The 144,179-nt window shown below is 36.3% G+C and overlaps 1 long non-coding RNA gene and 1 pseudogene across 2 annotated transcripts; one reads left to right on the forward strand and one right to left on the reverse strand.

Annotated features, from left to right (window-relative positions):
* Positions 1 to 16,112: 16,112 nt before the first annotated feature.
* Positions 16,113 to 75,796, reverse strand: LOC140496950 (uncharacterized). Of its 2 annotated transcripts, none has more exons than XR_011964463.1 (3): positions 75,674 to 75,796; positions 74,141 to 74,277; positions 16,113 to 18,590 (listed from the first exon to the last, which is right to left on the reverse strand). It is a non-coding gene; the product is annotated as an uncharacterized lncRNA (long non-coding RNA). The 2 variants fall into 2 exon arrangements; XR_011964462.1 differs by lacking the exon at positions 75,674 to 75,796 and adding an exon at positions 74,406 to 74,550.
* On the forward strand, positions 34,539 to 38,526 carry LOC140531148 (NADH dehydrogenase [ubiquinone] 1 alpha subcomplex assembly factor 4 pseudogene; annotated as a pseudogene).
* Positions 75,797 to 144,179: the final 68,383 nt, after the last annotated feature.

The raw sequence follows: 144,179 nt of genomic DNA on the forward strand, positions 1-144,179 counted from the left end.
TACTTGCTAGAATTCACCCCCCCCCAAGTCCAACAAATTCTGGAGCTGCAGAACCCACAGAATGATGGAGTGAAGCAAATATTCTGTCCAAGAGAGCCTAGAAGATCGACAGGAAGTGTTTACCACAGAGGGTGAGTCCAGTGTGGGACCTTAGCAGGCCTGGGGGGACTGAATCTCTGGCACCTGTGGCAGTTTCCAGACTTTACAACCCCAAAATGTTGAGGACAAATTTGAAGGCCAGTGGAAAAGAAAAAACCTGTCTGACCTGTTTGAGAGGGTAGAGTGGTCCAACTCCAGTACCAGGGCAGTGGAGGGAGTGGAGGAGCTTGTGGCAGCCACAGCAGGGGAAGAGGCAGCTACTGTTTCTGAAGCTCTAGGCCCTCAGATTGTAGTGGGATGGAATGGCTGACAGTACCTGCCCCCCCCACCCCCCACTGGAAGCAGAGAACTACTTTAACAAAGAGCTCATAAGTCAAGTAAATGGCTGAGGAAATGAGAAAAAAAATAGAAAAAGAATCAGAACATAGAATCTTACTTTGGTGATGAGGAAGATCAAAATATACAAACAGAAGAAGACAACAAAGTGAAAGCTCCTACATCCAAAGCCTGCAAAAAAAATATGAATTGGTCTCAGGCCATGGAAGAGCTCAAAAAGGATTTTGGAAATAAAGTAATAGAAGCAGAAGCAAAAATTGGTAAGAGACAAGATCGTGATGCAAGAAATCATGAAAAACTAGTCAACTGCTTGCTAAAGGGGAGCCAAAATATGCTGAAGAAAATAAGACTTAAAAAAATAGACTAGATACAAATAGCCAATGAGAAGAGTGCCTTAAAAAGCAAAATTACCAGATGGAAAAGGAGGTCCAAAAGCTCATTGGAGAAAATAATTTCTTAAAGATTGTGTGTTGTTGTCTTTGTCCTCTGTTCTCAAAGAGGGCTTTGACATCAAGATGATGACAACTTACAGTTGACTTTGATTTGAGTGAGGGACGACTGTGCAAGGTCACCAGCCACACTTTCTCCTCTAGAGCCATCTGGGTCCAGTGGCCAGATATTCATCAGGATGACTAGAGATGGTCATGCAATGTGAGACCCTAACCATTTTAGGCTGTCTTAATAGATTCTCACTTTGAGTAAGATACACTTATTCAATGCATAGACTTCTTTAAGTAGTTATTCAAAGTATGGCCCTTTCAATAAAAAAAAAAAATCAAACTGGGAGGGGAAGATCCTCAGAGATCCTGGGTGAAGGAGAAAAAGTTACCATTTAGTATTTACAATATTTCAGTAGTAGTATTCCAGAGGTCAAAGAAGGTAAGATTAAAACAAAGAATCACTTACCCAGCAAAACTGAGTATATTTCATGGGGAAAACTGGACATTCAGTGAAATGGAGGAGTTTCAAGCATTCTTGATGAAAAGACCAGAGCTGAATAGAATACAAAATTGGACTTTCAGACACAAGAATCCAGAGAAGAATGAAAAGATAAACAGGAAAGAGAAATCATAAAGAACTTACTAAAATGGAACTGTTTACATTCCTACATGGAAAGAATATGTGTAACTCTTGAGACTTTTCTCAGTAGTAGGGTATATAATTCCTCAGTAGGAAGATCTTTGATTTTCATTCAGGTTCTACCAGCTCTTACTCTGGAAATAGATAGTACCTTACATAATAAGTTCTACAGAGTTGTCTTGGATCAATGTATTGCTGAGAATAGCTAAATTATTTGTAGTAAATCATCATAGAATTTTGCTGTTACCATGTATAACATTTTCCTAGTTCTGTTCCCATCCCTATGGATTAGTTCATGTTATTCTGTCCATGTTCTTCTGATAGCATTGTGCTCATCATTTCTTAAAGCACAATAGTATTCCATCACTATCATATAAAACAACTTGCTTACTCATTCCAGAATTAATGGACATCCCCTCAATGTCCAATTCTTTGACACTACTAAAAAAGCTGTGGTAAAGACTTTTGTAACATAGGTCCTTTTCTTTTTTTTGTTTTCTATCTTTGGGATACAGACTTAGTAGTGTTATTAGTTGAGCAAAGGGTATGCATGATATTGTGTCCTTCGGCTATAGTTCCAAATTGCTCTCTAGAACAGTGAAACAGTATTCAATTTCACCAACAGCATATTTGTGTTTTATTTTTTCTACATCCCCTCCAGCATTTGCTATTTTCCTTTTCGGCCATATTAGTCATTCTGACAGGTGTTAAGGTAGTAGCTCACAATTGTTTTAATTTGCGTTTTTCACAGTAATGATTACCAACTATTTATATTCTCATTCCTTGATTTCATTTCTTTTCAATCGATCATGCCATCACATTCAACTCATGCTTCTACTTTCTGTGTATAATCCTTCTAACAACCCTAGTAAGGAGAAAATTTGTAGGATTTATAAATATCATTTTCCCATGTAGGAATATAAAAAGTTTAACCCTATTGAATTCCTTATGATTTCTTATTTTTGTTTACCTTTTTATGCCTCTTTAATATGGAAGTTGCTAAATCTTACATTATCTTGATTGTGGCTCCATGATATTTGAATTGTTTCTTTGTGGCTACTTGCAGTATTTTCTCCTTGATCTGAGAAGTGTGGAATTTGGCTATAACACTCCTGAGAGTTTTCCTTTTCATATCCTTTTCAGGAGGTGACTGGTGAATTCTTTCAGTTTCTTTACCTTCTTATTCTTGAATATCAGCAGAGTTTTCCTTGATAATTTCTTGAAAGATGATGTCTAGACTCTTTTTTTTAATCATAACTCTCAAGTAGTCCAACAATTCTTAAATGATCGTTCTTGCATCTATTTTCCAGGTCAGTTGTTTTTCCAATGAGATATTTCATATTTTCTCATATTTTTTTCATTCTTTCTTAATTTTGTTTGATTGTTTCTTGATGTCTCATAAAGGCATTAGCTTCCAATTTTATCTTTTAAGGAATTATTTTCTTCAGTGAGTTTTCGCACTTCTTTTTCCATTTGGACAATTCCACTTTTAAAAGTATTCTCTTCAGTGACTTTTTGTTCCATTTTTGCCCTTTGGCCTATTCTGTTTTTTAAGGTGTTATTTTCTTCAGCATTTGGCCTCCTTTATCAAGCTGTTGACTCTTGTTTCATGATTTTCTTACATTACTCTGATTTCTCTTCCCAATTTTTCCTCTACCTATCTTACTTGATTTTTAAAATCTTTTTTTGAGCTTTTCTGTAGCCTGAGACCAATTCATATTTTTATTGGAGTCTTTGGATACAGGAATTTTGACTTTGTTGTATTCTGAGTATTTGTTTTGATATTCCTTGTTGCCATGATAACTTTCTACATTTTGAACTTTTTTTCTGTTGCTTGCTTATTTTTAGCTTGTTTCTTGACTTTTAACTCTTTGCTAAAGTCTAGCTCTGCTTCCCAAGTGGAGCAGTCTGTCTCAGGTTTTAGGCTTTTTTGTGCAACTGTTTTCAAGGTAATTCTGGAGACCTGTAAATTTGGGGCTCTTGCGAGGTGGTACGATCTAGGTGTGTATACTGCTGTTCTGTACTATGCACTGGTTTGTCATTGACCACAAGCACTCTTTTCAACCCTGGAACTGTGATCAGGTCCCTGCTCCCCTGTGACCACAAGTTCTGCTGTGCTACTGCTCCTCCTTACACTAGGCCCTTAAGACCCAGGACTGCAGTCCAGATTCAAGTATAGGCAATGCAACAACGTTCTGCCCCTTGTGCCAGCAAAGGGACTCCTGTAAATCTCCTTCTGCTACATTGCCTGATCCCCTTACTGTTTGTGGTCTGAAAGGTCTGGATACTGCCATTGATGCCACTGATTCAGTCACTCTGAGGCCTTCTCCTGGTTTGTTAGAGTTGGTTCTGTGTTGGCACAGTCTGTGCTGGACTGTGTTTCTCTCTCACCCTGGTGTAACAGACATCTTCTGCTAACCTTCTAAGTAATCTTGAGTTAGAAAACGGTTTCACTCTGTCTTTTTGTGGGTTCTGCCACTCTAGAATTTCTTTAGAGTCATTATTTAAAGCTGTTTGGAGTGGTTTAGGGGAGAGCTCAGGTGAGTCCCTGTCTTTACTCTACCATCTTACTTACTTAGGTAATTAATGCCATTTTCTGAGAGCTTCATTTTTCCCATTGTCCTCTTCTTATATCACTCAGATGCTTTTCTTCACATTCTCGGACTTCATCTCTATTTCATATGAAGAAATGGCTGTTCTTTCCAATGCAAAATCCACTATGTGCACAAGAGATCCCATTCCATCTTGTCTTCTCCAGCAGATTGTCTTCTATTCTCTCACTTTTATTCCATCTCTCTCAGTCTACTGGCTACATTCTTATAATATACATGCTCATACCCTCCCTTGATCTATCCATCTTGGCTCACCTTGGCCTTATACCTCTTTTTTTTGCATCTACTTTGTTTCTTTTCAATCTCTTTTAAATCCTCAGTAATCTGGTTTTCAACCTCATTCTTCAACTAAAATCATTATCTTCAAAAATTAGGAAAGATCTTAATGACAATCTCAAAAGGTTATTCTAAATCTTTATCCTTCTTATCATTTCACTTGGTTTTCTTATAAGCTCTCATAGATTCAGTTATGTTTTTTATCAAATATTTTTTTTTTCTTTTTAATTAATTTATTTAACTTTTAACATTCATTTTCACAAAATTTTGGGTTCCAAATTTTCTCCCCATTTGTCCCCTCCCCCCACCCCAAAACACTGAGCATTCTGATTGCCCCTATCACCAATCTGCCCTCTCTTCTATCATCTCTCCTTTCCCTTGTCCCCATCTTCTCCTTTGTCCTGTAGGGCCAGGTAACTTTCTATACCCCATTACTTGTACTTCTTATTTCCTAGTTGTACGCAAGAACAATACTCAACAGTTGTTCCTAAAACTTTGAGTTCCAACTTCTCTTCATCCCCCCTCCCCACCCATTCTCTTTGGAAGACAAGCAATTCAATAGAGGCCATATCTGTGTAGTTTGGGAAATGACTTCCATAATAGTCATGTTGTGTAAGACTAACTATATTTCCCTCCATCCTATCTTGCCCCCCATTGCTTCTATTCTCTCTTTGGATCCTCTCCCTCCCCAAGTGCTGACTTCAAATTTCTCCCTCCTCCCATTGCCCTCCCTTCCATCCTCCCCCCCAATCCTGCTTATCCCCTTCTCCCCCACTTTTCTGTATTGTAAGATAGGTTTTCATACCAAAATGAGTGTGCATTTTATTCCTTCCTTTAGTGGAATGTGATGAGAGTAAACTTCATGTTTTTCTCTCACCTCCCCTCTTTTTCCCTCCACTAAAAAAGTCTTATGCTTGCCTCTTTTATGAGAGATAATTTGCCCCATTCCATTTCTCCCTTTCTCCTCCCAATATATTTCTCTCTCACCACTTAATTTCATTTTTTTAAGACATGATCCCACCCTATTCAATTCACTCTACACTCTGTGTGTGTGTGTGTGTGTGTGTGTGTGTAATCCCACCCACTACCTAGACACTGAAAAGTTTCAAGAGTTACAAATACTGCCTTTCCATGCAGGAATGTAAACAGTTCATCTTTTGTAAGTCTCTTATGACTTCTCTTTGCTGTTTACCTTTTCATTCTTCTCTTCATTCTTGTGTTTGAAAGTCAAATTTTCTTTTCAGCTCTGGTCTTTTCATCAAGAATGCTTGAAAGTCTTCAATTTCGTTTAAAGACCATTTTTTCCCCTGAAGTATTATACTCAGTTTTGCTGGGTAGGTGATTCTTGGTTTTAGTCCTAGTTCCTCTGACTTCTGGAATATCCTATTCCACGCCCCTCAATCCCTAAATGTAGAAGCTGCTAGATCTTGTGTTATCCTGATTGTATTCCCACAATACTTGAATTGTTTCTTTCTAGCTGCTTGCAATATTTTCTCCTTCACCAGGGAACTCTGGAATTTGGCCACAATGTTCCTAGGAGTTTCCCTTCTTGGATCTCTTTCAGGAGGTGATTGGTGGATTCTTTCAATATTTATTTTGCACCCTGGTTCTAGAATATCAGGGAAGTTTTCCTTGATAATTTCATGAAAGATGATGTCTAGGCTCTTTTTTTGATCAAGGCTTTCAGGTAGTTCCACAATTTTTAAATTGTCTCTCCTGGATCTATTTTCCAGGTCAGCTGTTTTTCCAGTGAGATATTTCACATTATCTTCCATTTTTTCATTCTTTTGGTTTTGTTTTGTGTTTTCTTGGTTTCTCATAAAGTCATTAGCCTCCATCTGTTCCATTCTAATTTTGAAAGAACTATTTTCTTCAGTGAGCTTTTGAACCTCCTTTTCCATTTGGCTAATTCTGCTTTTGAAAGCATTCTTTTCCTCATTGGCTTTTTGAACCTCTTTATCCAATTGAGTTAGCCTACTTTTCAAGGTGTTATTTTCTTCAGCATTTTTTTGGGTCTCCTTTAACAAGCTGTTGACCTGCTATTCATGCTTTTCTTGCATCTCTCTCATTGGTCTTCCCAGTTTTTCCTCAACCTCTCTAACTTGATTTTCAAAATCCTTTTTGAGCTCTTCCATGGCCTGAGCCCATGGAATATTTCTTTTGGATGTGTGGAATAAAGAAGCTTTGATTTCTATGCTTTTCCCTGATGGTAAGCATTGTTCTTCCTCATCAGAAAGAAAGGGAAGAGATATCTGTTCACCAAGAAAGTAACCTTCTGTGGTCTTATTTTTTTTCCTTTTTCTGGGCCTTTTCCCAGCCAGTGACTTGACTTCTGAGCTTCCTCTTCACACCCACCTAGCCTCCAGATCCTCCCAGCCAGTGCTTGGGGTCTGAGATTCAAATGCTGCTTCCCAGCCTCAGGGCTTTGGGCAGTAGCAGGGCTGTTATTCAGTGTGAGATTAAGTTCAGGTGCTCAGGTGGGGGCAGGGCTGCCACACAGGACTCAGTTCCCTCAGGGGGTTTATGCAGAGACCTTCAACAATGGATCCAAGCTCCTGCCTCCTTTGGGAGCCCCTGTCAGCTGCTGCCCTGCTCCTGCCTCCCGAGGGGGCCCGAGCCACGGGGATACCCCACTCCCCTGTTGGCCCCCCAAAAAGACTCTCTCACTGACCCTTGTCACCTGTCGGTGGAGGGACCTGCGTGCCTGCTGGAGATTCTGTCCCTGAAGCCTGCTCAGATCTGCTCGTCTCAGTGCTATGCGGCTAAGGCAGGGCTGGGCTCCACTCTGGGTCTGGTGCGTGACTGACCCTTTGGGTCAGTTTTTCAGGGCTCTCTGGAACAGAAATCTCCTCCACTCCATTGTTCTGTGGCTTCTGCTGCTCCAGAATTTGTTGGGAGTTCTTCTTTACAGGTAATTTATGGGCTGTGGGTTTGGAGCTAGCATATGTGTATCCTTCTACTCCGCCATCTTGGCTCCTTCCCTTTTATCAAATAATTATCAGATTTATTTATGTAGCTCCTACCTCTCTCAGTTCCTTTAATTTCATGTCTCCATTTGCTTTTGGGATATCTCAAGTTAGATATCTTGCAGACATTTTAAATTCAACATGTCCAAAATGCAATTCATTATCTTTCCAACCAAACTTTCCCCTTTTCTTAACCTCTCCATTACTCTAAAAGATACCACAATTATCTCAGTCACCCAGGCTGGCAACCTAGGTGCCATCCTTGACCCTCGCTCTCTCTCATCCTTCCCTATCAAATAAGTTATCAAGTCTCAAAACTCCTACCTTAGTAGGCCCCCTTCTTTCCTCTGATATTTCAACCACTCTTGTGCAGCTCCCCATAATCTCAGGCCTGTTGGTTTCTTGTCCTGCTTCAAATCTCTTCCTACTCCAGCTCATCTTCCACTTGTTTATCATATTGATCTTCTGAAACAAAATCTGGCCATGTTACCTCCTGATTCCTGTACTTAAGTGGCTCCTAATGCCTTCAGAATGAATTTTAAAAGAAAACTTCTAAACCTTTCATAAACTTGTCCCTTTCTGTGTTTTTCAGTCCACATAGAATTCTATAGTCCACTGACACTGACCACCTTTATGTCCCTTGAATAAGACACTCCATCTCTTAAATGAGCATTTTTACTGGTTTTTTAAATGCCTGGAACTCTTTCTTCTTCCTCATATCTACTTCCCAGCTTTCTTGGTTTCCTTAAAGTCCCACCTTCTACAAGAAGTCTTTTCCAGTCTTCCTTCCCTCTGAAATAATCTCCAATTTACATCTTGTTTGTACACCGTTATCTGTATGTTGTGAGCTTCTTTGCCTTTTAAAAAAAATCTCAATATTTAGTATTGTCCCTGGCAGCACATACTAAGCATTTAATAAATGCTAGTTGGTTGTGGGACTCAGGTCAGTCCAGGACTGGCCCAGGATTGGCAAATAATAAAACATTTGTGGAGCATAAAATGCAATAAAAGCAAAATATACAGTGAAATAAAAACATATTACCAAAAGTCAACCCAGTTCCCCCTTCTCCTCTGCAATTCAAAAGCACAGCAGTGCTAGGACATAAAGATGCCAAACTTCAGGGATACCAACTACTTATAGACTGTTTTTATTTGCTTGATTTTTGTTTGTTTATTTATCCTTAATGGCCTCCCTGCCTCCTTGGAGGGAAACTATGTTAATTAACCCTATGTAAAATGTTCTTATTACACTAGAGTAATTAACTGCTCCTTTCCTTCCTACAAGGGTACCATCTGGGCCATGATAAAATAATGATTTATTTAATGAGGCTCTTGAGGTATAGCCCCAGGGTTATGTAAGGAATGGTCAATAAGCTAGGGGCCAAGGTCTAGTTGTCCTATATCCTTGTTCCATATCTCTTGACTGACAGTAGAACCTCAAGGCAAGTCTAATACAAGGAAGACAGATAACCTGCTGCTGTTAATGTTCTGATTCGCAGAATTATGTAGCTTGATTAACACTGACAGTGCACAGTGGTTGATTATTTAATATTTAATTTATTTATTGAAAGTTGTTGAATTCTGAAAGAGGGGAATGGATTTTTTTCTTATTTTTCATTGCTTTATTGCATTTGTATTTATTGTTAAATATTTTCCAATTATATTTATTTTTTTATTTTATTTTAAACTCAAACATCAGAACTCAAACACAGAATAGAGAAAAGAAACAAAAACATGCGATAAACTTAAGTATTGGAATTTAAATACAAAGTTAAGATAAAACATGTTTTGCACATAACAGAACACAGGAAAGGATTCAAATTATGCAACAACATATTTTCCTTTCAAGAAAGTTTGTATGATAAATAATAGTTGTGTTGAAAATTGTCCATCTTTTCTTTGCTTCCTTGTGAGTTCTTTTGTGCTCTGCTGTGCACTCTTTTACTTTGTTCTTTTTTCCTCTTCTCCCTACACCCCTAAAAGACTAAAATGAAGTTTAGATATGTTTCTCTATAGCTATAGATACATCCGTAAACATATATACCTAAATATATAGATACATATTTTCCCAAACCTATTCTACACCTGATCATTGGTTTTTATGTTTGTGCATATCACTTGTTTTCTATCCCTCCTCCTTCCTCTACTTAACTTTTAGCCACTACTTTGCCATTCTATTACTTGCCTACCCCGCAAGGACCCCTCCGCTATCCTCCCATTCCCATAAATCTAGACTTCCTTATACTAATTCCCTCACCCTCTCTTCCCTATGCCCCTACCATTCTTTTTCCTCTGAATTAATAAGATTTTTATGTTCTTCTAAATGTATATGTATTGTTCCCTCTTAAACACATTCCCATTGAAGGTAGGTTACCAGAACTACCAGCTCTCCTCCCCCATCTAATTCTTCTGTATCAGTTCTTCCTCTTGCACCTCATTTGTATAGAAGAAATACTCCTTTTAGCTATTTCTAAATGGTTTTACTTTTAAAATTAATACCATAGTCAGGTTACCCCAATCTTTGTTATGTACTACTCAATTATTAATGAGTCTTAAGACACGTTTTACATGTATAACAGGCAAACAGTCTTTATGAATCCCTTATAATCAGTCTTTATATCTTTAACCTTATATTTCTCTTGGTTCTTGTATGACAATTCTTCTATTAGGTTCAGGATTTTTTTTAACGATGTCTTGAAAGTCTGAGAGATTATCAAATGTCCATTTTTTTCATTCAAAATAATACTTAACTTTGCAGAGTGTAATATTTTTGGCCAGAGTCCAATTCTTTTGCTCTTCAATATATTGTGTTCCAAGACCTGTAGCTCTTTAATGTCTCTGCTACTAGGTCTTGTGTAATCCTAATTGTGATTCCATCATATTTAAATTGTTTTAATCTTGATGCTTTTAGTGTTTTACCCTTGAGCTGGGAGTTTTGAAATTTGACTATGATATTCCTATGAATTTTTCTCATAGGATCTCTTTGAAATAGCAATTGATGAATTTTTTCTATTTCTACCTCCTCCCCCCTCCCCTTCTAATGTTTCAGGACAATTTTCTTTAATTATTTCTGGTATTATTGTATCAAGATTCTTTTTTTGATTATAATTTTCAGTTAGTCCAACTACTTTTATATTTTCTCTTCTTGATCTGTTCTTCAAATCTGTTGTTTTTCTTATGTTTCACTTTCTCCTCTATTTTTTCATTATTCATATTTTATTTAATTATTTCTTGATATCTTATAATTTTGCTGGCTTCACTTTGCCGAATTCTAATTTTCAAGGTGTCATTTTCTTCCTTAAGATTCTGGATCTCCTTTTCTAATTGGTTGACTTCCCTTTCATAACCTTCTTGTTTTTATTGGGCTATTCGTATTTTTTTTTTTAATTTTTCCTCCATCTCTGTCATTTGATTTTTAAAGTCTTTTAAGTTTTTCTGCAAATTCTTTTGGGGCAAGTGACCATTTGATGTTACTCTTTGGGAGTTTCTTACTTCAATATTGTGTGGGATGGCTCAGATCCCTAATTAAATTAATTACTCAGAGGCCTCTCAAAGTGATGACAGAAAGTTTACTTATTCAGTTCTTGAGAAGCGGGACAATCCTATACCAGAATAGGAAAGCCGAAGACAAATAAAAGGCAGTGATTTATATAGACCCTGATGCAAGTCCCTCCCCCCCACTGACCATTACTCTCATTAGCTGAGAATATGATCTTACATTCTAGACACAAAATCTAATCAATCCCTTTTGAAATGAAGACATTGAAGAATTATGTAAGTTTTATCCAATCATTGAGACTCTAATGTACTATACAGTTTTATATCCTTATATGCAATTATTCCACTCTAAAAATATTGTAACCTTGAGCCTCTCAGTCTTACCTCACCCCTGGGAGAAGAATTACAATCTGAGAAGTCTTCAGTAAACCTATTCCACTCAATATCATCCTCTGAAAATGAACTCCTGTCATCTCTATTCCCATAATAGCTTTCTATGAAGATTCTCCTTTGCCTGTGCATTGTTTTTTGCAATCACCTCTAGACCTGGAGTATGGGAAATGGTGCCTCTTGCCCCAAATCTTCAGTCCTTCCGTCTAGCTTGGAACCAAAGTCAAAACTCCAGCCTCTGTAAATGTACACAGCCAGAGGCTTTCTGCACACACCAGGCATGTGCTGGATCCTTCTCCCACCACTCTTCACAGAGCTGCTGGGTCTGGAGTTCCTTATCAGGAGAGTTTCCCTCAATCTTCCCAGGCTCAAACTCTCAACTCAATATTATAGGGGTGGAAGTTCCTGTGGCTGGGACTAAAGCAGCCTCTCAAACCAACTAACCGCAGGGTTTGCTGCTTGTTGTTTAAGCAGGCTGTGGCTTGTTGTTAAAATGTAACCTATTCTGGAGGTGTTTACTCTTCACAGGGACCAAACCTCCTGCAGAGATTTTCTTCCAATGTTCTTGAAATGCCTCAGGAAGATCCCTGCTGTGCCCCTATTCATATTTTTCTCCATCATATGTTGTTGACCCTACAAAGCTATTTTAACTCTTTTGTGGGGGGCAATATTGAGAGCTTGAAATTTTCTGACCTACTCCACCATCTTCCCGGAATCCTCTCTGGGAATAGATTTCAAAAAGAAAAAATGAATTTTTTTTCTAAGAGTTTGAAAGAAATGACTAATGTTTACAGTATCTTTTATCTGTACAGGTACTTACACATCTTTCTTCATAGAGGACAAACAAAATCTTACCTTGACAATCTCACACTTTTGAGGCCATTTTGTATCTCATTGGATTTTCATTCTACTAATCTATACTTTTGGTTTATAGATAGAAATCAATCTCAGAAATGAAAATGAGAACATTTATTTGAAATGAAATTGTTTGGAGTTCCTAATCTTTTCCTATTTTAAGGGATTTAGTGTGTTCTCTTTTGTAATCCAAAGCTCAGTTGGAAGCTGGGCAAGTTTTGAACATTTTCTATCCCTGTTATCATAAAATAGCCAGCTATCCAGCATAACCTTTTATGAAGAGCACTGCTAGTCAACAGAAGAAAAAATAGAGATGCAGCTAAGGAACGGAAAGAAGTCACTGAATTGCAGATGACAAAAAAAGGATGTGTTATAATTGAAAGAATACAAATTTTACAACTGAGTCATAGGGTGGAAAAAGGGGAAATCAACTCGTTGCTCTACTCTATTAGAGTGATTTTTTTTTTGCTGCTAACTTTCAGGGTTATTAGGCTCATGGACCAAGTTACAAGTTTACCATAATTCTATTCCTGGAAGTATGACTATGAAACATAGATGGACTGTGATTATGGCAATAACAGATTAAAAAAAAAAAAACCTACTATCGACTGGGGAATCAGATCCCAGACCTAATCTAAAAAAATGTCATTCTCTTCTATATGCCCCCCATGACTGGTGACTGTAATCTACTAACAGCAAAGATAACCACCACTGACATTTATATAACTTTTTTATATTTGCAAAGTATTATTTGTCCATTAATTCATTTGCGTCTCATGATGTTCTTGTGGAAGGGCTGTATGGAGACATCATAGTGCTGGTAATCAGCTGCAAGCTGCATAAAGATTAGAGTATTGTACTCTGCTCCTCAGTTTAGTTTCCTTGGTCAGAAAAGGCAGAACTCTAGCTAAGTTTTGCATCCAGGATAAAGTTTCAGTATTAGGCCCATAATCTCAAAGAAAGTAAGTGCAGTGTTAGATAGAATAAAAGAATTTTTTAGAAATGGAAGCAGTTAACACTCAGCTGAAGTAAGCCAAGGAAAGGGGATAACAAAAATCAGATTCTATGCAATTTTCCCCAGTGCCCTTAAATGAATATTCATTATTTAAGCCTGAGTGAGCAAGGACACAAACATACAAACACAAACCCACACAATCATACCTCATTATATGTTTCCCTCTATTTTCACCTCTCTAGTATCAAAGAGGTGGGGAACTGCTTAAGCTGACATAACCACAGTGTTCCTCTTTGGGACAATCCGCAAACCCATTGGTGAGTTAGGGGTATGTCTACAACAAGCATGTGAAAACTTTCCCCAGCAAAATGAGAGGATTAGAATGTTTTTTCCCCCAATGGTCATGAAGGCAGCTGAAGCAAATGCTATGGAGGGCTTAGAGCTTGATCAGACATCAAATAGGCCAAAGTCATCCACTGAATCTCAATCACCAGTCATCTGGATTTTTGTCCTGCCTCAGGACTTCTATGGCTCTGAAAAAGAAAGTGAGATTGATGACTTTATACAACTCTGCCTCACTTAATTTCACCAGTAAGTTAAGACATCACTCATCCTCTACTATTTTACCCCAACATGCTGATATCAAGTATCAAGAAAGAGAGTAATTAATAGTTTCAAATTCAGGAAAAAAAAGTTTCTAAGAGAACCATTTAAGAGAAAAGACCATCAGATTTATGAATCAAGGGATTATTGGAGGGAAGGGGCAGAGAAAAGATGGTAGACTAGGAAGAATTATTTTTGCCTAACTCATCAGACACACCTTCTCTTCAACAATCTAGGAAACAGATCATATCAAATTTTGATCATAAGAGCCAAGAAAAAGGAGGTGGAGCCAAGATGACAGAAAGAAGGCAAGAACTTGCCTGAGTTCTCCCCCAAATCCCTCCAAAGACCATTGAATCATGCCCTAAAACAAATCCTGAAGCGGTAGAGCCCAGAAAGTGACAGGTTCATTTTTTTTCCAGTCCAGGACAACTTGAAAGTTTGGCAGGAAATGTCTGTCACACTAGGATGAGAGTGGAGCATAGTCCTATGCAGGCTGAACCAGTGCAGACCTGGCCCCAGTGGTAAACCAGGAGCAGACTTTGGGAGCTTCTACAGTGACTGCTTCTGGAACACTCAGCCCATAGACAAGTAAGTAGGTTGAAAAACTGGTCAAAAGATTGCAGGGGTCTCTTTGCTGCCACTAGGGCAAGACACTGTTGCATTGTACATACTCAGATGTAGGCTGTAGTCCTGGGTGGCAGTGCCAGAGTCAGGAGGAGCACTAACACATCAGAGCTTGTGGCTGCAGTGGAGGAAGGACCCTCACAGTTCCAGGGTAGAAAAGTGTGCTTGCAGTCACTCACAAACCAGAGCATATACCACCTTTGAAAAACTGAAAACTTGGTGTCCCTAGAAATATCTCTGAAAATAGTTACACAAAACCTTATAACTTTGGACAGTGTGCCCTCCACCCTCTTCCCTCTTAATAAAGTTTAGGCTAGCATTTGCTTTTTTGAGTGCTGTGTCACACTATTTTCTCATATACAGTTTGTGATTTTGGACAAGAACTTTTACCTAAATGAAACTACCCCCACTCTGTGCTTGGAAAGTTGGAATGGACTTTGAATTGACAGGCCCTGAAACATTCTAGAATGCTAGACTTGTAGTAAGTGTGAAACCTGTGACACTGTTCTGCTTAAATGTATTGACAACCAGGTGTGATAGAGAAAACCTCTATGAAGACATGGACAATAAAGTTTACGAAACCTGGATCATGGAGGCAGAGAGCAGAGCAAAGGCTACAGGACAGGATGTAGCCCTGTCCACTGCCTTCACAGTCAATTCAGTTTGGTTATATTCCTAAGCTCCCATACTAAGAAAATGAAGTCACAAGACATATACCTACCAACTTATCAAAATAACACTCTTTTTAAATATATGGAAGCAAGGGGCAGCTCAGGGACACAGTGGATAGAGCACCAGCACTGGAGTCAGGAGGACCTGAGTTCAAATTCATCCTCAGACACTTACTAGTTGTGTGACCCTGGGCACACAAATTACCTTCTCAAAAGTTTGCCTTCCCAAAAAGTTAAATAAATAAGCAGTATATATGGAAACATATAAATTTACCATAGTTTTACTGTCAAAACCTGTTACACCCTCATAGGCATTAAGTTTCATATAAATAAACTCAGTTAATGCCAAGGCACTAGCTGAGCTCACTATATGTGTGTACTCCAGAGAAACCTCTCAGCCCCTCCTCTTACACATATTTTCACCCTTCTAAAAGTGTAAGAACATGTGACTTTCTCCACTGGTCAATCAGCCTTAGCCTGAGTAGACCAGTCAGCTTGGTCTCTGAGGCTGACTCCCTAGAAGTATGGCAAAGCCCATCTGACTCTGCCCAAGGGAAGCCATGATCCAGTATTGCCAGCAGTCGTTATAGATTGATCCTATACCCCTGCCAAATAATCTGTGACTCTCCCCTTTCAGCAGCAAATTCTGCCCAGAGGAAGCATTGACCCAGTTTCGCTGGCAGCTTGCACAGAACTTATCCCCTCTAAGAATAGAGAGTTTTGAGAAGTCCTGCCCAACACCATGCCTGGTCTTAGGTATTTGCATCTACTATCATAATAAACATATATCATGTGTGAACATCACACTTCAATGGACCCGAGTTATTTATAACACCAATATATCACATTTGACATAAAGAAAATCTGGGTTCAAATCCCATCTCATACAGTTCCTAGGTGAACGTGTCCCATCTTCTTTAGGCTTTAGTTTCCTCATCTGTAAAATGGGGCAGTTAGACTTGATGATCTCTGAGGCCCCTTCCAGTTCTAAACACATGCTCATATCATCCTATCATTTTACTGAAAATACCTCAGTGAAGGGTAAAGTAGTGAATAAAAGTATTATTAATCATCATTTTATGAATGGGAAAACTGAAGCCTCCAGAAGTTGTCACTTACTAGTACACAGAATATTAACAACTACTGGGTTTGAAATTAGGTATTTATAAATATAATTTCAGTGTTTGGTATCTTATTTCACACAAATATAGAGAGAATTGTCCTCTACCATCATGGGAATTTTCATAGTAGTTAGAAGATGAAAATTGATACAATAATATCTTCAAATCCAAGATGAGAAAGTAATGAAGATTGTTGCATCTACCAAGCACGGTGGAATCATTGTTTAACAAGCTTTAGTGACCTTGAAAATCACTGGGTCAAATCTTTATAAAACAATCAACAATAAAGAAAACAAAACAGCTCAAGCAGAGAATTTTAAAAAGTCAATACAGCAATATTTTATCCTTTTTTGAAAAATTTATCATCATAGAACTTGTGCCAAACTACAGCCTTTAAGCTGTGTGGTCAATAATCCCTGACAAAGTTTGGGTGTGGCTTTGAGAGAGTGAATTTAGTATAGTGAATTCACATAGAATATCACATAGATTGGAATTTCGAGTCTTTTGGCAATAACTGGGTATTTTTTCACAAGCTGAATTGTGAGTTTTTTCACAAAATTTCCAAAATCCTTAAATATACTTACATATCTAACAAAAAAAAGAGTACATTGTCAAGGTATTAATATGCAACTGAGTAGTACTCTCTCATAATAAATGACAGAACTGTCATTTCCTTGGGAATACGACCATGCAGGGATGTAATGGAAAGAATGCTAATTTGGAGTCAGAAAATGGGATGGGAGATTGTTTTCTGGGCTCTGCTCTTTACTATTTGTGTGATCTGAAGAAAGCTGTTTCATCACATTTGGTCTCAGTTTCCTCATCAACAAAACGGAGAAGTATTTTGGTCTATAAAGTTCCTTATAGCTTTAAGTACATGTTCCCATGAATCAAGGACAACTTAGTAAAAAGTCTTGAGTAATATGCTATGAGACTCCATTCTAAGTTCTTTTCTCAGTGGCTTGCAAATAAGAGCTGGAGACAATACTCCAGAAACCAGGACTGTTTTCTCTTCCAATCTAACGACACATATTAGCAACAAATCAAAGCAAAAGTTCTGGGCTTTTTGTTTGTTAACCTGGGCCAACTCACTATTGATGAAGAGATGATTCTGCTGGAAAGAAAAAGAGTGGTCCAAGTGACTCTTTGTGGTAGAGTTATAGGTATTCATAGAGAAGGGCTATCCCCTTCTCTATATAATACAAGAAAGAAAGGGAAAGGACTAATGAGAATGCCCAGGCCAAAGGTGGAAGAGTGTGACTTTAGGGACCTCCTGTTCCTGGATAACTTTCCTTGTGTGTATCTGTGTTTCCCTCTTCTATGTCATAAGCAGAAATCATGTCTCCTATGCAAGAAAACATGGAAGAGCTTTCAAAGGTCTTAGGAAGTAGTGACTAGATTGGAACAGTGGAAGAAATCCAGTCTGATGAAATTCAAAAGGAATAAATGTAATGCCTTTGTCTTGGGTTCAAAAACATTCATTTTCAATGTACAATGAGTCGGTGACTGTTCCAAACCCACTCTTTCACTTTCAGCAAATTATTGATTCCTGCTTCAAAAAGCAAATGAAGAGTTCCATCTATCAAGAACTCCCTTGCCTCTATTTTTGTGCTGTATTCTGGCAAGTATAAATCCTCACTGTGTCTCTAAAAATTCTTGCTTCTCACAACTGCCAAAATGAACATGCTGAGGCACGTGTATAACCATATCACTCCCTGATAAAAACAAACAAAAATCTTTCAGTTCCTAACATTGACTAAATAGTAAAGTTCAAATTCCTAATTGCTTAGCCTGACATTTAAGGTCCTCCAAAATATGGTTCTTATTTACCTTCATGTCTTTATTTTGCATTATTTTTCTTTGGTATGTGTAGAGAGAAAGAGAGAAGGGGGAAGGAAGAGATTGAAATTATGATCTTAACAGAGTAAAAAAGTAAATGTTTCAATGCACAGAGAACACAAAAAAAGATTCTGTATGACACTGTACATATCTGTTATGTACACTTTATGCTTTTGAAGGAAAAGATACTAAATTTAACAAAGTAGTAAAAAAAAACTGCCTTCCACTTGATTCCTTCTGAATTTCCTTCTGCTCTCTTCTGCTTATTTTTTTCTGATGGTTCAATGATACTTTTATTTCATTTCCTTTTTGTCATTTTTACATTACTTTTACCACTCATTCCCACCAATGTTGATCCTCAGAGAAATCATCTCTTTTATAAGTATAGTCAATAAAATGAAAATATTAAGCATATCAGAAAATATATGCTTCACTCTGAAACTTGTTGTCCATCATTTCTTTATCAAGTAGTGGGAGGCATGCTTCAGCATCTGTCTTCTAAATTCATGCTTGGTCATTGAATTGTTTAGGATTCTTAAGTGTCTCAAAGAGTTGTTTTACTTTAGCTTTTGTAGTCATTTTATATTTTTTTCCTTGATGCTGTTCCTTTGGCACTGTCTTCTTTACACTGGCCTTTGTAAGTCATAAGATTCATTGGCATCCTGAAATTAAAGTTCAATAGGAAGAATATATTTAAAGGAATTAATATCTATATATTTGAATGGTAAAGCTGACTATTTGGAAAGTATCCATTTGAAAAAATTTCTTAAAATATCAACTAAAGAAGGCCTATTATCCTAAGACAGTGTAATGTTAATGTAAGGTTAATGGAGGGTGGAGGGAAGAGTTAAAGATCTTCTCTGCCCATTAATAGGCCTCAATATATTTTGTTAATTTCTACTGAGGCATTGGGTCAGAGGGTTGTGTCCCCTGGCTCTGAAAAGTATATAAATACTCTGAGGGGAGGTTTTACTTTGGGGCTTATTCTATGGAAGATGGTTGGTGTTCCAAATGAGACTCTGGGTAGGTGCTAAGGAGTCCCTGGGTTTGAAAACCCAGATGTTAGTGCTTCTCTCTCTGATAATGATGTATGTATTGCCTGTGGTCAGAGAGTTGGAAGCCCTGTCTGATGGTCTTTCTGTTTATAATTTCTGCTTGTATTTTCTCTGAAGTTCAAGGTGCTGACTTTTCCCCATGAACTCAGTGAATGATATATGTGCTTGACTAAAGTAGATTGTTGACCCCCTCAAAAGTTGCTTTCCTTTTAGAAAAGCAGATTTAAGAACCGGTACAGCAGGCCCTCCTGTGTATACTGGGGTCCTTGCTGTGACAGATAGTCATGCAAGGATGAAAAATCTCATCAAAGAAAAGGAGGAAGAATTGTTGATAAACTTCTCAGAGTAATGAAAACATATTAAAAACTTAAAGAAATACTTCTGGGAACAAACAAACATCACTCTACTAAATAAAGGTTGATGATAGCTATATGCCATTGGATTTATTGAACGTAGTTGAAAGTGGTTTAGGCTTCATAAATCTCGATTTCATAGGCATCAAATGAAGCCTATGTAGTGGCTGAGAGCCTAAAGGGGAATTAAAGGGCCCTCTGAGGTTGCCATTCACATACATTCAGCCAACCAAATAAATGGCTTCATTTATAGAAATTACAGAAATTTATAGAAATTATAGAAATGAACAGGATTACGAAGGCAATTCTGGACTAGTTCATTGTCAACAGAAATTTTATCTGGAGTCCAAATTAAATGATCAATGCAAATTTTAGAAGGAAATAGTAGAAACTGTACAACATATCACTACAGACTATAAAAATTAAGAGCTTCTGAATATCTAGGAAGACCCAAAGGCAGAATGATATAGTAGAAGCTTGCTGCCATTTATCAACTAACAGTTGATAAATAATCATATTACAAATGCAGACTCCAAATTATTCTTGAGAATTCAACCAATGAACTGTACAAGAACTGGTGCATCATCACAAGCAGAACTTTTGATCCAATCACTGAGAGAAAGCATTGATCCATAACAATTTAACAACATTTTGAAAAGGTCAGATACTGCTTATTCATAACCTCAAAAGTATGTGAAATGAAAATCTTTCAAAATAAAGAGACCTAGTGGGAGAAATCAAGTCCCCATGAGAGGGAACACTTGAAACATTATACAAGTCATACTTATCATTCTCTCTTCTATTGGAATTTTCCCAAAGTTATTTTCAGTGAACATATAGAAAATAAGCTTATATCCCAACATATTTTTAATTACAAAAAGCAGTCATCTTTTCTCTACCTCTGGAAATTTGTCAAATATTACATATAAAGGAGCATAATAGCAAGATGATGACTTGTCCTAGGACTATTTCTATCTGAACTCTATCAAAAAAGACAAAATTGTGAGAAAAACCAGAACAATGTGATCTCAAACAACAGTATGTAAACCAAGAAGCAATGAACAAATATGAGTCATGAAAATTTGTTTTCAGAAAAGGAAGGATTTATGAGAACAATATAAAACTAGGTCATGGCTATCAGTATCTACCAAAAGTCATTTTCAGGTCTCTGGACTTACTGATCAATGAAGATTTTTTCAGTGAATAAACAAAGTTCCATCTTATAACTGCAGGCACCAAATACCTAGCAATTGACACTAGCAATTGATCCAAATTTTATATCAGAAGCTCATTAACCTTCAAAAATTAACTGATAGCAAATACTTCCACTACAAATACAATTCTCTAAATATCCTTAAGAATTCCACAAATAAATTTTACTGAAACTTAAGCATCATTCTAAAAAATAATTAATGGTCACCATCACCTGAGACATAAAAATCTGATAAGGTTTGTAATGGACAGCCCATATCTACTAGTCATGACTCAAGAACATAAAGACCTAGCAGAAGAAATCAAAATCATATGGAACCAGATTAAAGTATATATCATCCCTATTATCCTTTATGTTACCTTAGTTGTTGCAGGAATACTCTCAGTGAACCTACAGAATATTAAATTATATACCAATTAAAAGGTAATCATTTTGTGTGAAATTATCATTAAACATTAAAAAATAGTAAAATAATTTGTCCCAAGTCTATTTCTATCTGAGCTACAAAGAACAAAATAAGAAGCATTGAGGTTTTAGCATTACTATTGCTCCTGCTACTACAATTTTCACTTATTTTTGAGAATTTTAAAGTGCCTTTTATTTACAAATTCTATATTCCTATATATTATTGCATTTGATTCTAAAAAAATCCTTTGAGACAAGCACTAAAACTAGCTACTATTATTTGCATTTTTCAGATAAGGAAACAGATTCAGAAAAGTTGAGTGACTTATACAGGGTAACACATCTAGGAAGTTTGTGTATCACAATTCAAACTGAGTTTTTTTTTTACTCCAAGTCTAATACTCTATCCATTCTTCCAAGTAACATTACTTTGGCAGATGAGCAGTTTTTAGGTTGCTTGCGTGTTCTTTAAAAATAAAAAGAGGAAATGTGATGCAGTGCATAGAGAGCCACGTTTGGAAACAGAAAGACTTAGGGTCAGGTCTTGCTGTATGATCCTAGATGAGTCATTTCTTTTCTCAACATTCTAGACAAATGTTTAAGATTATAAGCTGTAGACAAGGTGTTGACCTCAAGGCAATTTCCTCACTTAGGATTTCCATATACCAATGATATTACAGATTCATTCATTACCTCCTGATCTTAAGATGAGACCACACATTTATATTCTATTCTTGGAACCAATTCCCATAAAGTAAAATCTCTTTTGTCATAAATGTGAATAATTCTAGATTTATTCATTCAGTTTGCAGGCATTTCCTAGGTGTAGATTACAACCCATCTCTACCTTTTCAGTCTGTACAATTCTTATCAAGGTTTTCCCAAAAATACTCTATGTAGGAGCTAGATAGATAAATGGGACAGGAACCCTGATTTTAAAGAATTTACAATTTAAAACATGTATGTATGTATGTATGTATATGTAAAATATACCAAGCTAAACTACAATTACTGCATAAAGACAAAAACAATGCAATAATGTCACTTAAGACAAGCAATGAAGTCCTCACGTAAGTGGGAATTTAACTTATGTACTGAAAGATAGGAAAATTTTCAGTAGATGGTACTGGGGAAGTTGAAGTAGAAGCATTCCACACAAATAAGAACAAAAGTGTTGAAGATGGAGAGCATAAAATATATAGTTCTATTTGGCTTGTCCATAGAATGGTTGGTTAGTTGATTGGTTGGTGGAAACGGTGTGAGAAAATGTTGGAAAGGTAGGATAGCACTGGATGTGGATGATTTTGAATGGTAGTCTATGGAGCTTACTCTTTACTGAGTAGTCAGTGGAGAGAACCTCAAGATCTTTGATCAGGGACAAGGTTTAATCATAACAAGACATCAGGAAAAACATATATAGATGCTGATGTTGTCTGTAACTAACATGCCAAGAAGTCCTGAGAGATATGTTGACACAACAGTTATCTGCTGAAAATTAAGGATCATTTTTCAGTCTGTGTTCTCCCTGTGCCTAAGCTCTAAAGATGTCATTGAATAAAACAAGTGTGTATGTGTGTACATATGTATACACACATATTACACACATATATGCACACATGCATGCATGCATACATACATACATGAACATCATTTATATTTTCTGGCTTTGCCAACATCAAAATTTAAAACTAGAAAGTACTTAGCCAAGTCAAAAGACTATATAGTATACCATTTCTAAGACAATGGTTTTTGTTCTTCTAGGGATTTTACTTCCAAATAAGAACTCAGGTTTCAATTAAAACTATTTTAATTGCAAAGTTTAATATATTTGTGTATCTCCTTATCCAGAGAATTCACCTACTGCTATAAGAAAAACTCGATATGGCACATGTATTTTTCATGACTGCTTTCTGGCTTAAATAAGTAAAACTGCAACAAAAAATGCATCCCAATTCACACTTGATGCTCAAATCAAGAAAAAAAAGAATATTAATGTTTCATGAGCTATTATGTATTAAGATAGATAATTTAAAATCACCTATTTATCATCATTTTTTTTAGAAAGAAACCTGTCTTCTTCTTGTTCTCTAAGATACCATTGGAACTTGAATAAACTAAGGATGCAAGCCTCTATACAGTCTACTTGGAATTTTAAAAGTCTTTCTTAGCTGTAATGACTGGTTTTAGTTTTCTATAGCATAGAGATAAGTCCAAGAAAATTTGCAAGACTTCATTGTCAGAAACTCACTTAGTCTCATCATTGATTTAGAAAATCAATGAGCTCACTATCACTCAGAATTGACTTGTCATTCTTCCTTCTTAAGAAAGCATGGACAGGAATAATGATTCACAAGGCATGAAAGATTATTTAATGAAAGATTTTTTGGATGTTGGCTATGGGTAGAAAACTGCTTCCATGAAGCAATCATATCTGTCCTTGGATGTCCTCAATACCCTGCATAGAGTTGCCGTAGAAGTAACAGACAAATTGCATTTATTACATTTCAGTTTTTATCTCCTTCTTCTTTAACAATGTATTTTCTTTTTAGCTCTTCCAATATTGCCGGCTAGGCAGCTCATGTCACATCTGTGAAAGGATGTTCATTTTTACCCAAGCATATCTATGCTATACACTTATTACCATAATTCTGATTCACAGTTTTAGTATTGTTTTCTGTGAAGTGTTTCACACCAAAAGGGTGGATTTCATCCCAGAATATAGGAAAAGTAAAGTTCCAGTAGAGCAAGTCTCTAGATAACTGGATAGCTCCACTACCAGATAGGCTGTCAGTTTCATCCATAAACCTGATGAGGGAAAAGAGGTTGCAAAGGGCCAAGTTCCAACTAGAGATTAGACCCAATAGGAGAGTATGGAAGGAAGCAGAAGATATTAGAGGCAATTTCCTCTATTAACAAATGACTACTTATCTACCACTCATATTCTCCTTACCACCAATCTCCTGTTTCATCATCTCTATCTATTCTTGGAGTTATAGGCACAAACATTTTCCTTTCTCTCTCTGTGCTCTTCTATTCAGTTCAGGTTCACCCACCATCTCTAGGATCTCCTATGTGTACCCTTTCTACTAATCCTTTCCACTGAGCCTACCAATGAATATGTTTTTCATAACAAAGGAAACTGAGTGAAAATACTCTGATTTACTTTCCCCTCAGATTAAAAAATAAAAGAGTGAAGTACCAACCACTTTTTGTCCCAAGAAGAACTAGTAGTAAGATTCATCAGGTGTTCTTAAAGAAATTGATCTGCTGAAGTCTCCATAGAGTTTATTCCCTGACCTCCTTCTGCCTTATGGGATCACTTCGCAATGCTACCCAAATTAATTTTCTTCCTATGAATCTCAACTCTTAGTCCTTTGTCTTTCATGTCTCCCTGATGCTAGTTTCCTTATTTTTTCACCAGAGAGGGGAAAAAAGGAAAGCCTCAGACTGTCTTCTTCTCCTTAGTCCTCAATAGTATTTTTCTAGACCCTATTTTGTCAAGAAGAGAGGCACTGTGTTGTAGTGCCTAAAGTACTGCATGTGGAACTGGCAAGACCAAGGTTTACCTGCTTCTGACACCATAATTGTGTGACTGTGGGTAAGAAACGTATCCTCTCTAGGGCTGTATTCTCATCTATTTAAAAAAATGTTGTAGAGAGGGTTGCACTCTATGATCTCTTAGGCCTTTTCCATCTTTAAATTTATGATAAAGATTCCCCTTATTACCCTGGTATTCATCTGTGTTATTCTATTACCTATGTTAATTTGATAATGAATGATGTGTTGAGATTTTTATCTGTAATGAATTTCTCAATTACATCTTTTGCCCTTTAGATTCTTCAGCCTCTTGATACTATCTTGACTTTACCAATGCCTCTTAGTCAAGTCAATAAGCATTTATTAAGAATCATTTGATTCATAGCAGCCTTTCTCATGGTGGCAAAATGGTGGAAATTGAGGAGATGCCCATAATTGGAGAATGACTGAACAAGTTACGGTATATGAACGTAATGGAATACTATTGTGCAGTAAGAAATGATGAGGAGGCAGATTTAAGAAAAACCAGGTAAGACCTGTATGAACTGAGGCAAAGTGAAATGAACAGAACCAGGAAAACTTATCAGCAACACTGTGTGATAATCAACTATGAATGACTTAGCTCTTCTCAACAACATATTGATCTAAGACAAATGCAAAATACCCATGATGTGCTATCCACATCCAGATAAAGAACTGATTGTCTCTGAATGCAGATTAAAGTATGTTTTTTTCCACTTTATTCTTGTTTTTTTTCCTTTTGATCTGTTTCTTCTTTCACAACTGTGATTAATATGGAAATATGGTTTCCATTATTGCATATATATACATATATATTGTCTTGGCATACAATTAAAAAAATAAAATACTATTAAAGAACTTATTTGCCAAGTATTGAGCTAAGCACTAGAAATACAAAGAAAGCCAGAACAATAATAACAACAACAAAAATCCACTCCCATTTTTAAGGAGTTCACAGTTTAATCAGGAGATGATATGCAAACTACTTGCAAAGAAGATATATATAGGATTAATTGGTGATCAACTCAAAACAAAGGCACTAAGTTTAAAGAGAACTAAGAAAAGATTCTTGAAGGTGGGATTTTAGATGACACTTGAAGGAAAAGTCCATGGGTAAGCCATTTTTATTTTAGAATCAAAAAGGTTTGGGTTGCTGGGGTACTTGGAACTCTGATCAGGGTAATGAGGATTTACTGACTGACTTTTCATTTTTTTTTAACCAGTACAAAATGGGCAGCCACAAATATAGGTCACTTTGCCCCAAGGATAACTAGGTCTTCTATCACTGTGAAATAAAGTTAAGAAAAACAGAGAGAGGAAGAGAGAGAGAGAGAGAGATTACTGTTTTTAATCATTACTGTTTTGTATTATAGTACGATATTTGGTGGGCACCTAGGTGATGCAGTAGATAAAGTCCCAATTCTGAAGTCAGGAAGACTCCTCATCAAGAGTTCAAATCTAGCGTCAGACATGGGCTGTATGACCCCGGATAAGTCATTTAACTCTGTTTGCTTCACTTCCTCAGCTGTAAAATGATCTCAAGAAGGAAATGGCAAATCACTCCAATATCTTTTCCAAGAAAACCCCAAATGGGGTCACAAAGAGTCTGGTATGATTGAAAAATGACTCAACTTAAACACGATATTTGGTACTGGTAATCTTCTTTCTTCCCACTCTTTTTCATTATTTACTTTGAAATTCTTGACTTTTTGTTCCACTATGTGAATTTCATTATTACTTTTCCTAGCTGTAATCTTTTAGTGGTTTGATTGGTACGGCACTGAATAAGTAAATTAATTTAGGTAATATTGTCAGTTTTGTTACATTTGTATGGCCTAATCATGAGTTATGTCTATCCATTTATTTGGTTCTCTTTTTATCTCTGTAAGGAGAATGTTGAACTTACTTCAATCCTGGTCCACTATAATACACTACCTTTCACCATGACCATCACCAATCCCTGAGCTACAGGATCAGGGTGAATGGGTGAGGGACAGGCTTTCACTGCCTTTACTTCTATGTGTTGTGATTTAGCAGTAGCAGCATACTGAGTAACTTCTTGAGTTATAACTCTAGGCTGCCTAGTCTGCACACAACTGTTGGTGTTAGTCCTTCTCTGACCCCCTCACCAGGCTTTCCAAGAGATTTTCAGCATTAAATAATTCCATAGAAAGAAGTAGAGATAAAATTGTCCTACTGCTCAGTACTTTTGGGTGGAAACCAGTCATGAAATCAGGTACAGGTCAAAGCAGAGATCCTAGAGAGGGAGGGACTTGTGCTTATATGATGATTTCTATTTATTGTGTACCAAGGCCAAAAAGCTTACTGTGTCACCTCTGATGAGAAGTAAATGACACAGTCTGCCAGTTTTGAAAGCTGTCTGCAAAAAAACAAACTTAAAGAAACTTTATAGGGGAAAAAAATTGTCATTTTTTTATATGTCTTTACTTGTTTCAGTAATAAGTATTTGTGTGATTTTTTGAGGTATTTAGTACTTACCACTATGAAGTCTATTTGCAAAGATGTTTAGGGAAAGGCAAAAGAACTTGTGTTCTAAAATATTTATAGCAACTCTCTTTGTGGTGGCAGAGAAGTGGAAATTTTAGGGATGTCCTTTAATTGGGGAATGATGGAATAAGTTGTGGTATATAATTATGATGGAATATTACTATGCTGGAAGAAATTATGAGCTCAATGATTTTAGAAAAAATTAATAGACTTGCACGAAATAATGAAAAGTGAAATGAGCAGAACCAAGAGAATGTTGTATGTAGTAAAAGCATTTTTTAAGAACAATTTTAAGAACAATTTTGAACAAATAAGTCATTTTGACTATTACAAAAACCAAAATTAACTACAAAGTACATATGAAGGAAAATACTGTCTAGATCCAGAGAAAGGATAGATAAATAGAAGTAAGGTCAAAATGATTTTACATATGTATATGTGTGTACGTATATATGTATGTATGCATGTATACACACATTTGTGTCTAATGGTAGTCATCTCTTGAGGGAAAGAAAAAAGAAATATACATGATAACATTATTACATATTTAAAAGAAATGACAAGTGGTACATAACAGATCTGCAGTTTCATGTGCAAACATCTTTATTTATTATATAGTTGTGTAAATGCTTATTTTATTCCACAAATTAAAAATAAAATGGATTAATTTAAAGTAGCATAATTCAGATAGATCCTTTGTGTGCTATGATGGGTAGATTCCCAAATATTTTATACATTCTGTAGTTACTTTGAGTGGAATTTCTCTTTCTATCTATTCCTACTGGATTTTGAAGCTGATTTACAGAAAAGTTAATGTTTTTTGCACACAGCTCCTCTTGGTAAAAATCAGTATTTAGTCATTGTTGTGTATTTCCTTTCACTATATTGATCCCAGTCTTCTTATTCTGATCAGTACCTCATTCTCATTTCCTTAATGGTTATCCTCTCTTTTTCTCTCTCTCTCCCTTTCTCTATTTCCCTTTCCATTTTCTCTCTCTGTCTCTCTCTGTCTCTCTGTCTCTCTGTCTCTCTCTCTGTCTCTCTCTCTCTCTCTCTCTCTCATCTATCTATTTATCTGTGTATCTATCTTTGTGTGTATATACACAGAAATTTAATTTCAATATATATTATGAAAATTTGAAAAAAGTTACAGATGTAATAATTATAAACTCATGTGAGTGGATTCAATTCTACTCAATTTTTAAAAAGAGAGAGGAGGAACTGATAACACAAATAAATTTACTGAATACAAGGTCTGTAAAGGGAAAATGAGGATTTGGAACAGAGCCTAGTATATACTGGATGATGAAAAAATGGGAGATGTAATCATGATTTCAGACAAAGCAATAATGTCAAGTGAAACAAGTAAGAAACTACATTTTGTTTAAAGGTAACACAGACAATGGAAAAATAGCAGTAATAAATGTCTGTGTATCAAACAGCATAGTGTCTACAATCTTTATGGTAGCAATTATCAAAGTGGATGCCCATCAATTGCAGGATGGCTGAAAAGCATAGTATAGGAATGTAGTAAAATATAATTTTGTAGTGTTACATGATGAATATAATTTAGAGTAGGAACACAGCACTGATAAGAACTGGGGTGGAGTGAAATTAGCCAAAACCAAAGAACAATGTATATAATAATGACCACTTAAATGGAAAAATCACAAACAGAAGCCAAACTCCGTGCATTTGAAAAACCAGTTATGATCCTGGAGAAGAGACCATGAAATATACTACCCACCTCATGCCAGTGGGTCAGTGAACTATTCAAACATCATGATGTATGTATATACACACATATATGTATGTGTATATACGTAAGTATATACACATATATATGGTAGCATTTTTAAGTTATTTTTCTTTGTTATAGTAGAAGATTTCAATTCTAGAGAGATAGGGAGGGATTCTTATTTATTGGTGTTTTTTGTTCAGAAATGACTATGATATGAAAGCACATAAGCTACCAAAAATGTTATTATTATTACAGAAAAAAGAGTAGTGTCAAAGATTGGATAGGACCATGATTCATGGTAGTTAACATTATCAGATAAGAGTGAGAAGGCAAAGGGTCTCACACATTTTGCTTCTTTTTCTTATCAAGAAGAATCTTTAGACTGAAAGAGGGGAACCAATTATGGCCAACAGAGAGTCAATTAATAAGGTAAATAAGTATATGATAAGGTAGAACCTATTGGCATCTAACTGCCATTGATGAGTACAAGTTAACATGTCAAGTGAAACTACATTCTTTGGCATGGAAAGAACTGATAGTTGTTAGGGTTGAGTGGCTGTCAGTGATCTTCAAAAGCTCTTAGAGTCTAGAACAGTACTCGGAGAAAAGTAAGTGCTATCTCGGTCATCAAAAAAGGGAAAAAAACAATGAAGTCCAAGTAGTGTATACAAGTGAACTTGAATTTGACAGGGGCAAAATTTTAGATATTATCAAAGGAATGCTTAATGTCTATCTAGCAAAGGAAGTGGTAATCACATATAATGTGGTTTCATCCATAATTGTCAGATTGACCTTTTTTCATTTTTAGATAGCATTTTTAAATTAGGTCAGAGAATAAGTAGCTATAATTTGCTTATATTATAGCAATCATGAGCAGAAATAGCTCATGCTTTTCTTGTGAAGAAGATATCCTAGTAAACATTAGAGAAATTATCTCACACTTTTCTTGTGGAGAAGATTGAGAGATTCTCTCTAGATGAGATTATATTTAGGTTAATTCAGAACTGTTTAATTGTTCAGATGCATCATTTTGGAAGGATGTACCCAGTGGAAGGCCCAGGCATCTGTCCTTGACCTTATGCTATTAATAGTCTCATCAATGTTTGCATAAAGACATGAATAACAAAAATATCTAATTTGCAAATGGCCCAAAACTGGGACTGGGCGGGAGACCTGGAATAAAAGTAATTCTTATAACAACTGATCCCTAAGGTTAGAACATTAGGAAGAATAAGAAGCAATTTAATAGGGAGCAAATATAAAAGCTTTCACATACATTCAAAAACTTACCCACACATGTACAGTAATATGGAAAGGAATGCTAGAAAGCATCATATTTGGAAAAAGTAGAGATATTAGTAGGTTGCAAGCTAATACTAAACAACTTTGTAATTTGACAAACAAGGACATTAATACAATCTCAAGTTTCACTAAAATAAACTTATTTTGTTCTATTCTGAGCCTTATATTTTAGGAATAATTCTGGTAAGCTGGGGAAAATCCAGAAGACAAATAGGATGATGAAGGGTTTCACATTCATAATAGCTAACATTTATATAGCACTTACAATAGACAAGGCACATGTAGTAACATGTTTTATAATTATTATTTCAATTAGTCCTTACAAGAACCCTGGGAGGCAGGTACTAGTTTTATTGACATCCACATTTTACAGATGAGGAAATTAAGGCAAACAGAGGTTAAATGACTTCTCCAGTCATAAATCTAGTACGTAGATGGATTTGAACTCAGGCCTTCCTCATTAAAGGCACTGTACCACTTATCTACCTCTTTCATGCAATATGCATATTGCTTACAGGAAATGGAGTTGTTTAACCTGGAGGAAACATGTTGCAAACATAAACACATGCACACATACACATATGTACATACATACATACATACATACATATGAGCTCATCTGCATTCAGCTTGGAAACTCTGAATTTCTTCAAGTTCTCAACTTCTTTAAGCGGGAGATTTCTGCCCCAGGCCTTCCCACCCTACCTCCTCAACTGCCACTGCAATGCCTTCCTTCTCTAAGGTCACCTTGTGGCTAACTTGTATGAATATTTTATGTAACTATATATGCAGAGATTATCTCCCCTACCTCTCCCTTATATAAATTGCTTGAGGGGAGGGACTGTTGGAAACACCAGTGTTTAGCAGTTATTGTTGTGACTTGTAAGGTCAATTAAATGACAATAAGGTAATTTTTTCAAGGGAAGTCACTAGTAAGCAGGAGATGGAGAAATACCTCATGTAGAAGAAGGTAGTGATTAATCTATGCTTTGAAGGAAAGTTGGGAAACTGAGGGACAGAGAAGTGGAGGTAAGGCATTTAGGCATTCACATTTTAGCTTGTGCAAAAGCATGAAGAGGGCAAATGGAGACTGATACAACTGACCATGCGATGTGCAGGGGGAGAACAGAAGGGCTTGATTCACCTCAATTTCCTTGACTCTGCAGAACTCCTTCTACCATGTCAAAATGTTTCCCCTATAACTTAATATTTCCATAAATGGGATTTAAGAAAAAAATTTCCTCAAATAAACAATTTTGGAAGACTGGTATAGAAGAGATCCATAATCACACTAGCAACAGATAAGAGTATTTTGTTTTGTTTTGTTTTCCCAGAAACATTACTTGCCTTTCTCTACACTCTCTCAGCAACCTAGTCAACTGCCAAAGATTTCATTATCATCTCTATACAAATAATTTCAACATCTACATATTTAGCCCTAGTTTCCCTCTTAAGTTTTATTCCCACACCATCAACTACCTATTGAACATTTCAAATTGGATGTCCTATAGGTACCTCTAATACATGTCCAAAATAGAACATTTTTTCCCATCTTTGGAACTTCCTTATTATTATTATTGACTGTACCACTATGTTCTGCAACCTTAGAAACATTTTTGATTCCTCATTCTTTCTCAATCCATATATCCAGTCAATTGGCAAGTCTTCTCAATTCCATATCCATATTTCTGCACCTTTTTCCCCCAATCACAGTCACCATTTGTCATGTATTCACCACCTTTTTTTTTTTTCTGGACTATTAGATAAGGGTCCTAAGAGGTCTCCGTACTTTAAATGTCTCCTCTTTTTAATCCATCTTCCACATAACTACCAGAGTTATACTTTGGTATAACCATGCCATTTCCCTGCTTAATTAATTTGAGAGATTCCCTATTTCCTGAAGAGCAAATGGAATTCTTCTGTTTGGTCTTTAGAGAGTTTCAAAAGTTGGCTTCAATTTACCTTTCTAAGCTAATTATAAACTAGCCTCCTTCACTCACTTTATGATCTAGACAAACTGGCCCTTCTGTTCTTTGCAGATTCTACTGCATCTCCATTTTTGTGCTTTTTCATAAATTGTTCCCCATACCTGGAGAGTCATCTTTTCCTCATCTTTACCTCCTAGTGTATCTAATTTTTGACAAAGTTCAGCTCAACTGCCCCCCTATGCATAAGGCCTTTCCTAATCTTCCTCCCTCACTTAGCATTAAAATTTTATATATGTACTATGTATATATATATATATAGCATGAAACACATGATCTATAAATATTCTACAGTCACCAACTAGATTATTCCAACTTGGTTTCCCAGAGGGAACTCATTTAGAGGGGGAGTTTTCTAGTTCTATAGCACATGAATACCTGCCACAGTTGGGAGTTTGTGAGCTATGATACTAATTGGGAGGATATCAATTGATATTAATTTTCTAGATAGACTTAATTCGATTTTATAAACAAGTATTTACTAAGTGGTGTAGTAAGAAAAATTGATACAAAGAATTCTCTCCACCAAAAATGTCTGTGGTATATTATTCAAAGAGTAAACAGAGTCCACAATAAAGTTGGCTCAAACTTAGGGCTCATAGGCTGCAAACTCACAGTTCCTCAAAGTCACTTTGCTAGAAGTCCTTTTCTTCCCTTCAAAGAAACCTATTGAACATCCCCTTAGGCACTATGTAGTTTTCAGCCTGCTGCCTCAGGGAAAGGTTGCTGCTCTCAGGGTCACAAAGAGTCTGACTCAACTGAAATGACTGAACAATAAGTTACATGCCAAGTTTCTTATGGAATCTTAGAGTTGTCTTTCCTCGGTGTTGTGTAGTTTGTCCTTGATTCTGTGATGAACACTAAAAAGATTTCCACAAGATGTTTCAGTTTCAAGGCAGTATAAGATAACAAGCACCACTAACCAATCAGCAGTCAGGGGAAGAAGCTAGCCTAACCACAAAGTGCTTGATAAAGAGGATCGGGCTTGAAACTAGTTTTAATCGGCTGGAGTCAATGACTGGTAGGAAGCCTTTCTTCATTACACATGTTTAATAAAGTCATTGCATATTAACTGACACTGGCAGGGATATTTAATAAATGACATTTAACTGACTGTTTGAGTATCTTCTAGGAAGAATGACAATTTCTGTGACCCTGAAACATTCATAAGTTCATCCTCTAGTGGAATTAGGGACAGAGGCTCAGCTGCTCACATTTAACAAATAATTCCCTCTCAGAGGATTGGCTAGAGCTGTATTTTACTAAGCTTCCAGATAGTATAATACTGGGTTCTCAACTTGCTTCCTATTTTATAGAAGAATCATAGGTTTTGAAAGGGTATAAATTAATTTAGTGTCTTTGATTTATTAATTCAGTAGAGATTGTGGAAGTTAGGTGGTGCAGTAGATAGATCACCAGTCCTGGAGTCAGAAAGAGCTGAATTTAGATCCCACCTCAGAAACTTTACAAGTTGTGTAACCCTGGGCAAGTCAGTTACCCCTATTTGCCTCAGTTTCCTTATCTGTAAAATGAACTAGAGAAGTGTAAAGGTAATTTAAATGGGAAGATTTTTCCCATTCATTAAAAGGCCCTTATGACTGCCCGGGTCACATGGAAGCCTGAGTCACAAGAAACTAAGTCACATGGAACAGGAAGGGGTGGATCAAGAAGGGTGGAATAGGAAGAGGTGGAGCTAAAGCAAAGCTGTGAGTAAATTGGTGAGAGGCTCATGAGGGTTTGTTTGTGAGAAGGCCCCAGCAAGTGGGGGGTGGAGGGGAAGGCTTGGGAATGTCTTTGTCCCCTGCAGGGATAATTTGTATTGACTTCTTTGCTACCATGGCTGATTTGGCATTCTGGTTTGAGGATTTGGCTTTCTGATATCTGAATAAATGTTTTTTCTTCTGCCTTCTATATGCAAATTCTGTTATACTTTGGAATTCTGGACCAGACCAGCATATTCATAGTTACCCTTGGCACTATGAATATTGCCTGGGTGATACTTTTGGCATCACAAATAGGATTTCAGGGTATAAAATCTCTATTTGGACACAGAAAAGATTTAGAGGAAGAAATGGATACCCCAGGATGGGAGGATTTACCATATTCCTACCTAGCAATGGAATGGGCTCAAAAGCATAGGACCGTGTGAAAACTGGGAACCTGGAGACTTGGAAAGGTGTTTGTAAGGAATACCAATAAGAACAGGGAAAGAGCTGGCAGGGGTATGCAGGAGAGGCTGGATTTCATTAACAAGTTATTGTATTGTGCATGAAAGCAGAGATGTGCTGCTAAAGGAAAAAATTCAAATGGAAAAAGAGTTAGCTAGTTTGCACAGCAATTGTCATCATTCGGGCTCTCCTTTAAAACAGAAAGTTTTGCGGGGGAGGTTTTAGGTGGAAGAAAAGGCTGTTCATTTAGCTAGGAAGAAGCAGAAGAACAGCAAAAGAAGTGTGTATACAATCTTTGCACAGACTCAGCCTAGTTGCCATGATGGCGAGTGCCAGGAGAGTGCATGGGCAGAAAACGTAACTAAGTCAGAGTTGGAAAATGAAGCAATGTTGCAAGTGGAGACTTCCAAGGCTAAAACTCTCCCCATACTAAAGTGAAAACAAGAGAATCAAGTAGAGAACACAGTGCTTAGGGAGATAATTGAGGATTTTACTCCATAGGAGGTCAAAGCTATTTTGAGTCAGTTCACCCAAAGGATGGGAGAATCATTAATATCTTGGATGGTGAGAATCAGTGATGACAGAGCTGGAGGGGTACTGATAGATGGCATGGATTGCTTGAAATGCATAGGTATGTCAGAATCTTTGTGTACAGCAAACCTTTAGAGATTACAATATGTAAGGAGGTAACAATATGACTAATCTGTCAGATTTGGCTGCAGAAGGATGCAGTAAGTAGTATCCTACTGTTTCTATGTGGCTTAGTGGAGATAGACCATGGTATTCATTTAGGGACTGTATAAGAAAATACGCCTGTAGCTAGAATGATGACCCCCAAACTGCAAATTAGAAAATAGTAAACAAGAGTGAATGAGGCTATGATAGAATCTGGAAGCATGGCTGACCTTATATCTATCCTGCTTCTGGTTACTGTCTCCTTGTTTCTTTCTGTTTTTTTCTGTTCTCCTTGTTTGTCAGATTTGTTTTCTGCAGACTTAGTACCCTCCACCTGCAGATGCCTGATCACTTAAGCTGGATATCACCCCCTGTCCATGACTGTGATTTGTCACCCCTAGACTCAGTGTCAACCAAGCTATGGATGCCAGCTAAAGAACTGACCCCTCGAATGGGACCTCTTGGAGCAGGGACAGCTCTGTGTCTAATCTCAGCAGGAAATAGCTATAGAAGAAGAGACCTTCACCCTTTACCCCATGATTTTAGGCCCCATTTATTCAAGGGGGGAATAATGGGGTACTTGTGCTCAAGCCCCACCCTAAGATATTGTTTTATGTGCTTATATTTTGTGATCCCTGTTTCATTGTTGTAAAATTCTATTGGCACCAGTTGCCCAAGATATTGTTTTATATGCTTATTTTCTGGTTTTCCTGTTAAAGTTCTGTTATTCCTGTTAAAGTTCTGTTGAAACCAGTTGCCCCACCAACCTATGTAATGAATATCAAAAATCTTGGGGCCACCTGTAATGGTCATTTAAATGTGAAGATCTTTTCCCTTAATTAATAGGCCTATGTGACCTACTCAGCATATGGATGCTTGAGCCATATGAGTCTAAGTCACATAGAACAGGAAGGGGTAGAGCAGGAGGGTTGGAGCAGGAAGGGTGGAACAAGAAGAGACAGAGCTAGAGCTAAGATGAGAGGAAATTGGTGAGAGCAATCAGAACCGAGGGAGAGAAAGGAGCAGAGAGCTAAGGTCATGAGTGTTTGTTCGTTTGTGGGGATGCCCTAGCATAGGGAAGACTTAGAGATAGTGTTGTCCTCTGCATTGTTATTGTGCATAGATTTTTGTTACTATGATGGATTTGGCTTTATGGTGTCTGAATAAATGTTTTGGTTCTGTCTTCCGTGTAGAGAGTCTGTTTTATTTCCCAGTTCAGAATTGTGCCAGTATATTCATGGTTGCTGTGGGAGCTTTGAATGTCACATTGGCTCTACCAGAAGGAAATGGCAAATCAATCCAATGTTTTTTCCAAGAAAATTCCAAATCGAATCATGAAGAGTTGAATATGACTGAAATAACTGAACAAGAATAAGAGATCTTCTGATAAGATTTGTTCACAAAAGTCTTGAATAAGAGATTCAAATATCTACAACATCATAGAAAAGGAAAGACTTAAGAAAGAAGAAGAATTAAATTCTTGAAAAAGAGCTCTTTTGATGACTATGTTGAATCATTGAAGAAAACACAGAGAAATCTGGATAACTTTTACGTAATCTAGGAAAGTGGTTTAAAAAGGGGGACATGGAAGAAAGGAGAGAAAAAAGGAAGAAAAGAGAAACAAAAAAGTAAAGGGAGACAAAAATAGGAACAGTCAGAAATAAAGTAACAATACATACCTTAGAAAAGAGAAGGAAAGAGGGTGAAAGAATGTATTAGTTCTTAAAATTATGGTGTTATAGGACACTAAAATTAAAATATCAACATTATAAGTTGAACTAGAGAGTGGAAGTCTCCATTCTTCTGTGGGCATAACAAAGAAAAGATAATCACAGTGGCAGAAATATAATAAAATGATTTGGGGAGAGGTAGAAGAGGATGATTTGAGTGAGATAGTAGAATTGGGAATGTTGTTGACTCAGGAAAGACAATATTTAACTATGATCAGTTGGGAAGGGAAGACTTCTCCATTTTAAAAGGTATTTGTTTATTATTTATTCTTTTATCTAATTATTTAGGAAGTCATTGCTTATCTCTATGCTTTGTTTATGTTTCTTTTATTGAATATAGAGTTTTATGGTTTATAGAATATATGTTTTCAACTTTCTACTTTTTTGTGACTCCTTTATGTACTGTATCATGATAATTCTTGTCTCATAAATTGACTCTAGTAGAGTGATTTCTTTCTTACTATTTAATAATAATTTTTGAAGCAATGGCACTAATTGTACTTTTGAAGATTTAATCAAATTCTCCTGTGAATCCCTCAGTACCAATTCTCTACCCTCCCCATCTCTCACTTTGGGAGTTCCTTTACAATTAAATCCACTTCTTTTTTCTGAAATTGAATTATTTAAAATATCCATCTGGGGGCTTCTGAAGCTAGTGCATCATGGTTTGAGAGAGAAGGGGACGACTGTGACCCATGCTTTCCAGAACTCCAACCTGGATAACCATTATGAGAGAGAGATCAGCCATCTGCTGCCCCCACATACTCCCCCCCCGCAAGACCCTGATCCTTGAGGAACTCAACTGCCTTCTAGAATTAGAGGAAATAGTTAAAAGAAAACATGACAAGCTTCTCACATTGTTAAATGAAGTATATGTTGAGTCCAAAGATCCTGTTCCACATGTGCCGGTGAAAGATGACAGTTGATGGAGCTCAGACTTCTAAAAGGAAAATATTCCCAAAGGCAAAATTTCTGTGGTGAAAGTTGTCATAATACTTAACAATCGTAACCATTCTTCTGAAACATGGACTTCAGAGAAAATAGCCTAGGAATATTATCTAGAACTGAGAGATGTCAAATCCCTCCTCATGTTTTTCATTTCTTTTGATATGAAGATCTCTGCCAATAACAGAAAGTTACGTCATCTAAGTGAAAGAAGTTATCAGAAGCATTTTCTACCATGCTCCGTATGTGATTCCTTGTCCTATTCTTTGCCTTCCGAATGCACTAAATTATGATGTCATTTGGCTAAGGGAAAAAAATGAAATAAAATATCCATCTGGTCTTCTGTTTGTTTAGTTATTTTTGGTACTTTATATTTTTGAAGATATTCCTCTATTTCTTTTGAATATATACATATGTATGTATATATACGTATGTGTGTGTGTGTGTGTTTGTGTAGAGAGAGAGAGAGAAGGAAGGAAGGAAGGAAGGAAGGAAGGAAGGAAGGAAGGAAGGAAGGAAGGAAGGAAGGAAGGAAGGAAGGAAGGAAGGAAGGAAGGAAGGAAAGAGAGAAGGAAGGAAGGAAGGGAAGAAAGAAGGAAATATAAAACAAACAAAACGAATGCAAAACAATTTTGATTGGAGAAGCAATAAAAAAGTGAAAATAAAAAAATAAAGTCTTGTAACAAGTGAAAATTGAGCTAAGCCTTAAAGGATTAAAATTCTAGGAATCTGGGGAATCCAAGGAACAAGGGCAAAAAAAATGGAGTAATTCAAGCATGGGGAACAGCTTGGGCAAAACAGAGAGATCAGAGATCAAATATTGTGTTAGGCTGGTTTGTCTTGAAGATAGAATATGTGAGGGAAAGATTTGTACCATTAACCTAGAAAGACTGGAGACAGAAAATGAAAACTTTTAATTCCAGATCAATTAACAGTAAGTCAATCAACAAGCATTATTAAACAATTACTATATGCCAGGAATTTTGCTAGGTGCTAAGGATACAAAAAAAAGTCAAAAACACTTTCCCAGACCTCAAGGAGATAAAATTACAATAGAAGAGACTACATGGGAACAATTATGTACTTAAGAGGTATATAAATGAGAGATAATCATATAAGAAGGCACAAGAGGTGAAGGGGAAGCTTCTTAAGGAAGATAAGATTTTTATCTGAGACTTGAAGAAAACCAGGGAAGTCAAGAGGTGAAGGTGAGGAGGGAAAGAAATGCAGATATCATTCTTCCAGTACAAATTCATGAAATCAGGAGATCAAGTGTTGTGTGTTGAAATAGAAGGTAGGCCAAAGTTAGAGTATAGCTGGTGGAGGGGACTAAAGTGCAAGAAAACTGGAAAGGTAGGGGGAAGGGGAATGAGCACTTCCTATTGTATTCCTACTTGTATAACACCTACTAAATGCCAGGCAGTGTGTGAAACAAACATTTTCAAATATTATCTCATCTGATCTTCACAACAACCTTGTTTTTATCATCTCTATTTTATTATTTTTATTTTAGACAATCATTAAAACTTAAATACATAATAAGAAAAGAAAAAGAAACCTTATAAACTTAAATATAAAAGAAAAAAACTGTCATGTGCACAGAAGAACATAGAAGATACAAAATATATAGCAATAACTTATCATTTCAAGAAAGCCTATATATTAAATACTGTGTGTTAAGTTGAAAGCTGTTCACCTTTCCTTGTTTTTCTTCCCTGCTGTATGCTTTTTACTTTGTTCTTTTTTCACCCTTTCTCCCCTGGACCCACCACCCCATATTGATAATACTTTTTGGTTTTAGTATAACCAAGTACCTCTGATTGGTTGCTTGGTTGTTCTTCGAAGAGGACCAAAATGACATCATCGTGATAAAGTCAAGTCTCAGGGTGATATCTTTTGATTCGTGTGTAAATTGGATATAAGTGAGGCAGAGTTGCATGAAGTCATCAAGCCTCACTCTCATCTCCAGAGTCATCATAGTCCAGTGATAGGACAAAATCAAGACAACTGGCAAAGACTAAGGATTTAGTGGATGACCTTGGCGTCTTTGTTGTCTAACCAAGCTCTAAGAATTCCCTATCACCTGCTTCAGCTGCCTTCGTGACTGCTGGAACAAACTCTTCTTATCTGTCCATTCCACCAGGGGAAGTCTTCACGTGCTTGGAATAGACACCTCCCAACTAACCAATGGGTTTGAGACCTCTAGATTACCCTCAACCTGGTTTGGCCCATCTGCCAAAAGTTTACCAGGGTGTGGCTGCTGTGCTTGCTGCAGTTTCTTGGAGCTACAAGTGAGAGTTGGGTGGAACAAGTGGACATCAAAGGTGGAAAGCATACCTGAAAAGGGCTCAGCAGCCATCACACCAAAGATACTGGTTGGGCCTTGGAAGATTTGTAGGAAGGCCCACAATTTTTGTTAATGAGGCACTGGTTCTCAAGGGTTGTATTGCTCTCTGGCTCTAAAAAGTGTATAAAGACTCTGAGGTGCAGTTTTACTTTGGAGCTTACTCCCTGGAAGAGTTTATTTGGCCAGATGAGCCTCTGGGAAGCTGCTAAGGAACCCCTGGATTTGAAAACCCAAATATTGGTGCTTCTCTCTCTGGTAACTATGTATGTATGTAATGGTCAGACAGGTGGATCTGTCTGTTGATTTATGATGTATATGTTGCTTTTGTCAGACAGACATGGAAGCCATGTCTGTTGATCTGAATTTCTCTGACTTTTCTCTGCAGTTCAGGGTGCTGATTTTTTCCCCTGAACTAAGTGAATGATACATGGGCTTGATTAAAATGATTGTTGACCCCTCGAAAGTTGCCTTTCTTTTTATAAATGAAGATCTAAGAATCTGTGATAGTAGGTCCCCTGCATATGTTGGAGTGATTACAATTGAGCATGGATCTCTATATAGGTATTAATATATACATACATGCATAAATATATACTTTTCCTAAGAGATGATAATTCTAATCTTGTTTTTGTTTGTGCATATCTTTTTTCCTATCTCTCCAAACTCTTCTACTTTACTTCTACCTGCTACCTTGCCATCCTATTACTTAACCTACCCCAACTCCAGCAATCTCTCCCTATCCTTCCATTTCCCTAAATCTAAATACCTTCTATACCCCCTTTTAGCCTACTCCCTCACCCTTCCCTCTAATGATCCCTCCTTTATCATCTCCCACCTCCCTATCCCCTTAGAATTTTCTTTTTTAATTTTAGAAGACTTTTATACTCTTCTAGATGTATATGTATTTTCCCCTCTTAAACCCATTGCATGTGAAGATAGGTTTCCAGAATGAACAGGCTTCCTCCTCTAATTCCTTTGTATTGGTTTCTTCCTCTTGTACCTCATTTGCATAAAATAATTACTCTTTTAGCTATTCTTGAACAGTTTTACTTTTTGAAGTCATATCATACTCAGGTCTACCCCAATCTTTCTTATAAGTTACCTAATTCCTAGCAACAATCATAGACATAGGTTTTATACTTTCATACATAAAATGTATTATGTCAAATCTTATACTGAGTTCAAGTTTGTGGGTTTTTTTAAACAGAGTCCTGAAAATCTGGCAGTTTATCAAATGTCCATTTTTTCTATTCAAAATGATGCTGAGCTTTGCTGGGTCATTCCTATTTTATAGTTGAGGAAACTGAGGCAAACAGAAGTTAAGTAACTTGCCCAGGGCCACAAAGCTTGTAAGTATCTTAGGCTGGAATAGAACTCATGTCTTTCTGACTCTAGGTCCATTGCTTTACCCAAAGTGTCATTTAGTTACCTCAAAGGTAGGAACAATCCAGGTAAAAAAGAGTTTATTAGTGTTGGTATCAAAGAACAGACTGCAGAGATTCTTCATGGGGAACAATGTCTCAAGCACCATATGAAACAGAGAAAAGGGCTTCAAACCAGGAGCTGTGCGCAAACCATGAAATGTATCAGATAGACTACAAGTTAAATATTGATGTTGTTTCCCACCTGCTAATTGTACCAGACAATTTTGAGTGTTTCTAGTTACATCCTTTCAGTTTATATTCTGAGTAAAAGTGATAGATTGCAGCTGTTAATTGAATCAACACTTTTTTGCCAAACACTGTTAAAGTGCCTTTAAATAACTAAGTTTTCAGAAAAACAAAACAACTTTCTTTTCTAGTTCTGCCTTTTAAATGGGAGAAATCTAGAAGACTTATCCCATGTAGAGCTATTCACATCAACACATTCATGGCTTATCCCTTCACCCAAACAAGGATACAGACTGACTTTTCTTTTTTTTAAGGTATATGACTGTCCATCTACAGAATTTTGAAATAACATGAAGTGGGAGCTGAGATCATTAAACAAATTCATTTACTTCTTAGTTTAATTAATTGAAAAACCAATAGATCTCCAGTAAGGAAGGAAATTTCTATAAAGCAAAGACAGTGTTTTTTTCTACCTATTCTAACTCTCTGTGCTATAAGGATTTTTTTTTACACTGACATCTATAAGTAATGATGAAATTTAGTGTTTCATGATCACATTAGGGATGGAATACTTGTTACAATTTAAGAAAGGTGACAAGTCCTATCATATAATAAATAGTGATCAAAGATCCTAATATTCCATCTTAAGTGACCGATGAGGTAGTTGCACTCAACTTTATATTTGATGCTGCAGCTTACATATCTTAATGCAATGGACTCAGGAAAGCTCTTATCTTCCAAACACATGCATTGCCTTTATTTAAAAAGATGGCACAGAAATATACTTTGAGGATGATAACCAAGGCCAAGCAACATTCTGATGTTAAAATGCTGCTGACTTGAGTGCTCACAGAAGACTGTTTGAAATAAAAATAAGTGATGAGAGGTTCATCTAAATTGTTCATAGGTGGATAACTGGAGAAGTGGGGGGCCGAGGGTAGGAAGAAAGGTTGGAGAAAGTCTGGCAAAGATTTCATGTTTTTAGAGATGTGAGAATGCATCCCTGTCTTGCATGGGAAAACATGAATGCTGATAATAGCTCTGCATTTTATGGTTTGGAAAACATAAAACTGGGCAGCAGAGATAGGGCTATGTCATTAATCTATTTTCCTATTTTTGATAACCACTAATTTATATGCTTATCTTTAATACAGATTATGAAGTTAATCACTGTGGATTTTAATTCGGTAAAATGAATATACTCTTTTGTTTTCAAGAATGGATCTGGAAGAGATTGGATAGAATTACCAAGATTCAACATTATAAAGTCTCAGAAACCTAGCTATGAAGGTAAAAAGGACCATGGAGATTATTCAGTCCAACACTTTCATTTTATAGATGAGGAAAATGAGACCTAGAGAAGTTAAATCACTGCTTAAGGATTCATAAAACAGAGAAGAGATTTGAACCAAAAGTCTTTCAAATCCAGACTCTTCCAAGTGCTGCCTAAGTTCATGAGACTCTTGGAACATGCTTTAGAGAAGCAGATCTTCATAAAAAGAGCAATGCTAAAAAACGTCAACTAACAGGTGAGTGCTTTCTCTAGATCATCTCCGTTGATGGAGAAAGCTGTTTTGTGGATTATGCATTTCAAAATGTTACAATGCAAAAAAGAAAGAAAAATCAGAAATCATGACCCAACAATTAAGTTGAAAACACTCATTGTGATGGCAAAATGTTTCTGAATTATGAACGTTGATATGAAAATCGCTTCGTTACCTATCTTTGTCCATCTTTTGTAATGAGCCTTGCCAATGGAAGCAATTTTATGAATAACAGTTTCTGACTCAAATGATTTCTTCAAGTTCTAACATAATTAGTTTGGCCGTATATGCAATTTGTCAAGGAAACTTCATTATGGAAAGAGATGGAAAATGTGTGTTCATAAAGCTAAGTGATTGAACATTTTGTCAGTACTGACTAGTCAAATTGGTTAAATGACTCAAGCTCAGAGCATACATTCTATTTCTTGCATAGATAGTTGCATATGTGTGTGTATGCATAAATGTGTATGTGTATATATATATATATGTGTGTGTGTGTGTGTATGTAGATGTATGCATATATATGTATACATATATATGAGTTCTTTCCTAATCTCTCAGCAATTAGCATACTTTGTGCTTTATAAAAATAGGGAGATTAAAGTTTTTCATTAGCTAATGTATAGCACCAAACCTTTTTTAGTGACAGATATATTTAATAAGGATAGGACTATAAGGTAGGTGGGTGGAGAACATTGACCTTGCCCCTTTAACTTACTTTTTGCTCTGTATCAAATTTATTTCCAGCTAAGCCAGAGAGGGACTTGGGAGTACCTAAAAATATTGGTTGTTTTCCTTCACTCTCAAAGAGGACCAAAGTGACATCATTATGTTAGAGTCAAGTTACAATGTGTCTGACTATGGTTGATCAGAACAATATGAGCTCAGAATGCTCTACCATAGGTCTGGCACAAATAGTCCATGTGAACATTTGAGGTAGATTCTCTAAATTTATGCATCTCACATTTCTTTTGAGCTACTTCAATTCTGCTTTGCTCATAGAGTACAGTAACTTCTCTGATGATGGCATGACAGGCTGAATGGTCCTGTGCCAGTGTCTCCCACGTCACACAATCAAATTCCAAGGTTCTTGAGAGAGAACTTCAGAGTGTCCTTGTATCACTTTTTCTGACCACCATGTGAGGACTTGCCTTGTGTGAGTTCTTCACAAAATAGTCTTCTTGACAAGCATATGTTTGACATTCAAACAGTACATCCAGCTCATCAGAATTGAACTCTTTGCAGTGGAGATTTAATGCTTGGCTGTTTTAGTTCAAGAAAGGATCTTGGTATCTGGTATCTTATCCTGCCAAGTGATCTTCAGGCTCCTTTCATGTAGCAAAGTACCTGGTGCTGAATCTATCCCAGCTGAGAGTTTTAAGGTAGAGGGTTCATTGCTCATATATTAGCTGACTGAAGTTTTCTGAGTTACATGGCAAGATTTGGTTTAAGAAGTTTAAGAACGACTCCATTGTCCCTCTTTACAAAGGTAAAGAAAATAACTAATTCTGTGACAATCACAGTGGGGTCTCTCTCTTAGTCACTGCCATCAAGATTCCTGCCAGAGTCCTCTGTAAAAGAATGATCCTTCACCAGGAAGATGGTTTTAAGGTGGCTTCTGTGTTCCCTTCCATTTGTTAGACTAAGTGATCTAAGTCATTTTGACATTCTGAAATATAGTTCCTTATCTACAGAATCAGTTAATCAATAAACATTTATTAAGTGCCTTCTTCGTGCTACACACTGTTCTACATGTTGGAGATATAAAGAGGCAAAATGTCCTTGATCTCAAAGAGCTCACAATTTAAGGAGGGAGATGACATTCAAATGACTAAAATCAACATGAAATAAATTGGAGAAAATAAGAAAGACTGGAATTAAAAATTATCATTAAAGACTTCTTGAAGAAAGAATTTTAGTTGACACTTACAAGAAACCAGGGAAGCCAGTAGGTAGAGATGAGGAAGAAGAGTATTCCAAGCATGCAAAAGTCAGTGAAATGTCCAGAGTCAAGAGATGTCATGTTCAAAGAAAAGCCAGGAGACCAATGTCACTGGATCATAGAATACATAGTGGGATGGAAAGACTGGAAAGGTGAGGGGTGGAGCCAAGATGGTAGAGTAGAAAGACACACATGCGCTAGCTCCAAACCCACAGCCCATAAAATATCTATAAAAAGGAACTCCCAACAAATTCTGGAGCAGCAGAAGCCACAGAACAATGGAGCAGACGAGATTTCTATTTGAGAGACCCTGAAAATCTCTCGCAAAAGGTCCGTTGCGCCCCAGATCAGAAGCCGAGCCCAGCCCTGCCTTGGCCGCACTGCACCAAGAGGAGTAGATCCGAGCAGGCTTCAGGGACAGAATCTCCAGTGGCCATGCGGGTCCCTCCCCCGCAGGCCCCAAAGGTTGGTGAGAGGGTCTTCTGGGCTTGCAGAGAGGGGAGTGGGGTGCCCCCATAAGTCAGGCCCCCTCGGGAGGCAGCAGTGGAGGCGGGAGCAGACAGAGGCTCCCCAAGGCTGACAGGAGCTTGGATCCATTGTTGATGTCTCTGCATAAACCCCCTGAGGGAACTGAGCCTGTGAGGTGGCCCTGCCCCTACCTGAGCACCTAAACTTGATCTCACACTGAATACCAGCCCCACCCCCAACCAAAGCCCTGAGGCTGGGAAGCAGCATTTGAATCTCAGACCCCAAGCGCTGGCTGGGAGGATCTGGAGGTGAGGTGGGTGTGAAGAGAATATTCAGAAGTCAAGTCACTGGCTGGGAAAATGCCCAGAAAAGGGAAAAAAAATAAGATTATTGAAGGTTACTTTCTTGGTGAACAGACATTTTCTCCATTCCTTTCTGATGAGGAAGAACAATGCTTACCATTAGGCAAAGACACAGAAGTCAAGGCTTCTGTATCCCAGCCCACTCAATGGGCTCAGGCCATGGAAGAGCTCAAAAAGGATTCTGAAAATCAAGTTAGAGTGGTGGAGGAAAAACTGGGAAGACCAATGAGAGACATGCAAGCAAAGCATGAAAAACAAGTAAAACACCCTGCTAAAGGAGACCCAAAAAAATGCTGAAGAAAATAACACCTTGAAAAATAGGCTAACTCAATTGGCAAAAGAGATTCAAAAAGTCAATGAGGAGAAGAACGCTTTCAAAAGCAGAATTAGCCAAATGGAAAAGGAGATTCAAAAGCTCACTGAAGAAAATAGTTCTTTCAAAATTAGAATGGAACAGATGGAGGCTAATGACTTTATGAGAAATCAAGAAGTCACAAAACAAAACCATAAGAATGAAAAAATGGAAGATAATGTGAAATATCTCATTGGAAAAACAACTGACCTGGAAAATAGATCCAGGAGAGACAATTTAAAAATTATGGGACTACCTGAAAACCATGATCAAAAAAAGAGCCTAGACATCATCTTTCATGAAATTATCAAGGAAAACTGCCCTGAGACTCTAGAACCAGAGGGCAAAATAAGTATTCCAGGAATCCACTGATCACCACCTGAAAGAGATCCAAAAAGAGAAACTCCTAGGAACATTGTGGCCAAATTCCAGAGTTCCCAGGTCAAGGAGAAAATATTTCAAGCAGCTAGAAAGAAACAATTCAAGTATTGTGGAAATACAATCAGGATAACACAAGATCTAGCAGCTTCTACATTAAGAGATCGAAGGATGTGGAATAGGATATTCCAGAAGTCAAAGGAACTAGGACTAAAACCAAGGATCACCTACCCAGCAAAACTGAATATAATACTTCAAGAGAAAAATTGCTCTTTCAATGAAATAGAGGACTTTCAAGCATTCTTGATGAAAAGACCAGAGCTGACAAGAAAATTTGACTTTCAAACACAAGAATGAAGAGAAACATGAAAAGGTAAACAGCAAAGAGAAGTCATAAGGGACTTACTAAAGTTGAACTGTTTACATTCCTACATGGAAAGACAATATTTGTAACTCGTGAAACTATTCAGTATCTGGTTACTGGGTGGGATTACACACACACACACACACACACACACACACACATGCACACGCACATGCACACACACATAGAGACAGAGTGCACAGAGTGAATTGAAGAGGATGGGATCATATCTTAAAAAAATGAAATCAAGCAGTGAGAGAGAAATATATTGGGAGGAGAAAGGGAGAAATGGAATGGGGCAAATTATCTCTCATAAAAGAGGCAAGCAAAAGACTTATTAGTGGAGGGATAAAGAGGGGAGGTGAGAGAAAAACATGAAGTTTACTCTCATCACATTCCACTAAAGGAAGGAATAAAATGCACACTCATTTTGGTATGAAAACCTATCTTACAATACAGGAAAGTGGGGGATAAGGGGATTAGCAGGGTGAGGGGATGATGGAAGGGAGGGCATGGGGAGGAGGGAGCAATTTGAGGTCGACACTCATGGGGAGGGGCAGGATCAAAAGAGAGAATAGAAGTAATGGGGGACAGGATAGGATGGAGGGAAATATAGTTAGTCTTGTACAACACGACTATTATGGAAGTCATTTCCAAAACTACACAGATTTGGCCTATATTGAATTGCTTGCCTTCCAAAGGGAAGGGGAGGGGAGGGGAGGGAGGAAAAGAAGTTGGAACTCTAAGTTTTAGGAACAATTGTCGAGTACTGTTCTTGCCACTAAGAAAGAAGAAATACAGGTAAAGGGGTATAGAAAGTTGTTTGGCCCTACAGGACAAAAGAGAAGATGGAGACAAGGGCAGAGAGGGATGATAGAAGAGAGAGAAGATTGGTGATAGGGGCAATTAGAATGCTCAGTGTTTGGGGATGGGGGAGGGGACAAAAGGGGAGAAAATTTGGAACCCAAAATTTTGTGAAAATGAATGTTAAAAGTTAAATAAATAAATAAATAAAAATTAAAAAAAAAAACATTGGAAAGGTAAAAGGAAGTCAGACTATTGGCTTTAAATGTGAAATAGGGCTTTTATATTTCATCCTAGAGGATATGGAGAGTCCCTTGAAATTATCGAATACAGACGATAACATGGTCAGACTTGTGCTTAAGGAAGTCAACTTAGCAACTGAGTGGAGAATGATCTATACTAGTGGACACTTGAGTCAGAGAGAAAAATCAGGAGGTTTTTTCCATAGTCTAAGCATGAGCTGATGAGGGTCTGTACCAGAGTGATAGCAGGGTCAAAGCAGAGAAAAGGGAATATGCAAAGAGATGTTGCAAAGGTAGAACCAAGAGGACTTAATAATTTGAATAAGAGGTGAGAGAATGGAAAATTTAGAATGATACCAAGACTGTGTACGTGGGTGACTGGGAGAATGGTTCTAAGCAAGCTTGGAATAGAGGAGAGCTTGGGGTGAAAGATAATTAATTCATTTGAACTTATGTTGAATTTAAAATGTTTATAGAACATACAGTTTGAGATATTCAATAACCTATTAGGAGACAGATTAAGGCTGGATATTTGGGATTCATTATGTTCCAAATAAAATAAAAGATATGAAAATCCCTTAATCCATCATTATTCAAAGCCCTGTAAAATAAAATTAATAATTAATTAAAATAATAATGACATCATGAAAATAAAATTTAATTCCTCACATTTTCTTAATAACCCTATCCTATGTTCCACCAAGACTGAACTTCTTGCCAGTACCATAACCAGCTAAAACAGTAGAGTTTTGGGTAGTGGCATCGTAACAATGAAGACAGTCATTCCTACTGTCCTAACATAAAGAAATCTGTCAAATAGGTAACACTGCTGTTCTTTTATTTGTCACATCTGACTCTTCATGATCCCATTCAGGGAAAGAAGCAAATGTTTAATTGCTGTCGTTTCATAGTACAAATATGACTTTCCATGTGATACTACCCAAATTTCCTACATTGGTTGACTATAATACATGTAAAGCTTTCCCAGGATAACTCTTTTAAAGAAAATTCAATGTAGAAATATCTTTCAATACTTTATAGTTCTCTTCGTTTGTTTCATTAGTTCACAGCTATATATTTAAGACTTTTAAAAGTGTTTTTATTACAACCATCCTTTGAAATAGAGAAGACAGAAATTAATTATTTTAAATTAACTCTCATGTATCAACTCTTCCCTTATTTCCTTTATTGTGGTAGATGGACCTAATTTGTTGACAGTAGGTACTCAAAAAATTAAATTCTATGACTTTAAATTCGCAAATATCATCAGTGAACTTTGCAAAAGTAAAAAAATAATTCTTTAATACTACAAATGTTTTTGTCATTTATACAAATTCTCCAGTGTTTTTTTCCCAGAGGCAGCTGACCTGAAAAATCTTTGTTTTAATTGCAGGCTCTGCCAGTCAGTCAGTCTGCCTTTACTGTGTACTTACTAGGCATTGTTGGGGCAGCTAGGTGGTATAGTGGATAGAGCAACAGTACAGGAGTCAGGAGGACCTGAATTCAAATCTTACCTCAGATATTTGACACTCACTAGCTGTGTGACTTTGGGCAAGTCACTTAACCCTAATTGCCTCATCCTGGATCATCTCCAAGCAATTCAGATGGCTCTGGAGGAGAAGTGAGGCTGGTGACCTGCACAACCCTCCCTCACTCAAAACAAAGTCAAATGCAAGTCATGTCATTATTTCTCTGATGGCATGGACTTCTTCGGCAATGATGGACAAACACACTCACACACATACAGCCAGATTTCCTAAGAAGACAGAACTGCCAAACAAATAGCATTGCAGATAAAAGTCCCTCTTTAAAATTCACTTTTTTATATCTCTTTACTTCAGTTCCAACTAAGAGATAGATTTACATTTTTGTGTTTTTGAATTCCATGAACTTATTTCATTGAAATCCACACCCTAGGAAATATCTGACAGTAATGAAAATGAAATTATGCTAAAATTCCCTTATGGCTCAGTACTTCACATTATGTGAGACAAGAAAGACCCCTGCAAAGACAAACAGAGAGCTTTATCTGTAGCATTCCCTCTTGTAGCAAGGGAGCTGTCAAAATAAGACAACAAAACTGAAGTGTTTACTTTATAGAATGAGCATGACCAATAATTTACATGTACACTTTCATATTTAAAGTGTTTTGTGAAATGTAAATGTGAAATGTAAAACAAACGTCGAAGGTAGAAAGCCTTGGTCTCATAATTTCATGAGGAGAGCAATTTGAATGACTATTTAGACTTGATTTATTTGCAGGAAGCATAATGAAGCTAGTAAACAGATAATTGACATATTCATGAAAGATAATAAAGAGGAAATTAGGGATAGGATTTGAATTTATTTATGCTGTAAGAATGATAACGGGTGTGTTGTACTTATAACTTAAAACATATTTATCAAGATTAGGAGAAAAATAAAAGCATACAATGGGACTTTCAATGCCTTTTGAAGAGAATATTTGACAAATTAACTTCCACAAAGTACAAGTTTCTAAATAGATCAGTTATCGTTCCTAAACATGATAGTTTACTTTTTAGTCATTGTAGAATAACCAATACAATACTTTATAAGTGATATTTTAAAAAAAAACTTTAGATAAATTCACAAATAATTGTGAATTTTGAAAATAATACCTTTAATCATTGATAAGATTTTCTAACATACATTGACTAATGTGTCCATATGATTGAAATATTCTATAAATAAAATTTTTTGAGGAAAAATTATTCAATATTTGATTGTATCAGTGCTATATATTCCAAACCATCTGTCCCTTTTTATTTTGTGTGATTCCTATATATCCATGTTTTCTTATAATCTTTCACAAGAAACCACCCAACATGATGGAAACCTTCCTCCAGATACTTTAGATAGCAATTTGTCTGAAATATATCAAGGGATTTTAATGAAATACACAGAGAGAGAGAGAGAGAGATACCTTTATGTCAGCAGTGTCATATGCAGCCAAGAAAAAGAATTCATTATTAGGTTGTTCTGAATCAGGCATAGCATGCTGGAATAAGGAGGTTATATGTTACTGTATTCTCCATTGGGCATAGCACATTTTAAATATCATATTCAGATTGGGGTACCACATTTAAGAAAGAACACTGATTAACTGGAGAATTTCCAGAAGAGAACAAGGACGGTGATGTGTCTTGAATCCATGCCATGTTGTTGTTTTTGCTACTGTTGTTTGCCCTTGGTTCTTGAAAAGGACCATGATAGCAGAAGGGTGATGCCATGACTTGCAAATGAATTGAATGTAAGAGAGGGAGTTCTGTGCAAAGCCACTGATCTCACTATCTCCTCTGGAGCCATCTGGGTCCAGTGGCAAGATATAGATCAGGACAAATGGAGATGGCCTGTCATACCATCATCAAGGGTGAAAATGCAACATTTTTCTAGTCTAAAACAACTTAAGAGGTTGGAAGAAGAGGTCTGTCATAGCAGGGTGGGCACCATCCCAGATTGCATGCAGCAGGAATATCAACTATAGGCCTTGGAAGTGACTGTGAAAGTGGTAAAAGCAGCTTCAGAAGCTCTCAAGCCAGAAACATTAAGGGTATCAGGCAACTGTTAAGGTAAAAAAAATTACAGGAGAAAACTGTTAGCACCGGACTTAGGACAGGGAACTATTTGGCAATTTTATCACTTAAACTCACTTCTGGTTCAAAATTCCAGGGCAGAGAAAAATGTTTGTAGTTACAAAGGAGTCAAGGCAATAAGCAGCAGTATCATTTTCAGGAGTAAAGGATCAAGGACTCTGAGAATCAGTATCTGTTGTGACTGCAGGAGATCAGGGGCCCTTCCTAGGAAGAACCAGGAGAAAAGTGGATCACACACCACTTTAGAAGCACCCAAAACTTGAAAACTCCTAGAACTAGCTCTGGAAATATAATACAGACAAAAAAACTTGAACCTTGAAACAGCCCCACTTTTATCCCCACCTGAGGAATATAATCCAACTTGAACATAAAATTCAAAGTGAGGAAATAGAGTGGAAAAATGAGCAAATAACAAAAAAAAAAGAACATAAAAAATTACTTTAGTGACAATATAAAAACAGTTACAAGCAAGGCATCAAGGAAAAAAGTAAATTTGAAAAAAGTCAAACAAGAGTTCCTAGAAGAACTAAAGAATAATTTTTTAAAAATCAAGCAAGAGGGGGGCGGAGCCAAGATGGAGGAGTAGAAAGATGCACATACACATAGCTCCGAACCCACAACCCACAGAACATCTGTAAAAAGGAACTCACAGCGAATTCTGGAGCAGTAGAGGCCACAGAACAGTGGAGCGAAGGAGATTTCTGTTCCAGAGGGACCTGCAAACCTCTCGCAAGAGGTCGTTCACGCTGCGGACTGGGCGCCGGGACTGGGAGCCAAGCACAGCCCTGCCGCAGCCACGGCACCGAGAGAAGCAGATCCAAGCGGGCTTCAGGGACAGAATCTCCAGCGGCCGTGCGGGTCCCCCCACCCACAGGTGATGAGGGTTGGTGAGAGGGTCTCTTTGGTGGGTCAAGAGGGGAGTGGGGTGCCCCTATAACTCAGGCCCCCTCGGGAGGCAGCAGCGGAGATGGGAGCAGACCAGGGCTCCCCAAGCAGGCAGGAGCCTGGATCCATTGTTGAAGGTCTCTGCATAAACCCCCTGAGGGAACTGAGCCCGTGAGGTGGCCCTGCCCCCACCTGAGCACCTAAACTTGATCTCACACTGAATAGCAGCCTTGCCCGTGCAGAAGCCCTGAGGATGGGGAGCAGCATTTGAATCTCAGACCCCAAGCGCTGGCTGGGAGGATCTGGAGGTGAGGTGGGTGTGAAGAGAATATTCAGAAGTCAAGTCACTGGCTGGGAAAATGCCCAGAAAAGGGAAAAAAAATAAGATTATTGAAGGTTACTTTCTTGGTGAACAGACATTTTCTCCCTTCCTTTCTGATGAGGAAGAACAATGCTTACCATCAGGCAAAGACACAGAAGTCAAGGCTTCTGTATCCCAGCCCACTCAATGGGCTCAGGCCATGGAAGAGCTCAAAAAGGATTTTGAAAATCAAGTTAGAGAGGTGGAGGAAAAACTGGGAAGACCAATGAGGGACATGCAAGCAAAGCATGAAAAACAAGTAAAACACCCTGCTAAAGGAGACCCAAAAAAATGCTGAAGAAAATAACACCTTGAAAAATAGGCTAACTCAATTGGCAAAAGAGGTTCAAAAAGTCAATGAGGAGAAGAATGCTTTCAAAAGCAGAATTAGCCAAATGGAAAAGGAGATTCAAAAGCTCACTGAAGAAAATAGTTCTTTCAAAATTAGAATGGAACAGATGGAGGCTAATGACTTTATGAGAAACCAAGAAGTCACAAAACAAAACCATAAGAATGAAAAAATGGAAGATAATGTGAAATATCTCATTGGAAAAACAACTGACCTGGAAAATAGATCCAGGAGAGACAATTTAAAAATTATGGGACTACCTGAAAACCATGATCAAAAAAAGAGCCTAGACATCATCTTTCATGAAATTATCAAGGAAAACTGCCCTGAGACTCTAGAACCAGAGGGCAAAATAAGTATTCCAGGAATCCACTGATCACCACCTGAAAGAGATCCAAAAAGAGAAACTCCTAGGAACATAGTGGCCAAATTCCAGAGTTCCCTGGTCAAGGAGAAAATATTGCAAGCAGTTAGAAAAAAACAATTCAAGTATTGTGGAAATACAATCAGGATAACACAAGATCTAGCAGCTTCTACATTAAGAGATCGAAGGATGTGGAATAGGATATTCCAGAAGTCAAAGGAACTAGGACTAAAACCAAGGATCACCTACCCAGCAAAACTGAATATAATACTTCAGGGGAAAAATTGCTCTTTCAATGAAATAGAGGACTTTCAAGCATTCTTGATGAAAAGACCAGAGCTGACAAGAAAATTTGACTTTCAAACACAAGAATGAAGAGAAACATGAAAAGGTAAACAGCAAAGAGAAGTCATAAGGGACTTACTAAAGTTGAACTGTTTACATTCCTACATGGAAAGACAATATTTGTAACTCGTGAAACTATTCAGTATCTGGTTACTGGGTGGGATTACACACACACACACACACACACACACACACACACACATGCACACGCACATGCACACACACATAGAGACAGAGTGCACAGAGTGAATTGAAGAGGATGGGATCATATCTTAAAAAAATGAAATCAAGCAGTGAGAGAGAAATATATTGGGAGGAGAAAGGGAGAAATGGAATGGGGCAAATTATCTCTCATAAAAGAGGCAAGCAAAAGACTTATTAGTGGAGGGATAAAGAGGGGAGGTGAGAGAAAAACATGAAGTTTACTCTCATCACATTCCACTAAAGGAAGGAATAAAATGCACACTCATTTTGGTATGAAAACCTATCTTACAATACAGGAAAGTGGGGGATAAGGGGATTAGCAGGGTGAGGGGATGATGGAAGGGAGGGCATGGGGAGGAGGGAGCAATTTGAGGTCGACACTCATGGGGAGGGGCAGGATCAAAAGAGAGAATAGAAGTAATGGGGGACAGGATAGGATGGAGGGAAATATAGTTAGTCTTGTACAACACGACTATTATGGAAGTCATTTGCAAAACTACACAGATTTGGCCTATATCGAATTGTTTGCTTTCCAAAGGGAAGGGGTGGGGAGGGACAGAGGTAAAGAAGTTGGAACTCAAAGTGTTAGGAACAACTGTCGAGTAATGTTCTTGCCACTTGTAAATAAGAAATACAGGTAAAGGGGTATAGAACGTTATCTGGCCCTACAGGACAAAAGAGAAGATGGAGACAAGGGCAGAGAGGGACGATAGAAGAGAGAGAAGATTGGTGATAGGGGCAATGAGAATGCTTGGTGTTTGGGGGGGGGGAGGAGATAAAAGGGGAGAAAATTTGGAACCCAAAATTTTGTTAAAATGAATGTCAAATAAATAAATTAAATTAAATAAAAAATAAAAATCAAGTAAGAGTGGTGGAAGAGAAAATGGGGAAAAGAAATGAGAGCACTACATGAAAATTATGAAAACACAAGTAACAGCTTGGTAAAATGGGAAAAACACTGAAGAAAATGACACTTTAGTCACAAAATTGGTCAAATAGAACATGGTTAAAAACTGGCCTACAAAATAGATGGAAGACAGATAACTTAACATTTATTGGAATGCCTCAAAGCCATAGTCAAAGAAAGAGCCTACACATCAGATTACAAGAAATTGTGAAGGAAAATGACATAAGATAAACAGATGATAAGATGGAAGGAAATACATAGCTAAGAGCTATAATTCTGAATGTGAGTGAGATGAATTCACCCATAAAATGGAAACATACAGCCAAATGGATTGGAAACCAGAATCCAAACCATATGTGGTTTACAGGAAACACACTCAGAAGAAACAGACAACCACAGAATTAAAATAACGGGTTGGTACAGAATCTATTAGGTTTTAGCTGAAGTTAAAAAAAAAAAGGCAGGAGTAGCAATAATGATTTCAGACAAAGCAACAGAAAATGTAAATCTAAATAACGAGAAAAACAGGGAAACTGCATGTTGCTAAAAAATAGTGGAGTAATAACAATACTAAATTCATACACATATATGATATCATATGTAATATATATCCACCAAATGGCACAGCATCATAATCGGAAAGAAAATGACAAGAAAATAGACAATAAAACAATACAAGCAGAGTATCTCAACCTTCCCCTCTCAGCTGGATAAATCTAACCAGAAAATGCATAAGAAAGAAGTTAAAGATAGGAAGACAACTTTAGAAAAGTTAGGTATGATAGAGCTCTGGAGAAAATTGAATGAGAATAGAAGTATGCCTATTTCTCAGCCATATATGAAAACCTCACAAAAAAGTTGAGTATCTATTGGGGCATAAAATAATCTCAAAGAAATTCAGAAAAAAATCAAGAGATATTAAATTCATTCTTTTCAGGACATACTTCAATAAAAAATAAATTTAATAGAGAGCTATGGAAGCAAAGATTAAAAATTAACTAGAAATAAATAATTTAATGTAAAAGAATGAGTATGTCAAAGGACAAATCATAAAAACAATCAATAATTCCATTAAAGAGAATGACAACAAAGAGACAACATACTAAAATTTGTGAGATGCTGCCAAAGCAGCACTTAGGGGAATATTTGTATGTCTAAATGCATCAATAACAATGAATGATAAATAAAGAGCAGGTCAATGAATTCAGCATGCAACTAAAAAAAACTAGGAAAAAGAACAAATTAAAAATGCCTAGGTTAAAAATCAAAATCACAATCCTGAATATCAAAGTAAAGATTAATAAAATTGAAAGTTTGAAAAATTGACATAACAACATTTTTTAAAACTTAGGAGGTGCTCTTATAAAAAAATTTCAAAAAAGTCAATTAATTTAATTTTAAAAACTAAATTACTATTTCAAAAATAAAAAGGGTAATGTACCACCAATGAAGATAAAACTAAAGCAATTATTAGGAATTATTTTGCTCAATTATATTACAGTAAAACTGACAATATAAGTGAAATTGATACTTACAAAAACAGAAATTGCTCAGATTAAAAAAGAAAATAAAATATTCAAATAATCCCTTTTTTAAAAAAGAAATTGAAAAAGTCATAAATGTTCTCCCTAAGAAAAAATACCCAAGATCAGATGGATTTAAAAGTCAATTATATCAAACATTCATGAAACAATTAATCCTAATACTACATAAACTATTTGAAAAAAATAAGTAAAAAAGGGGTCCTCAATTCCTTTTGTAAGACAAATATCATTTTGATACTTAATCCAGGGAAGCAAAAATTCAGAAAGAAAATTATAGACCAATTTTCCTAATGAATTTTGATGCAAAACTTTTAAGTGAAATACTAGTAAGGAGATTAGAGTAATTATCACACATATTATATATTATAACCAGGTAAGATTTATACTAGTTTTATAAGACTGGTTCAGTATGTGCAAAACTATCAGCAAAATTCAACAAATCAATAATGTAAACAAGAGTCATATGATTATCACAATAGATGCAAAAAAGAAAAACATTTGACAAAATACAATACCCATTTCTTTAAAAACTCTAAAATGGATAGGTAAAAGCCTCTTTCTGTAGTATCTATCTAAAAATAAGAATAAGAACTATCTCTAAGGGGAATACACTAGAAATTTTCCCAATCAGATCGAGGTAAAACAAGGGTATTCATTATCACCACTATTATTCAATATAGTTTTAGACATGCTAGCCAAAACAATAAGACAAGAAAAAGAAATTTAAAAAAATAAGAATAAAGGAGGAGAAAATAAAATCTACTGAATAAACTAAAAAAAAAAAAAACTAGTTGAAGCAATTAACAACTTCAACAAAGTTTGCAAGATACAAAATAGTCTCACTTAAATTATTATCATATCTAAATATTATCTACAAAACCCAGCAGGAAAGAAATAGAGAGAGAAATTCCATTCAAAATAACTGCAGACATTATAAAATATTTCATCATCTACCTGCGAAAACAAATCTAGGGACTATGAAGATGATGACAAAACACTTTTCACACAAAGAAGGATCTAAATTATTAAAAAAAATATTCATTGTTTTTGGATAGTCCAAGCCAATGCAAGAAAAATTCCAATTCAACCAAAATCAATTTATTATTCAGTGCCATACTAATCAAACTGCCAAAGTTTTACTTTATAAAGCCAAAAAAAAAGTAACAAAATTCACTTGAAACAACAAAAGGGCAGGACTATCAAGGGAATCAATGAAAACAAAGGAAGGCAGTCTAACAGTTATTGTTCAATTATTTCAGTCCTGTCAAACTCTTTATGACCTCATTTGGGATTTTCTTGGCAAAGATGCTTCAGTGATTTGCCATTTCCTTCTCCAGTTTATATTACAGATAAGAAGACTTAGACTGACAAGGTTAAACAATGTGTTCAAGATCACATAGCTAGTAACTGTCTGCAGCTAAATTTGAACTCAGGAAAATGAGTCTTCCTGATTCCAGGCAGCCAACATTAACCACCACTGCACTAACCAGCTGCCCGGATAGCCTAGTAGTACTAGATTTCAAATTATATTACAAAACAGTAATCATTGAAACAATCTGGTACTGGTTAAGAAATAGAGTGGTGGACCAGTCGAATATGTTAGGTACACAGAACACAGTAGTGAAAAATCATAGTAATCTAGTGTTTCATAATTCCAAATTCTAAGCTTTGGGGGCAAGAACTCACTATTTGACACAAATTTCTGGGAAATTAGAAAGTAGTTTGGCATAATCTAGGCGTAGACCAATATCATACATTCAAACAAGTTCAAAATGAGTAAATGATTTAGATATAAAGGGTGATATCATAAATAAGTCACAGGAACATGGAAAATTATACCTGTCATATCTACAGATAAGAGTTTATGAGCAAGCAAGAGATAGAGAGGATCATAGGAAATAAAATGGATAATTTTGATCACATGAAATTAAAAAGCTTTTGCACAAACAAAACCAATGCAGCCAAAATTAGAAGGAAAGCAGGAAACTGGCCAGAGTTGGGGAGGATTTTACAGAAAATATGTCTAATAAAAGATCTCATTTCTCAAATGTGCAGGGAACTGAGTCAAATTTATAAAAACTGTCATTCTCCAATTGATAAATTGTCCATGGATATGAACAAATGGTTTTTAGAAGGCGTCAAAGCTATCAGTAGTCACATAAATGATGTTCTAAATCACAATGGATTAGAGAAATGCAAATTGAAACAATGCTAAAGTATCCCTTCACACAGATCAGAGCAATTAACATTGAAAAAAGGGAAAATGATAAATGCTGGAGGGATGTGGAAAAATAGGAACACTAATCCATTGCTAGTGGAGTTGTGAACTGCTCTACCCATACTTGAGAATAATTTGGAACTATGCTCAAAGAGCTATAAAGCTATGCTTACCTCTTGACCCAATAATATCATTACTAGGTCTGTATCCCAAAAAGATTTTTCTTTAAAAAAGAAAGAGGAAAAAAACCTGCATGTAAAAAAATGTTTGTAATATCTCTTTTTGTGGTGGCAAGTAATTGGAAATCAAGGGGATGTCCATCAAATGCGGAATTGTTAAACAGGTTGTATTATGCAGGTGTGATAGAATACTATTATGCTGTAAGAAATTACCAGGAGGATGCATTCATAAAAACCTAAGTCATAAGAACTGATGCAAAGTGAAATAAACAGAACAAGGAGAACATCATATAAAGTAACAGCAATATTGTAAGGATGATCAACTGGAAAACTTAGTTACTGTGTTGAATACAATGATCCAAGGTAATTCCAAAGGAGTCATGATGAAAAATGCTATCCACTGATGAACTCAGTACAGACTGAAGCATATCTGTTTCACTTTCTTTATGTTTCTTGCTTTTTTTTTAAATTTTTTGGAGTATGACTAGTATGGAAGTATGTTTCACTTAACTTCACATATATAACTTATTTCATATGGCTTGCCTTTTCAATGGGTGACAGAAGGAGAGAGAATTTGAAACTTTTTTAAATGAATGTTTAATATAAATAAATAAACATAGTTAAATCATTTCAATTTACAATTAGGAAACTGGTACATAGTAAGGTCTGATGGGTTGTCCAAGATCACCTAGCTACCTTTTAGCAAGACAAAGATGTAGTCTCCCAAGAGAGTGTACTTTTTCACTGTACTGTGATTCCCCATAGCAATTTAGGGAAATCTATCTGTAAAGTAAAACAATGTCAATAATGCTAGATTATGTTTAAGTGTTATATAGTCAGATAAAATAGAAAAGGAAGAGGAAATATAACTTCTTACATTAAATCAATTTGAGATATATAGTGATGTATTCAACACTTTTATTGAAGTGTAATTAGCAGGGAATTTTTTGGTTTGGGGGAATTTTTTTAGAACCAGCACCTCCACTGAAAGATTGAAAAATTACTGTTGGTTGCTTTAGGCATTAGTAAAATGGGATAGCATAGGGTAGTACATCCTCAAAGTGACAGGACACATATTTCATCCTCTTTAAATACCACTAATAATTTTACAGGATAAAAAATTGATACTTGTCTTCCTATTTTTCTCAAATATTCAGAGACAAAATGGTTCCATTTCACCTGAGTTATTTGACTTGGAGACAGAATAAAAGACATTTTTTTTCACCTTAGAAATCAATCTTCTAACTCTTAGAACAATTATTTGCCACCCCCCTCTGTCACTGTGTCTGTGTCTCTCCAGTCTCTCTGTCACTCTGTCTCTTTGTCTCTGTCTCCCCTCCTCCCTCTCTCCAGCAGCTGCAATAGATGGCAAGATTAAAATTTCACCATAAGTAGATCAGGGGTCTATAACTGAATATTTAGAACAATTTTAATAACCCACTCATAGAATTTCCATTTTGAGAAATTTACTAAGAACATGGAATCTCTAAACAGGTGGCTCTATCTTGAGATCACAGTCCTCAGGTAGCACATATTCAATCTTGTCTCTAACAGTATTCTTTTTCCCATTAGCTAAACACGCTCCTGTTTTTCATACCAATGACCATTTATTTCCCTGTGAAGAAAGCAAATCACTTCTTTTACTTTTATGGGTTACAGAAAAAAAAGTCCATTTTTTAAAAATTTTCTGTTTGGAGATTGGTAATTTTTCCTCAATAGTATTGATTTTCATTCTATAACTTCTAGCTTCAAATTTTTATTGTTTTCAGACTCTGACCCATTATCTCTGATCATTCTTTCACACTCTTGACATTAAATTACCAATAATATTCTAAGCTGGTACTGAATTGCCAGACATACTGTGAAGAAAATTTAACAGAGCCTTCAAGGAAGTGAGCCAAAAAGAAAGAGAAGTTATTGAGCATAGACAGCATAACAGCAACAGTGAGTTTAATGTAAGGATGAGCTACTTAATGAAACTCCTTAAGATTTGTAAGACAGATGGTTGAGAGTAAGCACAGCTTGTAATAAAGAGAGTGACTAGGAAACAGCTATAAGGGTTAGTATAGGGATCAATTTTGCTCACTTTCCCCATCTGTAACCAAGTATAAGGAATTCAGAGTAGAAAAAGTGAGGATTATTTTTCAAGTGTCTCACATATGCCAATCAATTCAGACAAGATGGGAAAGAACATTTGAAGTGATTTGGCAGATGAAGAGCACAGGGCTGTAGATGCTGTTCTGAAGAGAAAAGAAGTGAGTAGCAAAGATCAAGCAGAAACAGTTCTGCCTCTGTGGTTATTTTCTGAACAACACAGAGGAGAGTGAGAGACCATCCTCACTGACCCAATCTCTCTGATCTCACATCTCCAGCTGCCTTTCAGATATTTCCAACTGGATGTCCAATAAGCATCTTGAACTCAACATATCCAAAACAGAACTTGTTATCTTTCTTCCTAAGCCCTCCTGCACTCCTACATTCTGTATTCCTGCAGAGGGCAACTGTAATGCCAGTCATGACAGCAAACATGAGGATTGCTGCTGTGAACAATTTTAAGGGTTTATCACATAGTGTAATGAACTCTCTATTCGGGAATAAACTAAACATTGTTCAATAAAGCAAAGCATAACATTGATACCAACATCCTTAAGCAAAACATATCATGTAATACATATGTCTCATAACACTCAGTATATCATATGGCACATAGCATATATCATTGCCTCCCCAAAGTCAGAGAGTCTCAGGCTAGGATCTTCCCTAGCACAATACATCCTCAAGGGGTAACAAAAAATACCACTGCATCCACCCCTGTCACTATAAGAACAATCTCCTTAATCAATACTCAGTGCCCAAGTAAAGTCCTCTCTCATCTTGACTTGAGGCTGACTTCCAAACCCACAGCTCTTCCTCCATGGGCTGACCACTTCCTGTTCTCACCTGGGTTCGCATGCAGGAAGCTCTCTGCTGCTGCTCCTCCTTGTCTCAGCTCATGGGGACTGTTCTACTCCAAACTCTTCCTACTTCTGCCTGATAGCAGGTGCCACAGGCCCCTGCCCACAACTTCTGTTTCTAGGAAAACAAAGCTTAACAGAGCTATAACAATATTTGTACACGTTACCAGTGCCACTATCTCAATCCACTCCTAAAGTCCAATAGATAAGACTTCTGTCTGAGAAATTAGCACATACCAACAGACAGGACTGCTGTGTAGGAAATCAACACAGACCAATAGACAGGGTTTCTGTCTGAGGAATTAAGACAGATCAACAGACAGGGCTTCCACCATCCCAAACATTCTTTCTGTTAGGCCTCCCTATAAGCAAGTTCCCCCAGCCCGCTCATGCTTGACTCTTTCTCTCAGCTCTGCTTCTCTCTCTACTCTCTCTCCAAGCAATACAATACACACACACACACACACACACACACATATACACACCCCATTTCCAATCAAAGATTCTTGATTGATACAATCAAAGCAATACTCAATCAAAGGCACTTGATTAGCTAAAACTCAATTCAGCAAAACAGGAAAAAATTAGACTTTACTTGCTTTAGAGCAACATCATCCTCTCAGTCGTTACAGCAACATCATCCTCTCAGTTGTTACAGCAACATCATCCTCTCAGTTGTCCATAGGCTTGCAACCTAGGAGTCATCCTGGATTCTTCATTAAATGTCACCCCCTCCCCCATAGCCAAACTGCTGCCAAGGTTTATTGATTTCACTTTTGCAACATCTCCCATATACAAAGCCTTCCAACACTGCTACCACTGTACTGCAGACCAGTACCTCACACCTTGATTACAGCAATAGCCTGCTGGGGTTCTGCTTCACAACTCTATCCTGACTCCAATTCATCCTCCATTCAATCACTAAGGTGACTTTCCTAAAGCATAGGTCTGACCAAGTCACTGATCATAACTCCCTCCCCCTCCCCTCTTCTCCTACTAAAGTGACTTCCTTTTGCCTTCAGGAGCAAATACAGAATGCTCTATTTGGCCTTCAAAGCCCTTCTTAACCCAGCCTCTACCTACCTTTTCAGTCTTCTTATACTTCCCCTGCCCTTCTCCCCCAGGTGCTCTTTGATCCAGTGACATTGGTCTCCTCACTGTTCCACAAAAACAATACTCCATCATTCAGTTCCAAGCATTTCTCTTGTGGTCCCACATTCCTGAAATACTCTCCCTCATCCACACTGACTACTGACATCCTTGGCTCCCTTTAAGTCCCAACGAAATTTCAACTTTCTACAAGAATGCTTTCCTAACCCCTCTTAATTTAGTGTCTTCCTGCTTTTAATTATTTCCTATTTATCCTGTATATAGCCTGCTTTGTATATTTTTGTTCTCATGTTGTCTCCCCCATTATATTGTAAGCTTTTTTTTTTTTACCATTTTTGCCTCTTTTTGTATCCCCAATAGTTATAAATTGATAGATTATATTAATGTGCTTTAGAAGAAAAAGAGAGCTATCTTAAGCCAGGATCCAAATACTTTGAAGTCTAAGCAGAGTCCTAGGGTGCCACCAGAATTTCCAAGACCAAAATATTGATTTTTGCTTTACTATCTCCCTTTGGGAAAGATCTAAAAGTAAGTGATATTTTTCTAACAGATCACTGAACAAATGATCAGTTGTGCTCAGGGTTAGGCAAGTATAAGCAATAAAAGATAAAACACCCATGAAATATTATATATACAATATACCACACATAGAAAACTATGAAAGAAGAATAATCATATTTCTTCATTGATATGTTATTGTGTGGAATCTGATTAAGTGCCAAATTTTGTGCCTTAACCAAAGGAGAGCAAAAATGTCCCTTTAGCTCCATTTGTTTATTATGCACAGTATCATGACATAAGCACCAAGTTGAATCATTAACCATTTCCAGTTTGATTAGGAAATCAGTAAAGCTGGGATGGATGTGATTTGAGATTACTGCTACTTCTTGCTTTTGGTTAGGACAAAAATGTCATGTGGTCTTAATTCTGATAAAAAACTACTGGCACTTTTGCTTCCATTCCTTTTCAAATTAGGAAAAAACAGTGTTTAAGTGCTTCCTGCTTTTTCCTTCCGTTGATAAATCAAGATGCTTTCTTATATCTGGCCAAGATTTCTATGTCCAAAATAAAGCTATCATTCATCTTGAAGTGTTCCATTGGAAGATTTGCAATTTTTGGTCATTTGCATAAAAGCTAATAAGAAATTCCCTGTTTAAAAAACTCAAGTAAACAAGCAGTCTACAGATATAACCTAGGAAAGATTATACAATGTCACTCCACTATGACCTGAGCTTTTGTTCAACTGCCGGTCTTGAACTGAATTCTCTTCTCTAAATTATCTCCCAACCCTAAACCCTTCCTTTTTTCCTCTTCTCACTTAACAAAAATGTCTCTTTAAAACTGACTTCACCCCTAGACCCTAGTTATGCCTACTAACTGATCTGATTCCTCTTTTCACTTGCCTAGTAAAATTCCTTTCTCCCATTTGTGAGAGCTTGACTTTTACCCAGTGCAAGTGAGGAAAAAGCACAGAATCTCTGAGGATAATGTTTTGGGTACTACATCTCCCCTCAAGAACATGATTAATCTAAAAACTATGCCAAATGACCTAGAACCGCAACTGTGATGCTTCCATGCTGCTCTAGATGTATCTATGATATAACTAGAGAATCAATATTAACTATTTCTTTATGATTTTTATAATCCTGTTTTAAAAAGACATACTACAACTGCCTTCTAACTCAATAATTCCTTATATACACAAAAATACCTTTACTTTTCAAATTTACTCATAAAAAGTAAGAATATTTTTCTTTTTAAAAATAAATTTTGCTAAGGTGACAAGTAAAACTTCATTTTAATGCTATTGATGATTTAACAGGAGCTGAAAATAACTGCATTATATGAACCATTAAGGCAAATTTACTTTCAGTCCCAAGTTTATTATAAATGCAACACTATCAAGTATTTCAGGTTATAATTTAATGTGCTCTATGACTATTGAACAATATGAAGGATTCAATTAAATCTCTATACATAACTTAAACACAATGTATCAACAAGCACCCTGGCACCCAGGAGGGTCTGCTGTATAGAATTTTAGATCTGCTTTTCTAAAAGGAAAGCACCTTTAAGAGGGATAAACAATTTTTAATTTCACATACCAACAGAGAAAACACAAGCAGGACCAAGAGACAGGGCTTCCAACCATCTGACCATAGGCAATACATACATAATTACCAGAGAGAGAAGCATCAACATATCAGCCAGGGCACTTCTGAAAACAGCCACCCAGAGTTTCATCAGGCACAGGAACTTCTTCAGAAAACTAAGCCCCCAAAGCAAAACCTCACCTTAGAGAATATGCACTCTTTTCAGAACTTGAGGGCAAGACCCAGTGCCTCATTAGCAATCAATGAAAGGTGTGGGCCTTCATACAAAACAAGCGTCCCCCAATCAAGCCTTCCTCACTAGCCCTAATGGGCTGAGAAGATTTTTAACTCTCATTACACACAATCAGTGGTTACTAGTAGCTACCTACATAGTTTGTCATCTGTCTAGCAACATAGACTGTATGTTTTTTAGGTCAGACCAACCACCAGTTGCTAATTTTAGGCTGATAGAAATCAGGTTATAATAGAAATGTCTTTATGAATATATTAGCTAATGTAACCCATTATGGCACCTGCTATATCACAGAGCATCCTTATAAAATGAAGGTAAATAATATCACCATCAATACAAGGGGTTTTATTTGTTTATGTAAAGAGGAGCTAACTCATAACTTCACTCTAGTAGATACTCCCAGTTTTGAAACTGTCTCTGTTAATACAGATTGGCAACTAGATGGCCTCTGAGAATCCTTTTAGCTCTGTATCTGTGAGCTAAATTTGACTGTAATTTATCATATTATATAAATATGAATATTACCTGAAGCAGTAAGATATGAAGTGATAAACAACAAGTCCCTGGCCACGCTTTCCAGTACTGGCTGTACCTTCCCCCATTCTCTCATGGCTCACTGATCAAGGCAGGGGAATTGGAATGTGTCTTGCTTCCCAATTTTCACTTCCAGGTTCTCATCATTTCTCCATCACTCAGAAAATTCTCTTTCCTTTGAAACTCATGCTATTCATATTTACCATCGAAATGAAATTCTCGTATTTGTTGTCTATAAACCCTTAGATCACTCCTCTTCCTTACTCAATGTGTTCAGTATCTGGATTGCAATTTTTCTCTTCTCAACTCTTGCTGTTATAGTAGGGGACTCCAATACTTTCTCCCTCAAATATCCTAATCACTAGCTATTCTTCCATTTTCCCTTCACTTACACCTATACTTGGTCATACCCTTGATCTTGTCATGACACACAAATGTGCCACCTTGTGTTTAAGAATTCCAAAAATTTTCTTATCTGACCCTAACTATTGGCTCTCTACCTCTCCTGCTTTCCCTTACAAAACTATTTTCTTCATCTATACTGTAAATTCTAATCCCTTGACCCCTCAGTTCTCTCCCAGGCCATCTCTCCTACACTAGCCCTTCTCCTCTTCTCCCCATCTTAACACCTTAGTTAACCAAGTTGATATCACTTCTCCCTTGAGTCCTGAGCCCCCTTATCACATAACCTGTTATACCCAGCCCAATCTGAGTCTTGCATCATGCCTACCATTCTCTCCCCTTACTTCTATACATATGCTGCTAATTGAAATCAGAAAACAATCATACAACTGTTTGAGTCCACTACAAATTTATTTTATATAACCTCAACTGGGCCCTCACCACTGCTATGAAAACTCACTATCCCACTCTCCACAAAAACTCTTCCAAACCCTTTCATCTTCCTCAAATCTCCCATGGTTACCCCTCCGCTTACTCTCTTACCTGAGAACCTTTCATAATATTTTACAGAAAAAAATTGAGGCCATTCACTATTAGCTCCCTATTCTCATCTTTTCTTCATCTCCTATCATTCAAGCCTTCTACTACGATCTTCTCCTTTTCCCCTTTCTATATAATGAAGTGGAGTGTAGGGTGTGTTTAGGGAGGACCAGTACCTTTGATGTGATGGCTGCTGAGCCTTTTTCAGGGCTCTTTCCACCTTTGGTGTCCACTTGTTCCACCTAACTCTCACCTGTGGCTCCAAGAAGCTGCAGCATGTGTAGTGGCCACATCCTGGTAAACCATTTCAGCAGAAGGGCCAAACCAGGCTGAGGGTAACCAACAGTTCTCAAACCCATTGGTGAGTTAGGGGGGTGTCTACCCCAAGTATGTGAAGACTTCATCTGGTGGAATGGGAGGATGAGAACAATTTGTTCCAATGGCCTTGAAGGCAGATGAAGCAGGTGATGTGGAGAGCTTAGAGCTTGGCTAGACACTGAAGACCCCAAGGTCATCCACTGCATCCTGAACCATCACCAGCCATCTTGACTTTGTCCTGTCACTGGAGTATGATGACTCAGGAGGAGAGAGTGAGGCTGACGACTTCATGCAACTCTGCCTCACTTAAACCCAATTTACACACGAATCCAAAGATATCACATCACTCATATCATTTCACTATTATGCCTCAAAGTACTGTGGTGACAGGTAAGTGATGAAGCAGCAGGTGTGGATACACTGGCAGCTGCAGTCAGAACCCTGCACGCAGGCAGCCCAGGCCATAAGGTTGCTTATCACTGGAAGCAGCAGTGGGACTCAGCAGTCTCCTGGGTGTCAGAGCAGCCTTTGAAGAATTGCACTGCTCACCTCCTGGTGTGAGGAAGGGAGCTAGAAAAGGTGCCCTAAACATTGCCTGCTTACCCAACTCTGGCCTGATTACCACTGACCGTTTACCTCAGGTTAAAGTCAATCCCTCCTTAGCTGAACTTCCAACTGAAGAAGAGGTTTTGAGGGCCATTAGGCTCCTTTCATGTGGCAAAGCACCTGGCGCTGATTCTATTCCAGCAGAGATTTACAAGGTAGAGGGACCACTGCTCATACAAAAGGTGACTGAAATTTTCCAGGTTATGTGACAAGAGGAGGTTATCCCCCAAGAGTTCAAGGATGCCTCCATTGTCCATTTCTATAAGGATAAAGGGAATAGATTGTTCTGCAACAATCACAGGGGGATCTCTCTCTTAGTCATTGATGGCAAAATTCTTGCTAGAGTCATCCTTGTTAGGCTGATCCTTCACCTGGAATATGGGCATATACCTGAGAGACAGTGTGGCTTCAGAAAGGGGTGAGAAACAGTCGATATGGTGTTTGCTGCCCGACAACTCCAGGAGAAATGCCAGGGGCAGAACAGAGGTCTGTACACAATGTTTGTGAATCTGACCAAGACATGACACTATTAGTCATGAGGGTTTATGGAAAATTATGTCAAAATTTGGTTTCCCGGAGTTCATCAATATTGTATGTCAATTTCATGGTGGCATGTTTGTCTGGGTTCCAGATAATGGGCAAAGCTCTCGTGCCTTTCCAGTCATCAGTGGAGTAAAACAGGGCTGTGTGCTTGCTCCTGTGCTTTTTAGCATGATGTTTTCAGCCATGTTGACAAATGCTTTCAATGGGGATGAACACAGCATCAAGGTCAACTATCGTACTGATGGTAAGCTCTTCAATTTGAAAAGGTTACAAGCCAAGACCAAAGTGGAGGGAACATTGGTGCATGATTTTCTGTTTGCAGATGATTGTGCACTCAGTGCAGCACCTGAAGCTGAGATGCAACAAAGTATCGATCAATTCTCTGCTGCCTATGCTAATTTTGGCCTAATTACACCAAAAAAACACAGGTGCTCCATCAGCTGCCACTACACCATCCATACGTGGAACCATCGGTTACAACAAATGGAGAAGTTTTGAATGCTGTGGATAAGTTCACTTACGTTGGTAGTATATTTCCCAGGGATGTACACATTGACAATGAGGTTGATGTACACATTGCCAGAGCTAGCTCAGTGTTTGGGAGGCTCTGAAGAAAGGTTTGAGAGAGAAGAGGTATTAGACTGACTACCAAAAACTGAAGGTCTACAGAGCCATTGTGCTGACCTCATTGTTATATGCTTGTGAAACATGGACAGACTACCAGTGCCATGCCAAGAAATTGAATCGCTTCCATTTGAACTGTCTTAGGAAAATTCTGAGGATCACCTGGGATGATAAGTTACCAGACACTGAAGTCCTTGCTCGAGCTGAACTGCCAAGTATTCAAACTATTGTTCCAATGCAAGATGTACACTTGTCAAAAAGACTATTCTATGGAGAACTTGCATGGGGCAAAGAACACATGGTGGCCAGAAGAAATGATACAAGGACATTCTCAAGGTCTCTCTCAAAAACTCTGGATTTGACTGTGCAACATGGGAGACACTGGCACAGTACTGCTCAGCATGCTGTGCCCACATAAGAAAAAGTGCTGTGCTCTTTGAGCAAAGCAAAATTGAGACAGCACAAAGTAAACACAGGATGCACAAATTTGGGATATTCACCCCAAATATTCATAGGGACTATCTGTGCCCAACCTGTGCTCGAGCATTCCGAGCTTGTATTGGTGTGATCAGCCACAGTCCAACACACTGAAATTTCACTTTACAATGGTGATGTCGTTTTGGTCCTCTTTGAGAAAGGACAACAACCAATCTTGTAATGAAGTGACCTTACTTCTTACCAAAACTAACTCTTCTACTTGTTCAAGTGATCCCATTTCATCTTCATCTCCTCCATTAACTCCCTTTCTCATTCCCACTCTTTCACTCATTTTCAATCTCTCCACAACTACTAGCTCATTCCCTGCTCTCTAAAACCATGTCCATGTCTCCCCTATCCTGGAAAAAAAAAATCTTACTTGGTTCTTCTATCTCGATCTTCATATATCTCTTTTGCCTTTGTAGCAAAAGCCCTCAGAACGGCTATCTACAATAAGTACCACCACGTTATGTCCTCTTTTTCTCTTCTTAATCTTCTCTAATCTGGCTTCATTCTATGAAAACTGCTTTCCCCAAAGTTACTAATGATTTCTTAGTTGCTGCAACCAATGACCTTTTCTCTATCCTCATTCTCATTGACCTTTTTGAAATCTTTAAAATTATTGATCACTCTCTCCTCCCTGATGCTGCATTTTCACTAGGTTTTCAGAATATCTCTCTTCTGATTATTCTTCTACCTATGTGATGCCCTCCTTCTAAGTTTCCTTTGCTGGATCTTTTACCAGACCACACTTTTTAACCATAGATGACTTCTCAGGTTTCTGTCCCAGATCCTCTTCTCTTCTCCTGGTATATTATTTTAATTGATGACCAACTCCCATGGATTTAATTACCCTCTCTGCTGATGATTCTCATATCTGCCTTTCCCACCCCAATCTCTGCTGACCGTCAATCTCACATCTCAATTGCCTTTCAGATATCTCAACCTGGATGTCCAATAGATATATGAAATTCAATATATCCAAAACAGAATTTATTATCTTTCTCTCAAATGCTCCCCCTCTCCTATGTCCCCTACTGCTTTAGATGGCAACACCGTGCTCCCAGTCCCTCAGGCTTGCAACCTAGGAATCTTCTTGGATTCTTCACTCTCTCTCATACCATACATATCCAAGAAGTTGCTAAGGTGTTGGTTTCACATTTATAACGTCAACCTGAAATAAAGACTACCAAAGCAGAAAAAATTAAGATATTAATTGAGTCAAGGGAATTGCAGTTCAGGATAACACATGGCACTGCGGTTCTGGAGTGCCCACAAGGAGCGGTAGGAGCAAGGGCTAAATACATTTCAACAGGGAGGGAGTCTCATGGAAGGCACAGCCTCCAACAGTTGTTACATAAGTTGTTTTGAAAAGGCTGAGGAGGCTGAAGGAGTGATAATATCTGATCAGAACAGTGGGCTCCAGGTATAACAATGAAGAGTTTCACAAGCCTGGCTCCAACTGATTTAGACCTGCTCCAACCATGTGGTCATTGGGGTCAGAGTCTGGTAGTTCCTTCTGATTACTTTATTCAACATTTCCCGATTTTGGTCAAGATAAGTCCCAAGATAAGTTCTACATGCTGCTGAACTTTGGTCCCAAAGGAAGAGGATAACCTAAAACAACACTTAAAGAACACAAGCAAAACAATAATTAGGATGAGGATAAACTGGAAAATTAGGAGGAGGGAATGAAGACCAACAGAGATCCAAGAAAAGAGGTTCATAATCCACCAGGGATGAGAGAAATTAACTTTGGAAGGAAAACAATCTTTGTGGTGTACCCAGACTCATTCATTTGAAGATAATACTAGGTTATGAGGCCCTCTCAATGTGCTAATTGCTTCTTACACGATAGGCCAGAAACCCAAGTATCTGAAGGAGCTGGCTCTAGGGCCATGAGTTTTTGGTTTTTGTTTTTTGTTCTTCCCACAATCCTTAGTTCCCTTCCTGTACAACCTATGGAGCTTAGGTGATATCCTGGAGATCTGTCTTTTATGAAATCAAAAATTCTATTGTACATGGCCACAGTGTCTTAGATAGAATGAGAATGTATGGGCTTTCTTTGGCATTTACATGTTATATTTTCCATGAACATATTTGATAAATATAAAATGATTTGGCAACGCTGCTATTGTTTTATAAACTGAATTTTTAAAGAACCATCTTGTGTAGTATATATGAAATTGAACAGCAGCAAAATGTACATATGTTTTTTCAGGGTGGTAAATCTATGACCAGATTCTCACAAGGAACAGACGAATACTTAGGGGACTCTTTAGGGGTCTTATGTGTGTATGCATGCATTTAAGTATACATGTGTATGTGGGTGTGTATCAAATACAGGCTACCAATGTTTGTAAACCTGACAATGAAACAAAATAATATTAATGGAAGGAAAAAGGTTAAAATAGTTCAAATGTGCTTTAAAACAAAAGCATCAAATAATAATAAAAAAATTCTAATTGATTGTGCTATTGTGAAGCAAAACAATTTTCTTACACACTTTTCTGTCATTCTAAGAACTCAAGATACCTAATTTGTAATACTCTTGCATGTCTATTACTTTTTAACATTTCAATGTTGCTTTTTAATAAAAGATATTAATATTTTACCAAAGTTATTGTTCAAGTACATATCAATGAAAAAGTATCAAGTAAATGTAGAGAGTCTTTGTAATATTTGAATGAACAGAGCATGAAAATTCAAAATATCTGTAAAGCTTACAGGGAAAAAATGGAACTCATTACTCCCCTTAAAAGGATAAAATGCTGCTACAGATTAATAACAACATCCTTTCTAAGGAAGTTACTTCTATGCCTAATTTTAATGGCCACAATAAATGAATTCATCCAAAATATGCTTATTTTTCTCCTCTTGTAACAAAGTCCTATGGTGGGATATTTGGGTTCAGGGGAACCTGAGACCTTGGTGCTACATGTGGCTCTCTAGACCCTCAACTGCGGCCTTTGATTGGATCCAAACTTCACAAACAAATCGCCGTAATAAAAAGATTCGTTCTCTAAAACTTGGACTCAGAAGGCTTCACCCAAGGACCTAGAAAGACACATGTGACCTCGAGGCCATAGGTTCCCCACCTCTGCAATAAACTAAGTAAATAATTCCAAATTGTATCAAATGAGTTGTCTATAGTAAAACATGTTCACCCATCAAGTCATGTTCCCCACACGTATTATTTCCACATTAAATAATAAACCTAAGTGAAATCAGATTTCTCATTAAGGTAATACAAGATAGCTCTTAAGTCATTTTTGTCTAAGATAATAGCACTAAACCTCTATTTCTTAAAAGAGAAATGGGTTTCTGACTTTAACCTCACAATTTAGTAAATTTGTATCTTTGTTTCACAAGTTCCTTCATCTTTGTGTAATTATTCTCACATTATTCTGAAAGAATGAGATACTTTGGGGACTTAATCCCATACATATAACATGTATAGGCATTAATTTAACTCTAGCTCAGAATACGGAATGACTAAAAATTCAGATTGAAAACAGTAAGATTTTTCTCATTTGAGTAATTCAGATGTCTTAGTATTAATTTTAGTAACTAATAGATTTAGTATGGCCATGACAAACTTCAACTGTTCACCTGCCTAGATAATAGAAATTTACTAGGAGAGGAAAAACCAAGGACATGGTTATAACAGCATCAAAACTGGTCCTCCAGGCCCAATCCTAAGAGCACAGAATGACAATACAAATATACCAGGACAAAGCATGCTTAGCTCAGTTTGAGTCATATATTCAGCTAAGAGTCATAATTAAGTTTCTCAAGCAGCCAATCACATAAAGTCCCACTTCCATTTACATGGTGCCAAAGCCAGACTCAGGATTTCATCAGATGGGAAACATTCCTGTTGTCATTAAATTAGCTCAAAGTGTACTGAGATCAGTATTATAAATAAGATTCTAGGTAGAGGATTGAGTTTTGACCCAGACAAAGACTTCAAGGAATTTGGTCTAATGAGAGCAGGCTATGTCCCATCTCAAGTCCTTGAGAGCTTTCACAGGATACAAAGAGTAAAAACAATAATTTTTAATTTGCATGATATAAGTAAAAAGGTAAGATATTATTATAGTGGTTATAACTAAAGCAGAATTGAGCACAGAAAATCAAAAGTCAAAATTTGCATAGTGCTTGATATAGAATATGGGCAAGACCTGATGTTAAGTTAGAAACAACATCTTACGAACCATGCTGAAACGGAGGTGGGCATGACTACTAGACCAATAGCAGACTAAATCAAAGCTTTGGTTAAATCTGTGTATTACAATTGCTGACGACAACATTTAAAATCTCAGGAAAAAATTGTTGCTTTCAGTTTATTCTTAGTTCTCTATTTACTTTCTCTTTACTTTCAAATCAAGTTGCAATTGTTATTACTACAATTTTCATAAAATAAATACATAGAAACTTTAGCAGCTTCTAAAAACTTGATCTATTCAAACAGTAGTGAACTTCTGGTACTTTGATAGAAGTAACACGAGGCAATTATCCAAATAATTTTCATGTAAATTTCCAGTTACTTTCTTAAACAACCTTCTCTTTTGGCAGGAGGAAAGCAGTTCTCAAAAATTCCAATATATAATCTATTATAAAAATGAGTAGGAGTCTCATATAACTTAGAGCAAAAATACTAAGTTCAAAATATTTCAGTTTAATTTATAAAACTCTCAAGTATTCAATTAGATTTTCTAATCAAATCCTATTTACCTTTTGGTTGGTTTCCAATTCATATAAACTTTCCTCCTTTTCATGAACCAGAAAAGAACTAATATTTAAAAGGTGAGCTTCAGCCCTTTTCCCCTCTCCGATTTCAGAAATGCAAAGACAGAGACTAGTTCTGAAGGCTGAAAGAACAAAAAAACATGACACAAAGAGGTGAATTTGTCAGCAAAGTTTTTTCCTTCTGTAATACTAATTTAAATGGAAAGATCTTTCTCATTAATTACGGGGCCATATGATTGGCTTGGTTCACCTGGAAGCCTGGGTTGGTCACATGTGGTGGGAGGAGTTTGCTGAAGAGGCAGAACAGGAAGGGTGGAGGGGAACCGGGAGAAAGTGAGTGAGTGGGGTCAGGTCAGAGAGGAAAGAACACAGGCCAACTGAAACATTGTGACAGTTGATGGTGAGACGTCCCTGGCTGGGGGAAGGGAGGTTTGAGACTGACACATTGTGACTGTTGATAGTGAGATGTCCCTGGATGGGGGAAGGGAGGTTTGAGAATGGCTTTGTCCCCTGCTGCGATCATGTTTATTAATTCCTTGGTCACCATGATGGATTTTGCTTTCTGGTTCTGGGATTTGGCTTTCTGGTGCTTAAATAAATATTTTTATTCTGCCTTCTATATGAAGAATCTTTTATATTTTGCTGTTGAGAACTACACTGGCATATTCATAGTCACCACCAGTACTGTGAATATTGCCTTAGCGATATACCTTCTAAGCTCTGTGCACATAGTTCCATTCACACAGACTCTGAGAGAGACATAAACATGGGAGTGCACATGCACACACACGTACAGACTGACAGTTAACACACAAATACATACAGTATACTTAACACAAATAGCACTCCACAAAGATGACAAACTGCAGCTTTCCTAAAAATAACTTTGTGTAAACAAATGGAAATCCCCTTTTTAAGTCAAATTCTGGGACCTAGAGAGAGACAGATGAATTATCATATTCTCATTTATAGTTTTCTAGATACCAAAGGATCCCACCTTGTCTAATTTGCAAATAACTCCACAGTGACCAGCAGTGACAAAGGTCAGATGGTTAAATTCTTCAAGTCATTCAAGTTTTTTTTTTCCATCTCATTCAGCAGCACATATATAGTAGTGAAGGTGGCAAATAATGGTCACTGATATATAGTAAATAATAAATAAATACTTGACTAACATATTTCCTTGATTCCTTAAGCTTGCAACTAATCTAAATACTTATTTATTTGTAATGCACATTGGCCTTTAGATAGTCTTTTGCTTTATACTTTGAGAGAAATTATTATTTCTCTTATATTACCCTATTAATTACTATTAACATAATATTATTTTTACTATTATAACCAACTACTATCAGGGTATCAGGATATTTTTTTTTAAGCCTTCTATTTCCTCATTCTCTACTAAGTCAAATCAGACTCTGAAGAACAGGGCTGATAATGAGATTAGATTTAACATTCTCCTCAATCTTGTTCAGATCCCATCCAACTAGAGAAGCTTAGAGTAAAAAACTTACTTACTTAAAGAGTAAAAAGAGTGGAATCTAGGTGAATTCCACCCTTCGTGCTTACTCAAGCTTGGGTGGGGAGTAAATCTTTTGTCTAGATTGCCCGAGGAGGGAGGTGGTCTGGAAGTAAGAGTGACATAATCAAAGGCACATCCCTAGGCCCTCATCATAATACTCATTCTTATTGTTAACCAATCAGAGTTGATTGTGGCCTCTTGGGAATACCCCCTCTTCCAAAAGTATATAAGCACCAAGAGACCTCTGGGAGGGGTTTTTGGTTTACAAAGGAAGATCAAATGACTATCCTCTTATTAATTATTCACTAGTCATAATTAAGAAAATGATTATCCAAAATTGTGTCTCTTGAACTTTTTATATGTCACAACTTTCTATATAGATTAATATATTAAGTAGATCAATGGAGAGAGAGACAGACAGACAGAGAAAGAGAACATTTTTTAAATACTTAACTATATACCACGCACTAAGTTAAGTACTAGAGATACAAATACAAGCAAGTCAGACTGACTATTTTTGAGAAGTATAATGGAGAAAGACAACACACAAAGAAGTACAGGAGGGGGTGAGAATGATGTATTATGTTGGCCTGGACCATCTCAAGATAAAAGGAAAGCTTACCTGTAAGAACTGAAGGACCAGGGATCAGAGTCCAAGGTTCTGGATGGAGGGAAATGAGTATATTTCTAAAGTGCTTAAGATAATACAGACTGGGGAGAAAACATAGGGCTAGCAGATAGCCATCTTCAGAGTAGGAAAAAACAAACCTAGAATTAAGTCCTGACTTGTGACTCTCAAGCAAGTCATTTAAACTCTCAATGATCTAGGGATATCCCTAAGACTGTAGGTTGCTAACCAGGTGCTAACCTGTACTGGTAGGATTTCTCCACCAGGAGATTCCTATGCCAATGCAATTCTATCTATGAGTTAAAAAAAAAGAAGTGCAATATTTAAATTTTCGGTGAAATTTAGAAGATTTTAGTCATTTAACCTTGATATAAAACAACTTGGGGCTTTCCAGTTGGACTTTTTCCTATATGGTTGTATATCAAACTTCCATTTAGATTTATAGCTTCCTTCAACTAACTCTGGAACATTCTCAATGTTGTGAATAATCAAACATAAACTGGAGCTACATAGTTAGATTGTTGACCATAGTGTACTTGACTTATAGTCAGATTTCTATTGGGTGTTTTTCAGAGAGGTTTCTAACACTCTATTTGTAGCAATCCAACATGGTTGGATCTCTCCAGGTAGATGAGGCCATTATATTCATGATGCTGATTGAATTTCTAGATTCTTAGTATTAATATTATATTCATCTAGCTAGATATTTAGGTATTCTGAGTAATGTATCACAAGTCACAGCTTTTCATACCTGTTGATTTATTCCTTCAGGTAGATTTATGATAATCTGACAATAGATGCACATCTAACAAGTCCATTAAGATTGTTCCATTACATAGTTCAATAATTTCCAAAAGAAATCAGTTTAGGAATCTAACATGAGAGGGGAACAAAGAAACTTCTTAGAAAGAAGTCAACCTTTCAAAATTCCAACCTGTGTTAGCTTGATAGAAATGGTTAAGGTCCTAGAAATCTAGCTTAAGAAATAAGATATCACAAGTAACCTATAAATCTAAGTTAAAACACACATACACAAACCCACTCAAAAACAAGTCCACTTGGAATATTACAATTTGTGTTGGCTAAATTCTTATAATGCTTTTTAAGGGGAAAAAAAGATCAAATTTTACTATTAGGATCCTAGAGATCTGAAAATAATTGTATCATGGAACTGAAACAGATCTACCTATGAAGAAATTTAGACTAGTAAAGGTTTAAGGGTTAGAGTAAAGGTCAGAGAATGATAGCTCTCTTTAGCTATTTTATGGGTTATTGGAAGGAACAAAAATTAGACTTGTTTCATTTGACACCAGAGTGTAGTATTGGGTATAATGGGTAGCAGTACTGAGGAGGATGGTTTGGGTTTGATATAGGGAAAATATTTCTTAAAAGGAGAGATTTCTAAAACTGAATGTGAGCTACTTCAAGAAATGATGTACTTCATCAAAGATCATTAAGGCAAGACTGGATGAACACTTCTTGGGGGTGTTGTAGAGAGAATCCCAGTTCAGCTATGTATCGGGCTAGAAAGATGACCTTGAGGTACTTGCTCAGTATTACACGCAACATACAACACAGGATTAAAGCTTTTGATTCTGATTCCTGTTAGAAATAATCTAAAATCTATTTTTAAAATTCATTTGTGAAAAATGTATTTATCTTGGATGCTATGTTTCCTCCTTTTTTAGTTGTCCTTATTCATCCTTAACATGTCATTATACTTTTCTTTTGTAAAGGAGAATGGGGCGGAAGAGAATGTCTTCCTTTGAAAATTTTCTTATCAATAGATATGGAATATTAATTTGCCATTTCAATACACAAACTATATTCTTACTTAACAAGTTTTCTTCTGTGTTTAGAGTAAGAAATAATGTGATGTAGTAAAAAGAACAATTTGTAACCCTATGTTCTAGATTTGGATCTTCTATTGCCTACTAAATACATGGTCCTGGGCAATTTTCTTGATCTCTCTAGACCTCATATAAAATGAGGAATTTGAGTTATGTGATCTCTAAGGTCTCTTCCATCTCTAGTATTTTTTGTTTCTTCATGATCCTGTCAAGGAGAAATATCTTAAGAAATGTTGCAAAAGATATGAATAAATATGGTGAAGTAGAAAATATCAAATAAATGTAAAAAATAAGGGTTGTTAAAAGTTTTGATTAGGATTTTGGCAGCTATTCTGCTTCCAATACATAAATCAATTGGTATTTCATATGAATGGCAACAATTAAAAAAGAAAAAAATGAATCTTAGGGTTGACTTTTCTGGGAAAAAAACCACCTCAGAGAATTGGTGGTTCAAATTCAGGAAATGGAATCTGCCACTTTTAGCAATGTTAGGAATAAACTATGATTTTGGTAAGTATCTTTTCTTCTTGATTTGGTTTCTTTAACCTCTATGATTGGTTAGTGATGCAGAACTGATTGACAGATGTGCAGACCTCACTGGGGATGCTTTTTGTCAATAGAATTGATGGTCATGTAAAAATAGCTTTGCAGCAAGTCCATAAACTTTAAGTGCCTACTGCCCTCACCTCTGCCAAATTATTCTAAATCTAGCTAAGTAGAATAGACCTAAACAGCTTCTTTCATGCTGTAAAATAGTTCACTGACAAAACCACTCATTTGACCTTGAATTTTTTTGAGGGTGGGGAGGAAGCTATTTTCTGCATATGAATGTCAAAGTAAATTTAGGACTAAAATGTCTGAATGAACAAACTGAACTTGAAAGAAATAGAAAGTCCCCAGAACATAGTACTTGAATGATGAAGACAGATCTGGCTCAATCATACATGATCATAATACATTTGAATTATTCCTGTGTAATTATTTGATCACAATCACAAAGTAATAAGCATGATAGTGTAATAGGACTTTTTCATGCCTAGATCACCCAAGATGGAGGCACCCATGTAGGAGAATGCAGGGGCCTGCTTCTGAGAGGAGATATTCTATGTTTCCCTCCCATGTGGGAATGGTGATATGAGCAGCCTCTTTCTACTGGCTGTAGAGTGCAAATGGGCTACACCTTTCACTGGTAAAGTAATTTCCTGTTGAGTAAACTCCTTTTACCAATACGGGTTGGTACCTGGTCTGCAATTTATTGTCTTAGTCTTACCTAGTCAGGGATGGGGAATCTGCAGCCTCAAGGTCACATGTGGCCAGAACTGGATCCAGTCAAAGAGTCACACTAGAGGATCTAGAGGGCCATACATGACCTCAGGGCCACAGGTTCCCCACCTGTAACCTAAATCATGTCAGGGGAAAGTCCACCTTCCTCATTTCTTCCCTGCTCCTTCACATCTTATGACCCTGAGAAGCAGAATGGGGGTTTCATTTCACTTCATTTGACCATTCAAGTGCCAGCAACAGGTGGTGGAATTGTCAGAACCAGGAGTTTGAGTCATTATAACCTCAGAGTCAGGATTCATGGCTGGATGTTGCTGCTAGGCCAACAGAGAGGTTCTGAGAAAGCCAAAGTTCAAGGACCAAGCAAAGCGGGGTTCAGACTTGGAAACTGGTAGAATAATTCTATAGAGAGACAGAGCTAAGCAGTGAACACAACCCTCTTCCCCTCCCAAAAGACAGAAGAGGAATAGAAGAAATGATGTTCCTAGGCACTAGTGGTAATGTATATATGCCTGTTCTTACTTTACCTTTGAAGTAAATAATGCTTTGTAAAGCAACTTTGGTTACTTTAATGGATAGATGTAATTGAGGTACTAGGGATCCCCCTAAATTGAGGGAATACAATCTGTGGGGTCTTAAGCCAATGGCAGGGAGAGTAGAGACATCCCAAACCTAGAATATACTGGTATGTGCTGGAAAACCTTGGGGAGTAATGAAATGTAACAGTGCAGATATTTGGACAAGAGGAATTACCATTATAAGAGCAATATATAATGGTCAGGAATAGATATAACAAAAGGAAAATTAGCATTTTAGTGAATGAAGAACTAGGTGGTATAATGGATGAAGAGATAGGGCCTGGTGTCAGGAAGACTGGAGGTCAAATTTAACTTCAGAAACTTGCTAGTTCTGTGATCCTGGGCAAGACACTTGAACTTTGTCTGCCTCAGTTGCCTTTTATATAAAATGAGGATAATAATAGTACCTACTATTGTGAGGACAAAATAAGATTATTGTGAAACACTGCAAAACTTAAAGCATTATTAAATGCTACTAGTATTGCAATACTTAGTATTGTGCATATAGATAATGCTTTGCCTCTTTTAAATTATCTATGTGACTTGGTTGTTATATCAGGATGGCAATATGTAATTTTTGGTGGTGGACAATTTCTTCAAGAAATGATTTGCAATTTGTTACTGCCATTTTTAAGGCCTGAATCTGCTGAATCAGTTTTTAGTTCTTCAACAATGAGCTTGGGTATGTCTCTTAAGAAAGTAGAAGATGGCTATTCCACATCTAGTGCCTGTCCAAAAGTTAATGTGAACATTGAAGTTTCCCTTTGTTCTTGATAATATTTCTTATTAAAGGAAGAAACTGTTACCAGTAAGTTTGGTGCCTTTGAGGAAATAGCCAATGTCTAAGTTAAGGGAACAAGTTATGTTATATTCTGGCTATAGATAAAAGAACCATGGCAGGGCAGGGAGGAGTTATGTCTTCTTACAAGATTATGCTATTTTTAGGTGTCTCTTAATGATGGAATAAGTCAACTATGTTATTTTCCCTCATGAAGTTCCCTCATGGCTTCAGACATACCGCCTGAGTAGTTATTCATCAAGCATTCTATTCTGTCTCCTGCCTTGCTGCATTTGTGAATGTTCTCCCTCATGCAATGGTTAAGTGCTTAATAAATTTAAAGTAACTGAATAAAGCAAAATTTGAAAACATTATGTTCCCATTGCTTGTCACTTTTATATTTCAGATGGTTATTTTGGGGGAAAATATATTCAAATCTTAGCCCTGAGTTGAAACAAAATCCCAGTTAATCAAGCTTTTAAAAAATAAAACATTTAACAGCAACACAATTTAATTGGGATTAATTAATACATCTAATTCTCCCTTCTTAGGAAAATTCAATTTTAGAAAAATCCAACATGTGTGTATGTATTTGCTTTATATACATATATATGCATACATATACATATAATATGTATATACACACTATATATTTATTTACAAACAACATATCAAGTCTTTTCAGATAGAGAAACATAAGAATAATTTTTTTATATATCCACCATTTTTAGAAAGTATCATTATAAACCTATTAAATCAACTGTTCTGAACCGAGTTGATTTTTGTGTGAGAGAGGTAAGGAGTGACATATTTATCCATCCAATAGGACACTTATTCATTGAAGCTTTTGTAAATTAAGTTCACGGGAAATCAAAATAACTGCTTCAGAAAGTATCTAATAAACTTATAGAACACATATCTAAGGAATTACATGCCTTAACAATATAAATATTTGCCTAAAAGATTTATGTTAAATGATTATCAAATTTATTACATATTATTAGAGTGAATCTAGAATGGGGGAGTATGTCTATATATTAGAAGATGAATTCAAAGAAAATAGGTTTTTTGGACTTTTTATGAGGGACAGAATAATAGTTTGGACAATAGTTGCATATAATGTTATTATGATTGCTGATTGACTTTTCAATTGATCTAACATCAGGAGCCTTAACCAGGAAGAGAATTTTCTCACATTAGTTGAGGTGAGATTCATGATGGAATAAGATTTCATTAATTCATTAACATGAGTGAAGAAGTTGCCTTAAGAAATATAACAGACTGAATAAATGAATAAATAAATAAAATGTTTATTAAGTGCTTATTAAATTTGGGCCCTGTGCAAAGTGCTGGTGATAAAAATACAATTGGGCAAGTTAGTCTCTTCGTTCACGGAACTTAAATTCTAGTAGATGAAGATAACATGTAGAAGACTTACGTATATTGTCTGGGTATGAGGATGAGAAAATGAGTGTCCATAGTTTGGAAATGTCCAGGAAATGACATGGTGGCTTAGTTCAGGATAAGGTAAGATGAAAACTCATTTATCATCCCTCAGGCTGAAAAAAGAGTGGAAAATTAGATTCTATTTTAAGTTATAAGCTTATGATTACTATTTAGTGAAATTAGGAACAGTGTAAGAATGCTTCAACTCATAAACTATATTCGGCAGGACTAAAAGCCATAGTAAAAATTAAATGTTACAAAAAGAGATAAATTAGTCATGCAGCACAAAATATTATATATTATATACTCTATTTGATACTTCAAAATATTAAAGAATAAGAAGAAACCTCCAACAAGTAGGATAGATCTCTTTGGAGGATTTATGGAAGGGTATGTACAGGAATCATGCAGAAGTGTAAGGACTGAAATCTGTGTTGGTGGAAGGAATGCCTAAGCCTGATGAGATTACAGATCTCATAGACTTCTATGTAATGAATGCTGATGGAAATGACACAAAAGAGGGTAAGAGAAGAGCATAGAAAGAGTTATGTCAAAGGCAAGTTGAATGTAATAGAGGAAGCCTGACTGGTGAAATATATTTCTCCAGTCAGGTTTCCTCAGAAGTGCTATCTGTCTCTGAGGAAACCTGACTAAAGAAAAATAACTTAGTCATAGCTTCTGTATCTGGACACCTAAATCTCCTGAAGAAGGTCTATGGCACAATGGAAAAAATACTGGACTAGGAGTCAGAGAACTGACTTTGGACTCTATCTGTGGCTATGGTGGTCAATGACTGCACTTCTTAAGGTCTTTCCTCATCTGTGAAATGAGGACTTGTACTACCTAATCTATGGGGTTGTGGTGAGGAAAATATCTAAACTGTAAACCATACAACATGGGAAATTGATACATTAAAAACACACAATTAATACATTAATACAGTATTGACCAAGATCACACACAAGGAAAGAGGTAAGGAAGGGAAGGAGGAAAAGAAGAGAAGAAGGGGATAAAGAAGGAATGGAAGGAAAAAACAGGTATTTATTAAGCACCTACATCTTAGGCACTATGCTAAACTCTTTACAAATATCTCATTTGATTCTCACAACAACCCTGAGAGACAGTTATAATTTTTGTCCCTATTTTAAAATTGAGGAAACTAAGGCAGGCAATGTTTAAGTGACTTTCCCAGCATCACACAGCTAATAAATATTTGAGGCCAAACTTGAACTCAAGTCTTTCTTACTACCCCTTTACAGGGGCACATAGTGCACTGGGCTTGGAATCAGAAAAATCTGAATTCCAATCTGGCCTCAGACACCTATTAGCTGTGTGACCCTGGGCAAGTGAGTTAAACATATTTGCCTCAGTTCCTCTACTCTAATAACAGGGACACAATGAAAAAGAAAATGGCAAAACACTCTGTTACCTGCCAAGAAAATCCCATGATCTTGTCCATGAGGTCATGAAAAGTAGGACACGACTGAATGACTAAATAACAACTTCTTTAGTACAGATCCAATGCCTATCTACTGTTCCACCAAGGTGCCTCTAGAAATTAATGGAAGCAGATTTTGAACTCACATCTTACTGATTCTGTGTTTTGAAGCTTTATGTACAGTGCCACATTAGGGCACTTGGGTTAAATCCCCATTGGAAATTGATCAACTTTACTTTCTTCTAGGAAATTCATGTCTAAAGGAATTTCATAAAATAGAGGAAGAGTTGCCCCTATTTCATGTAATTATCCTTATAATGGAGTACCAAAATTACTTCTTCTGTAGGGATTATTGTCCAAAAGAATCAAATTTTTTGAATTTAGCTACCTTTTATATAAAATAGTAGTATATTCACTTACTTGGTTATTTGAGCTTTCTTTATTGTTTTATTTTGTATGAGAATGTAATATTTGGATCTACTTATTGAAAATACCCTGTAGTTATTTGGGAAATGGAAAGTGAAGATGCATGAAGTATACATCTAGTCATTGCTGACTCATTACATTTGTTCAGGAAATTGTGCCATCAATTATGCAGTACAGGGAGATTCAACATGCCTCTTGCTACATTGTTGGTGACAAATTAATCTTTAAGAGCATACAACACAATTTTTTAATGTTTTTGGTAATCAGATATTTGCAGATGTGGGAAGGCAGCTTAAATGCATAAGCAAGTATGAAAATAAATATCAGTGCAAAAAGAAGAAACACAAAATCATGAAAACCGGTAACAATAATTCTTCATGTACCAATATAAAGCAAATAATCATGAAAACAGTGTGCAATGACTCAAAACCTCCTCACTCCCACATAGCACACTGATTAAATGTATCAATAAAGCATTTTATATAACAATAGTTTCATGTGAGTAGCAAATAAAGGATAAAGACATGAGACTTGGAGACGCTACCCTAAAAATATAAAAATAAAAGTTCAAAATGAAATAAGATTTCTCTGGGATACACACTGTAAAAATTAGTTGGTTACTCCAAAATGTAATAAAAATCTCTGCATCAAAACAAACACAAAACCAACACCAGAAAACCAAGGAAATGAAGAATGCAGTCAAAAGGAACTAGAGGGGAAAAAACCAATCACAGCAGAGAACAGACAAAATTAAATATGATTCTAGAATGGGGATTTTTAAAAGTGGTGGCTAAAGCAAAACAGAGCAAAACATTAAACATACAAAATCTAAAATAAGATTTAAAATCTCACTGAAGAAAAGATTGAATAGGCATGAAAATATTTAAAATTAAAGGGTTGGGATGCAAAAACACTAGAAAATAAATAGGATAAAACTCCTTCATGCAAATAGCAGCAAAACCTGAAGAAAGTACCAGTTAAAATTCAAAATAGTAATTTATAAATCCCATGCATAATAATTGATTAAGATCTTCAAAAAATAACATAACAAAAAACCCAATACAGAAGAGATAGTAACATAAAAAGAGGGGGAGAAAACTTAAAAATTAATTTCCAACCATGGATTCTCCATATGTAAAAGAATTGACTTCTCATGGCCCATGATGATTCCTACCTTAAATATATGGGAAGACACTCCTGCATGTAAAATGGAAAGACCATTTGTCTGAGTGCATGGGGATTGTGGCACTGACCTCTCCATGTCCTGCACCCCACTGTGGAGTTTGTCTGGGTTAGTTGTGGGGAACTTGGCCTCTGAAGAGAGAGTGCTTCCTTTTCTCCTACTCTTTGGCTGGCAAAGATCTCCCATGTTGGTGAGCTTTGGGATTATGCTAATTATAGTAAAAATTATGGTTCTTAAATCCTGAGTTTCCACTAAAAAAAAAACAATGAAGGTACTTAATGTATAAAATGATTTGGGTTTTTGGAGAGGTAATTTATTCAGTCAGTCAACTAAACAATAAGTATTTATTAAGTATTTCTATTATTTATTAAGTATGTGCTAAGCACTACTCTCAAAAAAAAGGCTAAGCATAAAGGAATCACAGCGTGCATTAACTGAATGACTAGAAGAAAATTTATTAACAATTTATAACTATGATTACAAAAAATTGGGAAGTGTAAATTTAACCTGTATCAGAACATAAAACAATTTTACAATATAGCTAATCAACATTTTCTATTTTGCCCTATCTGGTGGCTCACCCCACCATGTTTGCAAACCTCCAAAATTGAACTTGGGGTTATCAGGGCAGACTTCAGGCAGTCTTGTAAGTCCCTCTTTTCCCAAGAGCTTTCTCTCTACTCAGTCTCTCCAAGAATCATAGTATGATCCTGTAGTGTGAACTCCTCCTGAAAGGTAAATATGGTTTAGAGCTTGTGGACAAAAACACTTTTCATGTGAATAAAAACATTTTTCATGTCTCCTGCAATGGAATCTAAGCTCCTTAAGAGAAAGGACTATTTCATTTTTATCTCTGTATCATCAGCACCTAGCACAATGTCTGGCATGTAACAGGAACTTAACAAATGCTTATTTAAAGGTTGACTATTGATTGATTGATGCCTGTTTTTCACTTCTCTATTTCCATTTAGATGATTCACAATTTTTCAGGATCCATGCTATTTCATGGCTGATACGAAAAGATAATTATTTCAGTAGAAGTGATAGGTCTTTGTTTTAATGAAAAGTTTGAAGTCACTAAAAATACACAGTTTCCAAAAATGTTTCCAATTAGTTCTTCTCTTCCTAATTAATTCTATATGCCATACATTGTCAAGCAGAATTGATATGGGTTGTCTATCTAATGCCATTCAAAGCATGAACAATAGATATTCATTATTCACTTGGTAACTAGCCTGAATTTCCTCATACAGAAAAAGGGAGATAGTTTTTTAGCAAGATAAGATAGTTTATTTTCTATTTGTGATTTATATTAAATTGCATATGGTGAAACTTACTTTGATTTCCCAAGCAAAATGCTTGACTGTATTCTAATACTATTTTGAGAGCTAACATCATGAACATTATTCTTCCTTTATTATTTTCATAAAAATCACTTGTCATGCTTAGAACCTCAATGTAAGTTCAAAACGAGTGTTATTGTTTTTCTGAGGTTGTTGTAAAACTAAGATAAATAAATCTCATGTTTCTGAGATTGCTCTGGCAATGTTGGGACTGGATTAACAAACAAACAAAAGCCTCTACGTTTTAAATTTACAATATTTCATGATGCTTATTTTCTGAGGCTAAACCTATCTGATGGCTCTCTAGAGAGAAAATGGTAAATTTTTCATTATTCATGTGAAAATTTGGGACCTCTAGAGCATTGTCCTTAAGGAATGTTCTATAATAGATTATTCCCTTAGATTTTAGATAGGAAAATAATTTACTAATGGAAGAGATTTTCCAGAAATGCATTAAGAGAGCATTATGAAACTCTTAGGAGTAAAATACATAGAAAGTTACATTAAAAAACAATACTTTTCTTTTTACCTTCAAAGTAAAATTACGATAATAAACATTCATAATTGTGCTTTTGTGATTCCATGATACTTTTCATACGAATATTTTAAATGTGCAGGATTATGAGAATAATGGAGTCAGATTTAGAGTATGGTTTTTCAAATGGGGCTATGAAAGATGCCATGTAAGTGAAAAAGTAATATTTATAAAGAGAAAATATATATTAACAACATTTCTATCTAAATAAGGAGTATATTTTTGTTTTGCTACAGAATGATATGTTTTACTTATCTACTAAAAAAGTTTTATTAAGCATAATTATTGCCACATTGTACCTATAAGGCTTACTTCTTTTGCTGCTGGTACCTAGCACAGAGTGAGACATATGCCTAGGTCCTTAATAAATGCTTTTTCATTGATTGACTGATTGACTGACCTGGTTGTTGTCCTTACAAAAGGTTCTGTTGTTTGAATACTTCTGCTAGACTTTCACAATGGTCAATAAACGTTAAGTGCTTTTATGTATCATGCACCATGCTGACTGCTGGGAATCTAGGCAAGAAAAAAAAAACCTCCCTACTCAGAAGTTTGCACAGGGGGCATGATGGAGTCCAGTCTAAGGTGCATATCTGGTAAGAAATGAAGAGCTAACTCTTCTGTAAGCCCTCTTTAAGTGGAGGTTTCAGGGGGAGTTCTTAGTTCCACCTTCCAGCCCTCCAGATTGGCATGAGTACCGAAGAGATGTTAGTAACAAAACTAATACAATCTTGAAGGATGAGTTTACTGGTGAAGAGATTTTTTAAGAGTAGGTTTATGATGGAGTCCAAGCCCAAAGAGTGTAGCTGGTGGGAAATAAACAGGTGGTTGCTCTATGACCCTCTTTATGAAGAACATAGAAGACAATAGGACTAGTAATTCTGCTAATAAGTTAGATAGCTTATGGCCTACAGAGGCCAGTTAGGGGGTCTAGTCCCTATGGTTTGGTTAGCCTGAGGATTGAGTCCACAAATCAGAATTTGGGACCGTGACATTAGAAGTGGAATTATACCATACTATTTCCCCTGATTTTATTAATGAGATATGTTCCTTTCTTTCCTGTATCATCCATCCATTTAATGCCTTCTCCATTGCTGTGTTTAGGTGAATTTAATGCTTTCCAGCCATAATGTGAAGTGGAGGTGTTCAATAATCTGGGTCATTGCTGTGGAAAACAACGACAACCAACAAACAAATAAGAAGAAAAAATCCTTTAGGGTACAGATCCCAAACCTCTAAAGCTACAGCTGAAAACACAAGTTTGGTAGAATGAATGGAGAAACTTTCTGTCATTAGAGTAGGTTATTACTACTGCTACAACTTAAACTCCTGACTTTTCCCGTAGCAATGGCGTTGAAGTTTTTAATTTCTTCTTTTCTTCAAGCTGTGTTCTGAATTAATTTGATGTTATTTGTTTGTTTCTAAGCTGAGACACAACTTCATGTTCTATCATCTTTCTGCAAGTCCAAATTTCAAATGTTCTAAATCTGTGTCGCCACCACCTTAGATCTGTGATTCCTTAGAAGGTTAATTGCATTTCAGTTGCTTGAGACTTAGAAATGGTCAACTTCCATACTTAAACTTATTTTTGATTTGGAGTTTTCCCACGAAATCTTGTTGACCAACTTTAAACTTCCAAGGCAAATTACCTTGTGGAAAGTTATCAACTATTCTACCTTTTCCCTCCAATAGGGAATCTTGAACTAAAAATGGAAAAGATTAGAGATATTAATAACTTCTCCCTACAGTGTATTGTAAAAATGCTTATGAAATTCTTCATTGCATAAAGTAGAATGGAGTTAATGATAGTTTGTGAAATCAATCAATCAATGAACATTTATTAAGCACCTACTGTGTGCCAGACACTGTGCTAAGCCCTGGGGATACAAAAAGAGGAAAAAACAATATCCAACCTGAAGGAGTTTATAATCTAATCTGGGAGACAGCATACAAGCAAGTATATACAAAACACACTATATGTAGAATAAATAGGAAATAATTAACAGAAGGAAGGAACTAGAATTAAGAGGGGTTGAGGAAAACTTCCTGTAAAAGGTGGGATTTTAGTTGGGACTTAAAGGAACTCAAGGAAGTCAGAGAGTTGGAAAAGAGAAGGCAGATTGTTCCAAGCTCAAGGAACAGCTAGAGAAAATGCTTGGAGCTGAGAGATGGAATGCTTTGTTCATGGAGCAGCCAGGAGGCCAGTGTCACTGAATCAAAAAGGACAGTAAAGTGGGGAGTAAAGTGCAAGAAGACTGGAAAGTTATGAAGGCCTTTGAATGTCAAACAGATCATTTTGTATTTGATTCTGGAAGCAATAGGAAGCCACTGGAGTTTATTGAGTGGCCAGAGGAGGAGAGAAAATGACATGATTATACCTGTGGTTTAGGAATATCATTTTGATGAATAAACAAGAGGTGAATCAGAGTGGGGAGAAACTTGAGGCAGAAAAACTCACCGTTAGGCTATTGCAATAATCAAATTGGGAGGTGATTAGGGCCTCTACTAGAGTGCTGGCAGTGTCAGAGAAGAGAAGGAGGTGTTGTTGTGGAATGCAGTAATCAGACGAGGTCACCTGATCCTGACCCTAGTGACCCCAAGACTGGAGCAGGTCTAAACTAGTTGGAACCTGTCTTGTGAAATTTCCCATTGCTGTACCTGGAGCCCACTGTTCTGACCAGATTCACCACTCCCTAAGCCTCCCCAGTTTCCCTATGCACTTTCAATTGTTATGCAAAACAGTTTATGTAACAACTTTGGGGGGCTGTGCCTTCCATGAGACTTCTTCTCAGTGGAAATGTATTTAGACCTTGCCCCTTCTGTCCTTGTGGGCACTCAAGGATTTCTGTGCTGTGGTCCTGAATTGCAATTCTCTTGCCTCAATTAAAGATCTTAGTTTTTGCTACTTTGGTAGTCTTCATTATATCAAGTTGACATATCTGGTGTCAGAAGAGGGATTCTAAGACTCCTGCCCCACCAGCTTCCAGTTTTGACCTCAAATGCTTAGTACCAGCATTTGCGACCCATTCAAATTCAGTCTGGTGGCTTGGCTTGGGTAAATGATCTCTTGAATTCCTGACATCCTGTCTGTTTTTCAGTTGAGTCTGTGGCTTTTTGAATGAAGGTTTGTTGAAAGACCCATGAGCAATTTTGAGTCTACTCCAATAGGGACAGCTGCTGGGCACAGGTTCTCAAATTATGGATTACGATTCTGACTGGGACCACTACAAATTTATTTTATACGATCTCAACTGGCTCCTTCACTGCTAGGCAGTCCCACTATACTTCCCTTATCCAGTCTCCTGAGTCGCTCATGTGAACTTTTTCATACTTCTTTTAATCCCCACGGCTACCCCATCCCCACTCACTCAGCCAAGACCTTTGTCTCATATTTTACAGAAAAAAATTCAGACCATTCACCTGAATTCCATCTTCTCTCCTCTTCCTCATTTCCTCCTTCACTCCTGTCTCACATGATGATAAAGTACTCTTACTCCTTACCAGGACTTATTTGTTGCAGACTGGGGTGCTGGGAACCCCAAAATGTAAGAATACAGGATGAGTCTTCCTGGAAAGAATTCAACTACTTAAGCCTTCTTTCAGTCAAAGTAGTGAGGTTTATTGTAATGTCAATAAGAGCTGGCTAGATTCTAAGTGAATCTATTAATCTAATAATAGGAGCAGGCAGAGATTTCTAGTGAGTCTGCAGCTTAATGATGATACTTTTACACACAAAAAAAAAGACTGTGAGAAGATTTGGAGGGGATTAAGAAGTGGTAAATAGCCTGGGAGCCTAGGCGCAATAGTGGGATTAAGGCTTAACAAGTAAACTAATTAAGGAATCAAGGTAGGTTGGGGTGGGCTCTATGCCTTAGGGGAGAAGCTAGAGACCTGGGCGGGTGAAAAGCCTATAAGAAAGTTCAGGAATTGGCTTTGTTCCAGAGACATAGTGTTTTCCTTTAGTCCAGATCCCATAACCCAATCATTAACCTTCTACTTGTTCAAGTGAACTCATTCCATTCTCATCTCCTCTAACAAATTTCCCTTTCTTTCTTCCACACTATTACTTATTTTCAATCCTTTCATGTCTAGTGTTTCATTCCTTACTGTCTAAAATCATGCCAATGTCTCCCTCATCCTAAAAAAACTCTTACTTGGTCCTTCCATCCACATCAATTATTACCCTATGTCTCCTCTGTCCTTTGTAGCTAAACTTTTTAACGGGCTGTCTAAAATAGGTGCCTCCATTTCCTCTCCTACTCTCTTCTAAAGCCCTTAATTTGGCTTGTTCCATGAATAAGATATTCCATCTCTCACTCCAGGCATTTTCTCTGGCTTGGAATGCTCCCTGTCTTCCCACTCAGACTACTGACTTCTTTGACTTCCTTTGTCTCAACTAAAATTCCATATTTTACTGGAAGCTTTTTTCAACCTCTCTTAATTCCAGTGCTTTTACTATTTTTTCCTATTTATCCTACATATAGCTTTCTTTGTATATATTTGTCTGCTTGTTTTCTTTTCTATTAGATTATAAATTCCTTGAGGGCAGGAATTGTTGTTATTTCTCTGTATCTTAGCACATTGCCTTTCACATAGTAGGCACTTAATGAAAGGTTATTGACTGGTTGATTATAGTAAGTCCTGGGGATATTAAAAAAAAAATGGTCCTTGATGTAAAGAAGTTTATATTCTAAAAGGGGAGATTATATAGCTACACACACACACATATATAATCACATACTTCTTCTATGTGCGTGGTTATTTATGTATATGTGTACACATGTAATATCTATATATATAAATGGATACAAAATGCATATTTAAAAATAAATATATTTGTACAAATACATGTCATAAACAAGGAAAAATATGTATCTATTATATATTCATATATGAAAGATATGTATTTGTAAAAATATTTGTAAATATGTGCTTATATATGTTTATTATATATGTGTATGCACATATACATATATAACAATATATAACTCTCTACACATATCACACACACACACACACACACACACATATATATATATATATATATATATATATGAGATATATACAAAATAGATGGAAGGTAATCTTAGAGGGAACAGTGTCCATAGGTTATATGCAGTTAGGCAATGATAAGTCATTCTTTTTTATTTCTGCAGTTTGATTTGTTTTCCTTGGGGTGATAGTTGATTTCTTAAACTAGATGCTTAAGACACTAACTACGTACAATGAACTTTTAAGATGGACTTGTTATATATTCGCATTAGAGTTTTCTAGTTGGCTTTCTATGGTCCTAATGGCATTTTTTTGATATTTTCAGTCAGAATTAAAAGTCTAGTAATTTACAGCAGTAGTGTCAAACAGAAATGGGGGCCACCAATTTGTACATAAAGATACATGTCATATGTTGATGACTTAGTTTTAAAATGTATTATTATCTGTTTTATTGTATTTTATAAATTTAATTTGTCACCTATTTAGCAATTACATTTTAATCAGGTTTGGGCAGCAATCAGCAGTGTAGTGAGCTGAATGTAATCCACCAAACCGTGTTTCAAAGAAATAGTCCTATTCCAAAAAGAAAGACCAACTCTTTGTGTGAACATTGTGATTAGGAAAGTTTATTAATCTTGCATACATGAGTTAGATGAAGTTTGCTAAACTGATTATGATCAGTATAGTCTTGGATTCCTTGACTACATGTAACTTATGAAATAAGTGTTAGGCATATAGTAAATTTCCTGCCTACAGGTGGATCAATCAATGGTCAAGCATGGAGTCACTTCTTTCAGCTAGAATCTAACAGTATAGCATTCCTTACAATGAGTAAAGTCTCAAGTACATGTGATGACTCCATTTTGGCAGACTCTTTGGAAGATAGGGAAGTATCTCATAGGGTGGGTAGTCATTTGATCTGCATTATTGAAGGTAACTCCCAAACCTCTGACTAGGTTTTCCATTCTCTACTCTGTCCTCTTTCTAAGATGCATTCCATATACAAAGATGTCACTCTTTTGTTCAAAATCCTTCACTAACTTCCAGGTGCTTATCAGATCAACTTAAAATTCTGCTTGGTATTCAGTACCTTCTCTAATTCTCCTCTGAGTGCTTTCAGTTCTGCTGACTTCAACCAGTGTCCCTCATATATGATTTATACTTTCTTGTTTTCATATCTTTACTTGTGCTGCCCCATATGTGGCACACTGGGTCTGAGACAGAAAACCCTGAGTTTAAATTACTAGTTGTGTGACCCTAGGCAAGTCACTTGACTTCTGTTTTCCTCAGTTTCCTCATTTACAAAATGGGGATAATAATAGCAACTACCTTTCAGTATTGTGAGAATCAAATGAGATCTTCCTAAAGCAAATAGAACAGCATCTGGAACATAAAAGGTGTTATTTAAATGTTAGTTATGATTATGATAAATTATATGTTTGTAACATCTTCTTTGTCACTTTATCACCCAAATTAAAAGTTATTTCCTCCAGGAAGCCTTCTCTGAACTCCTTAGTTGGTAATGACCTTTCCTTTCTGTGGTGTTCAGATAACCTGCTTTTAGACTTCTGTTATAACCTTATTGTCTAAAATTTTGTATTAACAAGGTTTTAAAATTTTTTGTATATACCATATTGCTCCTCCTCCCACTAGATTTTACATTCTAAAAAGAAACTGAGCCTTTGACATCTAAACTTAATATTCCATGCAGTGCTAAGCACAGGGGTCTGCACAGACTAGACTTGTAATAAATGTTTATAAAATTAAATTGATTGAAATCACTAATCAAGGCCTTCTTATTATATTCCATTTAGTTTGAATAAAGTCCAGGCTCTTTTATACTGACAATCATAGGCCCAACACAATTGATTACAAACCTCCTCTATATAGACTCATCTACATTGTTGCATTTCTTATATCTTATAGTCTAACCATACCACTCTATATGAAATTTTCTGCATAATTTTTTATGCTTTCTCCTTTCTGGAACTTTACTCATAATTTTTTCTATGCCTGAAATTTTCTTTCACCTCTCTACAACAATTATTTATTTATTATGGTAGGAGGTCTATCTACCACAGCCCCTACCATGTAGGCAAGGCTAATTTTTCTCTAAAATATAATCATATGCAAGGTAATATGATAAATATTAGGTAAGGCATAAGAGAGGGAAATATCATCAAAGGTATCTGTCACTGAGATAAGGAAGATTTGATTGGAGATCCTTAAGATTTAATTGGTCCAGGGTACTAAGCTTCTAATCACTGATCTAGCTTCCTGGACTCCTATGTATGTGAACAAGAATCTAGGGTTGCCAAAATGACAAAACTTCTAGCTAGGTGTTCAACTGTGACAAGAATAGAAACAGGGAAGCTGCACCCAACTGAAAGCTGCATCTTGGCTAAATAACCTTTCCATATGATTCTTAAGTAAATCTGCTTTAAAAGAAAAGATAGAAGTTCTATTTTTGTCTCATTTTCTAATCCTACATCTTAAACCATCAGACTGAGCCGGAACGTCTCCATTTTTCAAGCCCTTGTTCATTTGCTAGCCTATAGCTTCCATTTAACTTTCAATCAGTCCATCAATCCATAAAACCTTCACTTATCCCTTTCTCTCCCAAACTGCACTCAGGCAGAATTGATCCCTCCCTCTACAGAAATCACACAGTACTTTGTACTTGAAACTGTACATTGTACTGTGTATTGTAATTATTTACAGACATCTTATTTCTTCCATTAGATTGTAAGCTTTTTGATGGCACAGACTATATCTTACACTTCTTCATATCCATACATATAATATGTGCTCAATCAGTATTTCTGAATTAGACTTCATACATTCAAATAAAACGAATTTTGAATGCAAAGAGAAGGCTGATATAATGCAACACATGGTTGCATTGATTGGAGTCACTGGAACGTGAAAGAAGGTTTATTGTAAAGTACCTCTTCAATAAAAGTTCCATTTTGTACTCTATCTTCAACTTTAAAATATTCAGGTTATTAATATTTCACTAACAATATATAATACTTTGTGGAAGAAGGAAATTTCTCATGTTTTATATGGGTTTCAGTTTTTTCATTCAGATTTTCTCACTGCATTATGGGAATTACTTGGCACTTAATCAGTTTGGCACTTAGTCATGTTCTGAAATGCAGTGATACTCACCTGTTTTATTTGTAGTGGCAACATGACATATTAGGCATTCAGTTCAATTTAACATGCATTTACTAACTACCTATTACATATAAGAAACTCTGCTGTATCCTCATGATACAAAAACAAAATGAAATAGTCCTCACTTTCAAGGCCCTTAAATTCTCCTGGGAAGGATGCAGCATGTTCACAGACACAAAGATTCCTGTATTATATATTTTTATATTTCTAAAGAAAAGTAATTGACAAAGAAGAACTTGAGCAGAAGTACAATGAAAAGGGCTTGTGAAGGTGAATCACAAAGAAGTCTAAAGACTGAATTTGATGATGAGAAATTTGAAAGGACTGAGTAAAACTGAAACAGAAGAATATGAATTTAAAGAGAAGATAGATGAAACTATTTGGTTCTAGTTAAAAAAAATTTCTAGCTTTCCCTTTGGGTTGATTCTACCAAGTTTCACTCAGATGTTAGGTCCATAGAGGGCAGCTGCTAATCTTGCTTCCCTCTGGACCAAAAATCTCAAGGATTTGGGGTTTCTAACTCTATTAATATTGAGACCACTATTCAGTGAATATTATTGGGATAATATTATTCCCAATATTCCTCAAACATCAATTAGATTTATTTTCTGAGAAGGCATAATAAGGGTAAAATTATAATATATTTCATCATTCCTTCAAACCATGTCTCTCTTGGGGAGACTGGGCTCAAGGTCAAAGTAGAGGATACAAAACATCTCCCCAGCTTAGGAGTTTATACTTTCACCTACATGCCCACAAAAAGTCTGTGAGGAAAGTGGCTTAGACTTGAAACATAAAGTTACTGAGTCACATGTAGGAAATACGTGGGGCCTAAAGCTTGTTACTTTGATGTTCCTGGCCCTAGATGTCCTTTTCCTGCTTTCATTGTGGCATCAATAATAGATGAATTGTTCCCTTGCCCACATAAGCTAGTTCTATTTTAGGACATGGTGTCTTGATCCCTGATGGGCTAGATCAGGCAAGTAGTTATTCTGAGGAAGTTTTCTGGTCTCAGCTATCCCTGTTACCATTTGCTTAGGTACGTATAATGACTCTTCTCATCTTATGAGGCCTACAGAATCGTAACTTGGTACATTCTGTTTCTGAATACTCATCCTCCTTAGAATGAAAATAGCAAACACAAGAGAAACAAGCACCACATACTCAAGAACACAGGACAGCCAGGGGGCTAACCATAAGGTACTTCCCACTTCTATCCTGAGATTCAGAGCAGTTTGTCCTCATTCAGAAGGTACCAGGGAAGAGAAAAACTCAAAGGGGTCCAAAGTGTGTATGTGGTAGAGGTTAAGGAGTGGAGAGGATTGATTATTTTGTATGTCAACTCAATTCTAGGTCTTTTGTCAGTCCTGACTCTGCAACTAATCAGAAAATTACTAGTCACTACATAACACCAGTCAGTCATGATCAAAAGAAGGTTAACCAAGCCTCAACCAGTTAGTTTAAAAGCAAGCAGTTACTATGGTGTATATTCTGCATAACTTGCTAGAAAAGGCAAATCTACTCCAATGACCAGACTGTCCTTGGTTATTGCCTCATTATAATAGTCAAGTACAATAATGGAATAAATTAGATAAGAAAGATTCAGAAATAATTATATTTTATAATCCAGTATACAATAAATCTCAAAGTATAAATTATATTGGAAAGAATTGTCTTTAACAAAAATTACTGGGAAAAGTAGAAAACCCTGGCAGAAATTAGACTTAAACAAATATCTTACAATATGTTACTTAATAAATTAAAAATTATTATGTGGTGAAACTCTTAAAAGTCATGCAACTAAAATAATAGAAGGGAACTAGATCAAGTACTTTGGTAAATCAGGGCAAATTTTCATGAAGGAAAAGAAAGAGAGATCACAAAAGATAAATATAATTTTGAAAACATGAAACTGAACGGCTTTTTCAAAAAGAAATATTCAATTAAGGTAAGAGAAGTTAATTGGTAATAAATAAATTTTTGTATCCAGTGTCATGATAAGATTCTGATATTACACACACGTGTGTGCACACACACGTGAGAGAGACAGAGAGAGAGAAACTATGATAGTACTAATAGTTACCAAAGATTTTCCTGACATAGCTTCTTTCACTTCACCCACTGCATAAGAAAGCCCAGTCCTTTCATCCTGGGGGGTGGGAGCGTTAGGAGAGGAAAAGGGTCAGCAGAAATCAGACACATTTCCTTAGAGATGAAAGGGACCACATCCAGAGAAGCTAAATTCCATTGTATCTTTGTATAACCTTACTATGTTAAAGGCAAATTGGAACCCCTTTTGGTTAACTGCTCGATGACTCTCCAGTGGATCTTTTTTGAACTGAGTCTTGGAGTCAGAGCACTTTGCACTGCCTCCAATAAAAACTAACAAAAAATATATGACCAAAAGACAAACCCCTTTAGCTAAGTAGTCAAAGAATGTGAACAAATAGTTCTTAAAAGAATTGTATACTATTGACCAAAAAAATGAAAAGTTGCTCCAAATCAGTACTAATAATAGAAATGCAAATCAAGTCAAATCTGAGCTATTACCTTACACCCAGAAAAATGGCCAAGAAGACAAGGGATTGTCAGTATTGGAGGAGTTGTGAGGAGTTAAACACACTGAGATACTCCTGGTAGACTTATGAATTGGTCAAGCCATTCTGAAAAACATTCAGAATTATGATAAGAAAGTGAGTAAAATGCACAAGCTTTCTACTCAAAGACTCTTCTGATAAGGATATAGCTTAAGGAGTTCAATGATCAAAATAAACAAATACCCAAGCAACAAAATATTTATAGCAGCACTTTTTGTACTAATAAAAACAGGGGAAACAATAGATGCCATCAATTGCAAAATGGTCACACAAATCATGGTATGTAAATATAATGGAATATTACCAAGTTGCAAAAACTGACGAATTTTATAAAGAAACATGGGGAGACACATGAACTGGAGCAAACTGAAGTAAACAGGAACAGAAAAATCGATATCTTTGATTACAACAATGTAAATTTAAACAATAGCAGTTAAAATTGAATGCTGTAACATCATATGGTCAAGTTGATCCCAAAGAAAAGAGATAAGATCCTTTTTGGTTTTGTTTCTTCTTTCTTGTAATTCATTCCATTGGTGCTAATTCTTCTTTGCAACATGATTAGTGTAAAAAATGTGTTTAATGTGAATATATATGTGGAGCCAATATCTGATTGCATGCCATTCTGAGGAGGGGGGAAGAAAGGAGGGTGTAGCACTAATGAGATATTCACGGTGGTTATGGTAGCCATCAATATGCCAGCACAATTCTGAATTACAAAATACAACAGATTCTCCACATAGAAGACAGAACCACAACATTTATTCAGACACCAGAAAGCCAAATCCATCATAGTAGCAAAAATTTATAGATAATAACAATGCAGAGGACAACACCATCCCCAAGCCTTCCTCATGCTAGGACCTTACCACATGCACACAAACACTCACGAGCCTAGCTATCTGCCTCCTCTCTCTCCCTCAGTTCTGACTGCTCTGACCAAATTTCTGGCCAGTTCAGGTCTAGCTCTGTCTCTTCCTGTTACACCCTTCCCGTTCTACCCCTTCTGTTCCATGTGACATAGACTTATATGACTCAGGCTTCCATGAGACTTAAGCAGGTCACATGGGCCTATTAATGAATGGGAAAGATCTTCCCATTTAAATTACTATTACAGAGGGGAAGAAAATTTGGAACTCAAAAGCTTGTGGAACTGAATGTTGTAAACTAAAAATAAATAAATAAATATTTTTTAAAAAGAAAAGATATGAGAAAGTAACCTCTTTAGCTTCTTTGCAGAGCTAGGGGACTATTGATATGAATACTGCACAACATTGCACATAATGTTAGACATTTGTGGCATGATTAGTTTTGCTTAGATATTTTTTTTCTTCTTTGTTATAAGTGATGGTTCTCTGGGAGGGGGAGAGAGATGCATTGGAGAATGTAGGAGATGTAAAAATAAAATATGTGACTAAATGTGTTTTTCAAAAAAAAGAAGAGCTAAAGGAGATGGGCTCAATCTGAATGAGAAAGATGAAGGAGAAAGACCTGAGGAAATAAAGCATTAAAGGAAAATTACAAGATGGCAAATAATAAATTGGTAAGGGAAGCTAAGAGCTTAGTAGAAGAAGGGAAAGGAAGCTATATGTGGATGACAAGTTGGTAGGAAGTGCTAAAGAATCTTTAAATGTGTTGACAAAGTTGAAAATTAATCAAATAGTGTGAAAAGTAAATGGCTTAGAATCTCAGTTCTAGCAAATATATAGAGAAAGAAGTATATAAAATGATTTACACTGAATATGTAATGTTTGCATTTCTCCTATAGCCAAGAAGAGGAAAGGGAATAAGCACTTATGTGTCAATTACTATGTGAAGATTTTTTTTATAAAAATTATCTCATTTGATCCTCACCACAACCCTGCAATGTAGGTGCTATTATTGTATCTATTTTATGGTTGAGGAAAGTGAAGCAGAGGTTGAGACTTGCTGGTGAATGTCTGAGGCTGGATTTTAATTCAGGTCTTCCTGAATCCAGGTGCAGTGCTGTGTTCACTGTACCAGTGGCTGTCTTGTGTCTGCTATCAATGTTCAAAGTGCAGATTGATGATCTTCTAAAAAGAGAAGTTTTATGGGTTCAAAAATGCTTCTCAATCCCCTAACTTATTGGAGGAAATGAAGTTTTCCTTAACATAAAAAGGAACTTTAACGTTAAAAAACAAAGAAGAAAAGGGATCTTATGACAGGAAGTGGGAGATAAAGGGAAGAAGAGGCCCTGGAAAAAAATAGTTTCCTACTAAAGAGTAAAAGGCCATGACTAGGAGGAAGGAGGGGAGAGAATAAAGTTAAAAGTGTATAGCAAAGAAGAAAAGAAAACCTACAAGGAAGCAAAGAAAAGCTGGACAGCTTTGAAAACAATGTGTAGTATTTATTATATAGGTTTTCTTGAAATGGAAATTTTTTGTTTTATATTGAATCTCTCTTAGTTTTTGCTGTGTACACGACATTTTTTTTTCCTTTTCTTGTTTTGTACTTAAGTTTAAAATAAATTTTAAAAATTAAAAAAAACAATACAGAATAGAAAGCTAGATGTTCCAAGAATGGAGACATTGCTTATCCTTCAAGGAATGATGATGTAGATTCACAGATGCCCTCAGGTGAAAGATCATCTAATAGAGATTGAAGAAGAAAAGAGCAGCAATGGTTGGTGACTTGCTTTTAAGGGGTGCTAACACAGCTATTTATCAACTACTATTTGTTAACCACAATTGAGAGATCTGCTGTCTTCCTGGGATATGTTCCCAGCATAAATGGAAGAATCCATCTCAACATTTGTCACAGTGTATGAATGCTACCCTCTTTTGCCAGTTTACAGAGACACAAATGATAATACCATAAGAAACCCAAAACCCACTGCCAAAGGTTATGAAGGTTTGGGTAAGAAACTGAACACAATAGAGGCACAGATGGCATTTCCATAATTGATGCCCATCAAAAACAAGAGATGAAGAAACAGAAAGTACATTTGGAAATGAACAGATGTTGAAGAACATGATATCTGAGAATGAGATTTATATCTCATAATTTCAGCTTAAAATGTACAAATGACATGTTGCTGGTCAGGGAAGTAGTGTACATAACAAAGACTGTTAAGGATGTCAGTCAGTCAATAAATTTATAATAAGTATTTATTAAGTATATACTATGTGGCAGGCACTGTGATAAGTGTGGCAAGCACTAGGGGCACAAAGAAAGAAAGGTAAAAGACAAAGTCTTTTCTGGAGAAGCTCACAATCTAATGGGGAAAAAATATGCAAACCAGTTATATACAAGACAAAAAAGGGGAAAAATTAACAGGCAAGACACTAGAATTTAGAGAGATTTGGAAAGACTTCCTGTAAAGTACAGAATTTTAACTGGGACTTGAAGAAAATCAAAAGGCAAAAATGAGGAGGGAGAACATTTCAGTAATGAGGGACAGTCAAATGAAAATATCTTGAGCCAAGAGATGGTATGTCTTGTTTGAGGAACAGCTGAGTATGTGGAAGGGCAAGAAGATGTAAGAATACTGGAAAGCTATGGAGTGAGAGGACAGGGTTATGGAGGGCTTTGAATGACAGAGCACTTTTTATTTGATCCTGAAGGAGATGGGGAGCCGCTGGATTTTACTGAGTATATCAATGACATGGTCAAACCCATACTTTAGGAAAATCACTTTGGTGTCTGAATGGAAGATTTACTGCAGTGGGAAGAGACTTGTGTCAGGCAGACCAACCAGCAGGCTATTACAAAAGATGTGAAAAGATGAGGGCCTGCACCAGGGTATTGGAAGTATCAGAGTAGAGAAGAAAGCTTATTCAAAAGATATTGCAAAGGTAAAATCAACAGGCCTTGGCAAGACATTCAATATGTGTAGAGGAGTTTAAAAGATAGAGAAGAGTCAAGGATAATGCCAAGTTGTGAGACTGGGTGACTGAGAGGATGATAGGGTCCTCAGTAGTAATAGTGGAGTTTGGGAGTGGAAAGAATCTGGAGGGAAAGATGTTGAGTATCTTTGAGATCAGCAAAATAAAATGTCAAGGTAGTTGTTTTCCTCAAATATCTCCTACCTTTACCTTCCCCCCCCAAAAGAAATATAAAACTCATAAAAAATAATGTGGCATATATAAATGAGTTATAGACAAATATGCAAGATAAAAAGAAATGTCTCAAGGTAAAAAACAAATGAAGTAACTTTGAAAATAGAAGCCTTACTCAGTATCCCTACCCTGCAACCCATGTTGTATATCTGCTACAGTCAGTGCAAGTTCTTTTGTAGGCTTGTTATTTAGAGTTTACCAGATGGGTTCCCTAGGCAGTGATTCAACATAAACTTGTTCCATAGGAAGCAGTGGACACTAATTTGGTCTAGTCAAATAATAAAAGAGATAATTACTATAGAAGAGGAGGGCAGACAGCATAGAGGACAGCAGAGAGCCAGCTAGAGGTCCTTAAAGATGTTTCTTTATAGAGAAGAAAAGGGATGGGAAACTCATATGGAACTCATCTTCCCTCCTCAATTCCTAGAGTTTATTTAGGGGCAGGCTCCAAGTAATAGGAAGCTGAATATGCCCAGACTTAGAAGGGGGAGGAGAGGATCTGTACATCATTGAAAAGGAGAGGAATCAAAGAGTGAGAAGGGAAACCAGAGGTAAACAATAGGGAATATTGGGGAAAGGTTGAGAGACCAAGAGAAAAGCCGGAATAAAAACCTAGCTCATAAGCATTCCATTGCACCTGGACATATTCTTGCCGTCTTGTCTTCAGCATAAATCCACTGGATGACCATTTGGCCTTCAGGAAATGATATATTGGGAGATTTAACCAACCCAATTTGAGACTCCTGATCAAGGGGCTTAAGCTGCCCTGATTGGTTACTGCATAAGTATAAATTCACATGGCCCATTACATATATCTGACCACCACCATACTTTGACAGACATTCCATTCAGACATCTCTTTTTCATCTGCTCTTCAATTATGCAGATACATCCTCTCCCTAACTTTTTGCCTCTTCCACTGAGAACAGTAATCAAATATATAGTGTCACTTCTTCTGGAAAAGAGATGTCAATTGACTCTACTATAGTACCACTCACCATCTCTGAAATTTCTCAGATCACAGTGTCTCCCTTTGAATACTATTTCCTGACAATGCTGTATATCCCAGTTAGTTGTAAACTCCTTGAGACAAAGAAGCTGTATGATCTTAAATTTACATCCCTGGTGCTTACTTAGCACGTTGCTAGCCACATAGTAAGTAATCGCATCTTCATATATTCATTCAAGCAACCAACATAGAGGCCAAGAAAGACAGAAGGAAAAATAAGTGGAATTTTTTTTAAATAAAAGGCCAGAAATACTACGATCATGTATTATACTGTAAAGGAAAAATGAATCAACAGTTCCTCAATCCAAAAAACCAAAACAAATCAAAACAAAAAAAAATAGGATTCAGTCTATATCATGGACAAAGAACAAATACTTGACCATGATTTAAAGAGACTGCAGAAAAGAATTTGAACTAAACTATAACTAGATCGAAGCACTGGGGGAGGGGGCATGGTGGGGATGTAAGGAAGATATTGAACAAAAACTTGTAAACTAATGCGATGTAAAAATATAAGGTATAATAAACAATAATAAAATGGAAAAAGAATGAATTTGCTCAGTACGTGGCAAATCCAATCAATTAGGCTTTTAAAGTGGTAAAGAAAAGGGAAAAAAAAACTAAAGCTTTAGTTCCATCAAACTAGATGCCATAAAAAGTAGTTATTGTGACAGATGATGAATAGCAATGGGGGGGGGGGGGGGAGGGAACCCAAAAGCTCCCAGGAAACAAAATCCCAGAAAGAAACTTATAATAAAATATATGGCCAGAGATGTTGGTGCCCAGATATACAATACACAGACAATAAAGCAAGGTAAACAAAAAGGCCTATTATAAGGAGGCTAACTTGACTTCATAGGTCAAGGCTTATCAGGATGGGACTCATGACTACAATATGTGTTCTGTATGAGCATAAAGGGTAAGGGACTGGGCCCATAATTTCCCTGGTATAGGTAACTCCTGACTTACCCAAGGATCATGTAGGGTAGCCATGTAGCCAGTATGTGTCAGAGGTAGGACTAGAGCTCAAGACTTCCTAGGTACAAAGGCAACCTCTACCCACTATGCAACACAGCTTCTCTGGATACATGTACTATATTCAAAAGAAAAAAGATGGGTAAAGGCAGGGGATGCAACATTTTCTACTGATATGAGGGAGGAAATCTAGGAACCAGAAAAGTACACATGTTGAAAAACATTTAGTTGAAGAACAATGAAGGCAATAACTGAATCATTTTTGTCAACATACCACAAGAACAGAGACAAATAGAGCAAAGAATGGAGCAGATTTTGGAAATTAATCATAAGTCTAATCCAGAAGCATAAGTAATGATCAAGGACTTAAATTAACCAGCTATCTGCTCAAGTTCTCTTTGCCAAAAGCAGACCATTTAATAACAGCATCATTCAGAAAGCGAAGGAACCAACAATGAGAAATTCTATTCTGAATCTGCCAAAAGAGAGGAAGGCACTGGTTTCTATAGTAGAAATAATGGGAAACTTGGAAGTAATATCTTCTAAAGGTTTGTAATAGAGGAAGTGAATTCAGGAGAGAATGTCACATGCCCTTCAGATTTTAGGAGAGAGTAATCTAAAGATTCAAAAATGGATAGGGAAGATCCCAAGAACCAAAATTCTATAGGGCTGACAATCAGCCCAGAAAACCACAAGATTGCAATTGTGAAGACAAAAAAAGAAAGAATTTCTGATAAGAAAAAAAAAGCATTAGTTTTCTGCGAAGAACAATATGGATATACAAGAAACTTAACAACCAAGTTAGATTTTTTTTTTTAAAGATGTATGTGACAGATGGAAGCGGTGATAGCTGATAAATGATTAATTTAAAGAGTTGGAGATGGAGGTACCTTCCAAACTCTGGAATTCTTTGGTTCTGTGACTCTATGAACAATGAATCTGGACTAATAAATCAGGTTTATATGAAAAAAACAAAAAAGTGAATCATATATGCTTATTAACAGAATGCATTCTTTTTGGATACAGCTAGGTGCACAGTGGATGGAACACTGGATCTGGACTCAGGAAGATTCATCTTCAGGAGTTCAAATCTGGCCTCAGGTCTTAGCTAGCTATGTGATCCTGGGCAAGTCACTTAACCCTGCTTATCTCATATTCTCATCTATTAAATGAGCTGAGGAAGGAAATTACACTATCTTTGCCATGAAAACTCCAAATGGGGTAAGAGAAACTCAGACACAACAGAAAAATGACTCAGCAAAAACAAATTCTTTTAAATTCTGAATTTTTGGATTCACTTTTCATTAGGAAATCTATATGAACAATGCACCAATATTTACTTTCTATTGGTTATACTGTGCAAGCTGTCAAATGTAGAGTGGTGAAAAATACTTTGGTGTTTAGGATTCACTGAGGTTAATTTCATATTTAAAGTGGTGAACCACTATTGCATTGATTAAGCCACTACTCGTAGTGATCATTAAAAACCACACTGACATCCTGGACAGGTGGACTATTGATTATTGTTTGTAAACATTATATGAATTTTTCTCTATAAATTTCATGTGCTTAATGAATAAAATTGTTATTATTTTTAAAAATCCTGATTAAAAAATAATATCATTGCAATGAAAAAATAATTAGCATATCCCTAAGCAAATATATACATAATATATACGTATAAATATATACATAAACTTCTCCAGGGAAATAGAGATAAGCAATATATAACATATATGAAATATATATATGCATATATATGAAAGTGTGATATAAAAGAGCAACAAAAAGTTCATGTATCACATTTGACATAATTACAGAAAATACCTTACAAGGAAGCCACAACTCTTATATAGAAGGCCCACCTCTCCTCAGTTTCACTTCTCAGCTTGATAAGTAAAAATCTTTCATGAGTTTTTAGCCAAATCTCTTATTTAAGGAAAGAAAAAAATATATTTTGTCCCTACAAATAAAATCCTTACCATTGGTATTACAAGTGGTTAATGGAAAGGGCACCAAATGCCAAGAAATGCAATACATTAAAGATAACATTCCTTAAGGGTATTATTTCCAGGATTCAAATTCTGTTTTGTTGTTGTTACATTGAACTTGACTGACATTAACAAACATGAGCAATTAGACATACGAAGAACAATAAGGAAAAGAATGTTTATGAATCTATAATGTACAGATTTTTAAAAAGACATATATGATAAATTCAGCACTTACTTTAAAAGTTGTCATGCTTATTTTTCCCTATGCACTTCCTTCTTTTGTCTTTTATTAAGTTTTAAAATTTTAAATGGATTCTCTTATTTTTAAGCATCATTATGATGAGCTTTCCTATTACCCCAAAATACTGCCCCCCAAAACCCTCTCTTTTAACAAATATAATCAAAGAAAACAAATAAACACATCACTTATATCTGAAATTATATTCATTATTGAGTACCACCAGTTCATCATCTCTTTGTCAAAAGATGGGAAGAATGCTTTTTCTTTGATCTTCTGGAGCTGTGATAGGTCACTGAATAAATCAGAGCTCTTAAATCTTTCATAGTTGTCTATAGTGCTGTAATCATTATATGAATTTTTCTCTTGACTTAAATCATTTTATTTATTTAATTCATTGAAATCTTCCAATGTTCCTTTGAATTCCTTTCATTAATTACTGTGTATTAATAAATTTTCTATCCGTATAGAATTCTATCAGTATCAATTCATATGTCATAATGTGAATATTCCCAAATAAGTGCCTTCTTAATTTCCAGTTCTTAGTTATTTTGTATAACAAAAATGCTGTGATTGTGTGCTGTAATACACGTGTGTGTGTGTGTCTGTGTGTATTTGTAAAATTAAGTCCTTTCCAATTTCTTTTATTATTTTCAGGTATATTCCTTGTAACATGGGAGGTGTTACAGTTTGATTAATTTTGGGAGCAAAATTCTAAATTGCTTTGCAAAATGGCTTATCCACCCACAGCCCCTCCAAAAATTGTCATTTCCATTTTCCCCATCTTAAACAAACTCATGGATATGAAAGAAATTCAGAGTAGTTTTAATGTGCATTCCTCATCATTAATTATTTTTATCATTTTATGTGATTATTGATAGATTTGTTAATATATAAGAATGGGGGCTTCTACTTCCAACCCAATTAATGTCATCAAACAAAGTCCAGATAATTGAATCAATCAAAGGTGTAAACCAATAATGAATAAACCTCAGTCAGTTTGGAAGGACAAAAAGGTTTGGGTCATTACATGAAAGCTAATAAAGGCCACCAAGGAAGTACCTTCTCATTGCTTGAAGAGATTCAGCTATGCCCAACGGGCTATGAATTAAAAAACAAGCCAAACCAGTCTAGGGATCCATACGTTCCAGCAACAAATGGGCTCAGCTGTAGACATCCATAATGAAAAATTCCTGAAAGGGAATTGCCTTTGGGGTGTGAGTGGCATATAATGAGCTTCTGTTCTGACCCCCAATCCCATATAGATCAGATATTAGGAACTTAAATGAAAAAAATAAGGAATTCCCATTAATATGAGAGGCAACATTCATGAAGCATTGGTGGCTAATGGAAGTAAATGAACTGGGAGTTAAGGATTTTAACCAAAGAAGAACTAAACTCATAAAGAAAAGGTAACTGCAGGGATGGCAATCATGATCTCAGAAAAAGAAAAAAAGCAAAAACAGTATCTAAATAAAGGAGACAAGCAGGGAAACTACTTTTGCTAAAAGGTACCATAGACAATAAATTAATACTAATACTAAACATATATAAGCCAAATGACATAACATACAAATTACATTCAATTTAAAAGGCTTTGTACAAACAAAACCAATACAGCCAACAATAGAAGGAAAGTAGAAAAGTGAGGATGGGGAGAAATTTATGGCAAGTGTTGATGATAAAGGCCTCATTTCTCAAATATGTAGAGAACTGAGTCAAATTTATAAGAATGGAAGTCATTCTCCAATTGAAAAATGATCAAAGTATATGAACAGATAGTGTTCAGATGAAAAATTAAAGCTATCTGTAGTCATATGAAAAAATGCTCTAGATCACTATTGATTACAGAAATGCAAATTAAAACAATTCTGTGGTTCCACTTCACATCTATCAGATTCCCTAATATGATAAAACAGGAAAATGATAAATGTTGGATATGTGAGAAAATTGGAACACTAAAGCATTGCTGGTAGAGTTGCTAATTAATCCAATCATTCTGGAGAGCAATTTGGAACTGTGTCCAAAGAGGCATAAACTGTGCCCACCCCTTGACCCAGCTATACCACTTCTAGGTCTGTATGTGAAAGAGATTTTTTGAGAAGGGGTGGGGGAAAGACCTAAATGTACAAACATATTTAAAGCAGTTCTTTCTGTGGTGACAAAGAATTGGAAATTGAAGGAATGCCCTTCAATTGGTGAATGACTGAACAAGTTCTTGTATATGATTGTCTTAGAATAGTACTGTGTCATAAGAAATTATGAGCAAGATGATTTCAGAAAAAACTGTAAAGATTTACATGAACTGATGCAAAGGGAAGTGAACAGGACAACATTTTACACAGTAGCAGCAGTATTGTACAATGATCTGTTGTGAATGGCTTAGTTGTCAGCGACACAATGATCAATGACAATTCTGAAGGACTTTATGAGGAAAAATGCTATCACTTCCAGAGAAAGAACTGGTGGAGTCTGAATGCAGATGAAAGCATCCTTTAAAAAAAACAACTTTATTTTTCTTGGGTTTTTTTGTTTGTGCTTTCTTTCACAATATGGAATTGATAGATTTATAACTAATATGGAAATACATATTTGAATGGCTGCACATATATAATCTATATGAAATTGTTTGCCTTCAAAAAGAGGGAGGACAATAGAGAAAGAGGGAGGGAGGGAGGGAGAAAATGTGGAACTCAAAGTTTTAAAAAATGAATGATAAAAATTGTTTTCACATGTAATTGGAAAAGATAAAATAATTGTGTGTGTGCGTGTGTGTGTGTGTGTGTGTGTGTGTGTATAACCAGGAATTGTAAAGAATTGGAGTAAACAATGTCATAAAAGACAGGTGAATGAAACAAAAAAAAGAAGAAAAGTGTATCGCCAAGACAATATTCACAGCACTGGTGGTGACTATGAATATGCCAGAGTAGGTCTCAATCACAAAGTATAACAGACTCTCCATATAGAAGGCAGAAGAAAAACATTTATTCAGACACCACAGAGCTAAATCCCAGAACCAGAAAGTTAAATTTGTCATGGTGACCAAGAAGTTAATAAACATGATCACCACAGAGGGCAAATTCATTCCCAAGCCTCCCCTCTCTGCTGGAGCATCCTCACAAACTGGCATCTGAGGTTTGGTCGATTTCAGGTCTAGAGATAACACATCACTGTCATGGATAAGTGGTGACATCTGACTTAAGTGATCAGTCACCTGCAGGTGGAGGGTACTAAGCCTATAGGAAAAAAATCTAGAAAATTTAATGGATGAAAAGTAAAAAAAAAACAAACAAACAATAACCAGAAGCATGGTAGATATAGGATCAGCTGTGGTTCTGGAATCCATGGACCCACTATCGTACCCTTGTTCATGTTAGAATATATCAGTTAAAGGTACAATTTGGTAGTCATCCTTCCTGAATAAACAACAGATATGGTATTATCTTTCCCATGTGCTATAATTTCCTCAACCTTTGAAATATCATCTCATTTCAGTTTTACCCACACTTTAGCTCCCAGTTTTATTTTGTCAGTGGAACCTAATCCTTCAGTTCATCTGCTAGTAATTTCAGAAGGAGGATCAGTTTTCACAAGTGCTCTTGTTTTACAAGGAATAATAAACACTGAAACTATTCCATTATTTTTACAAAACTGTATGGGTTGATCACCTAATTTTGGAATGTCACAATAATATCTCTTTGATAATTAAAATCTATCACTCCAGCCAATGTATGTATTCCTTGAGCTGCTAATCATGATTTAAGTAATATCTGTCCAAAATGATGTTTAGGGATTTTCATACATATTCCAGTATTGTTCTTATTTCTTTCCCATCCAACCAAGTGTCCCTGGATGTGGTGCTGGGACATCTGGCCTCACAATCCAATACTCAACATTGGGATCTTATGTGTTTGTTGTTTTCTAATTTGAAGATTTGGGTCATCATTCTGGCTATAGGTGTACTTTCTCCAAATGGACTATTATTCAAATTACATAAAGCAATGAATAAATTATCTTTCCAATGTTGATAAAAATTATTGGAATTTAACTATTCTTTCAATAATCCATTCTTCCAATTAATTCAGACACTTATAGATAATATGGACTGTGATATATCCATTCTATGTTATTTCATACACAATATCTCTTCATTTCATTACCTTTGAAATGTGACTCATCACTTTGAATCTGCATTGGGGTTCCATAATACAAACTTATGATATCTGAAGTTTTATAGGTGTTTTTCTGGGTCACATTCTTATAAAGGCAAGCCACTAGTATACCTGAATAGGTGTCAACACAAGTACATATAAATTTGCATCCTTTATCTTGGGGTAGAGATCCAATATAATCTCTTTCCAAAAATTGGGCTGGTGCTTTTCCTCTTGCTATCTCTCCAGTTACTACCCATGGAACAGTTCATTCCTTTTCCAACTGACATGTATAACATTATTCTGTTATTTGTTTTAATAAAGAATGAGAGATACTACTACCTCAGTCTTGTGCCCAGTGGTGTGTGGCCTGGACCCCTAAATGGCTGGTCATTTGATGGACCCATTTTGCTAGTGCCACATCATCAGTTGGTGTCAGAGTAGGGACAATATGTTCAGTAGCAATCTTTGCTAGACAATCAGCATGTGCATTGTACTCATGTTCTGGCATGGTGAGGACCACAGGAGCATCTACATGATTGCCAAATTAATAACCAAAGACATGTCCCAAATATCTTCCCATAATTCTTTGCCTGAGGCTTGTTTGTCATGAATTTCTCAATTTTTATTTTTCCACATGTGTATGCATGTAGGTAACCTATTAGCTACAGTCCATGAATCAGTGAATATATGACACTCTCCTCCTTGTTCAGGCTTGATAGTTTGGTGTACTGCCATAAGTTCAGCATATTGACTATTTCCACCCATCCCAGTACTTTCCAAAGTCCTCCTAGTACATGAATTATAGGCTACCACTTTCCAATATCTTTTGTGGCCCAAATATTTTGCTGTTCCTTCAGTAAGCCATGCATGTCTCTTGTTCTTCACTTAATCTATCTTATTCCTCATTTCACTTTACCAAGCACTGTAACAGCTGTTGCTTTGATTCAGAGGGTGTATCATTTCCCTCAGTATCTATGTTTGCTATAGATTCATGTAAAGCAGAAACTCCATTTTTTGCCTGTTCTAGACCTATTCTGAATATACCATTTCCATTTAATTATGTTAGCCTCCTGTGCATGTCCAATTCTATGAGAAGCTGGGGGACTCATTACCCAGGTCATAATTGGGATTCCAGAAGTCAGTATTACCTCATGGTCTAAAGGCAGCTGTTCAGTCTCTACCAAAGCCCAATATGCAGCTAGCAACTGCTTTTCAAAAGGGGTATATTGAGTTCCAAATGAAGGGAGTTTCCTAGACCAAAATCCTAAGGGTAGATTTTGGCTTTGTTGTTCTTGCCAAGAACTCCAGTTTGCATATTCATCCTGTACAATCACTTGTAATTCCACCTGGTCACTTTACATAGGCCATAAATCTGGAGCCAATTGTATAGCAGTCTTGGCTTCATCAAAAGCTTTATTCTGCTCAGATCTTCAATCAAATTCATAATTTTCTCTAGTAATTTATACAAGGATTTCTAAATTTGTCCTAGATGTGTTATGTGATATTGCCAATATCCAAATAATCCTATAAACTTTTGGGCTTCTCTCTTATTGATGCAGATAGGAAAATCCTGAATCTTTTGTTGGGGTTGCAGGAGAATCTCTCACAGCCCCAGATTCCATTGTATACCCAAAATCTTCACAGGTTGAGCTGGCTTTGAATCTTTGCAGGGTTAATCTCCCATCCTTTGCTTTTCATATACTCAATTAAAAGTGTCAAACTCTTCTCCACTTCTTCTACAGTTTTTCCCTGTATCATAATATCACTTATGGAATGGGTAAATTGTAGAATGAGTAACTCTAATTCATCCAAATGTTCAGCCACAATCCTAAGACAAATAGTGGGGCTATGCAGATATCCTCATGGCAAGCATGTAAAGATATATTGTCGGCCCTGCCAAGTGAAAGCAGATTGGTCCCATTGTTTGAAATCTATTAGAAAGAAAATATTGGCTAAATCAATAACTATGTACCAAATCCCATCATATTTCTGGATCTTTCTATTAAGGTAATGGTATCTAGAACAGTAGCACACAAGGGAGGAGTGACCTTATTCAATTATCTATAATCCTCTGTCATCCTCCATGTCCCATCTGACTTTCATACTGACCAGACAGAATTATTTCATCAGGTGGTTGTAGGGACTAACACTCCTGCCTCAACATATTCCTTTATTGTATTGGTAATTTGTTCTTGCCCACCTGGCACATGGTACTGCTTTAAAGTAATCACTTCAGAAGGTTCAGGCAAAGTGATTGGGTCTATTTTTATTTTACCCACTAAAACTGTATTAATTCCTATCTTCCTTACAACAAATAAGTATCTCCACTCAGGTAAATTTTAAGTCATACCTCTCAACATATGTATTGAAATGATGTATTCGTGAATGGGTACAATTACTATAATATATTCTTTCTTAGGTAATTGTCCAATTTTTATCATTAGATTGATTTGTCTGACTGATTTTTCAGCCTTCCCAATCCTGTGATGGTGATAGGAATTCCATGTTTAAACTTATAAGGATTTCCACATATAAGGGAGGCCTCCACCCCAGTATTTATTAATGCCCTAGTTACTCTACTTGATCCATTTTTTCCCAATATATGGTAAAATTGATATGGGGTCTGTAATCCCATCTGTGTATTTCTTTATGCTGAGCTGAGGCTTGGTCCCTATTCTCCCTGAAGATGTGACAAACTTGGACACAAGGGCTCAGGAGGATCTGGAGGGGCAGTTGTTCCTCCTCTGCTTTGTCTCGTATCAAGCCCCTTTTCTTGATACATTCTGTATAGTTCATTAGTTGGAATACCATCTATGCTTGCAAAATGCACCCCTACTCTCAACAACTGTCTCCTTGTCAATTTATTCTGATTTTGAATCCACTGGCTATTTACTCTTCTTTCTCTAGGAATTTTGTCTTTTCCCCAGTCCCCTAAGTCATTTAACTGTGAAATCTTGTCCAGCACCTCTGAAAGAGGGTGCCGTATTTCTCCAATTATCAGAGTGAAAATTAAATGCTTGTGAGTAGGAGGTGCTATCTTCATTATTATATTCCTATGGCAAACTACATAGGGAGTGTCATAGATGCATCTGCATTTCCTATTATTATGTCAGTCTTCATTACCTCCTCCTTTAACTTTCTTATACAGTCCTTAAGTGAATACCAGAGTCTTTCTCCACTAGGCCACATAGAGTCAGTAAGATACGGCTTACTGCATCCTTCTGCAGCCAAAGCTAACAGATTAGTTGTATTGTTACTTCTTTGCATATTGTAATCTCTAAGGCTTGCTGTACAAAAAGATTCTAATACCTATAAATTTCAAATAATCCTTGCCATCTATAGATACACCTTCAACTCCTTCATCACTGATTCTCACTATCCACGATATTAATGATTCTCCCATCCTTTGAATGAACCAACTCAAAATTTTTGTTACCTTCTGCTGAGTAAAATCCTCAATTATTTCCCTAAGTACTGTTATCTCCTTGGTTCTCCTGTTTCCACCTCACTATTGGGACTGCTTCTGCCTGAGAAACTTTACTTCCTTGCTCTGACTTCCTTATACTTTCCTCCCATGCACTCTCCTGGCAGTTGTCACTGTGGCAACTAGGCTGGGTTTGTACGAAGTTCATATGCACATTTCTTTCATCAGCCTTTAGCTTCTTCTGAGTCAAATGAGCAGCCTTTTCTTCCACCTGAGATGCTACATTCTGCTCCTTCAAAGTACAGCCCAAAGGCTGAGAATTCCCTCGCAAACTAGCTAACTCTTTTTCCATCTGAATTTTTTCCTTAAGCAGCTGGCCTCTGCTTTTGAACATAATACAGTAACCTGTTAATAAAACCCAGTCTTTCCTACTTACACCTGCCAACTCCTTACCTGGCCTGATTGGCATTTCTTGTAAACATCTTTCCAAATATCCAGGTTCTCCCTGCTGTAACCTCGCTTCCCAGCTTTCACAGGGTCCAGTGCTCTTAGACCATTCCCTGGCATGTGATGAAAAAGTTAAATCATCCCAACCTGGGATACTAGTTTCTTCCCTTAAATCCTTTCTGCCTCCAGAAACAGATTTTATACCCTGAGAACCTGTTCATGACACCAAATGTGTCTCCAAGGCAATATTCACAGCACTGGTGGTGACTATGAATATACCAGAGTAGTTCTCAATTGCAAAGTATAACAGATTCTCCATATAGAAGGCAGAAGAAAAACATTTATTCAGACACCACAGAGCTAACTTCCAGAATCAGAAAATAAATTTGTCATGGTGACCAAGAAGTTAATAAACACGATCACTACAGGGGACAAAGCCATTCCCAAGCCTCCCCTCCTCTGCCAGGGCCTCCTCACAAACACTCACGGGTCATAAGTTGTGCCAATATGCCTGTGTCCTCTTTCCTCTGCCCTGACCATGCTCACTCACTCCTTCTCAATTCTCTCCAGCCTTCCTGTTCTGCCTGTTCAGCAAGCTCCTCCCACCACATGTGATTTAGGCTTCCAGGTGATTTAAGCAGATAATGTGGGTCTATTAATGACTGAGAAAGATATTTCCATATAAATCACTATTACAAAAATGTAGTGTCAGAATTCTATAAACTCGCCCTTGGAAGCCAGTATAACTCCCTAAAGGGAATTTTATGAGGAAATCATAAAGGAAGCAACAGAATTTCAGTAAAGAGGTGCTTTGAGTTTACTCTTTGGCCAAATATGTTGTTCTCACTCTCACTGGGACATTGTCTAAGAAAGGGAAAATTTTTATTATTGTCCTTGACAGGTGGCATAGTATATAGAATGCTAAACTTGAGGTTAGAGAACTGAGTTTGAATCCTGTCTCATATACTTATTATCTAGGTGACCTTGGGCAAGTCATTTAACCTGATAATGTCCAGTTTCCTCATCTTTAAAATCAAAATGCTAAACTTGATAGCTTCTAATGTTCTTACCAGCTCTAAATCTGTGGTCCTATGATCCTATACTATACCTATATATCAAATATTTTTTTTCTTGGATGCTAATTAATGAGGAGCACACTGGAGGCAAGTTGTGAATGACTGTACTAGAAACTGCAGTGACCCCTAGAACGTTGAGAACAGATAGCCAACAGCATATTGGGGATCAAGACTGCTAATTTGAATAGCGGTCTAGAGAAAGTAGACCCAGAGCAATTACTGCAAATATAATTTGATCATCAGTCTAGTTGGAAATTGCTCCTATTCTTCTGTATTTTAATTATATATGTGTATATATATATATATATATATATACATATATAATCATTTATCAGACTTTTCAGAGAAATTTGCTATGAAGATTTTTTTCAATTTAACTGTTTCCCTTCTGATTTTAACCATAATAATTTTGTTTATACAAAATCTTTTCAATGGTATGTGATTAAAATTATCCATTTTGTCTCCTGTGATATCCTTTATTTTTTGCTTATTAAAATATTTGTCTATTTTTTAATGACATAGCCTTTTATATATATATACGTATATATATATATATATATACGTATATATATATATGTCCTGTGAGTTCATTTGGAGCTTGTTGAGTTATATGGTTTGAGATTTTAGTCTAAACCTCATTATTGCCATACTACTTTCCAGTTTTCTTAGCAATTTTGTCTTTGCCTTACAAAGGAGTCTTCGGGATTATTAAACATTATGCTACTAGGTTTATTCTGGACTTTTTGATAACTGATCTATTCAACTAATTAACATTTACATATGTTTTAAACAGTAGCAAGCAGTTTTCATGATTACTACTTTGCAGTAGAGTTCAAGATATGGTACTGGTAAGTCACATTCCTTCTTTCATTTCTTTTCTTCATTATTTTCTTTGATATTCTTGCCTTTTGCTTCTCCAGATGATTTTTTTTCCTTTTTCTATATATTATCCTTTTGTTAATTTGTTAGTATGTTATTGATTAAGCAAAATTGTTTCTTTTTTCTTCCTTTTTGCTAAAAATAATGAGAAAATTAGCAGTCAAACTGTCTAGTGAAGGTAGTTTTGCTATATTTCTCATGTGATTCCACTCCATTGTTTCCTCTTTGAATGTGTAGAGAAATCCCTTTGCAGGCGTGAAGCTTTGGGATCCTACAAGGTAGTAGCTCATGCCTCATGGAAGGAGAAGAGTGTTTGTGCATGAAATAAGGAATGTCAACATTCCAAGGGTGCAGAAGTAAAAAGAAATGAAAATTCTCTTCCACCTCCAGTTGCAGTCTAGTGATTGTTTCCCCAACATAAGCAACCTTCAAGGCACACAGCTATATGTACTTGCCTTAAATATCTAGGTTGTTTGTTTTGTTTTGTTTTGTTTTTCTGTTTCTGATTTGCTTTGTCATTTCTGTTCTCAACTTTACTCCTTACAGTAGAATGGAAATATTGTTGATATTTATTACAGTAATACTCTTACTTAGATATTCCATCAGTTTACCTGTAATTTAGATAGCAGCAGAATGGAGATAACTGCCAGCTTCAGAGAAATATGGGCCCTTTAATTTTTCCCTCCTTCCCCCTTGGTCCTTTTGTGGTACAGCATTCAATACATCATCATGCTATCAAACGGCATGTCATGAAGCTATTTGTTTTGCTTTCTTCCACTGTCATATTTAATCAAAGTCTATGATTTAGGATTTCTTTTCCTGGGTACATGTTTATCAATGTTTTCAGTCAAAAGAATGGTCGCCAGTCCTCACAGAGTGCTTGAGGGGAACACTGCACATTCTGACTTTCATAAATCCAAATACACACCACCACCAATTTTGATCCCATTATATATCATTATTTCCTCTATGCTTACAAGCACTATTTCATGTTTGAAAGAACTCTGTAAGTCTATTCATATTTTGACAAATGAGAATTGCATCTAAATTTTATTTTTCAAAGAGGCTTCGAATATTTCTTATTTTAGCATACCTGTTTTTGAACCAATATCCAGTTCACAGACAGGTTATCCTGATTATAGGACACATATTTTACGCACATCTCTATTATTCTGGTGGCATGAGTTCTCTACAAAATCATTATCCACAGTTAGTTTCAGCAAGATATCAGCAAACCAAAATATTCTGCAGCTATTTTAAAATATATCTCTCTGTCTCTTCTCCTTTATTTTTAATCAGTAGCCTGTATTTTCTGGCTCACTCTCTGAAAGCCAGAACCCCTTCAGGGTTCTAAAATTCCAAACAGGCTTGGGTGGGTGGGCTTTTCAGTATTGCAGTAGGCTTAAGCCCCTACTGACTATATCTACCCCTCTCAGTTTAAGGAGAGTCTGTGAAGCCAGTGACTAACAACCCAGTTCTATTTAACTAATTAACTTTGGGTTGCTTGTAAATGGGCTATTTATTTCAAAGATTTAATAAGAACAAATGTATGTACTTCCCAATACTTCAGGGGCATAATTCCCTCTAAAAACTACCTCAGTCTACAGGGTGTGAATTAGATTTATAATTTGGCATCGTTCCTAAACAGGATTTGTCCTAAGTCTATGTTCAGAAGTAAAACTCATAATGTCATGGATTCTACACCATTCTTTGGTTGATGCATTCCTCCAAGAGAACTGAGGCAAAGGAGACTAACTAAAACTGACAGGCCATTTTGGATGTCTCTGTACTGATTCAAAGAGACTTCTCTTCAATATATGAATAGACACAGTCTGTAGACTATCTCTCCAAGGTAGTTTCCTTTCTCAGGCTTTCCCATTACATAACTATGAAGAGCAACAAATCTCCACCAAAGTCTTCTTCTGATATTCTGTTGGACTGTGAAAGTGACCATGGATTTCAAAAAGCTATTCTTGTAAAGCACAACAGTCCTAACAATCTAGAAAAGCTCCAAGCATGAGGCCAGTTAGTAACTATTTATTCAGTGTGTTTGTCCTTCATTGCCGAAGAAGAAATGCCATCAGAGAAATAATGACATGACTTGCACTTGACTTTGATTTGAGTGAGGGAGGGCTGTACAGGTCACCAGCCTCACTTCTCCTCCAGACCCATCTGAGTCCAGTGACAAGATATTCATCAGGATGACTGGAGATGACCCAGGATGAGGCAATTGGAGTTAAGTGACTTGTCCACGGTCACACAGCTAGTGAGTGTCAAGTGTCTGAGATGAGATTTGAACTCAGGTCCTCCTGACTCCTGCACTGATTCTCTATCCACTGCACCATCTAGCTTCCCCAACTATTTATTAGGCACCTACTACATGCCAGATACTATGATAAGTATCAAGAATACAAGGGCACTTGAAGGAAGCCAGGGAAAGCAGGAGGCAGAGATGAGGGGAGATCTAATTTTAGGCATAGAGGATAACCAGAAAAAAAATGCCCAAAGAGAAGATGTGGAGTGTGTTGTTTGGGGAACAGAAAGGAGGCCAGTCTTTGGATTAAAAAACGCGTGGAGCATGTGCAACAAAGACTGGAAAGGCAGGTGTGGGGGGTGCTTGGCTATGAAGGGCTTTTGAATACTAAACAGAGGATTTCATATGTAATCCTGGAGGCAATAATAAACTATTGGAATTTATTAAATATAAGGATGACATGATCAGACCCACACTTTAGGAAAATCACTTTGGCGGCTGAATGCAGGATAGACTAGAGATGGGGAGAGATTCGTGTCAGGCACCAGCAGGTTATTGCAATAGTCCAGGCATAGATTTTGAGTCTACTGTCAAAAAACCAGACTACCTAGGTTTACAAAGCTCAACAACAAAGTATTAGCCACCAAGAATTGTTTCTTAAGTCATCTATAAAGTAATGGAGGTTGTAATCTGTTATAGTAGTCAAGGTTTGAAGTCCCTGGTTCTTGAAATATTTGAAGAAAAGAAATAACAAATTAGATATAATTATGAAAACTTTGTTTAACAAATCTAACATTGACTTCAAATGGAGATGTACTAAATTGTTTACCCCTAGAACCAAAAAATGTCTCTCTTTCCTTCCTGTTAAGCCCTTTCCCATTTTTTGGTGTTCCTAAGTCCTGTGGGTCCTCTATCTTACTCAGTAAAGAACAAATTTAAAAGTTAAAAGTACTTGAAAATTATGTCATAGTCAAGTGGCATATCATGTAGAGGGCTGGCCTTAGAATCAGAAAGACCTTGTCATCTCAAGCAGTATTGACTTGGGACACTAAGGCAAAGATCACAACCCTGAATGGAGCCTGAGATGAATCTATGATAAGCCTATGTAACCTGTGTGCTCCCTCAGGACAAGGAGAGATAGTGGAACTGAGATCCTGTTGTAGGTTAATATTTGCTTTGCTTCCACAATCCCAGATTAATAATAATAGCAAATATTTATGTACGGTTTACTATGTGCCATCCATTGTGCTAAGTGTTTTACTTTATCTGATTTGATCCTCAAAACAACCCTTGGAGGTAGGTGAAATTATTATCCCCATTTCACAGAGAAACTGAGTCGAACAGATGTTAAGTGGCCTTTCCAGGTTCACATAGTTAATAAGGGTCTTAGATCAGATTTGAATTCAGGTCTTCCTTACTCCAGGCCTTGCTCTCTATTGCACCACCAAGTGAGCTATTCCACACTCAAAACCTTGGATGGTATAGGTTAGCCCAGCCCTGGGCGTGGATTTATAATACTGTATTGGATCTGGTTTCTCCTATCCCAGCCTGGGATCCTGAATAAGGTCAAACCCTGTCCTCTGCTGTAGTCTTATTTCTTTTGGAGACAGTGGGGATGGAGGAGCCTCACATGTAGAACCTTAAATAAAAGGCCATTCTCTGTGTCCTGCCCTTTTTAATATTTTTGGATTAATGTACTGAGGGCAGAATTGGTTCTTCCTTAATGCTGTCTTGCTTTTAGATCTTGTAAAGTGGTCCTTCATTATGGCTTATCTGTTTAGGGGGTTTTATTTTTGTTTTATTTTTGGTTGAAATTACATACCTGGGGCTGTTCTTTGTGTTTGTCTAGTTCCTGCTTCATTTGTGTATATTTTCTTCTTTTATTTTTAATGTGATCTTCGTGGAATCTGGGCTTGAATAGAACCTAACAATTCACCGTCTTTGCTAGGAGTTTCTTCTTTTCTTTTTCTAAAATATTAGAGTTGTGCTTTTCCTCAGATTTTATTCTAGATTAGTAGATGCAGGTGAAACAGCCTGGTTTGGTGTCTGTCTGTAAGAGGATACTCCTAACCACTACCTTACAGCACATCAATTTCTACAATGGATCAGCATTGGAGGATGGGAATATTTCAGAAGGGGACAGTAGTGAACCTTCTTTTTAATTTCTGGCATGCTTATTCATCATTTTCTTGTCCCTGGACTGTCATTGGGATCTTTAGTATAGGGATGTTAGGGACAAATGTAACTGGTAACGAACCTTGAAAACCCAGAAATCACTGTACATATTTTATGTTCCTGAGAGTACCATGGTATAATACAAATCAAACTACTGTGAGTTTGCTTAATAGAACTAGGGGAAAAAATAACAAAATCCATTTAAAGGAACATAAGTTTGAGAATCTCTTGGGAAATAGTAGGGGGGGAAAGTAGAAAAGAAGGAGAATAGAATTTCAGGATCTCAAGCTATACCATATGGCAGTAAACATCAAAACTATTTGTTATTAGCTAACAAAAAAAAGAAAAAAAAACAGAAAAAGAGGATGGGCTACATAAGCAGGACCTAAAGCAATCTAGCATAGTAACCAAGTGTTTGATAAACCCCCAAATACAAAGTACTGGTGGAAGGAATTCCTATTCATCATAGATAGTTGTGAAGACAGGAAAGCAATTCTGCCTCTTACACTATATATCACACTAAATTCCAAATAGATAAGTAGCCTATGATTGGGATAGTAGCTCATAAACTAGACTTAGAATTAGAAGTGGGAGAAAGCTGTTAAATGAAGGGTAGAGATAAGAATATGAATAGACGATTTCAATTTCATAAAATTTAAAAGATTTTGCATGAACAAATCTATGAAGCCAGAATAAGAAGAGAAACTGTTGAGTGGAGGAACTTTGATAAAAGTCTGAAATGTAAGATACAACAGGAATTAATACAAATACATAAGATCAAGAATAATTCTCCAATAAATTGATGGCCAAAGAATTTAAAAAGCTGTCAAGAGAAAATAACAGACTACAGAATATGCATGAAAAATGCTCCAGATCATTATAGAAAAGGAAATGAACGTCAAAACAATTGAGCTTTTGCCTCATATTTATTAAACTGATCCAGATGATAAATAATAGGAATAGTCACTGTTAGATGGGATAGAGAAGTCACATGTAACAGCATTCCTTTGGTTCAGTTGTGAATTTCTCAAAGCCTTCTGGAAAACAATTTCAGATTGTATGAGGAAAGTTGCTAAATTTTTCATATATTTTTTGACCAAAGATCAAAATATACTGGGCACATACATCATAAATGTCAAATTAAAAAAAGTGTTTTCCTATATAACAAAATATTCATAGAGACAATTTTTGTGTTGGCAAAAACAAATGCAAACAAAATAAGTCCCAGTTGACTGGAAAATAGGTTGGGAAAATCATAGCATAGAAATATGAAAAACATTATTGTGCTATAAGCAATAATGAATGTGAATAATTCAAAAATATATGACAACATTTATAAGGGCTGATAGAATGATTTAACCAAATTGAGTATTTCCAATGACTATAATAATGAAGTAAAAATAATAAAAAGAAGTCAAATCTGATTAATTTTAATAAATAATATTTGTTCAAAAGAAAAGATGATAAAATACATCTCTCCTCTTTCAACTAAAAGGCAAAGGATAGCAATTACAGAATGTTATATATGCTGCTAGGTGCTATACATGTGTGTCTGTATATATAACATTTGATTTTGCTTGACTATTGGTTTTCTTTGATTATTTTTGTTTGTTATATGGGAGGGCTACTATGGCAAGGGAGAGGTTAACAGGGAGAGAGGTTAACAGCAGGCATCACTAAAGCTTACTTAACAAATAACTTAGAATATGCTTTACGTAGGCAATAGGTTAGTAACATTACCTGTGAATATGAGAAACCAATGAAAATAAGAATATTGCAACATTTATTTGTCAAGTACTCCCTACATAGAAGACATTATGTTTTTAGAAGGAACAAGACAGTGATAAAGCCTGCAAAGACAGACTGTAGCCTATCTACGGTAGAGGATCTTGAATGTTAAATTAAACCATTTGAACTTTCTTCTGTAGAGAGAGATCATAATTTAAGACTTTATTTACTGAGTAAATCAAGAATTGAAATAGAAGGACAGAAAGTCCAGGAAGAAACTATTCCTAAAAAAAGAAAAGAAGTTGGAGTGAGAGTTGCCCTGTCTCATTCACATAGACTTTCTAATCATTGGTTCTCAAAACGTGATCCAAGGATCCCTGGGGTTTCCTGAGTCCCATTTGTAGGCTGTGATATATCAAAACTATTTTTGTAATAAGACTAAGATGTTTTTATTTCTATTGTGATAAATATTGATACAAGCCACAGAAACAAAAGCTCTGTGGGGCTCTCAATAATTTGAGACCAAAAAATTTGAGAACCACTGGTCTATGTTTTTTGAATTGATCAAATTAATTCTTGAACTTTCTGCTGCATTTTGTCTTTGTTTGGTTGTTTGTTTTTTTGTTTTTTTTTACAAATCCCAAATGTTTTAATAACATGCACATAAATGTGTTTATTGCACTCTTTTTCAAAGTAAGAAAATTATATCCAGTACATTGACATAAAATTAATAATGCAACTAAAAGGTGAATAGTAGCTGCTCCCTAGGGACCCAACCAATCAGTTCCAGTTGAGCAGTGCTGCTTTTTCTTCCTCCTGTTCTTCCTCTTCCTCCTTCTCCTCCTCCTTTCCTCCCTCTGTCCACATGAGGAGGCATACTTTTACATGTGAATATTCTGTCCAAAGGAAAATAAATTTTGATCACTTATTTCTTTTTTTCTTTTTTCTTTTCTTTTTTCTTTTTTTCTTCTTTATTCTATCATTTCCACCCCCCAAAATTGGAATAATTCTTTTGTCTCATGCAGTTTTCAATTACGATTTCTTGAAATATTGCTCTAAAAAACCAGGCTTTGGTAGAACTTATTAGGATTGAAATGGAGCTACCTGACTAAACCCAAATCACTCTGGCATTCACTGACTGGTCGATGGGGTTTTGATGGCTTAGAGTAAGTATAAATATCAATTGTTTGTGTTCTGGCTAGAAACTCTGAGGGTCTTCTCCCAGAATGATTCTTTTATGAATGTAATCTAGACCATTTTTGCCTCAATTTTTACCTAGCTTTTAATTACTAAATGGGCATTGCCTCAGACAAGCTAAGACCTGGGAAAGACTTCAGCTTATAAAGATCAAAGTCTCCCATTGTATCCAGGGCCATCAGTGATCCTTTTGCCCTATGTCTTGCCACTGGACTTGGATGACTCTGGAGGAGAGACTGAGGCTGATGACTTTACACAGCCCTGCCTCACTTAAATCCAATTCATTCATAAGTTAAGACATCAGCATCCTGATGTCATCAGTCTTTGAGAAAAAAGGACAAATAACTGAGCAACTAAAAGATCCATGTGCATTGGTCTATGAAATATGAACTTTTCACTTCTCAAAATGCTGAAAGTTTTATCCCAAAATTGTTCAGTAACACCATATTTTATTGCCATGATTTGGGATTCAAAATTGTGTTTTTGTGGCTAAGCTAACTTAAGTTAGAGTTTGCTCTCTTTTAGAGCATTTTGTAGTTTTTATACCAAGTGGTTGGGATCTCAAATCTGAAATGAAAAAACTGGATATTCAGACAGGATAAACAACAGTATTTCTCACTAGGAGTAGATGCAATGAGAAGAAATGGAGAAATAAAGCAGCTCTCTTTCTCTTTCTCTACAAAATTCTCTTCAGAAAATTAGACTTGGAGCCATCTAAATTCAAATTTTAAATTTATTAGAGCCTTGCAGAATTGAAAATTGTGATAGTGTCTATGTTGTGGATGGGGAGGAAGGAAGTGAAGAATATGAGAGGCAGCATGAAGTGGTGGAAAGGGGATTGAACTTGGAGGACCTTCATTTGAATCTATGCTTTGACAATTACTGTCTATTTAAATCTCTTTGAGTCTCATTTTTCTCATCTGTAAAATAATACTTACCTTTCTGAATCTTCTTTCTCCTTTACCTTTCTGTAGCATTTGACACTTCAACCACAGTTTCTTCATAGATATTCTTTCCTCTTTGGGTTTTTGTGACACTACTCTATCTTGGTTCTATTATCTCCTATCTCCATTTCTAGTTTATCATCCATGTCCTCTATCAGTTATATAAATATGAAGTCCTCTGTGTGGCACTTAAAGCTTTTCCTAACCTAGACTCTTCTTATCTCTCCATTCCCCTTTCACATTACTACACCTCATTAACTCTGCGGTCTGGTTATAATGGCATACCTATGGTTTCTTACATATTATACTCCAGTTACCATTTCTGTTCCTTAGCAATGGTTATTTCCCATGCTTTGAATGACTCCCAACTCATTTCCACTTTGTGAAGTCCCTGGATTCTGACAAGATTCAGTTCATATATCAACTCCAGGAAGTCTGTCCTGGTCCTCTCCATTGCAATTGTTTAGTACATGCTGTGAACTAGCTATGGATAGTTACATGATATAGTGGATAGAGTACCAGATATGGAGTCTAGAAAATTCATCTTCCTGAGTTCAAATCTGGCCCCCCAAAATTACTAGCTATGACCCCAGCAAGTCACATAACCTAGTTTGCCTCAGTTTCTTCATCTGTAAAATGACTTGGAAATGGAAATGGTAATGGTAAGCCATTGCTGTATCTTTTTTCAAGAAAATCCTAAATTGGGTCACAAAGAGTCAGACATGACTGAAAAATGACTGAATAACAACAACACATAAGCCAAAGGCTATTTTCTATGCTGGGGATAGAAATAGAAAAGCTAGGTAGTCTCTGATGTCAAGGACCTGACACACTAGGTAAGAGAGACAACACGTATCAGAAAGTTTCATTGTAGGACAGATGAAAATGTCCAGAGACCTGTAGGAAATAGTAGGAGGGAAAATGATAAAGAACAATGATCTTTAAGGTTCAGTGACTAGGCAAATGATAAGCCTGGCAGGTCCTTCATCTTACTCAATATAGAACAAACTTACAAGTTAAAATAGTTGACAGTTATTTCATAAATATAATCAATTCAGAGATAAAGAGTGACCTAAAATAAAGAAGACTAGACTCAGATTCAGGAAGGCCTAGCTTCAAGTACTGTGGATGCACCATCACTGTATAAATGTTGAAAAGTCACCTAACTTCTTAGTTCCCCCAGAGAAATCTAATATTTTTAACTTAAAGAGGAATTGCCATACATTTCTGTAGAACAAGTTTACCAACCAGTATTCTAAATACCAGTGGCTCCCATTTAGTAGTTTGGAAACTCCCAAGGTGGATCACAACAATGGTCCAAGAGGTTCACATTAAAAATTCTTTAATGGAACCTTAAGCATTAAATAATTTTGCAATTATGTATATGTATATGTGTGTGTATTGTTTTCTCTGCAATAACAAACATGTTTAAGTTTGGAACATTCTAGGTTTTCTTCTATAGAAATTTGTAATTGTCATGATCATGTTTACAATGTTCATACAAGCAATTATTCTTCTAATTAAGTATATATAATATGTTTTTGCAGTTTCTCAATTTGTTCCCAAATCACCACCAGGGGACAATATTCAAACATAAACCAATTCTCTGTATCCACAGGGTGAGATGAATCGTTGGAATATATGTAAACTCTCCTTTTAATTCTGTGTACTGCACCAGAGCAGCTCCCTCACCACTGCCTTGTAGTCATATCTCATCTGGTGCATAAGCACATGAATAAGTTGCCTCAGATATTTGAGTTCTAGAATCTCCAGCGTCAAGCTGTTTAAAAAGCATTATCACTGGGTACACACATCACAAGCCATCTTGAAGCTATCATGGACTATTATAAATATTCTGTATAAATAAACCTTATATTGCCTCTCATTGTAGCATTAAGACTGTTTCCTGATTTAAACTTTGTCTACATATTCCTACAATTCTTCTATCTAGAGAATTTTTCAGAACTGGTTGTCAATATTGGTCAGTTATTCAGTAGACTTTCTGTGACAGTATAGCTGGGATGTCAGCGGTAGAAGAGAAGAAAACTACGAAATAGTTTCCTTAGAAAGATAAACTTGTATATATGAATTGCTAAAAATGAAGCAATATATGCAATTGAGCTTTAAATGCATTTTCCATTTAAGATCATGCTTTTCATGACCCAGTACAGAAAGAAATATTTTGTTTCACTAACTTGATTTTTGTCCATTGATTAGGTGACTAATCTTTTTTTTACAAATAAGAATTTCCATCTTTCACAGGATAGCTTATTAAATTCTACAATTTCCACTTCATATTTGTGGAAGTAAGCATTTTCATTTTATTCTTGTTTTAAACTAAATTGCAGAAATAAACTTAATGAGGAACTAGATTTGAGACTGTCTGGTATTGATACAAATATGGCAAAACTGTTTTAATAAAAAAGTACAATATCAAAATTAAATATACGTATTATTATATCACATGAAATATCTACTTGCAACTTATTTCACCAAAATATTATTTATATTCAATTAAATTTTTAAAATAAAGACATTTAATATGAAATCTTGTAGATAATAGTAAGCATATGAATACTAGTTGAATACTTTCTCTTAATTCTGACAGAATACCCCAACCAAATATTGATGATTTCATAGTCTGAGTTTTAAAATTTTATATATAGTTTTCTTAATTGTACATAGAATAAAATTATATATTTCGTGATAAAGATGATTATATAATAATGATATAAATTTTAATTTGAACTATTTGGGGGCAAAAGTAATCATTGTAATTACGAGAAGTACTTGATGAATAAATTTAAAAGAATATTATAAGTAGCATACATATAATTACCCTGGGGAGTCATGATATATTTGTGTTATCATTGCTGAAATGTGTTTGCAGAACAAAACCAAAACAAAACAAACACTGATCACCACAACCTTACATCAGTAAAATCACAGATCTGGAACAAAACAAAAAGTATTATTTTAGTGTCGTGGAAATAATCCTAGATTTAGAATCCTGATTCTTTTATTAATTATTCATGTGACCTTTGGCAAATCACTTAATTTCTTTCTGCCTTATGTGTAAAATGAGGGAGGAGACTGGATTATATTTAAAGTTTCTTCCTTAATTCTGCCACCCAAATACAGGTTGCCAACTTGGTTAATATGTGTTAAGTGGTTTCACTGAGACACTTAATTGGACTTTCAACATATACTAGTCCAAGGAGATAACTGCTGAATTCCTTTTACTTTGTTTTAAGTTATTGCAAAACCAGGCTGACAGAGAAGCTGAAGAAAACATTTACAAGTAAATTACTATTTTGGAGTTCTGTCATTCTTCTCTCCCTCCATTCCCCGACCCCCAATATGTTAAGGAAATTGAGAAAATCTCTTCTCTGGAGATTTTAAAGAATCAAGCATTATCTTTTTGTGTATTTGGGTGAAATACTAACTAGATATGGCATCTTGAAATTATTTCTAGCCCAACAATCACATTTTTAGACTGTTATAGCCAAATAGATTAGAATAGGTGCCACATGTAGGTAAAAAATAGAAGAAATCAGGGAGTAAGCAAGAAGACATTGGACTAAAAACTGAAAATATTACCTGAAATGTTGAGTTATAGATCAAACAATCTGTTGATCGGCTTTTATTGAGAGCCAGTTGCTGTTCTAGATGCTGAAAATGCAAAGACAAAAATGTTCTAGTCCCTACCTTCCAGTTATTTGTATTATATCAGAGAATATAACTATATAAATCTAGATGGCACATACAAAGCAAACACAAGGTAGGAATCTTGGATGGAGAGGCACTAGCAGCTGAGCAGACCAGAAAAGGCTTCCCACAGAAGGTGGTGCTTAAGATAAGTCTTGGAGGAAGCCAGAGACACTAAGAAATGGAAGTACTCGTTCCAGACATAGAAGCCAGACACTATGAAAGCAGATAGTTGGGAGATGAGTCATCATTTATGAGCAATAGCAAGTAGGCCTGTATGTGTGTTGGGGGTGGAAAGTGGGGAGATCTGGGTAGTGTATAAGGAGACCGGAGAAATAGAAAGGGGTCAGATGGTGAATAACCAGACATGAATTTATATGTGATCCTGAAGGTAACAGTGAGTCAGTGAAGTTTAAGTAAGGGCTGGGGAGTAGTGACATTGGATCTGTAATTCTGGAAATTCTCTTTTTTGGTTGATTGGAAAATAGACTAGAATGGAAGGTATGAAAAACAAAGATTATTTGGCTTGCTGTTGAAAAGAAATCCCCATTTATCATATTGTTAATGTATACATATTTATGCATATATACACACAATATAGATATACGTAGCCACATCCATGTTAAAAATGCATAAATGCATACATACATGTGTATGTATGTACATATGTGTACATATGTATATGTACACATACACACACCATCATCTTTGTGTGTGATCCTTCACTGTTTTTACACCTAATAGAAGAACTTCTTTTTGAAGTCTCCCCTAAGGACTTCAATTTATGTCTCTGATTTTTATCTCTGACAGGACCTCCATGCCAAGACCACCCCTCTCTTTTTACTCTTAGGAGACACCTTGTTTTCAAGAGCTAAGGCCCAGCAAGCAAGCTGTATCTTGAGCTTGTCATAGGAACAATCCCTTGTATTCACCCTCTGCACGACCTCAGCAGCAGCAAAATCCTAGAATTGTTTCACACCAGCCCCAGGTGGTCTTTGAGCTCTGACAAGCACCTGCAGGACCCGTGCTTTTGTCATGAAGGCCTGTTATGAATTAAACTTGTCTCATTGTTGCTGTTACCCTTCATTGTCAGAGGTATAGCTTATTGCATAGCCATCAAAATTTGGCCTCACTAAAGTGGTTCTCCTTTTAGAGGATGCCCTGGCAAATATGTCTCCACAGAATAAAGAAAGCTTTTTGCTTATGACCATCATTAGCTCTTTCATTTTATTTTGTTTTCATTTCATTTCTTAGACTCAACTGTGATGGTGATAACCTGTGTGGCACTTTGGTATTTTCAGAGTTAACAGCATAACCTCTGTGACTCTTTGGTCATTTGTTTCCAGATTGGACATCTCATTGAGCTTAATTTTTTTCCAGTTCCCAAGGGGAATAAAAGATAAAATATACTAAAATAAAAAATAAATATAAAATATTTAAATAAATATATAAATAGAAAATGTAAAATAGAAAAATTAAATATTCTAAGTCCACTTCCATATTCCATGCGGCAGGCTTTGTGCCTATTCCAATCATCTTGTTTGCTCAAGAGTAACGCTGATGGACAGAGACTTGCCAGAACTCCACCTTGGAGAGAGACATTGGCTTCTGGCTGGGGAGAGAGGGAACCTAACTCCAGAGGGAGCTCTGGAACAAAACAAACTTACCCAGACCTTTAGAAATGAGATTAGTGTTTTGATTCTCAAGGAGTTGAGGTTTATATTATTGAAGACTCAGTTTTACTAGTGTGCAATCAGCCCCAATAAGCATAAATAATGGCAAATCTATTTTATAAGTACACCACACATTACAATAGGGGTCAAAGATGTAAGTTTCTCTCTCTCTCTCTCTCCCCCCCCTCTTCCTCTCTCTCTGTATATGTCTCTGTGTGTGTATGTATATGTATAATTTCATTTGTTCTTATCCTTCATGTCTTGTATGGGGGGGAAGGGAGGGGAATAGAAAGGAATTCATTCTTTCTTTTGCATGAAGCTAAAATATACCCTCAAAGATATACCATTATATATACCAAAGATACACCAAATATACCATTAATACCACTTCCTCCCAAGTTACCTGTGATAGAACCAGTGGTTTCCTGAGGAAGCTATCCTGACTTCCTGAAGGAGCTTCCTTAATTCATTCAACCTGATAAGTCCCAGCTTCTCTGATGCAACTTCCTGTTCAGTGGCATAAAAGGTCCCAGCATGTGTAGTTAGGCTTTGTGGGCCTGAGACCCCAAGAATCAACATACCCTGTTGACTGACCAACCAGATGTATTTCCAGATGGAAATAAGGGGAAGATCTAAGTTCTATCCTTATTGCATATCCTTGCTTTGTTTGTCTTGTTCTGGTCCTTCTGAACACCACCCCCCCTTCTACTCAGTGTAGTAAGTTAATGTATAAGTAGCCAGTATAAAATAGCAACAGCAGGAAGTATGATTGTAATGGGGAAGCTAGAAGTCACATACAGACCATCCCAAAGATCAAAGGAGCATAATTTGCCAACTGTATTATAAATTCACCAAAACTCATATCCTGAAAATACATGCTAAATCAGAGCCTTTTAGTTCTATGGTATATAAATCTCAGATAAGTTTCAGATATCCACAGTAAGACCAGTAGAACAACAGATGTTACCAATAACTTTGAGATGACTTGGTTATGTTAATGAACTAACCCCAAAGCAGCCTGTTATTCATGTTATCCAGACATAGTCTGTTCCCCCTCAAATTCCTGTCCCTATCCCACCCTGAGCACTTCTCATCTCCATCTGGGTCTATCCAAGCTGTTCAACTTTTCCCAACTCTAATCCATGGTTATATGAGTTATTCTCTGTGACTTTCCCCCTTTCCTTTCTCTTCACTGTGCTACCTGAATTTCTCTACCAGCCCATCCCCATTCCCACATCAGCTGCCTCTGTATCCTCCCACCCTTTACATTATTTATCTCTGTACTTTCTGTGCCATTTGCCCTTGCACCCTCTATGCCTTATTAAAGTGTGATTAAAGCATCACTCCCTACTGCCATTTTGGTCTTTCCTGGTGAGTACCCAAAGAACTGAACATTTCTGTCCCATTTCATAATTCCCTATATTAATTAGCCATTCACAGTGTTAAAGCAAAGTAAATATCCTCCTTTGTTACATGTTCTAGGACTTGTGAGTGTCTCATAAAACCTGAACTAAGAGAGTACTGGCTTTAGAGCAACACTTACAATAGTCCCACAATCTCAAGGGTTAGGGAATCACTACCCTAGAATGCCTAACCACTGTTACAAGTATTGGCCCTAAACTCGAAGATCAGACTGTTAGAATTGGTGGGGATGTTTCTACTCTACCTTCCTAATCCCTGCTCCTGCTACTGTAGAGACAGTCAAACAGGCCAAGAAAGAGAAAAATGGTCAGTCACACAAGAAGGAAGTGATAGATTGAGGATTTGAACTTGACCTCTGATCCCAAAGCCAGAACTCTTTCCAAGGGGAACCAAAAAATTATCTCTATGGAATCGCACAGACTCTGCTAAGAATAAAGAAGGTACCCATTTAGTATGGACTAGTCTTAGAACAAAGAAAGAAAGCATTTACACTTCACTGAACTAGGGCAACTTCATCTTTAAGGTCAACCAAGAAAAAGAATCAGTCAAAAAGTTTATTGACTCACTTAACAGAAAAGCTTAGAATCTAGACTAAAATCAATTAATCAAATGGGATGCAAGAAAAATGACATTTCTTTGAACATTTTAGAGGAAAAGCTAATTTTCTCTCTCTTCTGGCCAGAGAAGTTTGATTAGGGGAGGCCTACACCTTTTGTTTTAATTTTATTAATTTCTAATGCACTGGATCTCAAGGGTTGTGCTGTTCTCTGGCTCTGAAATATGTATAAACACTTTCAGGTGAGGTTTTACTTGAGGCTTACTCATTGGAAGTGTTTGGCCAGATGAGAGTCTGTGTAGCTGCTAAGGAAACGCCTGGCTTTGAAAACCCAGATGTTGATGCTTCTCCCTCTGGTAACTATGCATGTACTGCTTATGGTCAGCTACGTACGTATTGCTGATGGTCAGAAAGTTGGAAGCCTGTCTGTGGGTCTTTTTATGTTTGTATTTGCTCTGAAGTTGCGGGTTCTAACTTTTTTCCCTGAACTGATTGCTATATATGTTTCATTAAAGTGATTGCTGATCCTTCAAAAGTTGCTTTCCTTTTAGAAAAGTAGATCTAAGAACCTGTGCAGCAGGCCCTCCTATGTATGTAAGAGTCCTTGCTTTTATATGGGGTTAAGTTTTATCCTTAATTTCTGGAAAGTTATCCCAGAAAAGTGTTGGTCACACTTTTATTCCATACTATATCACTTGTTTTTCATAACTGTAATAATCAAGTATAAATATTAACCTTCCTCTGAATTTACAAGATAACTCTGAGTGGATGACTTAGGAGTATCTTAAGAAAGAACAGGAATATAATCTCCACTTTATTTTAGAAAAGATAATAGGTATCTATATAGTTGTTCTTGATAGATTCAGATCACCTGGCCCCAATGAACTACATCTCTAGGTATAAGAATTCACAGATGTGAATGCTGGATTTTTAGGGAAATTTGAAACATAGAAGAATACACAAAAGGTATCAAAAGACTGGGAAAAGTTAAATGTAGTCCTGATTTTCAAGAAAGAGCATAAAATAACATACAAACTACTGACTAAGTAGTCAATAGGCATTTATAAAGTACTTACTATCTGCCAGGCACTGTGTTAAGTGATGGGGATACAAAAAAGTAAAAAACAGTCTCTCTGTCTCAAGGAGTTCACAAGAAAAATAGGAAATATTTAACAGAAGCAAGGTGCTAGGATTAAGGGAAATTGGAAATGGCTTCTTATAGAAGATGGGGTTTTAGTGGGGACTTAAAGGAATCCAACAGGCAGAGTTGAGGAAGGAGAATATTCTAGAAATAGCAACCAAACAGAGAAAATGTCCAAAGCTAAGAGATAGAGTATCTTGTTCATGGAACAAGAAAGAGGACAGTTTCACTGGATCAAAGAGTACATAACAGAGAATGAAGTATAAGAACAGAGAAGTTTATATTTAATCCTGGAGGGGATAGGGAGCCACATTATTGAGTGACATGGTTGAATCTTGTTTTAGGAAAATCACTTTGATAGCTGAATTGAAAATAGATTGGAGAAGGATGCAGACCCACCAGAAGTCCAGACTTGAGATAATAATTGTCTGATTTCTCCAAAGACCTAGGTTGAGAGTCTGAGGGATAGGGAGGACAATATTGCCCTCTATAGCAATACAGAAGATACAAGGTGGGGAGCATTTAGGGGAAAAGATAGCAAGGTTTTGGTCTTATTGAGTTTAATGTGTCTACTGGACATCCAATTCAAGATGTTTCCAGAATGGGGGAATTTGGGCATGTTTTTAGAGAATAGGGAATGAACCAAGATATAAGAGAGACTGAATTTAAATGATTAGGATGTTTGAGGGAGAGTCAATAGGTATGTTAAGTCCCACCCTATGAAGGGTAGGAGTTGGAGAGGAGAGAAAAACTGTGAGCCATGTAAGCCTCTTTAAGGAAGCAAGAGGAGTGACCTGGCAACAGCTTTCAGGATTTTGATTGAGCATGAATTTCAAAGGACAAAAAGTTACTGAGTAAAAGAGGTAGAGAGAGCACCTGGAAGTGGCAACAGGGAGCAAAGAATATCCCAACCCTTCCACCTCAACCAGTGATCTGAGAGGATGAGTAAAGGTATAGCCACTATTAGAAAGGATGGGCAGGGAGGCTGTGTCATTTCAGGAAAGCAAAACTTCAGTAATACCTAGAAGATAGAAGTATGAGCAAAAATTATTTAGGTTGAAGGAAGTTGTATTCTAAAAAGCAAAGTGGAGAAAGACATTGTATTTGGTTGGAACTTTGGGGTAGAGGAGCTAATGGGGATGAAAATAAGGAATTGGGTAGTGAACAAATGAGAATGCTATTAAGATGATGACCTACAGCTGTTTAGAATCACTGGAATATATTATGGATGCCTGAATGTAAGAAAGTGCATCACTGAATAGAAAGAACCACTCTTCTCCCCAAAGTAGTCTAGAGATTGGACTGGAGACAAATGCAGCATGAGATGGAAGGCACATCCTTAAATTGAAGGACCCTTTTCACTACTCCTCTTCCCTCAAAAGACTGAAGATCAGGCAGTAAATGGCACAGAAGGAGAGGACACCCCACCAACTTTCCTCTTCCTCTCCCCTCAAGAGACAAAATAAATGAGATAGAATGCCTGAAATTAGGGGGAAAGATGATCCCTTTTCATCAACTGGGTCACATTTCAGTTTGATAATCAGGCTGGTTGCTTAAGAGAGGAGTTGCTTTAAATTGGCATAGATAGAAGTCCATCTGGCCTAATCCCTTTTTACCTTCTTCTGGGACATATGCAGATGGAAGGCATATGGTCAGTGAAAAGAGGACCTTGGTCAATGAATTTGTCTTCTAATCCTGGGAAGATTTAAAATGAATCATTAAAGAGATGGTTAGTGAACATCTGGAAAAGGAAGTGATTATTAAAGGGAGAGAAAGCAACAGAGAGACAGACAGACAGAGAGACAGAGAGAGGAAGAGACAGAGACGGAGAGAGAGAGTCAAAAGGATTTCACCAAGAATAAGACACCTCTGACTAGCCTTATTTCCTTTTTTAACAGATCTACTATTCTGGTAGATCAAGGAATGCTATAGATATAATTTAACTAGATTTTAGCAAAACGTATTGTTATGGATGGACGGGAGAGATAGAGACATATGGAACTTGATTATAATGCATTATTGATTGAATGACTGGGTGAAAAGAAAAGTTGTTAGAGATTCAGTGACAACTTGGAAACAAATCTCCAATGGAATTGTCTCAAGTATATGTGTTATTTTTTTTAATTTTCTTTAACTTGGAAAAAGGCATAGATGCGCTAATGACTCAAAGCCAGAAGGGATGGCTAACACACAATAGGAAAGAGTCAGAATACAAAAAGTTCTTTGTTATAGCACTTGTCTCAATCTAATAATATTTTTTTCTGCACTGCCACCTGCATCCTCTTTGCCCTTCAAAAAAGTAGTAACAGAGACCATGCCCAAGAGAAACTAAGCCACTTGACTGTACGTTCCCTTGAGTACACAAATTTATCTTCACCTTAAATATTTTCCACCTTCCAACATAGGTGCTCCTCACCTCCTCCCTTTCCCACTTCTTGCTCTGACAACTGTATTAAAATCATCACTACTTTTTGTTTCTGGAAAGGTCATGACAGTTGACTATCTCATTGTTCTATGACTCTCTTCATGACTTCCAAACCCAAAACTATCTTCCTTGGCTACCACTCCTTTATGTAGGTTATCTCTCTCAAAATGTGTCTTAAGGGTAAAGATTGTCTTCCTTTTTATATCTGTATTCCCAACTCTTTAGCATAATGTTTGGCATATGGTAAGTGTCCTTTTTATGACAGTTTTACATTCATTCATAATAAAGTGAAAGTCAATAGATTAATTAATAGATTAATGTAAAATCTTACATTTGGGTTAAAAAAATTAATCTCACAAATCTAGCATAGGGAAGATATGGTTAGCTAGTAATTTGTGTGAATAAAGTTTTAATGGATTGTAACTTCCATACTACTCAACTATGTGATGTGACTGACAGACACATTAAGAAGAGACATAACTTCCCAAAATAAGGAGATGGCAATTCTTCAGTACTCTTTCTTTGTCAGACCACATCTGAAGTATTGTTTTTTCATTCCAGGTAAGATAATGTAAATACTTTGATAAATTGGAGAAAATTCAGAAGAAGGTAAGCAAAACAGTTAAAGGCCTTGTGTCCATATAATTTGATGATCAATTAAAGAAATTAAGGGTTTTTAGGTCAGAGAAGAGAAAACTAAAAGTTGACAAGAAAATTGCCTTCAATTTTCAAAAGGGCAGCCCCTACAGAAGTGGAATTCAAGTTATTCTATTTGACCCCGGAGGGAAGAACTAATAGCAATTTATGAAAGTTACAGAGGCCAATTAAGTTGATATGGGGGGTGGGAGGCATTCCGAAAAATTAGAACAATACAGAAGAGAAATGGTAAAGAAAAAGCTTGACCCTTGATCTTGAGCACTCATGAGCAAGCAGCCAAAATATGGAACTATTAAAAACTGGATGGAGGCTCAACCAGGGCAAAAGGTCTAATAATCAGCCATGGACAGAAATGATATTGTTTGGAATAGGGATTAACATTTGATTAATATTGCTAATGAAGTTGAGAGGCCAATTATTTAACTTAAATTGTCTTTGAAAAAGAGGCAAAAACCAGTCCTAGGCATCAGTAGGTAAGGTTTTTCAGTGCCATAAATCTCAGGAATTTATGATTGGCTAATGCTTTTCCTTTATTGAAACAATGGGAGAAAGATGTTTAAATCTGACAATCAGAACCATGGTAATGGTTTGCCTGCAGAAGCAAAGGTGGCAGGGGAGGCAGAGTGATCTTGGGGAGAAACTACAAGCACTTAGCTCAAGGTGTTTAAACAACTTGGTTTTATTCCATTATTCCTTTTCTTCTATTATTATGATTAAAGAGCTGCATGTAGTTCTGACAGGATGCCATGCTCATGTGAATAACCTTTATTGAAATGTGCCAGGGTTGGAAATAAAACAGAGTTGTTTACCACTATTCCAGTAGATAGAGACATTATGGGCCCCACAGGAGTCTGACTGGATAAGTCCACATACTCTAAGCTCATTAGTCTAACAGGACATGTGCTGCCATTCACAAAAAGAGTGGAGCTAGGTTGCCAGCTCTCTGACAGAAAGAGAAATATTGGTGTTACTCCCCAGAGAACCTTCTGCAGGTGTTTGGTACACATTACTGCTGGGAATGAGTATATGACTGATAATATTTGATCTTAATTATGGTACAGGATGATAACTGACTAGAAATCTCCTCTGATAAAGAAACAATAATCTATCTCCTTAACTTTCGTGGATAACCAGTTTAGAAATTTAATTTCTTTTCTTTATTTGAGCAATTCCCAGATAGTACACAGATTCAGTTTTTTGAGATCAGTTCAAGACTTTAGAAGGGAAAATGAGGGAGAAAGATGACTTTTGATCACTGAAAATCTATGATCCCTCTTCTGAACTAGTGCCAGTTCTTAAAGTACTAGCCTTATTTTCTTGTTCCATTATATTTCTCAAAGCCTAAAATCACTTAGAGGCAGTTGTGGAATAGTCAACTTTCAATTCAATTATCACGAATTTAGTTCTTTCTATGTGCTAAATGTTAGAAGAGAAGCTAAATTAAATATCACAGACCTGACTTCATTAAGCTTTCTAAGCTTGAATTAGAAAATTCAAGCAGCAGGTTAATGGTTAGAGAGAGTGAACCACTTTATGTTCTTGTTAGTATCATTTTAGTTATTATTAATTAACAGTAATCATGCATCCCATGTAAGTGGGGAAAGTAGGAAACTTGAAAACACACCAGCAGCAACTTCACATGTAAATTTTCCCGGATATTGAGAAGTTCCAAAAGAAGAATATTCAATATGTTTAATGCTAATATCAGGGATATGAGGCACTGTTCTGATTTATTTGTCATTTGAAAATAATTTTCAGTGAATAGGACTATCAATTTCTCAGGGTGATGGTAGTTCTAGAGATTTTTTTAACAACAAAAAAGGTTAATGAAGAAAACCTGGAGGACTCCCATCAAGAAAATTGCTTCATGCAAAGAAAATAGCAAACCAACTAGAATCAAATCTTTGGTTCAAGGAAGAGAAATTGGTCAATCAAACGATAAGTGTTTCATTAAGGAACTAACCTTAGTCACTGACAGATCATATTAAAAAATAATTTTACCAATGCAAGAAAGATGAGTAAGATTAGAAAATGACAAAAAAAGACAAATCAAAACTTAAACAAAGGTTAGGAAGGAAAAAATAATAACAATGCCATAAAATAAGTATAGGTTATAATAAAAGCTGTAGAATTCAGAAAGCTTTACCTCAGAGAGGCAGCTGAATATAGGTAGAGCCTTAAGAAAAGAGAAAGAAATATTCAATTAAAGCAAATAAAAAGGTAAGCACAGCAAGAACAAAAACAAATCCCCAAACAATAGCAGCCCCAAAACAGGTTGCCAATAAATTAATAGCATTTATGAAAACTTAAATGTTTCTTGAATACATGTAAAGTGTTAAATATTACATGTTAGTCCTGAAGATGATCCACATTTGCCAGTGAAATTGATACAAAATGGAAGACATTTAGGATACGATAGGATTCATCTTGAATATCTTAAGGCAAAGAGGGAAATAGTGTACTGACAGATTGGTTATCACCAAAGAGTTCATTTTCCTTAGGCATGTGAAATACTGAGAACTGTCTTTCTACTGAAGAAAAATAATCAGGAAAATTTCAAAAATTATCAAAATATCACTCTGGTCTCAACAATCTACAAACCTTTCCTGTGAATCTTACCTTTCTACATCAAGAAAGATCTAGAGAACTCAACCAGTTATTACTACATAGGACTTTGTGCTTGCCTTTCTCCACTCTGTATATGCTCTGACAAGTCCTGCCTTGCAGGAAAGACTTCAAGTATGGATTTGTGACATACTTTATATCCGATGTCCAAAGAGCAACCCACTAAATAAAGGAGGGAGTAAGAGTTTATATAGAACTAATTATGCTCCTGTCAGTGTGCTATGTATACACAAATGTAGGTTTTCAATGAATTTTATCTCATTTGATCCTCACAACTCTGCAAGGTGGGTGCTGGTTGAGAAAACTAATGAAACATGAGCAAAATGGGCTTAAATCAGAGATTATGTGACTTACCCAGAGTCACACATCTAGGAAGTATCTGAGGCCAGATATGAACTCATCTCTTCTGGAATCAAGGCCCAGCTCTCTACCCATTATGCCACCAGAAGATGTACAAAGTTATTTTAGGCTGATGAATTTCCCAATCACAATAACTCTTGAATATCATCTCTTATGTTAAATAGGGACTACAATCTACATAAATGAAATGGATACCCACATTAGCAAAACAATAGATCCTTAAAATATTGGATTATAGATTCATATATATTAACTTTGACAACTTTCAGAAAAGTAAATATTGATTCTCCACGTGCAATGAAATTGTGTAGTCCAAGTGGTCCATATCAATGGAAATAACAAGAACGCTCTAGTGAATGCAAAAAGTGTTATCTTTGAAAATATAAACATAACAGAATGTATCCTTGAATTCAAGCTGTTTATAAAAATGTGCTAATCAATGAAGTCCACAAAGAAGTTTGTCAATGTTCTATACTCTCTAAAAATGAATTCCAGCTACCTTGGAGGTTTTAGTTTGGTAACTTGACCAGGAAGACAATCATAATTGCTGGTGTAAAATCTCACATCTTGGATTTATACATATAACAATTTCATATTTTTAAGAGTCATCCAAGAAAAAGTTAAAAAAACTACAACAGTTTTAGAAAGCCTCTAAGTCATCAATGATTCAACCTCCCCCAAAATACTAAGTGCTTGATACAGACAAAAGAAAATGATAGGTGCTTGGGAAGTGTCTAAATAAAGCCTAGAAAAAGAGATAACTCTCTGCTTTCATAGAGCTTACAGTGTAAGGGAAATAAAATATACAAATGTGATCATTATTGTAAAGCACTTAACACGGTGCCTGGCGTATAGTAAGTACTATTTAAATATTAGCAATATACAAATAACTACAATTCAAAACAAACATATGATAATGGCAAAATGTTGTATTGAATAGTAAAAATCAGTACTATGTCAAGGTTCTACAACTTCTGACAAAGATACTATGAGGTCTGAGGATTTGTTTGTTTTTTTTTATTCTGAACTTAAGAAATAAACAAACATTTCTATAATATAGTAGAATAGGAAAAAGGATAATTGCACACAAAATTGCAAATCTATTATGTACAACTAGCTATTATTCCTGTTAAATATATTATAAAATTATCATGTAACATTTTATTCTTTTTTTCTTTCCTCCCTCCCCCTGTACCCTAGAAATAGAAAAACACCCTAGAGATGGCTACCATTAGACACAATCTTCCTTCATATGTCCTTTGTAGTTAATTTTAGTTAAAATGACTCAAAGTTGTTTTTTATGGCAAATATGTTTTAATATTCTCATTTTCTAAATTTTATTTACTTATTCAGCCATATACTTACTTCTATTAATATGCCCCGTTAAAAGGTGAGAGCAAATACATGTTTGAGACAATCTATACAAGCCTGAGTAATTTTATATGAATCATCAGAAGATTCTCAACTATATATCATGAATACTTTCACAAAATTGTAGACCTACAAAAACCAACTCCACCCCCAAATAAAATTGACTTCATTTTAATGGTGAAGGAATGAATAATTATCATTGTGGGAGTCAATTTACGTCTGATGTCTTTGGTCCATGTGTGACATTTTGTGGGTTCCATAATGGGGCTCTGCAATCATGTAAGCTGGCAGGATCAATTTATACACATTTCCTTAAGTCTGAAGAAAAGTAGAGTGTCACTATATTCGTTATCCAACAATGGACTAATATTTGAGGCATCCAATAGGGTTCATTATTCTTGTTTTTATTTACTTGGTTCTTAATTTTTCCTTAGTTATATGTAAAAAATATTTTTAACATTTGTTTTTGAAACTTTCAGTTCTATATACTTTTCTTCCTTTCTCCCTACCCCGCTGCCACTGAGAAGGCAAGCAATCTCATATAGGTTGCTGTATTGCTGAGGCAGTATTCACAGCACCCCTAGCAACTATGAATATGCTGGAGTAAATCTGAATCACAAAGTATAACAGATTCTCCATATGAAGGCAGAAGAAAAACATTTATTCAGACACCAGAAAGCCAAATCAATCATAGTAACCAAGAAGCCAATATGAATTAGCACCATAAGGGACAACAGAATTCCCCAGCCTTCCCTCATTTCCCCCCAAAACCCACCGGGGCCTTACCACAAGCAAACACTCACAAGACTAGCTGTGTCTACCTGTCTCCTCTGTCTTCCACCCTAACTGGTCTCACCAAACTTCCTCCCAGCTCTGCTCCACCCTTCCTGATCCACCAGTTCAGCAAACTCATCCCTCCACATGTGACTTAGGCTTCCATGTGATTTAACCAAGTCAGATGGACCTATTAATGGGTGGGAAAGATCTTCAAAGTAAGCAAAAATACATTAACAATACATTTGGCACCAAGATCTTTCTTATCCCTTATGTGGGTCAATGGGGCAACTGGTGTCAACAGATTTTTACAACAATATAACAAGGATCACACAAAATAAGGACATAAAACAATGTCTTAGGATGGGGCTTGAGCACCAGCACCCCATCATCCCCCCTGAGAATGAATGGGGTCTAAAATCTTGGGGTAAGGGGTCAAGGTCTCTTCTTCTGTAGCTACTTCCTGCTAAAATTGGACCTAGAGCTTTCCCTGTCCCAAGAGTTCCCATTTGAGAAGTCAGTTCTTTAGTTTTAAAGCTTTAGCTTCAGCTCACATCCAGAAATAAGCCAAATCTCTACTGGAGTATGTATGGGAATACCTAAAAAATAATTTTGGACAGATTTTACCTAGATCAGGATTTAGCAGCTGGAAGAATACATGTATTGGCTGGAGTGAAAAAATTGTAAATATCAAGAAGTTATTGTGACATTCCAGTGTTTAGGTGAAGAACCCTTGCAGTTTCATAAAAATGATAGAATAGTTCAAGTGATTATTTTTTCTTGTGAAACAAAACCTCTTGTGAAAACTGACCCTCCTTCCAAAATAACTAGCCGAGAAACTGAAAAGTTGTGTTCTACTGATAGAATAAAATGGGGAGCTAAAGTATAGGTAAAACAGAAACCAGACAATGTTCCAAAGACTGCAGAAATTATAGTACATAGAAAAGATAATATTGAAACTGTTGTTTCTTTGGGAGAAGATGATTACCAAATTGTACCATTAACTCATATATTCTACTATGAATGAGGCTATGATAGTGTGTTCATGGATTCCAGAAGCAAGGCTGATCCTATGTCTACCCTGCTTCTGATTATTGTTTCTTTTTGTCTGTTAAACTTGTTTGCTAGATTTGTTTCCTGCAGGTTTGGTATCCTGCACTGGCAGATGCCTGATTGCTTTAGCATTTCTCCAATCAATACTGAGTTAGAATATTTTTTCATATGGCTATAGATAGCTTTAATTACTTCATCTGAAAACTAATTATATATTTTGATCATCTGTCATTTGGGGAATGGCTCTTATTTTTATAAATTTGACAATTCTCCATATTTTAGAGAAATGAGACCTTTATCAGAGAAATTTACTTCAAAAATTTTATAATTACTATTGCTAACTGTATTTCCCTCCATCTTTTCCCCCCACCCTTATTTATTCTATTCTCTCTCTCCTTTCACTCTGTCCCTCCTCAAAAGTGTTTGCTTCTGATTGCCTCTTCCCCCAATCTGCCCTCCCTTCTATCAGACATACCCCTTGTCTTATCCTCTTCTCCTCTTCTTTCTTATAAAGTAAGATAGATTTCCATACCCAATTGATTGTGTATTTTATTCCTTCCTTAAGACAATTCCAATGAGAGTAAGGTTCACTCATTTCCTCTTTTACCTCTCCCCATTTCCCCTCTACTGTAAAGCTTTTTCTTGCCTCTTTTATGTGACACCACTTACCCATTCTCTCTCGCTCTTTCTCCTTCTCCCAGTACATTCCTCTCTCACACCTCAATTTTACTTTTTAGATATCACCCCTTCATATTCTACTCACCCTGTGCTATCTCTCTGTGCATCATCTATCTATCATCTATCTATCCATAGATTCCCTCAGACTACCCTAATAATGAGAAAGGTCTCATGAGTTACATTTTTCTATGCAGAATGCAAATAATTCAGCTTAATAAGTCCCTCATGATTTGTTTTTCCTGTTTACCTTTTCATGTTTCTCTTGAGTCTTGCATTTGAAGGTCAAATTTTTTATTTAGGTCTGGTCTTTTCTCAAGAATGCATTAAATTCCTCTATATCATAGAATGTCAATTTTCCCTCCTCATAGATTACACTCAATTTTGCTGGGCAGGTGATTCTTGATTTTAATCCTATCTCCTTTGACCCCTAGAATATCATATTCTAAGCCTTCTGATACCTGAATGTAGAAGCTGTTAAATCTTGTGTTATCCTGATTAAGGTTCCACAATACTTATAATTGTTTCCTTCTGGCTGTGTGCAATATTTTCTCCTCAACCTTGGAACTCTGGAATTTGACTATAATATAATCCTGACACTTTTCATTTTGGGATCTCTTTCAAGAGGTAGTCAGTGGATTCTTTTAATTTCTATTTTATTCCCTGGTTCTAGATCAGGACAATTTTCCTTGATAAATGTCTTGAAAGATGATGTCTAGGCTCTTTGTTTACATGTCCATCAGGTAGCCCAATACTTTTTAAATTATCTCTCTTGAATCTATGTTCCAGGTCAGTTATTTTGCCAATGAAATATTGTCTTCCATTTTTTTCATTCTTTTGGTTTTGTTTTATAATTTCTTGTTTTGTCATAAAGTCATTAGCTTCCATTTGCCCACATTCTAATTTTTAAGGAATTATTTTTTTTCAGTGAACTTTTGGACCTTCTTTTCATCTGACCCATTCTGCTTTTTAAAGCATTCTTCTCCTCATTTGGATTTTTGAACCTCTTTTGTCATTTGAGTGAGTCTATTTCTTAAGGTATTCTTTTGCGTGTCCTTTAGCGAGCTGTTGACTTGTTTTTCATGATTTTCTTGCATCACTCTCATTTCTCTTTCCAATTTTTCCTCTACTTCTCTTACTTGATTTTCAAAATTCTTTTTGAGCTCTCCCATGGTCCAAGACAAATTCATATTTTTCTTGGAGGTTTTGGATGTAGGAGCTTTGATTTTATTTT

Source organism: Notamacropus eugenii, chromosome 3 (genome assembly GCF_028372415.1).
Source record: "Notamacropus eugenii isolate mMacEug1 chromosome 3, mMacEug1.pri_v2, whole genome shotgun sequence".
NCBI classification, from domain to species: domain Eukaryota; kingdom Metazoa; phylum Chordata; class Mammalia; order Diprotodontia; family Macropodidae; genus Notamacropus; species Notamacropus eugenii.